The 141,499-nt window shown below is 46.1% G+C and overlaps 1 protein-coding gene across 4 annotated transcripts; it reads right to left on the reverse strand.

Annotated features, from left to right (window-relative positions):
* Nucleotides 1-7,416: 7,416 nt before the first annotated feature.
* LOC102571896 (H(+)/Cl(-) exchange transporter 5) lies at nucleotides 7,417-98,895 on the reverse strand. 4 transcript variants are annotated; one of them, XM_059732612.1, is made up of 14 exons: nucleotides 98,780-98,895; nucleotides 51,506-51,655; nucleotides 38,308-38,469; nucleotides 32,012-32,163; nucleotides 30,044-30,143; nucleotides 28,485-28,669; nucleotides 27,305-27,427; nucleotides 24,701-24,907; nucleotides 23,598-23,678; nucleotides 21,930-22,472; nucleotides 16,533-16,719; nucleotides 13,999-14,397; nucleotides 10,707-10,923; nucleotides 7,417-9,708 (listed from the first exon to the last, which is right to left on the reverse strand). In XM_059732612.1, exons 2-14 carry the CDS (start codon nucleotides 51,636-51,638, stop codon nucleotides 9,618-9,620), a joined length of 2,580 nt encoding a protein of 859 aa, XP_059588595.1. In that variant the 5' UTR covers nucleotides 51,639-51,655; nucleotides 98,780-98,895; the 3' UTR covers nucleotides 7,417-9,617. The 4 variants fall into 4 exon arrangements, with proteins under 4 accessions (XP_059588595.1, XP_059588596.1, XP_059588597.1 ...); XM_059732613.1 differs by having other exon boundaries at nucleotides 98,776-98,856; XM_059732614.1 differs by lacking the exon at nucleotides 38,308-38,469.
* Nucleotides 98,896-141,499: the final 42,604 nt, after the last annotated feature.

The raw sequence follows: 141,499 nt of genomic DNA on the forward strand, positions 1-141,499 counted from the left end.
CAGAGAACAGAGCGCCAAAGTATATGGCATGAGAGAACAGATGGACAGGACAGAGCAGCACACGGAAACAGTGGTGATCTGCACTTCCTCAGGCTGCATCAGGACTGAGAAAATTGGTTGTGTTTAAATACATGCAATGTGTGGGTTCTATTTAACATGACCTACTTTCTTTGTCTAGACAGGCATATTGAGCCGCTGGGCTAGAAACACTGCATCATAACCCTCTCTTGAGAGTTGCTTATACTGCTCCTAATCAGTGCCTCCCCTGAGGTTGTTGCTGCTGGCTTGATCACAGCTATTGTGCCTTGTTTCTGCATGTACTGCTCCTTGACAAGACACAGATGGCCTCAGCTTTAAGCAAAAAAGTTTCAGCCTTAAAACTGCTTATTTTCTCTCACATAAGAAATTCCTGCTTTGCCCGTTGCTGGAGGAGTCAGCTAAATCTGGAAAGGAAAGGCCTATGCAGATATGCCATGTAGGCTGCCACCCAAATAGTGGCTCATCTTCAGGTCACACAGAAATGAAAGGGAGAAGCCATCACAAAGTGTTTCATTGCATTCAAGGAAGCTCAACCACATTAAAAAGATTTCCAGTGTTTCCCATGTAATCTGTTGCTGTTCTGGTCACAAGAACATGAATAGATAAGGTTAGGTAACTTCAAAAGGGTCTTCTTGCCTACAGTGGGGGGGGGGGGGGCGGTGACCCGATGATCTGCAAGGTCCCTTCCAGCCCTAACTATCTATGAAAGAAGTGTTCATGAGATCTCTCTATTAAGAGATGATCCAACCTATGGAAACTTGGAAACCCATTTCAGATTCCATAAAACTCAACATCCTTTCTTCAGTGTCCATTCACATATTAGAAAGAGCAAGTTAAATTCCTCCAGCAAAGAGGAAGAAGCAGGTGATATTTTTAATGTTTTAAATTTTAAAAGCCATAAAAGTGGAATATTTGAGACCCCATCATCCTTGACAGGTCCCCTTTAAACTTTTTATTTCCTTTTATGGCATGGATTTCTCTTTTCTTTTTTTAAATTACCAGAAAAGCACAATTTCCTGGAAAGGCTACACAGACACTGCAAACAAAGCCTTGATTAAGTGTAATGTACCCCACTGGACATGGTTCCGTAGCACGAACCTTTTTTATGTTCCAGTGTTTCACTAGCCTTACACATTCTAAAAAAAACCTAAAGTAATCAACAGTATAAAAGTGATGCCACAAGTTGGATTGAAGGTTTTTATTTTCATTTGTTTCAGTCTTTTCACTAATGCAAGGCAAGAAAGTACTTCGTAAACGTTTTAGAAGCCCAGTAGTACTCCTTAAAAATAAAAAAAATAAGGAGACAAAGGTCTTGGGTGCACTGACTGGAACTTCACGTGTGCAAAGCCAGGCATACTAGAGTGCAGCTGGAGTCCCAAGGGGCTATTATAGTATGTATTAATTAGCAATTGCAAAAAGTATATCCTCATGAGTCCTTTAATTTTAGAAGAGATTATAGTTCCATCTGAGACATTTACCTTCTTAACACTTTTCTAGACATTCAGTATTGCTAAACCCATGTTAAAAAACCATGAACAGAGTAGTTGGCTGTATTAATTTGAAGTCAAGCAGAAGCCAAGGTAGATGTGCACCTTATACTCTAAGTTAGAGATGTACGGCATACACTTTTCTAAACAGAGGGCTTTCATAAGCAAACAACTCAGCTACTCTTCAAATCACACAGAAGGGTTGACAGGATACCCTGTGCAATCTTGATGCCCAAACATGCTTGTCATCTCTCTCAGTGTATCGTCTGATACACGGATAGGATTAGGCTATCCAGCCTGTCATGTTATGTCCTATACTTTATACTCAAAGATTCTGGCACCAGAACCTCCGGGTGTCTACTTGGATAGGTTAACTGCCTCTGGAAGTGGAGCACGTATACTTGGGTCAGTGTGAGAGAGCTAGATGCACAATTACTCCAGACCACAAGGGCCACGAGTAACCCATAAATTTAAGACAGGCCAGTGATAGAACTCAACCCTGCTGTTTCACTTATTGTCTGTTTTCTGACACAGGAAAGGGCTAGACATTTACTTTCTTGAGGTTGGCACTGACATCCAAAGAGTTTAACACAAAACATTTTGATCTCTGCCAGAGACCCACAAGTGCAAAGAACTCCCCGAGAATGACTGGACTGCACACCTGGAATGTCTGAGAGGGGCGATTCCAAACCCTTCACCCCACCACTCTCAAAGGTTTCCAGAGGCACCTTTGCCCAAGTTCCTACCCTGCAGCAGCCAGGCAGCAACCAAGTGAAACTGGTTTTTAAATTAAATAAGTGGGTAAAGTTCAACTACTGTTTATGATGAAAAGTTCAGATTGAGGACATTTTGGTGGCTCCACAATGTTTATTTGATCCACTCAGCAGCCTTTCCTTTTGATACTGGCAATACAGTATTTTCATTATTTTGCAACTCTGTTGACTTTAACTTCCCTGTATGTAGTGCAGATGCAGCTTAGACAAAATGCCATCTGGCAAGTTTCCAATGTGAACCTTATTGCCCTTTGTCTAGAAACAAATACTCCAACTACAACCTTCCCCTTTTGTTATTCCTAACCAATTCATCTCAACATCCAGGTCTGTTGTTATGTTCTGCTCCATTCTAAGCTGACGTTTTATTTTAAGTCCCAAACACAGAACAGATAAGGAGGCAACCCACAAGGAAAGCATGTCAACACCTCAGGAAATTATTTCTTGGAAGCTGACTTTGTGGGAAGTCCTGCTTTAGGTAGTTGGGGTTGTGAATTTACAGAAGAAATTCCAGTTGAAAAAATAATACCAGAAGGAAGCTCTCGTACAGGTCAAGTGCAATTCTGCCCCTTGGAAAGTGCATTTGATCCCAAAACTGTCTGTTTCTCAGATGCATTGAATATCAGATCGTTTTCAATCCATGACCTCTCACTGAAGATTAGATTTCCTTACAACTATGGGGGCTGACAGATGAGGAACTCCCCGCTGCAACTCATGCCACTTCACAAAGCACCATGAGTTAAAGTGACCCCCCCACCAAATACATTTGCTGTTTGGAGGGGGAGAAGGGAAGGGGGGGGGGAGGGAAAAAAAAAAAAAAAAAAAATCGAGCTCCAGTTTGGAGCCAATCCAACGAAGGCTGCAGCCTCTCTCCCCTAGCCCCCACTTCCCTCTCCTAGCTCCAGTGCTGTCGCTGGGCAAACCCCAGAACAGAGTGCCCTCCTCTGCCTTCCCCCACCTTCTATCCTGATAACAGCACCAGGGGCATACTAGTTAATGATGGTGCTTCGTTTTGGAGCACCTTCATCTGAACCCTCATTAAATGAGGATTAATTTGTCCCACTTCTGTCAGCGCCTTATGTTGCATCTCTCTCAATTTCTGCATCTGAAATTAAACCCAGTATTTCTTTGGCCAAGAAGTCAATCATTAATGGCTGCCAGCAGCAGAAATGTAGCTATTATGCCATTTTCATCCACAAGACTATTAACACTTTGGCAATGCAAAGGGACCCAAGAGATGCATGAGATCTTTTAGCATTACTGAATCCTGCCTGGGAAGCTTTGATTGTGATACTTTACTATACTGTTGCTCTCATGCAAAGTAGTCTGAGAAGGCAGAGCTGGTTATAAACCCCTGCCATTAGTTGCTTATAACCACTTTCCTGTTGGGCATTACTTTTTATACATCTGCAGAGGACCCAGAACAATCTTTTTTGTGAGGGAGTTGTACTTAGATCTGCTCAGTAGTGAGTACATATCTTATGGACAAGATTTTCAAAACAATGGCTCAGGATTTTGGATGTTAAGTCAATTTAGAGAGGCCCTGTGTTCAGAAAGTGCTGGATACCTGCCATCTGGAAAAACAGCCCTTTCAAAAACAATTCTCAAGTTGCACACCTCAAATTTGAGGAATCCACTATTGATATTTTTGAGCCATACACACACACATTTTGGCCAACAGATACATAATAAAATGCACTTCATCATGCACTTTGTGCAATCCCAGCTATACTTAACACCCCCCTTTTCTGAAGCTTAGTTTAATATTTCAAAACTTTGCGTAGCTTCGAACAGGTGTTCTACGCTACAACAGCTCCTCCAGAACTGTACAAAACAAGGTGTATGCTGTGACCCTCCAACCTTCCCTCCTCCATTGGTTGAGACTAGAGAAAGGGGAAGAACCTCTCTGCAAGTTTGGCAAAGCTCAGCTTCAGGACACAACCCATAAAGCATGTGACAGTATGACCTCAAGCGGTCCATCTCTTCAATGGAAATGGAAAATAAGGATTGTATAATACCACATGTATTGGACTGGAAAAGGGCCAATGTGGTCCATGAATGACTGGTAGCTCCCAAGACTGGGGGGGCACCATGGTGGCAAGCAGGGACTGCCTGCAGTTGCCGGCACTGTCAGCAAGTGGGGACTGCCCACAGACGCTGGCAGCTGCATCAGCAGCAAAGGCGGGAGGGGGGGGGGATGGCATGTGGCAACCAGCAACCACCTGCAGAGGCTGGTGGCAGCCAATCTCAGGGGGGGCACATACCCCCTCCCTCCCCCCGATACCCTCCCTACACGTCACCTATGATGTGATCCCTATTTTCAAGAAGGGGAGGAAGGAGGATCTGGGTAACTATAGACTAGTTAGCCTCCCCTCTATCTTTGGGAAAACGTCTGAAAAAATTATTAAGGATCACATTTGTGGGAGTCCAGTAGGAAAAATAACGCTAAAGGGCAAAAAGCATGGGTTCATAGCAGGTAGATCTTGCCTGACTAAACTTGTTTCTTTTTATGACCAGGTCATAAAATGATTAGATGCAGGGGATGAGGTAGATGTCATCTACTTGGATTTTAAGAAGGCCTTTGACATGGTATCTCATCCTGTTCTCAATAAACTGAGCGGCTGTGACATAGATGATTGCATGGTCAGGTGGGTGGCAAATTAGCTAATGGGATGCACCCAGAGAGTTGTGGTGGACAGGTCATCATCAACCTGGAAAGATGGGGGCAGTGGAGTTCCCCAAGACTCGAGCCTTGGAGCAGTGCTGTTCAATGTCTTCATCAGTGACTTGAATGACGGTATGGAGAGCACTGTGTCCAAATCTGCAGATTACTTTACCCCAAAATTTGGTGTAAACACACTAGTGGGCAGGGAGCAAATCCAGGCAGATCTGGACAGGTTAGAGAAGTGGGCAGAGCAGAATAGGATGCAATTCAACCAAGACAAATGCAAAGTGCTGCACCTAGAGAGAAGGAATCACCAACACACTTACAGGCTAGGGAATGACCCTCTCAGCAGCACTGTAGCAGAAAGGGATCTTGTAGTCATAGCTGACTCCAAGATGAACATGAGTCGACAGTGTGATGAAGTGATCAGTAAAGCTAACCACACTTTATCATGCATTAGCAGATGCATCACAAACAGGTCCAGGGAGGTGATGCTTCCCCTCTATGTGGCATTGGTCAGGCTGCAGCTGGAGTACTGCATTCAGTTTTGGGTGCTGCACTTCAAGAAAGATGTGGACAACCTTGAGAGGATCCAGAGGAAGAACACTCATATGGTTAGGAGCCTGTAGGGTAAGGCTCTACAATTGAGGGACCTGAATCTCTTTAGCCTTTGGAAGAGAAGGCTGACAGGGGTTCTTGTAGCCATCTACAAATTCATTGGGGTGGGGGGAAAGCAGGGAATAGGAGATGCTCTGTTTACCAGGGCACCCCTCGGAATAACTAGAAATAACGGCCACGAACTAACAGAGAGCAGATTCAGGTTAGACATCAGGAAGAACTTCTTTACAGTAGGGTTGCCAAAATCTGGAATGGGCTTCCAAGGGAGGTGGTGCTCTTCCCTACCTTGGGGGTTTTTAAAGAGGAGACTGAACAAGCACCTGGCTGGGGTCATCTGACTCCAGTGCTCTTTCTTGCCTGTGGCAGGGGGTCAGACTCGATGGCCTACTGAGGTCCTTTCTGACCCTAATAGCTATAAATCTATATACTTCTCTAGGAAACTGCAAGTTTCCACCTAATTAGAGACAGCAGTCTCTTTGCCCTTGTACCATAGGCAATCATTGGCATTCAAGACACTTGGCCTAAGAGACACAATTTCAGACCTCTACTGATTTAAATGAATCATGAGACTTGGACCCGCAATTGCTCTTCTTATTTGCACCGACTATCTCCGAGCTTGTATCAGCCTCACAATCTCCCCAGTAAAGAGTTTCTTATGCCTATGGTTTACACATTTTAGAAACAGCATTGCCACCTGGTGGCCATTGTTATATTCCATGTGGACCCCGCTTTTTGCTTTTCAAAATACTTCTGTCCCAAGGCAACAGCTCAAAGTTATGTAGGCAGAAGAACATAAGAGACCAGATGAAATTCTGCCTAATGCCATGCCCCAGAAAGGTGACAGACAAACTGACATATAGGCAAGGTGCCTTCCTCTTCAGTTCCCAGAAAAGACAGGGTAAAAACAAGCTGAGATGAACAAATGTATTCCCACTTACCTGCTCATTGCACCACAGGTTCTCAGTTTTCTCTCCTCAGCATGAACAGGCTGGATAGCAATCTACAACACTTAAGATTCAATGTACCCTGGTGGCCCCTCTTTTCCTCTAGTTTTTTCTTTCTGATCTGCAAGAAATCCCTTATCAGACAACACTCCTGGCCTTTCCAAGAACTTGGTCCCACCCAGATGCATGCTGGCACCATGCCTGCTAAGTTATCTCACTTCAAACTGAAGCATGCAACTGCTTCTACTTCTTCCAACATTCAGTGATTCGAGGAGCCTATCATCTGGTCTACCATATAACAGCTTCTTAGGAACAACCTGCTTCTGGGAGCCGGAGTCAACTATGCGTGGGTAAAAATTAAGAATTCCCAACTCACATATTTGGTACTTCCATCTGCGGCTCCAGCTGCAGGGGAGGGAAGAAGGTGTCACATGATTATATGGGAGTTTTAACTGCCCTATCTTAAAAATAGTTCTATCATGATTAGGGAGAACAAGCTGTAAAGTGGAAGCTCTTAACTCTGGCACTAACTGCAACTAAGTCTAAATCTCATGCATTTAAACTAGTCTCATGATTATCCAGCACTTGGGGTTAGGAATGCTGAATTCAGCATTTAAGTTTTCCTATAACTGCCCTTGACAAGGGACAGAACTTCAAGCCATTTTAACCATTTCTAAAAAGGGTGCACCATATAACATCAGGCAAAGAAATAAGATTGGGACCACAGAGTGGGTGGGTGGGCTGTGCGACAGGCGTGTGCATGTGTGCACATGCACGAGTGCGCACAAGAGCTTGAATTGAGACTTACAGCCATTTGTCCCTTCTTGGGCCTGCAGTACCAGAAAGGAAGAGACGCACTGCATGGGTTACACACAACACATTTGTTCTCTATATGATTATAACTTAACCAAAAATAGTGTTTTTAATAGCAGTTTTTGAAATCAGAATTGCACAGTATTCATTTGTCATGAGACTGGGGACAGTTCTCTGAAAATGAGACAGGGCAAACACTCAATGATTAGCTTCATGACAAGCCCTGAATACAGCTCACTGAAGCATTCAAGGCTACAGATGGGACTAACAAGCATTCTTTCTGTAATAAAAAAGGGAACATAACTGTCTCCTGCCGAACAAGCAACATTAGAGACATTCAAGGCATTTATTTCCAAACAGAAGATAATTATTATTGATAACATTTTGGTCGGCTGACTCAGCTTTACTAAACAATATAATCAGAGTAGCAGACATCGTCATCTTGTTAGGATGCAATGGCAATTGCAAGTGGTTTTGAAGCTGATATAAGTGTTTTCCAAAAGAAACCAGCTTATTTATGTTGAAGACAAGTTCTAGCACTTCTGGAAGGTACCTGCCAGCTCTGGAGAGAGGAGTCCTACTTACCCACAGACCAGGTTTATCATGGGCAGCAATACTTTGTTGGATGGCAGGCACATCACCTCCTGCCAACATGCCTGAGCCCTGGTCTGAAGGAACCATCCCTAAGGATAAGGAGAGTTTACTCCCTATGTCCCTTTCAGGAAAGGGTGCCAAGAGGGGCAAACTTGTTCTCAAGGTAATGGTTGTTTCAGTGGTTCAAGGTTTGTCCATCTAAGAAATGGATTAAAAGTTCCCATTAAGTTGTTAGTGTCAGCCCAATTTTTGCCCATAGCTTCTGACAGTTCAGCTTTTGACTCACTTTATATGGACAATCGTCTTTTGTCTGCTTTGCTGAATTCCACTGCCAATCCCAACTTAACCTGACCTGGTCTGAAGTGGCTGCTAAAGTGAAGCAGGCTGGTTTCTGACTGAATCTGCAGTGAACGGTCAAGTGATCTCATTAGCGGCACTCTGATAGAGTATGGGACGCAATGATTTTAGAAGGACATTTTGGGAAGGGATGTGAATTGTACTGCTGGAGTGGTCATAAAGGGGTTTTTATTGCATAGTTGCTGGTAATAAGACCAAGACAGGAAGTGGTGACTGTACATAAAGTGGCAGTGTACTCAATCCTACAGACAGGATTCCATCCTGAGTTAGACTGCAACAGAGAGAAAGGAGGCTGGTCACATGGCGCATGCATTCATGTAAACATTGTGGATACAGGGACTTCCCACAGCCATATCCTCACAACATAAGATGCTGCTGATTAGGTAAGAGGTCAGTTGTTCAATAATCAAATGTGATTAAGGATTACTTGGAAGTGCAGTAAAAACTAGGGCAATAATTTAGAACTGTCAATCATTTCAATTAATCATTTTTAGAGAAGTCAAGGAGGAGAGATCCTTCAGTTTAGGAGAAAAGGGGAGTTACAAGAAAGCAACCGATAACACCTTCTGTTCTCCTTTGGGTACTTTTAGGGAGTAAGCCACAGAGGGAAGTTAAATACATTCAGAGAAGACCAACCAAAATGAAGCAACATTCTGATTAGAAACAGAGTACAGCTTCAGTAGAAAACTTTTTTTTTTTTTGCTTGAAGCAGCAAAATAAGTTTTCATTTAGCTGGACAGTGCATAAAGGAACTAGTAGATTTCCCTTGAATTCAAATGTAGAGTGGAGAAAGTCACCCTAACAATCAGCTCTCTTTTTTTTTTTTTTTAAGCTTTTAAAAGCAAGCACCAGATTTCTGTTTTTACCAAGCAGCTATCAGGAAGCAATGGCCCTTACTTATGACTACACCTTTCTCAGGCAGCCCCTGAGAACTATGTGCAACCATCCTCCTCTTCCAAGACTTCTGTAGACTTAAGACTGATACTTTTTTTCCCTCCCCACATTAGCTATGAAAGCATTCAAATAAAATAAAAAAAGGAACAGATTTAATTCTGTAGCATTTTGCTTTTACTCCTTCATGGAATCTTTCCAATGCAACTTCACAAAAGCAATATAATAAAAGTCTTTTCTTCTAAAGAGAAGATTAAATTTCCACAGATTATGTAGTGCAATTAGTTATCTTGTAAAAAAAACATGATTATCTTCAGCTCCATATAGGGAAACTCTGAAGATAGCTCCAGGTTCTCAATAAAAATAGACGAGAAAAATCCAGGGTCTTTTACAAAGTTCCTTTTGTTGTGTCAAACACACAATTCCTATGGGTCTGTTTTTAATTGAAGAGTATAGAATCTGGGTCTTGGTTAGCCATTTGTGCAATGTGCTTTAATACATCCTTTTTGGTAATGATCCCAAGTAGTTTCCTGGAAAGTTAACAACAGATCGTTAGCATAGCAAGTCCTTTCCCCAATCCCTCCTAGGGAGATGATCCCTGTGATAACAGTATCTCCAATGACAATTTTAATCCATTTTAATCATAAAAAAAGTTTCCATGGCTTGGAATGCTACGAGTCTACTCTAATGCCAAGACTTTTCAGATGAAATGTTGAAACACCCCACTGTAGTATTTCTGAAACATTCAAAAGATTTTCTTTAAGCAACTGAAGCAAACACATTTGCCTCCAAAAAGTTTTTACAAGTCGTCATTTTTACTCATAAAAGTTAAAGGATTCATGGACAACATTATTAATAGTATTCCTGGTTATAAGGGACAAGCAGTTTGAGTGATGTATCTTAACTCTTCTTTGCAAGCTTTTGGTTAAACACCCTTTGTCAGGCTGAGGAAGCGTCTGCAGTTGGTCTGTGCTCTTCCTGGATGAAATAGAAGAAAAAAAAAAATCTTTCCATCCAGGAAGAGCACAGACCAACTGCCGATCCTTCCTCAGCCTGACAAAGGGTGTTTGCACCCAAAAGCTTGCAAAGAAGAATTTTTCCAACTATTTTAGTTGGTCTAATAAAAGATATCGTATCTTAACAAGCAGATCTATAAACTCATTATTAAATAAATTTCCCCAAACCCCTTCCTGGCAAGTTTTAAAAAAATATTCTACCGTGTATTGGCTAAAAGCACCCTAACAGGAACCAGTATTAACATTATGCACATTGCTGGGGCTGAAGTAGAAAATATTATTTGAACTTGTCCCCCTGCTTTTCTTCAACATAGTGATATTTAATATTTTTACCACATGGTGCCATGCTTCATGGCTTCAATATCCCCACTCTTTGTTTACATTACTGCCTTTCCCAGAAAGATTTACTGTTTCAGAACAGCTTTCTGCCAAGCTGTGACTGCTCTTTAAATCTTTCTGTGTTTTGCTGTTCCTAGTCAGCATCCCACTACTCACCCCTGCAGTGCTCTTACCCATTGTGCGTGACAAGGCACTGGCGTAGTCCTAGCTTGCGAAATATATCCACAACAATCTCCATGGGTGTTTGGTCTGTCACTGTGAAAGGACTCAGGTCCAGGATACTCCTGAGTTTGAGCATGGACGGAGAGCTTGGAGGCAGTGGTGGAGAGTGGTCAGTAAAATAAATAATTGAAGTGCTCACAATCCCATCCTGCTTCTTCCTGGCATTTTCTGGATGAAAGAAGTTGTCAGTTATAAAAGATATCTGAAGCACAACCTTTAATCTCTCTGCCCCTGCTCATATGGCAATCACCTCATTCAGTTATCCAAATCAGTAAGTAGTAGGTGCTCATCTCAGGCCGTACAGCCAACAACTTGCATAGGAAGACAGTCTGACAGTAATTCTATATCATCAAATGATTATCACAGCCCTCATGGGAACCAGGGTTGATTATGTAGTTTAAGAATAGGTCAGACAAGGACTTGTATGGGATGGCTTGGATAGGGATGATCCTGCCTTGAGCAGGGGGTACACCAACTTGATTGACCACCTGAGGTCCCTTCCAGCTCTTTTCTCCTATGACTCTATGAACTCCCTTCTGCTGATAAGCTCTACTTAACCACTGCACATTGTTTTAAGTTCTGTGGCAAACTTAAGCATTCTGCCTAAGTTTTGGTGCTGCAAGACACAGTGTGTCACTTTGCTGCTGCTGTAGAGACACAGGGGTGTCAGAGATGCTAGTGCTAGGCTCAATACTTTTCAGGAGCAGTTACATGCCCCGTAAGAGCTTACATTTCAACTGCAATTTTAAAAGGATCTTTAATATGCCCATCTTTAAAGTTTTACATAAAAGGATAAAATGAAATCCAAGAATAGCCACACAGAATCTGTATTCCTATCCACTAATTACCTATGATTCTTTCCAGATTTATGAGGAAGAGAGGTTTTAATGCACCTTACTTTATGGACTAATCACAGTATGGGCACTTGATGAGAAAAACATTTTCTTTGCACAGAGTCCATGCATCCTGGTCAAGATTCTCTCCTTTATGAACAGTTTATTTTAATGTGCATCAGATTTGTCTGCCAACAAAAACAGATCAATCTGACAGTAGCCATATCAGAGTCCCAATTCTTTTCCATTATTGCCTACATAGTCCCTAGGCTAGAAGCTAACTTGACTTCCAAAAATCTGAATTTGTAACATTGATTAAAATGTTTAGCACTTAGATGAGGTTCACAACTGGGACTGAATCCTGTTCTCTGACATGCACAAAAGTGGACTGCTGTGAATTTTTAGGGAAAAGTAAACTGTTCATTTTGAGTTTCTAGAGATTCATGATGAAATGAAAACAAGAAGTGTCACATTAAATCACAACCCAGCCCAAGGAAGGAAACAAAATCTTTGTAGTAGACCCTTCCTGTGTTTCTTCCCCTCTCATTGTCAATGGTTAAAGCACTTGGCATGGCACAAAAGAAGAAAAAAGCAAGAGCAGTAGTTCCCATATTGCGAAACAAGTCTATCACAGAGAGATGACCATTGAAATCAGCAGAGATTTGTACGCAACTGTCATACCATTCATGCGGAAAGCAGCACCGTGGACAAAACTGGTTAAGGCTTAAGAGTTGTGTGTCCCTCCTTGACCCATGTGCTCAACTGTTCAGCTGAAAAGATCTCATCCCATAGAGTTCAGCAACCTATAGGTTGGAACCCTGGGATCTGGCCTGTGGATGTAGCGCTTTGGCAGCAAGCACTTTCTCCATGCCACAGAGGAGAGAAATGGCAATAGTGGATACTTCCCCCATGCCACAGCAGGGAAAACTGGTGGTGGCAGTGGCTGGTTCCTAGCCCTGCCCACCCCCTCTGACCCAAACTGCATAATTTCAAGTCTTAGCCTGTAAACACTGCTGACTACACAGAGGATAACAAAAGGTAAAATGTGCAGAGCCAGTGCATGGGTTTATGAGGCTGGAAATAAACAGGAGAGAATACAACAGGTCCCACAGACTTATGACAAAGAAAGGTCTCCTTTTTCCCATTGGCTCCAATCATGGCCCAGTACTGAACTCTGGTTTATCACAAAGCAGCTCATGCTCCCATCTAGAGTGGCACAGAAGCAGAAGTACAGACATCATGCTCGTCTCAACTTGTCTTCAGTATGGTAGGGAGAGGTGGAAACCACTTTTCACCCCAGCCTTTGTGTCTGCAGATTTGCCACTGCTGTCTCAAACTGCTTTGGATGTGGAGAAAATACTCTCACTGCAAGGCTGCAAAGCTACAGTGAGACTTGCTGTCAAAGATAACTTTTTAAAGTACTTTCCACAGTTAAATCAAGATAATTTTAGATTTTCGCTGGGGAGAATGTTTAAATGCCATATCAGTGTTCTTTAAGAGTTTAGGAATTAAGGGTGTGTGTACACGAAATGGGGGCCCTAAATTGAAGCAGTGGGTTTTTAAAAACACTGCTGCAATTTAGGGCCCTTTAAAGCCTTATGTTGTGAACACACTTGAACTCAACTGCCTCTCCAGCAGCGGGGAGGGGAGAGTGAGCTGCTGGCAGGCAGAGCGGTCCCTGGGCTGTGGGGAGGGCTGGAGCTTACCTCTGTGGCAGCAATGGCCCACACCAGGTGGCACCCACCCACAGACACCCAGCTTGGACGGTTTTGGGGGGGCATTGCAGCCGTGGAGGGAAGCACCAGGTTCCCACGCAGCTCAGACAGGCAGGCTCCAGGGAAGGGGGGGAAGAAAAAGATCAGGTTCACCGATTATTTTTTTCCCTTGGGCAGAGCCTGCCTTCCCAGGCTGTTGCCAGGCTGCCTGCAGAGCTCCTGAGCTGCATGAAGCCTGGTGCTTCACTCCACAGCTGTAGGGCAGCAAACAAACTCCTCAGAGGACTTTTAGTTTGCTGTGCCCCAAGTCATCTAAGGTGCATTACACTGCCAAAGTTGCTACAGAGGCTGGAATTACTGCGCAATATGCCACCAATGTGTGCAAACACCATTAAAGTGATGCACAAGCATTTAACCTGCTTTAAAGTGTCGTGCACACATGCCCCTTGCTTAGTCTACACACGGCCTAAGAGTAGTTGCAGTGATTTAACTACACGTGTTGAACGGTACCTTGCATACTAAAATTCAGAAAACTATATGGTACATGGCCCTAGCACAGATGGTCTACAGTGGGACTGCTCACTGAATCTTAAAACCATGGTACTGATAATTTAGAAAGTACATATGGAGGTGGCAGTCAGAGGCTTCCAGATGCAACACTTAATCCATGTTGAACTTTGTCTTTCTGCTCTTACCTATTGAAATGATGAGGTCTCTCCTGAGGACAAAACCAACAAGCCTTTGTGACTCCCGTGACACAACAACTGGATAGCCACTGTACGTGGTTTCATTGATTATGACCTCCACATCCTCTACAGTCATGCTGTCCTGAGTGATGACAGTCAGAGGAGGGTCATTCCGTCGTGGCCTCATGACATCCATTGCAAGAGTCTTGTGTGAGAACTCCTCCTTGGCCTCTAGGAAGGGATAACCATTGAGGCGAATATGGGCATCATAGATGCCTTCCCGTCCAATTGCATCTGCCACCCACTTGCTGGTCATGGCCGCTGCCATTAGGGGAACAATATACTCCAGTCCACCGGTAAGTTCAAACATAATGACCACCAGTGACACAGTCATACGGGTTACTCCACCTGTAAAAACAAAAACACAAGGTTGAAAGCTTCTAACACACTTCAAAAAATTTCCAACAGAAAATCCCTTACAATGGGTATTGAATGGCTACTTAGCAAACTATTTAAAACAGGCTCTGCTATGAGAAGGATGCACTGTATGATCTCATTCTGCCTACAGAGAAAACATTTTCAAAGTTATACTGGAAAAAGCATTCATATAAAATGCTGGTTTATTAGAAATGTCCATACTTTCAGGCTCAACTTATATTATGTTTCTGTCTGGATTGTGGGCGACCTTCTCATTAAGCTGGTTTTAGAAAAAATGGTTCCAGTGTCACTCTCTCATAAAGCACTACTCTCAGCTGTTTTTTTCAACATGCAGACGTAGCCAAAACATACACATTTACTTGATAACAGAGCATACTTGTAATGACAAGTGTGATCAGATTCTGTCCTATGTGGGATGGCAGATCCACTGACTTTCAAGATTCTCTCCAAAGAGCTGTCAGAACCTCTATAACACGCCTGATATTTATACCTGTTACAATTATTTTGATAACATACAAGTATTTTGACAGCATACTGCTGTTCCTCAGACTTGGTTTGCTGGACAGCTGATTACTTTAATTGAATAATGGAAAAGTGAATTTGCCACAAAACTATTTAATTGCACAATAAATGTGTGAAGCCTTTCAAGCACTAAAACAAGTACATAACACTTTACTTTCAGAGGCCACTGTATCTCCACAACAGGTGACATTCTGACCTGGTCAAAGGGGCCACTTTCACTTGCTTTGATTACAAGAGGAAATACAGGTATCTCCACCTGTTTTTGTTTGGTATTGGTCAGCCATTTTTACGGCTGTGAAATGCAAGTTTATGCATCTTAATACTAAAATGTTTTCAATGAAGACAAGTAACAAGTAATCACATCATTTTCTGAACTAGCAATCTGAGTGCTGCTTGAGTCCCCAAGGTTTTATTCTATGCCCCCTAAATTGAAACCCACACTTTCAAATTTTCCTTCACATTACAGCTAGGAGCCCGATCCTTTTTTATTTATTTATTGTCAGAACTAAAACCTGTCTGCAGGCGGGGGGCAAGCTGCCAGGGGCCAAGTCGCCGGAGGGCTGAGTGGCCCCTGAGCTGCAGGGGGCTCCAGTTCTTCCCTCCATGGTGGCAGGGCCCCCAGGGCTGCCTGGACAGGCTGCTAGCAAGCTAAGGGTTCCCCAGCTTAGAAGCTGCACCTGGATGGATCCAAGCATTCCCCAAGCCCACCCAGGGAGCAGCCAGGCACCTGGCTGAAAGTAGAAGCGGCAAGGAGCCCAATACTTTTTTTTAATTTTTTTTATTTTTTTGCAGAACCTGCCTGGCCCAGAGATGCAGCAGGAAGGTGATTGAGTATGTTGATGGCTGGAGAACGTAGCAGGGATGGTGTGCGTAGGCAGGCTCAGGGAAACACAGGCTTGGCAGGCTTCCAGCATCCTGTGCACGATGCCTGTCACTTTCTTCTGCTGCCAGAACAACCAGCCGCCCTCCTGCCACTTTCCCAAGCTGCCCCAGGGACAAGCCAGCCCATTCCCACACAGTTCCAGGCAACGGGGACAGTGCACTGAGCACTGGAAGCCCTGGCAAGCTCAGGGAAGAGTTGGATCCGACCAGGTGCTGCCTCCGAGCTGGGGCAGTCCCTGGCCCGCTAGCAGCCTGCCCAGGGAGCCCAGGGGGGGCGCCACAACCATGGAGGGAAGGACCAGGGCCTCCCACAGCTCAGGAGCTGCTTGGCTCACTGGCAGCTTACCCCCCGGCTGTGGGAGATGCAGGCAGGCTCTTCCGAATAAAGAGGATCAGGTGCCTGCTGAAGGCAAGTGGCGAGAGTCACAATCCTTTTTTTCTGTGGAGCCTGCCTGCCTCTCCCGCAGCCAGACGGCAAGCTTACAGATGCATTATTGCAAAACTGCATCCAGATGTAGTTTAGTTTGCAATGATGCAAAGTCATTTAAAACTCCCAAAACTGGCGCAAGTGTAATGTGTGATACTATTAAGCCACACAAATTACGCTTTCATCACGCATACATCGTGATGACCATCACATGTACAAGCACCCTCAATGACTAACAGTACTACATCAGCTTAAGTAAACACATATTGCTTACCTAGACATGCAGCAGCCCCAACCATTGCATAAAGTCCAGGAGTAATGCAGTCAGCCCCTTGACTGCACCAGCCACTGAAGATAGTCCAGTCATGGTGATAGTAAGCCAGCTGCTCCATTCCTACTCCTAGTAGTCTACCTACTATGGCACCAACAGCCATACTGGGGATGAACAGACCTGAAGGAACCTATCAATAAAAACACATCAGTGCATGGTAAAGGAGACACTGCTCAACAGAATAGAGTATACACTGAGGAGTAACAGAATTAGAAGATGAATACAGAATCACATTAGCAACAAGTTACGGCTATTACACAAGAATATCCCCTGGTCGCACCAAAAGGTTAGCAGTTGGTATGCATGCTTTTCCTGCCACTGTCCCCTATGTGAACTAGTGAATATATTCACATTTTTCCCCAGAGGCTCCCTGGACAATACTTCCCCACTGCAGCCACATTCATTCTGAAGTCCTTACATACATTGGATTGACCTGCTGCTCACTCCCAGGAACAACGGAAGGCTCGAGAGAACCAAGGACTGACCATGTAAGAAAATGTGACAAGCTAATTGGAGAGATACTGTGCCTTACTCTGCAAATAAAGGAAAGGTAAGTCTCCACATCCCAGAGGAATGTTTAGTTACCACACAATGTCATCTGTCTCTTACACAGGCACTTTTAATATTCATAACCCTAAAATAAAACTCTAGTGTCTAGCATGCATAAAAACTCTAGCTGTTGCTCTTAACATATTTTTTACATGTTGAAAGAGACATTTTGCTGGTGAGCTATGTAGACAAGATATTCTAGAGTCTAGCTTGATCCTTTTGTCCACTTCCTGTTTGGTTTGTGTATGAAGTCATAATCAAGTACCTCTACATTCACGATTTACTACTGATCTCAGGTTACTACTGCTCTGCTTTCAGGAGTTTCTAATAAACCATTTTCCTATGAGAATTAATGAAATAGCTACACACACACACTACTGCTCCCCACTGCCTAAATAGCTCGACAAGAGCTGTTTTGCTGCTTGTGAAATGACTCATTTGAAATTAAGTGACCTCAGAAAAGTTTCTTGCCAGAACTGGGCATTGGTTTAGCAGCAGTTATGAATATAGCTGTGAGAATGCCAATGTCATCTACTGCAATGTTTAGAATCATGTTTATTTGAAGCATGAACATGGGTCGCCAGTGTGATGAGATAATAAGCAAGGCTAACCACACTCTGTCTTGCATTAGCAGGTGCATCATGAGTAGGTCTAGGGAGATGATTCTTCCACTTTATGCAGCGTTGGTAAGGCTGCAACTGGAGTACTGTTTTGTTTTGTTTTTTTGCAACTAGGGGCATGCAGTTTTGGGCACCGCACTTCAAGAGGGATGTGGATAACCTGGAAAGGGTTCAGAGAAGGGCTACTCATATGGTTGAGGGTCTGCAGGTAAGATCCTATGAAGACAGACTGCGGGACCTGAATCTCTTCAGCCTCCGCAAGAGAAGGCTGAGAGGTGATCTTGTGGCTGTCTACAAACTCCTCAGGAGGGGTCAGCAGGGAACGGGGGATGATCTGTTTACCAGGACGCCCCTCGGAATTACCAGAAACAACGGCCATAAACTGAAGGAGAGTAGATTTAGATTGGACGTCAGGAAGTAATTCTTTATGGTGACGGTTGCCAAAATATGGAATGAATTTCCAAGGGAGGTGGTGCTTTCCCCTACCTTGGAGGTTTTCAAGAGGTTAGACAAGCACCTGGCTGGGGTCACTTGACCCCAGCACTCTTTCCTGCCGAGAGCAGGGGGTCAGACTCAATGATCTAATAGGTCCCTTCCGACTCTAGAAACCTATGAAATCTATGAAGCCAATTCAGCATAATCCACAAGAATATTTGGCTTATGAAACATTAAGTAATTCTAGTTAACCTGTCTACCTGGTTGCATAGCTCTAATTCTTCAAACTCTGAATAAGCATTTTACCTTATACCTAGGGCATCAACTCACCTTGCACCCCAGGCTAAATCCAGACCATGGGGCTCCCCTTCAGGCTGGATCCAGCCTGAGGCACGGGGTGGTTCCAGAATGGGGCAGTTCCAGCATGAGGCACATGGCAGCAACAGCTCTAACTAGGGGCATGCAGCAGCAGCTGTGGTTCCAGCACAGGGCACGAAGTGCAGCTTCAGCTCCTGCCATGTGCCCTGCACTGCAGTCAGAGCTGGAACTGCTGCCAATACCACAACCTGTACAGCAATGGCAGCTCTCTCTCTGGCAAGGGTCATGTAGCAGTGGTGGGGCTGGCAGTCAAAAAGGTAGCACTGCAGCAGTGGCAGTGGGTGAAGCAGCTGGAGGACAAGGACTGCACCAGCCATCAATCACCATGTCCGTCGAGGCCCAAAGGCCCTAGATTCTGCAGCAAGTCAGTCCACCTGGCCACATCTGCCAATTTGCAGCAGTCCATCAACAGCCCACCTGAATAGAAGAGGCACTGCAGGCCGGATGCAGCTTGCAGGCCATATGCTTGGCACCTCTGCTTTATCCATAGAAGGTTGTCCACTATAATAACGGAGCATTTCATTACGACACTAAGGGAGACAGTGGCTTGCATAAATCTAAGGATTCTTCACTTAACCTGCACTGGAAATATGGCAATACCCCAACTGCATTTCAGATAGAGGGAAAGTGATATTTAGCTTTAGTCACATTGCCTCATTTCAACCTTAGTCTTTAGCTGGAAGAAACCTGAATCAGTTATAGGGGGCTAGGCTGTAGCCGTGTTGGTCTAAGGACACATTTTTCCAACTATTTAAGTTGGTCTAATAAAAGATATTAGATTCACCCAAAGAACCTTGTCTGCCTGAATCAGTTATAACATTTATGGCTCAGTGGTAATTTTCTGAACAGGTATGGTATGAAATTGTGTCAGGGTATTTTAATTAATCTTAAGGAATGGCAATTCAAAAGAAAGCAAGGTGACCAGATTCCTGGAGGCTGTGTTTTTAGAAATACACATCTTTGCTGTACATGCAAAAAAAAAATGCAGCAGCATGGGAGGATGCAGGCTACAGCTTCATTCTTACCCTACCAGAAATTAAACTGCAATTGTTCATGCAATAAAAAGTTGCAACTGCAATTCTGTGGTTTGTATATGCTACTTCACCCTCAAGCTCTAGCTTGGCTTCAGGAGTATTACACAATTCACAGTTGCAGCCCTTGCTGCATTAAGAAGTTTCAAGAATAATTGTGAGGGATGTTGGGATGTGGTATAATCATCTAAGGATACATATGCACTGTAGTTTCATGAACACTGTCACCTGGTTAAGGAAGTCAAGTTACTGTATGATATGTTAAGACTGTCCTGCATGAATCTGGCTTAACAGGGAGCTGCTGGAAAAAAAACAAGCAGGAAAGCAACACAATGGATCTAGATAAGCAGCCTCCCAGTAAACACTTCCAGGCTGCAAGTTGAAAAGATAAGCTCTCTCTCTTTTGCTAGAGATCAAACACAATAAATCTGTGCTTTTGTTCTTTTAAAGGCTTCGCAAGAGGGGAAGGGGAGCCCTTAGAGGCTGAGAAGGGAAGATGTTGATGCAGGGAGCGTGCTAAAGGAGTCTGAAGGATTTGGGCCTTTCCCCAGATCCAGGGAATAAGCTAGCAAACCTGAACAGAAACCAGTTTACTGCTTAAGATGTTTTTCTTTTAAATGTTCTTTTACTCTCAGACACTACAAGGAGGCTCTACAGCTGCTAGTTACAGCCATCACAGCTCCTCCTGGCGGGTGCAACAAAACCCCAGGGAACAAAAGATAAATCCAGGTCTGCTGAGATTCACAGATGTTTAGGGCTGGAAGGGACCTCATGAGATCATTGGGTCCAGCCCCCAATGATCCTAGGTGAATTAAACCCAGGTGCTGTTCAAGAGGGTGAAATTCTCCCACTAGACAAGGTGACAAAGGCCTGCTACCTAAAGGGGAGGTGGGCTCAAAAGGAAACAAAAACCAAAAAAACCCCACAGTAGGGGTCAAAAATGCAATTAGTCCAGGAACTGTGGTAGTGGAAGTAAGAAAAACCAAACAAACTGCTAACCACCACTTTCTAAGCATAATCAGATGTAGTAAGACTAGAGCAAAACCAAAAACGATCTCAGTGGGATGTAGTTAACAGTATTAGTTTGTAGTTAGGCAGAAGGCAGGGAAGGGCGGCAACTTTGATTGACTGGGAAAATGTACAAGGGTGCAGGCACATGACAAATGTACATCTCTGTAAAGGCAGACTGCACCAAGGTAAATGCAAAGTAAACACAAAGCTGTATACTCCACTCTGGAGTAAGAGTTACCTCCCAGGAAGCCAGGTGTAATTACACACTAACATATGTTAAACTGATGGATGGATCATGTTCATCCCAAGGTAACTGCAAGTGGCAAGGGATCTGCAGCAGGCAGTTACCTCAGGAGAACCGCTCATTAGGACTGTGCGAAATTTCGGCAGCCGTTTCAGCACCTGAAACACCAAATCCGTATAGAAACGGAAGGATCTGAAACAGCTCTGAAATGAATCGGAAAGCTCCAAAATGTTTCAAAGAATATCAGAGTTTTGGGGCTGGGCTTGCAGGGAAACAAAAACTAAGACCAGGGAGGTGAAAGGAGGGATGGGGAGGAGAGAAGGACTGCTCTGATACTGACATCTAGCCCCCAGTTCGATTCCCCAGCTCTCTGACCATTTCCCCAGCTCTTCCGGGGGGGGGGGGGGGGGTGGTTCAGCCTGCTGAAACCCGACATGCAGATCCGGGGGCCCGCACCACCCGGAAACACGTGAGGAATTGAACCGGGGGCTGGGGAATCCCTGTTATGCAACCTAGCTCTGCAGGGAGCAGAGACCTGCACCGGGATCTCTTCCCTACTGCTGCCTGCCCTGGATGTCTGCTCCCTGCAAAGCCAGGTTGCAGGGCAGTGACAAGTAACCCACCGCCTGCTCCCCACTAGGGCCCTGCATCCACGCCCAGCAGGGTAGGGCTGTGCAAAACTTCCCTTGCAGCCCATTCGAAACAGATTCGGCCAAAACTAAATAGGACTGTGATCCAAAACACCAAAACAAATCACTGTCCTCTGAAACGGATGACTTCAAAAAGAATAAAAAAAACCATTTCACACAGCCCTACTGCTCATGTATCTACTCCAGAAATTGTTGCAATCTGTATCTGTGTACAGAACAATCTTAGCAACACCACTAATAGCATGCTGCTTTTCTACATATTAATCTCCACTGAACCTGCATGGGATTTGGGCTCTTAAAAATTACTAAGGCACTCTAAAAAACGTAACCCTTGACCCTTTACATTTAGAAAGTACTAGTATTACTTTCTAACAATCATCTGAAGAATCCTTGTACCTCAATCCTTCTAATGAAGATCTCACCTTCATGCCAAAGGTGAATATGGTGATGAAAACCTTCAGGATAAGTGCTAAAGCCAGCTGCCACATCGCTGTGTAGACTCCTGGACCAGCAGCACGGTCTGGCAGATCATCTCCTTTGGTGCTGTTGAAGTCACTCACGTACTCACAGAGCTTGGAGTAGTCTAGAATCCCACAGTCATTGAACAGTTCAGAAATGAGTTCACTGGTGCTCATACGGGTGTACTCATTGGGAAAGGCTAGGATGGCTGTGACAGCAGTCACAACCAAAACCTCCAGAACAGGATACCTGCCAAGTTTGGTTGTCTTTCGTCTCCTACACCAAGCAATATTGCTGCGAATAAAGAAAGCTCCCCACAAACCACCAAATATTCCTAGGAGGATGAACGGCACAAGCTCCAGAAGATGCCAAGGCGTGTGGAACTCAACGTAAAACAGAACCAGGCGGCTGTTTCCAAAGGGGTTGATGGAGCGTAGAGTAAATGCTGCTACTAGTGCAGCAAAGAAAGATCTCCACAGCGTCTTCAGAGGAAAATAATAACTGACCTACAAAAAAAGAAAAGGCAGATTCAGTTATTTATTTCAAGAGGTCCAATGAAAATCACCATGGCATAAAAGCAGGGACAATGAATTTGTTCAGTAAGCTGCAGAACCAAGACAGTAACATTTTTTTTTTTTAAATCCTCTAAAGTAACTGAGAAATAGCAGTAGCTGTGAGAGCTGCTGCTTCACTGAAAAAACACTCTTTTTTAAACGTTGAAGTATGATGAGAATGGCATAACCAAAGAGAACTCCCAGGTGTCAGACTAATTCCACTATTTTGAATCAAGTCAGAGGACTTCCAAGTTGTATGTTTTTTTATTTAAGCAGACAGCACAAGGCATCTAGACAGCTCTGCTGGTTAATAATTCAATATAAGATCAAGTGTCCAGGCCTGAACTTGAGTTACATTTTTGGCCAACCACAAAGAAACTCATCTTCCACATGATCCAATCCTATCATCTGCTCCATTAAAGGGACACCCTAAAGGTAAGCAGCATTATTTTGATAACACTGCATCTTACAAATTGCCAGTAGCCAAATCCAAATACCTCGTTGTGCATCAACAATTAATTTTGTAAGTTGTACAAGAGCTAAGCCTTCCCACAGTGATTACTGTGACCGTTACTCACTTGGAACAAGAATGAAATAATTGCCAATCTAAGGTTGAAAGTAGAGAAGAGCAAATGATCCACATTTCTGTGGCCACAAAAAACTACTACAAAATTCAATGAAGTCAGAAATCTACCAGAGCATGACTAGTACAGAGAATCTAGGTCAAGACTGAAGTGTTAGGGAAGGGCTTTTTTATATTTGGAGGGATGTGGAAAACAAGGCTGCAGAAACAGAGAAGTCAGGAACAGAGTGCACTGGCAGAGCATTGCATGGGAAGCTAGCAGTGTTGCTAAAAGGGCAAGGCACTAACACATTCCCAGAAGTTAACTCTCCAATATTCATAGCATTCAGCTGAATTGCACAAGCTTTGCCGGCCACAGTAAATACTCCAAATATTTAACTGGCTACCCCTCTACATCAAAACAGGCATGGAGAAGACTGAAGTAATGCAACCAGCTTGCCAGAAGCCAATCTGTGCGTGCAGCTTCCCAGAAGCCAATACAAAGTTTAGGTTACCTCTTCCAGACTAAACAACACCCCTCCAATAGGTGCGCCAAAAGCTACTGACACGCCAGCAGCTGCAGCTGCAGATAAAACCTAGAAGAGAAAAGTTAGAAATCATACATAAGAATGCTCCTCTATTTAAGCAGATAGACTGAGTCTCTCAATTTACTCTTCTAGAACTTGCTTAATACTTGAATTAAGAAATAAAGCGACTTAAGTAATTTGAAGACGTGTAATGTTCCAAAAGAAACTAAAAACATTGCCATTAAAGATTTAAATTGTTTAGTTTCCCAAACCTGGCAAGCCTGATGCAATTTACAATTGCATCCAATCATTTCCTTTCCAACATTAATATTCTTTATTTGCTTTGGAAAAATATTCAGAAAATACTTAAGTTACAGCTGCATCTTACCATACACACAATATTTTTGCCACATTAATTCTATCACCACAAACAAGTATATGGCCCATACACTCTGTTGGTCAGAGTAATCAAGCAGTTAAATTGTAAACAAGACACAGTATTGCAGTTACCATGATTCCATCTGACCAACCTATTTTTTTATAGCGTGGCTTTTATGCTTAGTGGAAGACAATGCAACTAATGTAACATAAGACATCTCTCAGTAAACATTTGTCAACGAGTTGTCAGAAAATATAACAGGTTAAGAAGCAACACTTTTGATTAATATTGTCCTGTTAACTAGCTTCTCATGCCACATCTGTCACCATGGTATCCAAGTGTCAGAAGGCCCATTCCTTCAGCCAATATTCACGTTGAGTAGATCTTACTGACGTAGTTGGCCCTGCTGGCATTAATGGACTTGTGTGAATACACATAGGGTGAAGAGCTGGCTCCATAGCAAGTAACACTACATACCAGAATCAGGTTGCATCTGATGAATTCCTGCCCTCTGCAGGCTTTGGAAATGCCTTCGTCTCTTAGCAATATTTTGCCAGTGGAAGCCAAAGGATAAATGCCTTTGCTCCAAACAAATATTGCATAGGAGTGCGATTAACAACACGCAAAACAGAAACCATTTTATATTCAGCATGTAGTACCAAACCCACACAAAAAAAAAAAGTTTTCCCCACAACATAAACACTTGTTTTACCTCCCTGCGTTTGGCTTCGTTCTTCCTGTATTTGATGAAAAGATGACACAAGATATTTCCACAACAGCAGGCGACGTGCACCAGGGGGCCCTCTTTTCCCAAACTCAAGCCAGATGACACTGCCAACACCAAGGTAATGGTTTTGATGATCAGGGTCCACTTGCCCAAATAGCCTCTAATGATGAAACCGCTTAAAATTGTTTTGATCTGAAAGTCAAAACACAAACTTCAATGCTCAAATGAAAGCCTGCAGATATGGTCACGTCAACACTGACAAGTGCAAGGTGCTGCACCTGGGGAGGAAGAACCAGCACCATACCTATAGGCTGGGGAACTCCCTCCTTGTCAGTGCAGAGGTAGAAAAGGATCCTGGAATCATTACTGATGCCAAAATGAACATTAGCTGGCAGTGCAGGAATGCGGTCAGGAAGGCCAACCACACCTTGTCATGCATCCACAGATGCATCTCAAGCAGGTCCAAGGAGGTGATCCTCCCTCTCTATGTGACACTGGTCAGGCCGCAGCTGGAATACTGTGTTCAGTTCCGGGCGCCGCATTTCAGGAGGGATGTGGATAGCATTGAGAGGGTCCAGAGGAGGGCCACCCGCATGATCAGGGGACAGCAGGGCAGGCCCTATGAGGAGAGGCTAAGGGACCTGAACCTGTTCAGCCTCCACAATAGAAGGCTATGGGGGGGGATCTAGTGGCCTGTTACAAACTAGTCAGAGGGGACCAGCAGGCACTGGGGGAGTCCCTGTTCCCCCAAGCACTACCAGGAGTGACTAGAAATAATGGTCACAAGCTGGCAGAGGGTAGATTCAGACTAGACATTAGGAGGCGCTACTTCACAGTCAGGGTGGCTAGGATCTGGAACCAACTTCCAAGCGAAGTGGTGCTGGCTCCTACCCTGGGGGTCTTTAAGAGGAGGTTAGACAAACACCTTGCTGGTGTCGTTTGACCCCAGTAGTTATTCCTGCCATGGCAGGGGGTCAGACTTGATGATCTGCTCAGGTCCCTTCCGACCTGTGAACTAGCTGGATCTCTAGTAGGGGCTGCTCCACTGGCAGGGGCTCTCTCCTTTACTGCTTTTCTTTGCGTAACACTGCAAGGACCATGTCACACCTTATATTTAGAGCATGTTAACTGCACTTAAACGCAAGCATTCAAGCAGGAAAACAAGTTCAATTATACTGTAGCAAAGTCAAGACTTTTTGCTGGAGGAGTATTTCCAGATCATACTAAGATGTATTCAGTTATCTCCACAGACCAGTCCAATGATAATACAAACACAGCTCACTGATTTTTAGTCCGAGCACCAGAAATTTGAACCAGCCCTGGTGTCTCTCTGCCACGGATCCAGTGGCAGAAGCAACACCCTGCTCCCCATGACTCCCTTCATCTGCCACCAATGGCACAGACCAAGCTTGCCAAGCATGCCAGGGGCAGGTCCTCCTGGGCTGGGTAATGCTGGGCACTGGGCAAAGACAGTTCAATCTCTGGGTGTGGGGGCTGCACATCCTCATGAGCAAGCATGCAAGATGTGGCACCTAGTGCTGGTCTTGGTGTACAGGGACGGAAGGGAGGCAGGGGCCACAGCCAGCTCCAGCCCTGTTCAGAGCAGACAGATCATAGTAGGCATTACTGTTTCATAGTTGATAGGGTGGGAAGGGACCTGAGCAGATCAAATCCAACCCCCTGCCATGGGCAGGAAAGAAAGAGAGCTGGGGTCAAGTGACCCCAGCCAGGTGATTATCTAGCCTCATTTTGAAGGCCCCCAGGGTAGAAGCGAGTACCACTTCCCTTCATCTGTCCCTGCCCTAGCCCCTATTCCCCAGGCCAGCTGAGGAGAGGGATGGGGAGCCCAAACCCCACCCAGCCCTGGACCCCCCAGCCCCAACTGCCTGGCGGGGAGTGGGGGGAAAGCCCGTGGAGGCTCCCCCCATACTGCCCTGCCCAAACTGGGAGCAAGCTGGGAGCCAGGGGTGTGGCCAGGTCAGCTGGGGGCGGGTGGGGGGGAACCTCTCTGATCCTGCACCAGAGTTGTCTGCTTGGTGCCACCAACCTGTCTGCTTGATGCAGGGTGGGGGAGCCCACAGAGACTCTCCCCATTTCCCCATGCCCAAGCTGGGCCCCAGCTGGGAGCCAGGGATGGGACGGGGAGCCTACATGGCCTTCTCCCTGTGCCAGGCAAACCCCGTCTGGGGGAGCAGAGGGGCAAGGCAGACCCTTCTCCACTGCAGCAGACAGCACAGCCCAGGGATGCAAAGCAACCTGAGATGCTGGGGAACTGTGGGTTAACTTGAACTGGCAAGAGAACTGGAACAGAAATTCCATAAACTGGTTTGACCTAAAATCGGTTAAGTCTTACACTATTTATATGTAACTTCTGTCTCTAGCTTTAAGACACTAGACACTTCATTGTTTTAATGGTAAAACTTTAAGCATCAATTAGAACTTCCTATGAAATTTCTTACCCAGTTTTATTTGCAAGGAAGTCTAGTTTTTCATGAGTAATGCTCAACCCAAAGAATAAACTTCAGCCAGACAAATCAAGTGTTTTTAAAACTCTTTCAGGAAAGAAAACAAATAAACAGTCTGACTCACCTCTGGGATTCCTGAGCCACAGGCATAAGGAGCAAACCCCTTGACAAGTGACACAGCCAGGAGGGAGAACAATAAGGCCCAGATAACATACATAAAGTAATTGAGAATGTATGCAAATGCACCCTGAAATGCAAAGAGAAACAAACACTGATTTAGACAGAAATCCTACATCAAAATGATGTCACCTATGAAACAAGCAGCAGCTTAAAAAAAAAGCCTGTATTGTATAGTGTGGTCAACATTAAAATTGCTTGGTAATGTGTGATGCAATGTATTAAATCTTAATCTGCACTAGCTGATAGTGACATATATGGGATCAGTGGAAGAATAAAGATATACAGGTCAGTCGCATCTTATGCGGGGGTTATGTTCTAAAGTCAGCACATAAGATGAAAATCGCATATAGTCAATTACCGTGCCAGCAATTTGACTAGCGGTGACTGCCTCTGCCTCCAAAACCTCCCGCCGCTGCCACGGAGCCGTGCCTAGAGCTGCACGGCCGGCGGCAGCAGCGCAGCGCAGGGTGATGGTGGGGATGGCTGCATGCCGCCCAGCCACCACCATGCTGCCGCCCAGCAGCCAGCCACACAGCTCCGGGCACGGCTCCATGGCAGCAGTGGGAGGTTTTGGAGGCAGAAGTAGCCACCGCTGGCAGCGTGGTGGTGGCTAGGCCTCCAGGTAAGCGGCAGCGCCGCGTGCAGACTCAAGCCCCGCCCCCCCTCCCACCCCAAATAGTTGAATTCACGCAAGTTAAATGTGCATATGATGCGACTGACCTGTACACTATCACTTGCACAAGAATATCTTAGTGACTGGACATGGTAGTATTTTAAACAGAGAAATACCCTAACCCAAGTTTTTAATCCTGTTAAAAACAAACAAATAAAGTTGCACATCACCTTAAACCAGGATGAAAATGCTCTGTAAGACTATTCAAATGGGTATTAGCACGCTGATACCTTTTCACAATGTCATAAGTTTTTGTTACCCTCGTTAGATACAAATGGAAAAAAGGCAACTGCATTTTCCATAATACTGAAAGAAACCAGCCATCATCAAGTCTGAAAACTGTTCCCCAACCCCAGACATAATGAGTTTGTAGTATAGTTACAGTATGTCACACAAAAAAAATCAGTAAGCAACAACCATGAGCAACAGAAAAATTCTTACTGTACATCACCTCTGATGTGCCAATAATAAGCTGAGACCAAATCCTCCAGTCTGAACACGTGTCCCTGTTTTCAAAGGGTGTCTCAGCTTTCCAGCAGCAGTGCTCATGGTTAAGCCAAAAGCCTTTTAGACACACCCCTTCTTTCAAGTCTGTCATCCAGTGGGCAGAAATATCTATCAGACCAGCTAAGGAACCTAATTTTAAAACCGAGAGAAATGTTAGGGATGATCTCACACAGACTGGGCACACCTAAATGCACTGCCAAACACGCTGGCACACGTTAACTGTAGTGACAAAGTATTTCTACATTATAGAACAAACATCAATTTAAGAGCAAAAAAGAAAACCTTTATTTTTCAGCATAATTAAGCAAAGTGAGATGTGTTATTTAAATTATGGGGAAAAAGGTGCTTCTGGATATGCCACTAGAGACAGCAACTGGCTTACCTTCACTATACTAGATTCAATGGGCTGCTTGGCTAAGAAGCCATCAGCTTTTGTGCTGACAATAACGCCCATGGTCTCCAACATCATTAAAGCAGAATGGATTTGTTTATCCAAGTTGTCTCCCAGTGCCAACCTTGAAAGAACTATTTATGTGCATTTAATCCACCGGGGGGCAATTTTTTTGGCAGGCATGTCATAAATTAGCCCCACATCTTGCCTGAATGCCACTCTGATCTTCCTCTGCCTGATCTGTGGCTCCACTTTCTGCTCCCTTCCCTATCTGGTACCTGTCCCCTCCCCGATCTGCTGTGTGCCACACAGAGGTTGCCCATGCCACTTGTGGCATGCACACTGAGGTTGGCCACCCTGGTTTAATCAACAAGGTGGCAGCCATCAATGATGTTCACCTGGTCCTTTTATGAACAAGGCTCACTATAATATAGCATGCCCTCTGGAATCTGAGTGTTTAGTAACACTTCTCCAAAGCATGTTAATGATAAACTGACTAAAACTAATTACAATCCCTGCTTATCAATAGGCAAATGTTTATGTAAATATTAAGAGAGTTCTTATCTGCATCATTTATTGCAGGTATCTAGCAGCTTCTCCCAAAGAACATTTGCAGTGTATTGATCTACCTCTGTTGTGCCAGCTTGGACTTGGCTTCTGGTGCACTGTAAAGGTATCTGCAAATTTTTAAGTCCCTGAATGGTCTGGGAAGCCCCCTATTGCCTTTATGCCAGCAGACCTGCTAAAACCAAGAAGAAATGCTTCTGCTTTCAGTCCCTGAAGGCCACGGGACTGACAGCAGCTCTCTCAAATTAGGGGCCCAGTTAGAGGATATTTCCTTTTGGATTCAGCAAATTTATTCATCTAGTTTTATTTTTGCTGGGTTTTATATTTAAGGTTACACTTATGCACTATGGTTGTCACTCCTCAAATGTAATTGCATGTTATATTACAAAGCCATGTAAATCAGAACTGTAAATGTCAGTTATGGCTAACAATCTCTGGGCCAGAGAATCACATGCTGTGGTCATGGCATGGATGTGGGCAAGGAACTAATGCTGACACTGCAGTAAAAAACTGTGAATTTGTTTTAAATTGACATTTGTTCTTACCTGCTGAAAGACCTATTAAGAGCATCAACAGCCAACCAGAAAATGCATCACTCACACTATGAATCAGGGCCCATGTCGACTCTTTGCTTTTACTAGTAATCTGGAAGCATTAAAAAAAAAAAAAAAAGACACAGAAACATTCTGGATCAGACATAAGATCTGTTTCAGAAGAAAACATTTTTTTTTAAATGATTTTATGAAAAAAAAATACTAAAAGCAAAATTACGGGACAGCTTATGAACAATTAAGGATAGAATACCATCACTTAATTGTATCTGGGAAATGCAAGGTTTCCAAATCCAAAAATAATGGATGCCTTGCACCCAAAACTGCAAATATAGCATTAGCTAAAACAAATACCAACAAATCCCTTGCCAGAAAAAAGTGCATCAAAAAGAAGTCAGACCCTCATTCTAAAAGTCCACCTGCTGGTACAAACACATACATTTATTCTTTACCACTTTCAAACTTGATATCTTTACTATTAAGACTTGAACAATGCATGAAAACGGAAGAACTGTTGGAGCACTTTGCATCTACCAGGTGTCATGTCACAAGCTCACCATTACCATAATATGAAGACTTCGAAATCAAGAATAAGTAAATTTTCTTCAAATACTTTACATGCTCCATCTACTCCCCTACTTATGGAACAAAATACCTGACATGAGTACTGGGAATTAGTTTGAGCGTACATGTCCAAACCCAGAATCTGCTCATAACGTCTTCACAGTCTCACAAATCAGACTCTAAAACGTTAAGCCCATTAACATGCAGGTTATTTAAACAGATTTTTCATGCTTGTAATCTTAGCCCACAGCTATTCAGAGGCGGCCTCTTATAACCTGTTCAGAACAATAACTTTCTTCAAGGCTCTGCGCTATGACATTTACCTAAAGTTTGATAATATTTGTCATTTATTAGTCTGAAAGCTCTTGATGACTACGAAAGTATGATATAATATGCTTTAACTCTGTTGGTGCAAGTCCCAGAATGGAAACGTTCCAGTACATATTCCATTATTCTTGGATGAAACGCACATTGACCAAATGACAAATCCTCATTAACTGGAATAAATAAAAGCTAGCAGAATCATTTTTGCCTGAATGAAGGATTTCAATGACAGGGTTGTTAATGAGTGTAACTGCTACTGAATTAGTGAAGGCAGGATAGAATAGGGACTGTCTGGAAAGGTGAAGTTCTGTTGCCGATTTCTTTTAACAGAAACAAAATCAAGGCCTTATTGACCACTTTGTAATTTCTGGGTTTACCCAGTTTGCATTTCTCCGGCTGAAAGCAGAGATTGTCATTTTTATAGCAGCTTTTGGCCATTTCTTAATTAACTATTCATGACAATGGACAGATGAGGGGTGTGCATGAAACAGATTGAACAATTTGAAGGATGGAACCAATCTATTTTGTGTTAACCTTCATTTTCTTTTCTGCACAGTCTTTTGGTTTAGTACCCACTGTGGATAGTAATAAAGGACCTGCTCACGCAGAAGGAACTGTGCTTAGCACATTTATACACATCTTGGCAGAGCCTACAAGTATCTTCAAAACAATCCAGGCATTAAACAATATTGCTGTACATCCTACTCTGATGGGCAATCTTAGATTTTGTGCCTCTTTGCTTCCTAAGGCACCTGTTGTTATACCAGCATCACCACAGCTTTTAAAAGAATATTTTGGCAAACAAACTGATCCAGCTTTTTATGTATTCTGCCCAATCACCAACTCATAAAAACCTTGCCGCTGTTTCTCATGATTCAGGAGCCCACTGGGAGCCTTGCCACTCCATTTAAGGCATCCACTGCATTCCAAATAGATTCCTTTATTCGCACAAGGCAGCAGGAAAACTGGGAAGAAAACGTCTCCGAGATTTCACTCTACTGCTCTCAAACAGGGACATCTGCAAACACTACAAGTATAACATTCGCTGTGAGATCAAAGCAGTAAGAACCATACCTCTCTGTGCCTGTCCCGGTCCCTGGACTTCTCCCTCACCCAGTCTATGGTATTGAAATCTTCATAGGTTCCCACTCCAGGGAGAGGTTCCTCCAGAAAATCCATCATCTTGCTTGTGCCGTTCATCTCTCCTCCATTGTACGAGTAAAACTCTGGAAAGAACAGAGCAGATGATGAAAGAGCCACTTGCATTAATTCCAAGATCTCTCTTCTCTTCAAATGCTAAGGAAGTGAATGAGTAGATTCATAGATTGTTAGGGGCTGGAAGGGACCTTGCCGATCATCGGGTCCAGCCGCCAAAGTAGAGTCATGGATGGGAGTAGGTAGCTATTAAGTCACTCCTCAAGCACAGAGATTTGTTGGATCAGTTAAATCTACTGAGGACTATTTGCACAAGGGCATGCATAAGTTACATTCATGCTCTCATCACAGTTCTAGTGGCATGAGCCCACACTGCATCACAGCATAAGGTAGTTTTAATCCTGGAAGTATCTGCCCCCCCACAACACCTCCCTGAGAACGATCAAAGAACAATGCAATGTGTCAGCTTCTACACCTGAAGATCAGCCTACAACCTCTACTCCTGAGGGCTGTGTTTTAACGTTACACCCCTAGAGCATCCTTCTGATATTTGTGTCATAACATGAAAGCCTGGCCCAAAGAGCAGCACCAATTTTATACTGAAAGGGGAATCCTCTCACATACAAGGACCGGAAATTATAATAATAGTAATAATAACTGCCCAGGAAAGATTCCATGTCACCCCAGGTGAGAGGAGCTGGCAAGCACCAGAGTTATGGCCTTCAGTGTGACCTGACCAGAGTAGCTTTTAAGGAACCAAGTGCTAAAAAATATCAAATGAGGCAAGTGGGAAAAGAGAAGTAGCCTATAACAAAGGTAACAGAAACAGAAACAGCATATTCACCACTTTGCCATATCACCTAGAGACCTTAACTGAATTCAGAGCCTTGTTATAGCAAGTGCATGTTAAGAGTTCTTACTCCAAAGAGCGTACAGTCTAAACAGGTAAAGGACAAAAGGTAAAGCCTGTGGCAACATGGAGTGCAATCCAGTGCCTGACTCCAGAGAATAAGCCACTGACTTCAAGCCAAGAGAGAAATGCACGTCCCTTACTATTATTTCCAGTATGGAATCATGGTTTCATCATAAATGAAAAAGCATTTAAAATGTTCTTACTTGCAATATATTTACAAATCTATTCCTGCATTAACCTTTAGTTTCAAGACAAAGCATACAAGTCTGCTCAATTTGAAAAAAACAAACGAACTTTAAAACATTAACTGAATATTTTTCATTCCCTGTCCCTTTAATAGCGTGCTTTTCAAACAGGATCCCAAAAGCCTGCAGAAAAGGACAATTTCCTTCTGATTTTCTAGTGAGTCTAATAAAAGGTATCATTTTGGAACCAAGCGTTCTAGTTTTTGTATGTCTTAAAGATATGAAGGCACTAACATGGGGGGAGGGAGGAGAGAGGAAGATGAGAGAGGGCCTTTTAAACCTTATTCAGCAAAATCAAGTTGCCTTCTTCACAAGTTAATCCAGTGGGAAAAAAGCTCTTCTGTGGAATTCAGCTCAAATTTCCTTCCTTTGCATTTATAAGCAGAGAGGCCACTGATCTAAATCAATACCAACAGAATCTTTTACTAATTAATCTGTGTATTTTTCTTTTGAAACCCAACAGACATTCAAGTGGCAAGGACTCTCAGGGTTAGTACAAATGAGAATTATGCTACCAGTCAAAAAAGGAAAAAGATGCCCTGTTTTCTATTATATAAATTATGACAGTGTCCTCAGGTGATGTCAAGGACTCCTAGCTTTACTCCATGAACAACAGTGTTGATTCCTTTTTTTTCCTTTCCTCCTTAAGAAAACTTCTCATGTTACAACCATTTCCTCTCATAAACTTATTCTACAACCCAATAATTCAAGACCTCCCAGATCATCCCATGGCTTGATACGGACTTTTAAATCACTAGTGGAACAGTAAATCTAATTCCACACTAAAGGCAAAAAGGCATAATAAAATACGCACTTGAAAGGGTTGCCCAAAACTGACAGTTAAAAACTCCCCCTCTGCATGGCAGGCTTCAGCAAGCCATATTTGATGACATCATTTTGACCACAAGGTTAAGCACAGATATGGGTACAGCATCTATTCTGCTTCTGTCTGAAGCTCAGTGGTAAAGCTGACGTTTCCAAACCAAACCATTTGCCTTGAGCACTGCTTTATAGTAATTACATTACAAAACATATTCTAGAGTAAAAATTGTTACAGTTAGGGTGCCTTTGTTGCTTTATTGTCTTTACGGAGGTGTGTGTGTGTTATATAGATATATCTATATATAAACACACACATATCTATTCATCTACCTATATCTTAACTGAAATTGGCTCAGTTTATTTGCCAAAATATATATATTTATTTACTAAAAGCACCTACAATGCTAACCTAAGTTGTTTGGCAGAAGGCTCCAAAGATTCCAATGCTTTTGCAAAAAAGATATGTCTCTCCTTTTACTGGACTGATCCTGACCCTGAACAGAATAGGACAAAACAGGGTCCTAGAGCTTTAAGGACAGTTTGAGGCTGGATGTCAATGCAACTCTTTTATTTTGCACTTCTGTGATCCGTCTCCCTGTGTTTTGGTCCAGATATGGAAGAAACTTTGGTGACACACATTGCACTCTGGGTGTGGAGACACCAAGAATGGGTTTCAGCTACATGTGTAGAGTTATAAAGTGGCAGGCAGCTTTTCCAAAATAGTCCCACAAACTGCCTCAGAAATACAAGGAACATGGAAATGCCTTAAAAGCTCCCGCCGAAGCCTATCATTCACTGGATTCCCCTAAACACAAAATTTAACAAGAGTCATTCTATGTAATGTTTAGATAGGAAGCACCCTATGCTATGAAATCTGCATGGCCCAGGGCACATGTGCTGGTATAATACACCTGCATTAAAAGAGCTTCCTAAACATAGTGCCATCTTATTTTTGGTACATGGGATTCATCAGAGACAGAAGTGGGGAAGTCTTTCACTGATCTGAAACCATGGTTTTGTCTGGTACCGAGAAGTTCGTTCAACTACTTTTTCTGGTCATTTAAAAACTAAGGGCAGGGAAAGCAAGGATGAGAACTAAAAGTCTCCTGAATTAACCCTAACGTAAGCTTTGGATTGTTCACTATACTTACCAGGCTGCAGATAGACTGCAGTTTATATGAATAGGGAGATGGTTAACAGCATGAAGCCTGAAGTATGGCAGTAAGCAGGTGAAACCCTACAGGTTATAAATGGAATACTTGAAGGAAAATAGCAAAACACATGATCTTTAAGTTGTCAGGACCAGACTTCATTTCCTCCCAGTTAGTCAGAGGACATCCTCAAAACTAGTGTCCTACCCCAGTAAAAGCCTCAATTAAACAATGGGCATCCAGGTACATTCCTAACTACAACTGCAGAATAACCTGTTACCAAACTCCCTTTGCTTTGCTTCATTTGGCACACTGCAGACTATGTTACAGCCACATTTTCCAGGACAGTTCACAGATCTTGTAGATCCAACACAAGACCTTTGTACCCAATCTGTAGAGGTGCTGAGCATACCCAGTTGCTTTTAGAAGCTTGCAGGCAGGAGGTCAAGCTATCTTTACCTTTGATATTGCTTTTACACTTGAAAGAACAGCAGCTTAAAAATCAAACAGGCTGGTTTCAATGCTGTGACAGATTTTCACACTTAAACATGCTCTATAAAATCCCCAAGCGAACCCAAAGAAAAAGAAAAAGGCTAATATTTGGTGCACGTATACAACTGGTACTGGAAACAAACCTTTAGATAAAATTAAGTCAGCATGCAGCCAACTGTAATCAGTATAATTTAACAAAAGTTTTCAGCTCGTTCCACAAAAGCCTTCTTTATGTATTTGTATACAAAGAAAAGAGATCTCCCTAATCTGTTTGGCAGTAAATACTCCAGGGAGCAAACATACTGTTCTGATACATTAATATGACTTTGGAGACTCCAGTCACAGTTTGAATGGCAGCTTTGAACAGCCATACTCATTCTAAAATAGTCTAGTTTGGGGCTTCCCTAGTTTTAGATTTAGAGCTGGGCCACATGTCAACAGAAAAAAAACTGGCTCAGGGATGCCTTGACCCCACATTTGGCTTCATAGCATCCGTGTAACAGCTATGGAACTGTTCACCTGGAAAAAAATTAGCTTTTAACACTATTTCATAATTAGAACTAAGAGCAGATGGTATTATGCGAGCAGCTAGTCTTTTGTGGACCACAGAACTGCTTAGTTCTGTCCCCAGGTATTCGAACAATGAACCATTGTGCTCCATCATAATCACTGAACAAAAGCATGAAACAACTTCATCTCACTGTTAGAAAAGCACAAACAGTAACGTGGAATTTGAGATGAGAGTGTTATGAGTTTATTGTGCATAGTGGAGCCCTGATGGTCATCCGTGGGAACACCAGAGGATCAGATTAATTAACATATCACAGAAACTGGTCATTAAAACCTGAAAATAAGGTCCTGGGCTGAATTCTTACTTCCTGGTAATGACTGACAGTATTAAACAGTGTGCTTGGTGCCAGAGTCCTTGGAAAGTCTCAGATCATCATCACCATCATCTATTAAACCTCAGCCCCATGGCTTCACATTACAACCCTCCCTAGCAATAATGCCAATTAAGAAGCATCAATAAAATGGTACTGTGCAGCCCAGATCAAAGAGATCTTTTGAGAAATACTTACTCCCTACTTCCTGAAAAATGTTACAGCCCAGCTGCTCTCAACTGCCAGCCCCTTAACTGCCACAGAGCCTTCTCCCAGCTCAGGTGAGAATTACTACAATGTAGCAAATGAACAGAAGCAAAAAAAAATCCACCAAATACTACAACATACGTAGCATAGTCCACAGTGTGGCTTATGAACATAAGCTAAGAGCCCCCCAAATCTCAGAGTCTCTTATGCTTCAATTTCCATGTCAAGTCATCTGCTGTTTGAAGACCACCAATGATATCTAAACATAATGGAGAAGTTACAAAGAAGGAAGAAATGTCTCAGGTCTGGGAGCCAGAAAACACCTGGCCATATCCACTTGCTACTACTATAGTAGACATTATTGGAGGAGTATCAGCTAAGAGGGCAAAAGTGGAATGGACTCTAAAACTAAATTCCCTTTAGACCCTTGGATATAGCCTAGCCCAATTAAAGCAGCTGTGGGGTGGGAGTAGAAGTGCACATGCGTGTACCTGCTGCATTTTAAGCATAGAGCAAGTGCAGTTTGGAGAGAAGATTCTGTTCAAAACCTCAGCCTAGCACCTCTGAGAGAACTACCAATTTTCATATTATAAAATGAAATCCACTTTGAGTGCTGACAGAATTCCTGATCAGACAAATATGAAAAATGTATCTTTCCATCTTTAAATTTATCAATTTATCTTTCAACATAATATAAGAGAAGCATCCTTTCATTTTTAAGAGAAATACTGAACTATAAAATGGCCGATGGCAGAAATATTTGTCAGCGTTGTGTTTCTTATCCCAGATCTAACTCCAAGATAATTATTGACAGGTTCAAATTTTAAGGGGGCAAGAGTAGAAGGGCACAATCCTGCCCTGTCTAGGTATGAACAAGATGACCAAAATGGGTCTTTCCAATCTGCACAAGCTTACAACTGATATTTAGCCCCCAAAAGGCTTAATACACCAACTGACATAACAGCAGTTGTCCTACAGACACACGTAGCACATTTTAAAGCAGACATTCTAATTTATCATTCTTACAACCTTCCCTCCTTGGAAATATCCTAACACTCCATTTTTACATCTCAGGCAACCAGTCTGTTATAGACAGACAAAATGAACTAAAGCAGCAGATGCTTCTACACACTGTATTATTCCTTTTCAGCACCTCTAGTTTAGCAATAAAAAGGTAAGAGCTCTCCGCACTGCACCTGCCCTTCTCTGCTACAATGAATCTGAAAGCAGAAATGCTCTTGTGAAGGAAAGAATCACTCCTTTGCAAAGATTTACATGACATCATTAGCCAGCAGAAATCCAATAGCTCTGCCCCACCCTTAGCAAAGGAATCAAACAGCTTTCGAATAATGACCAGCAGTTTACTTATCACTGCCTAACAGCCCCTGCAATGTGCGGCTAGGATTAGCCTAAACATTCTCCCTTAGCTCACGCCTTCTTACCCTCACTTGTGTTTTTTCCTTTCTCCGGTAGCACCATTTAGTCCCGTCTCATGGCCCTTTACCTCCAGGGAATCTGCCCGGCGGAACTCCCTTTACAGCAGCAGCACTTGCTGCATTCTCTCCCCTTGGCGTTAGGCTGAAGGGTAGTCTACAGCACTGCCGGCTCTCCCTGCAGTCTGAGCATGTCGTCACCGGCTGACAGTCACATGAGCCAACCCTCCAACCTGCTTGGAGAGAGGGAGGATTTCAGCTTAACAGAAAAAGTATAAAGATGCAGTATCCCTTGCCTTCCAAATAGGCCAAACTAGAAATAACCCTGGGGAGGCTGGCATCCAGAGAATTTAACCCCCAATCATTTAGAAGCAGAGCCTCAAAGAGAAGGCTATAACTGGAGCCACAAAACTTTGTTCTGGGACAAGCTTGGACAAGGAAAAAGCTTGCAGAGTTTCACTTTTCTTTCAGGCAACAGCTTCTCAACTATAAAACACTGGCTACACAATTCAGTGCAAATCCTGAACAACTGAAGAGGCTGTTCTTTAGGTTTAAGCTAAGAACAATTCAGTGCTTTTAAGAGCCAGTAACTGCAGCTCATGGCTGTGTACTACAGGTGACATTCTTAGGAAGGACTTCCCACAGTTCTCTGATCCACCATCTCAGAGTCCAAAATACCCACTATTCCAGTCCTAGGAACCTACATGGCTCTGCCAATTCACATTTATCATCCACTATCTATTTGGTCAAAGACCAACAGCTCGACAAGAGTATTCATTCAAGTACTGAAGGCTAAGGAGTTCAATTTCTGGTACATCGTGGACAGAGCAGCAGAGTTGCATTTCACTCCTGCAACTTCAGTTTACAAAGTATTCTGTTCTCTTTCACTATCATTGCTTCTTAAATTTTCTGCCAAATCTGATTTTGGCTCAAAAACAGGATTTGTTTGCTACTGGAGATCCCTATATATTAATACGACACAGTGACAGATGTTCTATCTGAAAACAATTCTTTTCCTTTTTTTACCTGTGTCTGTCTTGGTAAAACAGTTCACTGTAATGTTCCTTGCATGTTTGGCATCTCCCATGCTAAATGCGCTAAAAGCTGTTTTACGAGCTTGCTGCAGTGCTCTTTATACAGGCCCATTAGCCATTTTATCTTTGCCATTTGATATACTTAAAAGTTGATTTAAGTTTTTCTAGCTCCAGTTTGCTAGTGAAAACTCATCATTTAAACCTTGTTCAATGGCTCTGAAACATTGTCGTGGTGAACGTTGACAATGGTCTTGTGAGACCATGCTGCCTATACGCTCACAAGCGCACTCTGCTGTAATGCACAGCATGGTTTTTAAAGACTGAGTCAGCACTGTGTGCTTGACAAAATGCTAGGGGTGCACTGACAGATTTTGGGGAACAATACCGATAGCTGATTTTTAAGGAGGCATTTTGGCCAATACCGATCTGATTTCCGCTACAGCTGCATGCTGGTAACTGTGTTGTGGTGAAAGGGAATGGGGGGGGGTGTAGATCAAGGCCTCTGTGCTGAGGGAGGGAGTGGGGCTGGGGTAGGTGCTGCCCAGCCAGGGTGGGAAGAGTGTGAGAGCGCCACAGCTCATGGGGGGGGGGAATATACCCCCAGATAAGCGCTGCTGGGCATGCCACTCCACATTTTGCCATAGCCCCCTCCCAGTGCCGCCCGCCCTAAGCGCAGCGCAGCGCAGCGCAGCCTGCAACTCACCCTCCGCAGATCCAGGGGCACATGCCTGCCCCCCCTCCCCCCCCCAAACGTGACTCCATGTCACAGCTCTGTCCCATGCCCACCCTGCCCCAGCTGGACAATGCCTATCTGAGCCCCAGCCCCACTCCCTCCCTCACTGCGGGGGGCATTGATCTGGCCCCCCACATCCCTCCCCTTTCACCACAACACACTTACCAGCTGCACGCTGCCAGGCTCTGCTCCTCGCTGCTTGTGTGCTATGCTATGTGCGCACACCGGCATTTATCAGCCAAATTATCGGCTACATCAGGCCAATTTCCAATATAGTCAATTTTCTTTATATCAGTGCCAATCCGATACCAGACCGATGTATTAGTGCACCTCTACAAAATGCCAAGGTGACCAAAATCCACTGTCACTAAGATGCCAGGTTTTAGCTATGCTTCCCTAAAGGGGGACGGCAGTTAGCCTCTGATCTGGAGACAACTGAAGCTTGGGGTTTTCAGCTCTCCTCAGCAAACTCAAAGCAATAAGGAACTTGTGTACCTTCGTGCAGATGACCACACACCAGCTCCTCAGGTTTCTGCAGAGGATCTTGGGCAGCTCAAGTAAGAGCTACTAGGTCCATTTTTACACCCTGACAGTCTCATGCTACTCATGCAGCTGTGATGGCATGTTATGACTCCCATATTAGTACATGCTCTCAGAAGATATTGCAAAGAAAGCCTGTATTCTACCACCACGGAAACAACCACTGCTAGCCAAAAGGTAACTGCTGTTACATTGTTCATAGGAATACAGTAGAAAGCATTTAAGCATACAAGATTAATGAAGTGTTAGAGAGGAACCTGTAGCTTCCCAAACTTAAACCTTCCTGCCAGTTTAGCACAGATGTTGAGGTGTGAACAGCAGCTTAGATTAATTAATACTCAAGATTCGCTCCCTAAATGGTGTTAGAAAAGCTGTTAGAATTAAGTGCAGGGATGATAATAATAACTAAAAGAATGTCCATGGATTCTACTGAAAAACAAGTTTAGAAAGTTATTGTTCTTGAGCATAAAATTATACAATCACATAGTATATAATCAAGGACAATCATGTTTGTTTCCCATTAGTACTGAAATGCAAAGTCCAAACTGGAAGTCAGAGAAATCCACTGCCTTAGGTTATATGAAACAGGAGTAGATGCATGCATATTTCTGCTTCCTAGAGATATATCTGACTAAAAATATCGTACTTTTCAAGCATTCCAAACAATTAAAAGATTTTTTGGTCTTCAAGAAAACACCAAACTTGCCCAAGATTGGCTAGATCTGTTGTTTTGATTCAGTGTATTGGACGATAATGTATGGTGCCACTACCTACTGCCATATCCTCCCCATGAATAATGCCAGTTGCAAGTGTGGTTTATTTCAAACAGGATACACAGATGCTTATACCCAGGATCTGGCATGAGTGACACTAAATTTTCTTCCTTAATCCCTCCAAGATAGGTGATAGAGAAAAAAGGCACAAAGGTAAAATGCAATCCAGAGTTACAAGTACATCAATAAAATGGGTATGAATGCTGGAGACCAATTCATCCTCCCCACTTCTGGGGGCAAGACTGACCCTCTCATGACAAAGTTCCCTGGCAGAGGGAGGGACATCATTCTACCCCCCTATCCCACCAGATACACTAGCTGAACATGATCCTGCTTGGCTTGTACCTGCCCTGCTCTCTATGGCCGGGCTGTGCAGGGCTCTGTGGAAAGAATCCTGAGGGAGAGGGTCGTACCAGTGCCCCTTTAAGTCAGCACCTCTTGCTCTGCCCTACTTACACTACTGTTGTTGCCTGCCAGAACCTGAGCCTGGACATCTTCCAGAAGTGCTTTAAGACCCTCTTTCTTAAGACAGGCATTTAGCAAGCAAAACTAAGCTGGGTTATCATTTAAGGAGTTTTTGCTTTAGATTTTATTTCAAAAACTTCACCTACTTTTGTAAACTGTTTTCCTCTTATTGTAAGCCATCCCAACTTTTGTAGGGAAGGGAATAAACCAAGTATCACTAATTGCTAATATAATCTGCAATGGAAGAACTCCAAAAAATATGCATTAAGATCAGAGGAAGAGGGCCAGCTAGGCTAGGGACAGAAGTTATACATAAACTGGTTTAAGTGATCAGAAGCTGGTTTAAACCTGTAACAGAAGATAAGTTGAGTGCACATAAAACAGTTTCAAAATGGCCAAAACTGGTTTAAGATAAACCTGGTTGAATGTAGTATCATTCTTAACTGGCTTGGGTCAAACTGGTCTATGGAACTTCTGTCCCAGACTCCTTCCTGGTTTAAGTTAAATCAGAGTCCCCCAGAATCCTAGCATGCTTTTCAACCCTAGGCTGTGCTATGCTGCCTGCTCCAGAGAACAGGGCTGGCCCTACCCTTCTGCTCTCTAGCCAGAACAGCAGTGGGAACATGGCCAGACGCAGGCCCAGCATGGGACCCTAAGGAGAAGGGGCAGGGAGGAGGTTTATTTCCCCTCCCTCTGGGTGACTGCAGCCCAGGCCAGGGCACAGCAGCCTGTCAGGGTCCTCTTCCCCTCCACCACTACAGCAGCAGGGGCAGGAGTGTGGCCAGAGCTGACCAGCATGGCTCTGCCATCCACCTGTGGCTGAGGCTGGGGTTGAGCCAGTCCGGCCCGCAGGCGCTGCTGAGGGTAGGTACGAGCTGGGCCATGGGACAAGGCCCTTGCCAGCTGGCTGCAGGTTGAGCTGGGGCCGCGGGAGCTGCGTGCCTAGATTGTTCCTGGCTCCCCACACCCAGGACAGGCCAGGCTGTTAGGGAGCTGCAGCTCGCTGAGAAGGGCCCTGCCCCTGCAGCCTGGCCTGGACTGGCCCCTCCTTGCCCACCCTCAGCAGCACCCACACCCAGCCCAGCTTAACCCCAGGCAGGCAGAACAGGTGGAAGGCAACCAGGGTGGTTGAGCTTGGCCAGCTGCATGTGCTGCTGAGGGCAGGCATGGAGGGGCCATGTGAAAGGTGCCCAGGAGCTACAGCCAGAGCTCCATGTGCTGGGCAGGAGCCTCCTGGCTGAAGCTTCCCATGTGCGCACCCAGAGGCTTGGCAGGAGCAACAGCAGCAGCAGCAGAAGGCGAGGAAGGTAAGTACAGCTCTGCCAGCCCTGGCCAGTGCACAGCTTCTGGTATGGCTGCAGCTGGCCAGGTGCTGCACGGTGACGGACAGGGGGTGCAGCAGCAGCTGCAAGCACACGAGCCCCCACCAGCACCTCCAAGCCAGCTCAGGCAGCCTCGGGCACAATGAACTCGTTCTGCATGGCCAGTCCGGTTGCCAAGGTGCCCACCTGCAGTGTTGTTGCCTCCGCACTGCTGCCCATGAAAGCAAGGCTGGGCTATCATGGAGCCGCAGCCAGCTGGGAAGGGCCTTGTCCCCGCGGCCCATCCTGGGCTGGCCCCACTATCTGCCCTCCTTGCCCAGGGACTGAGGGCAGGTGTGGAGGGGCCAGCCTGGCTTGCACCATGCCAGGCCATGGAGGCTGGGCCCTTCCCAGCCAGCTGCAGCTCCATGACAGCCTGGCCTCACCTGGGCACAGGGAGCCAGGAGCAATCTGGGCACACAGCTCCTGCATCCCCAGGCTGAGCCGCAGCAGGCTGGGATAAGGCCTGCCCCCGTAGCCCAGCCCGAGCCAGTCCCTCTGCGCCTGCCTTCAGATTCATAGATTGTAGAGTCGGAAGGGACCACAATGGATCATCGTGTCCGGTCCCCTGCCCCTGGCAGGAAAGAGGACCAAGGTCAGATGACCCCAGCCAGGTGACTATCGAGCCTCCTCTTGAAGACCTCCAAGCTAGGTGATAGCACCAGCTCTCTTGGAAGCCCATTCCAGATCCTGGCCACCCTTACTGTGAAAAATTTCTTCCTAATAGCTAACCTAAATCCACTCTCAACTAGTTTACACCCGTTATTCCTAGTCACTCCCTGGGGCGCCTTAGTAAACAGCACTTCCCCTATTCCCCGTTGACCTCCCTAATAAATTTATAGGCAGCCACAAGATCTCCCCTCAGCCGTCTCTTGTGAAGGCTGAAGAGATTCAGCTCTCTCAACCTCCCCCCGTAGGGTCTGTCACAAAGGCCACTAATCATGCGAGTGGCCCTCCTCTGGACCCTCTCGAGATTCCCCGCATCCCTCTTGAAGTGCGGTGCCCAAAACTGGACACGGTACTCCAACTGCGGCCTGACCAGTGCTGCATAGAGGGGGAGCATCACCTCCTTTGATCTATTAGTCATGCACCTGCTAATGTATGACAAGGTGCGATTGGCCTTGTTGATGGCCTCGTTACACTGCTGGCTCATGTTCATCTTGGAGTCAATTATGACTCCAAGATCCCTCTCTGCCTCCGAGCTGCTGAGAAGGACACTCCCCGATCTACAGGTGTGCTGGGGGTTCCTCCTTCCCAGGTGGAGTACCTTACATTTATCTTTATTAAATTGCATCCTATTTCTCTCTGCCCATTGATCCAACCTGTCCAGGTCAGCCTGAATCTGCTCCCTGCCCTCCGGTGTACTAACTTTGCCCCATAACTTGGTATCATCAGTGAACTTGGAGAGGGTGCTCTCCACACCCTCGTCCAAATCGTTGATGAAGATATTGAATAATATCGGACCGAGGACCGAACCCTGCGGGACCCCACTGCCCACCTCCCTCCAGGCCAAGAAGGAACCATCCACCACCACTCTCTGGGTGCGGTCCCTAAGCCAGTTGGCCACCCACCTGACCGTGTAGGCGTCCACTCCGCAGTCTGCTAGCTTCCCAATGAGGATAGGGTGTGAAACTGTGTCGGAGGCCTTCCTAAAGTCCAGGAAGATGACAGCAGCCTCAGCTCCCGCATCCAGGCAGTGTGTCACCTGGTCATAGAAGGCTACAAGGTTTGTCAGGCAGGATCTACCTGTGACAAATCCATGCTGGTTTCCCCTCAGCATCGTTTCCCCTGCTGGGCCTGCACAAATGTGTTCTTTGATTATTTTCTCTAGCACTTTCCCAGGAATAGAGGTAAGATTGACTGGTCAGCAGAGTCCACTGGCCAGCCTAGCTCAGCCCTACAGCCCCAGGCTCAGCCATGGGCTGGGCCATGCCGGCTGGCTCTGGCCACACCCCCCAGCAGCACAAGTGGTCAACAAGGCAGAAAGCAGGGCACACCTCAGCTGGGGTCCCCATGCTGGTGGGACAGAGGTAAGACAGGGGAGTTTAATCTTCCTCCCTGCCCCCGCCCTTCACCTGAGGCGCTGACCAGGTGCCCCCAACCCCCACTCTCAACAAACCTGACAGGGGCGGCTTCCCCCTCCCCTTCCAGGCACACCCCAGGGGGGTTTAAACCCCTCCCCAATCATACTTTGTGGAAGCCTGGCTACACATCCCCCAGTTAGCTTCCCTCCAGCCTTGTACGCCCTCCTTCAGTTTCTAACCTAAGCCACTGCAAGCAGGTGGCTGCATTTCCAGAATCAAAAGTGAATGTCTATTTGCTTGCAAATCAGTTCAATCTACACAGGTTAGACTAACCTATAAAGATTGAATCAATTCAGGCTCGGGGTTTTTGAATGCCTGTACTTACCCCTAGAGTCCGACTGAAAGTGGATTTAAAAGAAGGGGCAGGGGAGGAAATGGGAAACCATTTGAAATCTACCACACCAGAGAGAAAACAACATGCAAGGTAAATGGAATATAAAATCACCTATACTCCATTCTGTGGGCAAGTAGGCTGCTGCATTAGGCACTTCTGTTTGTAGAAAGCTCTACTAGAGAATAGTTTGAATAATTAAGCCTTGCCATTCAAAGGTATGTGCTGTTTTTGCAGCTTTGGAGAAGAGATTACATCCCTACAGCCCCAGTGCCTTACAGCACCCCTGGACAAAAGTTTCTTCAACTTGCTGAAAGACTTAGCAAGGTTAACACTGACCAAAATATTGAGCGTCTGGCATCTTGCCACTTAACCTGGAAAGAAATTAGGAATTTGGTCACTGACACAGATTTAAAAGTGCTCTGGTGCCTTCACATCTGGATTTATTTTAGTAAAAAAAAGGATGCAAGAACTATGTAGTTTGACAGAAATCTTGTGCACATATTTACATATTTCTCTTAGCTAAAAACGTTATTTTCCAGTTAAAGATATGAAGCTGGTTATCCTACCTACACAAGCTGTAGTGCTATTAGGGAAATAAGTCTTTCAACAAGTATGCTATTCCCCTACAAGGGCTGAAAATACCCTCTATACTGTTTTCATGTTATATATACACACCCTTAAAACTAATATTAAAATATACCTGTGGATATTTCTACATTTCACTGGAAGTAATTGATGCCTTAGCTTTCTGCACAGAAAGATGTTTTCTTTTCAGAAAGCCAAACTGAGATGGAAACTTCATTTCCTAAATTTTTTAAGACAGGAAAGGGACAATTTTGAGAACTGGCCCAGGCAAACAGCAAGTATTTGTATAAGACTAGATATCTGCCATGCTGTCCAACTCCAAAAGTAGAACTTCTTTGCAAGAAACAATAGTGTTCATTTCCTAACTTTTCTTTCCAGATTCATAACTCGTCTTCAGTAATAAAGGCCACTGGAATGGATGAGAATTATGCCAACTGGATACCCTGGTCACTTGTGGTCTGTAGAGTCCCAAGGTCCCATATGCAGCCTCTGCTAGGACAAACAGCCAGGGATTCTAGAGAAATTTCATTTCATAACCACCACATATCAGCTGAAATAGCATGGGAGCTGAATCCCGAGGAAAATTTAAGGGACAAGAAAAAGAATTCCAAAGTGCTCTTTCATCCAGTTATACAGAGAGAAAAGCCATGAGAAAAGGCAACCAAGTTTTGATTGGGGAGCTGCTCGAGCAACCAGTAATGGCTGGTCCATGTCATAGTACAACAAAGATGCAAAGGGGGTAAAAAGCTGAGGAAAGCACCAATGATACAAATACTAGATCTTGTCTAGTTTAGGATGCACAGAGGTAGAAGTGTCTGACTAAAAACAGCAGTTTGGAACATTAAAGGGCATTTAAAAGCATGAGTTTTTAAAATGATAAATCCAAGGATCTAAGCCAGGGATGGGAAATTATTCTGGTTGGAAGACTGCTTAATGAGTTTTGGTGAGCTGTTGAAGGCAGCAAGCGTAGCCCCACCTCTTGACAGGTGTCCCACCCCCTGGTAGCCATCTTGGGACTGGAAATCCTACCCCCTAAACCCTGACCTTCACCACCACAAGTCCCTCCCCTTGCCCCAGAAACTCTCCTTTTGGGAGGGAGGGTGCTGCCATTTTGAAACTGGGGGAGGGGGGAAAAAATCAAATATATAGTATAACTTTTTTTTTTTTTTAATTGTCCTGATTCATGTGCGTTTGTATAGTGTATCTAGAGGTAATTGCATAATAGCTCAAAATACAGTCTTACTCTTGTATATTGTGTGTGGGGGTATGTGTGTGTGCACAGTTTGGGTATGGTGGGTGGGGTGTGTGGGGGAGGGGAGGGAGGTGAGTGTGGGGTATATGGTTCGGGTGGGGGCTGTGGGAAGGTGTAGGTGTGAGTGGGGTTATAGCAGGGGGGTGAGAGAGTGAGGCTGTGCGTGGGGGGGGCCCCCAGAGTTCCTGGAGTGCGCCAGGCCCTGGATCTACATGTGGTGGCAGCAAGCAGGGCCAGCCCCGCGCAGCCCCTGCTCAGCTCCCCGGACACAGGTAGCAGCAGCATGCAGGAAGAGCCCCACCCAGCCCAATAGTTAGCGCTCCCATGTGAGTCCCTGTCTGCATGTGGTGGCAGGGTACAGGGCCAGCCCCGCAACCAGGGCCATCCGTAGGGGGTGTGAATCGGGGTGACCACCCTGGGCCCTGCAGACAATGATGTACAGACCCCACCGCAGCTGCCGCTGGCTCTGTGCTCCAGCTGCTCACTCCCCCTCTCAACTTTGGCCACTTGACAACCCCCTGTCCCCCGTCCCCCCCACTCCAGCTACTTGCCAACCCCCAGCCCTGCACGGGCTGATATGCCCCGGGCCCACACATCCCTAGCCCATAACATGCAGTTTCCACACTCCCACCCAAGTCCCTGGCCGTAGGTGGTGGCAGTGTGGGGGACCAGCCCATAGTGCTCCCAGCCAAGTCCTCAGCCACACATGGTGGCAGGGTGCGGGGTCTGCCCCACTTGGCCCCATAGCCACAGCTCCTGCACTCCTGCCCGAGTCCCTGGCTGACCCAGCCTCACAGCGCACAGCTCCCTGCCCCTTTCCCCCAGCAGGAGGCCGAGGCCCTGGCCCAGTTGAGTCCTTACGTGAATTCCCAGGCGGGGAGGCTGAAAACAGTCCTGGGGTTGCCAGCAAAAGCCGCTGGTGAGCAGAGGCTTCTCGTCTTGTGCACCCCTGGCTGGAGGTGGGGCCGGATCGGGCCGGGTCGGGTCAGGCCAGCCTGCCTGGGGTTTGGTTGCTTAGTAACTACAGCTGCACCTCCTGCAGGGACCTGCTGGCTTGCAGGGGGGCAGCCCAGGTCCAGGCGGAGGGGCCCTGAGGGCTGGCTGGAATTGCCTGGAGGGCCAGATGCAGCCCCAGGGCATATATTGTCTACCCCTGACCTAAGCCAATAAACAAAACAGTGATATTCACTTTAAAAAAGTGTTTCTATTAACCAAGTATAGATCTCTATTTTTTCTATCCATTTGTGGAATCTACAAGCCAGTTCTTTTGAGTGGCAAGAACAGTTGTTTCTGGTGAACCCCTGTCACAGTGCAGGGAAGAGAAGGGAAAGAAAAAGTGCTGCTTAGAGTAGTAATGAATCTCACGCATTATACTATTTTCATTTCTCCCCCCCGCCCCCCAAGTAGTTTATTTTAAACTGGTCTCTACCTGAGTAAAAAATGTATTTAGTCCACTAAGAGTAGTTAGATATGCAGAGGTAACTTTAAGACTAAATAATTTGACAAGTCTTCCTGAAGTACCAAAAAACAGCTACATAAGCAGCAGCACTAACATATATTAGTAAAAGCTATTAACATTTTTCGTAAGTAAACATGGAGAAAAGGGGAGGTCTCTTTACTAAAGACATAAATACACACTGGTTGCTGGTTTATTATCATAATTTGACGATTGTGTTGTCAATATGTAATTTTTTGTCTCTATATATTACATATTGACAACACAATCATCAAATTATAATGATAAACCAGCAACCAGTGTGTATTTATGACTTTACTAAAGAAACCTCCCCTTTTTTTCCTCCATGTTTACTTACGAAAAATATTAATAGCTTTTACTGTTGAAGAGAGAACTTTAAAAACATTACAATAAATCAGTGCAATTACACCTCACTTAATCTGCACCTAGCCTCTAGCTTGACCCAAAAAGACTAAGGTGCAATCTGCTCTAGCAAGTCTGAAAAATATTAGGGAATTCTTTCAAGGCTGAAATGCTAAATGGAAAAAGATGGAACGCCTCTTCCCATCATTAGATATACAGAACTGGACTGCTCTGTGAATGCTTATTGTATCATCTCATAATTCATGAGTGCATGTGCACATGAAGTGCTGTGTGTAGTACTGGTCATCCAATCAAAGATGCTGGAGAAAAATTCACAGAACTAATAAGAATTTGTATAAAAAGTTAGTCTTGCTAATCTTTGTAAGCAGATGAGAGAGGACTTGATAAACGCAAGTAAAATGAAACGCTGACAGAAAATACATTGGATGTTTGTTCTTCTTCTCTTTTAACATAAGAAGGAACAACCAATTAATTAAGCCTTTACAAGGAGTGGGGGACAAATTGTGCCATAACTATTTAGCCATCAGTTTTTGGCACCTTCCTCTGAGCCACCAGAAGACTACCATCAAAAGACAAAAAAAAAAAAGAAATGGTGGCATAAAAGAAAGTCACAACTAAAACATGTTTGGAAGTCATGGACAGATGAACCCCCATGGCCAGCATCAGCTGAGTTCCCCTTCAGGGGTACTGATCACTAATTCATTCAGGTTGGAAGACACAATCAACAGGCATGTACCACCTAATTAAACATTTTCTGATGTATTTAATATTTTCCTTTGCTCAACATGATTGCTTGTCCTTACATACCTGTCTACTACCCTGAACAAGTCCTATCCCTCCTTACTGTTTAAATCTTTCAAATGCACATCCATTCTCTTTGCCCAAACAACCCAGCTATTCATAAATAAATCTTACAGTCTTTCCTCATAATAAAAACAGTTAAAAGGACTGTTTTTATTTGTACCTCTTAAAGTGCTCCTCAATTTGTCCACATTTTTTGTCATTATGGAGTTTACAAAAATATTCTAAGTGTTCTCTTTCTCTCTAAGCAAGCCCCCCCACACACAATCCATCCTTTTCTTGTTCTTTATCAGCAGTCTACAGGTTTTCTAGAATACAAACAAGACACTTACACATACTAAAAACTAGAACTCTTGGTTCCAAAATGTTACCTTTTATTAGACCAACTGGGAAATCACAAGAAAATTGTCCTTTTCTGCAGTTTTTTGTATGTCTTCTTGTCTCAGACCAACACGGCTACCAAATACACCCCTGAAACAAGATACTTATCTATTTTCATATGTAAAAGTGGCCAGCATTGTTGCAACACAGACTGCAAGTGAGCTTGGTCTCAATGAATCACTTCATGCTAAATTAAAACGTGCATTACATTAATCAGTTCAATAGACCGGGCTGCAATTTCTCAGTCTTCAAAATTTTAAAAACTCAGCAAGTCAGAACAGAAAGCAAAGCCAAGATTAAAATGTCTAAAAATAATTTCTATCATTTCAAAAAAGGGAAACCAACATTTTTGGCATGGGGGCTGAATGCTTGAGAATAACTGAATTTCTGGGACAAAGCTGTCCCAAGGTTGCAGTTTGTTTATACTAATATAATAGGCTGTTTCAGGTCAGATGCACTGCTTGTCTGCCGTGATTTGAGAAATTCTTAGAAAGCATTGTTGGCAAAACTTGAAAACAAAAGAAAATTGTGGAAGGCAATTTAGCACTTGTATTAAATGATCAAACAAACAAAGATATAGAGAGAAAATAATTTCCCTCTTGGACAAGCTACTTTGTGTGTATAGCCAGGTAATTTATTTGTAGGAAGGAAGTCATAAGCACTTCCCTATGGCACAGAGGTCCCTAATGTACTGTAGTTCCTGCCTTTCATTCTGTTTTAAGGAAAGACTCCACAGTTTCTACTTTGTGCCCAGCCAACATCTCGTTCTGATCATGATTAAGCTATGTTAACAGAAATCAATGGAAGCAAATGACTGAGCAGTTGGTTGCTACATAGAAATGAAACTGGTGTATACAAAGCTACCTTTGAAACCACTGCTATAGACAGCATTGTCTCATGGTCATATTAGGAGTGCAACAGGTTAGCTAATGGCCCTTATTCCACAGCCTGGCCACCTCAGCCAGAAACTAGAACAGTTTGTTCTTCAACCATAAGTTTATAGTCAAAGAAAAAAAATAACATCAAACTTACAGGAAATGCTTCAGTGAAAAGGAACTAGAAGAGGAGAGAAAGCATAAGCATTACCTCCCATCTCCCTGTCCAGTGGGGGAACATCATCCGCCATGGAGAAGTCCAGGGTAACCCCTTCTATCTCCACCATATCTTCGTCGCTAGTGCTGCTTTGGAAGCTCCCTCGTCGATATCCTTTTTTATCCATGCTTTGAGCTTCTGAACCTGAAGTGAAAGGGAGAATAGTTACTAAAGCATCAAAGTGATGGCACCATTGTGCACACCTAGTCAGCAGAGGTCTATCAATTTAGTCCAGCTGAATAGACTAGGAGTCCAGGGAATAGACTAGGAGTTCCCAAACTGTGGTACGCATACCCCTGGGGGTACACAAGACATTTCTGGGGGTTACGTGGGAGAAATGGTGTAATGGCAACTTTAGTTTTCAGAATAATTTAAGGGGTTAAGATATAAAATGTATCCTGATGGGTATGTGGGCAGCTGGTATATCTGGAAGGGGGTATGTAGTAAGAAAAGTCTGGGAACCTGTGGAACAGAACAACAGATCCAGTACTCTGCAGAGAGGGAGGGAATGGGGTATTGTGTATGGTGAGCCCAACTGATGGTCCTAAACAGAACAGCGGAACACACATCAAAAATGGATTTTGAAAACACACACTAACACTCCCAACTGGCAAAGCAAGCCAGCAGCAGTAACAAAGATTAATATATTACGTACATAAATCTCACTAAGGAAACTTCAGCCCACTGTTTCTCTAGAACAGTGGTTCTCCACTTTTTGTACCAGGACCCATTTTTAAACATCAATGGCCAGTCCTGCCCCAGTGCCCCTCACTACCAAGCTGCTGCGCCCCCCCCCCCCCCCAACACAGCGTGTGGGGCATGGGGGGGGAGAAGCAGCCCCTGGCAAGCTGGAACTCTGTCAGCCTGCAAGGGAAAAGCCAGTTTCCCATGTTTTCTCCTTTAAAAGAGAACCCATTTTTAAAGTTTGTTGATCCATTTTTAAAGTTTGCTCACGACCCTTTAATATATTCTTGTGACCCATGGGTTGAGAAACTGTTCTAGAAGACATAACATTCAATAATACCAAGCTCATCTAAGGTCAGGAATTCAAATTCTACAAATATACAAGATTAATAACCACACACAGGCATCTAGGAGGATTTAAAGAGTAATTTATGAACTACATAGAGCAGGTGATTATGAACGGCGCCTGGCCTACAGCCAACATGGGAAAGGTTCAATCAAGGCTACACCATGGCTGGAATAACCCCCCCCCCCCCCCCCCCAAAAAAAAAAAACAACCAAACCCACTGCTGAGATAGCCAAATGTCTTTCAACTAGAACTACCTTTTCTGTACTCCCTATAATCATTTACTGAATGCCTGCACTGCATGTGAATGAGGAAGCTCAACAGCAGAAACTAATACTTAGCTCACTTGATTTTTCAAGTTCCTGTCAAAACAGGCAGAACACCAGCATTACACCATTGTGCATTACTGAAGGAGTTAACACAGACTTTCTTTCAAATGTTCTTGAGCAGAACATTAGGTGGGGTGCATAGTGCATTTATTTTTTCCAAAGAGAAGAAGGTTTAGGTTTTTTAATTGCTGGATTGAGTCTCTTCTCTGACCACTTCCTTCTCTCTCAGCCACCCGATATTATGTTTGTGTTTCCTGCTGAAACTCCAAAGCTGTACATTTGTCTGGTCCTGCTCAGAATACTGATATCATTAGAAAAATGAATGCTATCAACAGATGAAAGACAGTGACCCAGCAACAGGACCTTACATAAAATCCGCATTCAGCCACCTCACTAGCAGTATTTTCAAGGGGAATCAATCATGCAACATATTTCTCATTTGCTGCTCTGGACTGAGAGAGTACACTGGGCCTCTTCCCTTCTTCCTCCTCCTCCCTCCATAACATGTTGGTCTATATAAACTGGATCTGCTCTTCCACTGTCAACCTTCCAATGCTGCCCTGCCAGCACAAAGGTGCTGTGAATTCAATGGATACAGCTCCCAGGGAATACATGTTGTGTAAGGAGATTCTCCAGATGGCCCAACTGCCCTTCCACACCTATGCTGAGCTCGCCTATCTCCTTGGGCTTGTCTGCTCTGAGATCCATGTCCTTACCTACCTAAGAACAAACCTTCAAAATACTGTCTAATCTTATTGAGAGCTCTCTCATCTCTCACATACACACTTTTCAAAGCAAATGATAAAGGAACTATCCAATGTAATACTGCTGGAAAGAACAGTGCCCCTTTCATATATTCTTGTGACCCAAATATGAATTATGGTCCACAAAAATAATTTCCTACTGTTAAAGAAAACAACCTGGGAATTGCACAACAGGATGACAGTGAAATTACCCCTTGGAACAGTGTTGGTTAGTCTTTAAATCCCGTTTAATCATTAACCTCACAAAGAAAGCAAAAGAAAATGCTAAGTGTACATTTGTACAAGCTGAACTCAATGCTCAGCACACATTTTGCTTCCTGCTCTAATCTAAGGCAGAGTGCCTTCATATTTATAGCCCTCTGAAAGACCAAGTATGAAACAAACTTCTGTATTTTGCATTATATGCAGAGAGAATGTTTTAAGTTTTATCTCACCCATAACTTAAGTTACTTGTTGACTATTTATTCATGCAGGATAAATCTGTCAGGGGATATTAAATGTGATAGGAGTGCAACAAATTAGGACTTCCTAAGCCTCTGGGCTGGAAGTTCTAAGGGATGAGGGCTCTAGATCAGGGGTGGGCAAAATGAGGGACCTGGCCAGTGACTGGACTCCATTTCCCAGCAGCCCCTGCTCAGGTTGCTTCAGCTAGTTTCCATGAAGACCCCCAACAGCAGCACCACCAGCAGAGGGCCAAGGTTTCCAACTGCAGCAATGCAGGCAGGGGCTGATGGGAAATGAAGTCCACCCTTGGCCTAGATGGACCCTTCATTTATATAGTTTCTCCTTTAATATCCACTCTGCCACAGACAGATGCATACTACTGGGCTAGATGGACCTCTGGCCTGATGCAACATGGCATTTATGTTCTTATGACCTACTAGCAAATTGCCCGTCAAGAATGACTGGGGGGAGGGGTGGAGGAAGGGAGGAAGTTTGCTAACCCTAACCCTCCCCACAGCCATGCCACCACCACCTCCCAGGAGCAGGTGGGGGATTGCCCTGTCTTCCCCTCTGTCCCCCTCCAAACCACCGCCTCCAGGGAGGAAGTAGGGGCCAGGCCAATGGTGCTGGCCTTGCCCCACTCCGTCCCCACCATCATAGGAGTGCTCTGCCACACCTCCTGTCCGTAATGCTCTTGGAACACTCTGGTTGTTTCAGTAACCAGTGTGACAGCTGAAAATTATGCCTGTGTGATAAAGGTGCTTGCTGAAGGCTCTATGAAGATTAGACCAAGTGTTTTTCTGTCATTTATTCAGATATTAAGCTATATGTTGTTGCTGAGAGCCTAATTAAAGTCTAAGATGTAGTAAGGCCTTGTATGAAGTAAGGCCTAGTAAATTTAGCAAAGCCTTATAGAAGTAATGGTAGGCCCTGTGGTGTAGTTAAAATTAATCTTATCAGAAGAATGCAAGGCTTGTACTGCTATTGGTCAGTCTAAGGACAGTTGAAGTAAAAGGAATCTGAATGGCTGAAAGTTACCAGAATAGCTCAGAAGTTATAAATTAGCTGGCACATCCGGAAATCATTTAGAAGGACGATGCAGCTCTGTAAAAGAAGCTCGTGATTTAAGATTAGCTGCTGGCCTGGATCATTGGGCCTGTGGATCTCAAGAAGCCCAAGGACTGAATACCAGGGTCCTTATTGGTATCCCTTGGACAGCATTGATCGGGGACGCCTGACTTCACTGAGCTTTGCAGAAGAGAAACTTGTCGTACATCAGGCATCAGAGGGGACTGCTGATAAGTTGCCAACGCAAATTATTATCGTCTGTCCTTGTTTTGTTATCTACACGTAGTTGTGTTTTTGTTAAGCGAATAAACCTTTCTTACCTTTCTACCCCCGACCACACTCTCAATCCCGAACCCTCCGCAGGCGGCTGGGAGGGAGGGAGGGACGGACGGAGCCCTTATTACATTAGAATTGTGTTAACTGAACATTTGTTTGGACAAGAATCCAACTTTAATACAAAGGAATGCTCTTGTGGCATGATGCTTATTTCAGAAACACTTTTTGGATATATCCATTCTATCAGATGAGAATATTCTCTACTTCCTGACCTAAAATGATGCTTAGCTGTCTAAAGAAGCTGTCGAGTTTCACTCTGTGAATGCTGTGTATGACTGACGGGTAAAGTATTCTCCAATCTATTTCACAGTTTGCTACATGGCTTAAGCTGGGGCACGATGCCCTTAGGTATGTTCTAGTAAGATTATATATAGATCCCTTTAAAAAAGATTTTTCAGGGCACTCCTACTACTCAAAGAGAAAGTACAGCACAGACAGGCATGTTAGCTTCCCCTTCTCACCAATCTCTAATTCAGAAACTCCACCTCTGTGGTGGAGAAAAAGTTACTAAGTGTAAGCCCACACTGCCCTCACCTTCACCAGAACGTTTGCTCCTACCTACTGAAAGGTACTGAACTCATGCTAAAAGTAACTGAGGTCTGAATTATGTAATTTCTATATTTATACACACAATACCAATTTGCTCCTTTTGGTAACAAAGAAGTTTTCTTAGATCAATTCCACCAAATGCTTTGGCAACAACCATTATGTACTTGCAGTGATTTTATATGGAAACAAGTAGCTGAAATGGCATTTGCTGTAAAACACAAGGGAACTCTTTCAGCGAAGAAACCCGAAGCCCCCAGTTAGAGATCAGTTTCAATAACTCCCTGGTAACCCATGCAGGCAATCTCCTCATCTTGAGAGAGCACTCCCTCTACAGGTGAAGCAATGAATTTCCAAACTAAGCCTCATCCTGTCGCACTAAAGGCTCATCTGCTCACGTGCGTCTCTATACAGGTTTCCCTCGATTTATGAGGGTTCTTTATACGCAGATTCGCTTTTATGCAATGAGCATATTTAGACCCATAATTTGTTAAATATGAGGTAAATTCGCTCTTATGCGATCAGCATAGATGACCCCCCACCCAAGCAGGCAAGTCTCTGGGGGAAGCGGAAAGAGCCGTGGCCCCAGTCACCCCAACCCCAGCTGTAGTGGCCCCGGGAGCAGCCGACATCAGCTGCCTGCACCAGGACACTGCACAGCCCAGGAGCAGAGGTGAGCGGGGACAGGCGGAGCACAGTGCAGCCCAGCAGCTGCAGGCAGGTGGCGCTGGCTGCTCCTGGGGCCGCTGCAGCCAGGGCTGGGGTGAGTGCGGCTCTGTTCCTTCTGCTTTGCCATCTTGTGCAGCCCTGGGAGTGGCATCCCCCACCCCCAGAGTCCTAGCCTCCCTCCCAGCCATGGGAACCTATCCCTATTTGTTACATTGTAAAGTGGGTTTGCTTTATGCGAATTTGATTTATGTGCTGTTCTCTGGGAACACATGCATCGCTTAAATCAAGGGAAACCTGTATAAAAAAAGTGTGTGACCATACATGAAAGCTGGAAGTTTTCACAAACACTCCCCTTCCCTCGCTCTCCTTCCTTTTGCCCTCCCCCCCATTCAAATTTGCAAGAGAAGCACCGTGTCTCAGGTAAGGCACAGATACAAAAGAAACTGAGAAGTACGCTTCTTCACCAGTTATTATTCAGGCCCTGAAGTCAGTGTACATACCCAGCCACCATCCATGCGAATAGGATGCCATCTTCCCAAAGACATTCTAGTCAGAATGGCTTCTCCCAGTGAATCAATTGTACTACTAGGAAGCACTGAAGTAAAACCTGAACAGGTCAGTCCTCGTGACAGCTGGAAGTGACTCAGAAGACAGCAACCACAGGATGAGCGCTAGAGCACCTAAATGGTATTTGTGCTCCAGGAAGACATTCTGGTCCTTTTATGTCTTTATCACAATGCTGACTCTTGCCTTTTAACTACCTTTAAGTCAGTGTCAAACTCCAAAGGTTTCCAGTCTTTCTTCTCTCCGTTTCATACTTTGCCACTTGCCAAACCCTGCGTTAAATTTGTTTCCCCGTCCTACCTCAAGTGTTTTAATCCTATTGCTGCCTTGGCTTACAAGTGATGCTCCTCCTTTTCTTGCCATATCATCATCTCTCAGGCAGGGGCGTGTATAGCAACTTGGTTTACAAGTTCATACTTCTTAACACACTTCCGTAAAGGCAGCCTTAAAGAACTGCTAGTACACTAAAAGAAAGAGTAACCTGAAACAACTCTGCTATGGATCTACACTTGAGACTTTCAATGTCAGAGTGAGCTAGAAGTTTCCAAAAAATTTTCCTCCATCTGATACAGGGCTTGGCTCTGGCACTAGCAAGTTATGCCAGAGAAGAGAAATAAATCTTTAAAGAGAACTGTACAGTTCTGATCAGCTGCCTTCATGAGTCATTCTTCCGGTGAGGAAAGAGTAAGCTCACCATCTAGTGGCTTTCTTTACTTGAAAACCCAGTACGTGGGGGCATGATCATGATCATTTTCTTACGTGCCAGAGGGGGGAAAATCAAACGTAGATTTTGAAGCTACTCAACCATAAAAGTGCCTAAACGCCCAAATCCTGATGTCCCCCCACCCAGTGTTCTTCTTGATGTCCCAATTCAAAACTCCCAATGTCTCTTCAAATAAATTGATACACTGTACTACAAAACACTGGAGAAAGTTATTTTAGCATACTATGTAAATAAGAAAATAAATCTGAACAGCAAACACCTATAAAAAGGTGAAGTACAATCACTGGATTGTTGCATCAATACTTATAAGCACCTGGTTTGAAGGCAGCGGAGAAAAGGTTTTACAGAACACAATCCTCCCACGTGCCTGAGTTCTGCAGTTTTGAACAAGCTTATTGTTGTTGAAAATCACCACCACCATACATACACTTGAAGTCTCAGCCCTTTACATACAGATGCTTAACCTACCCGCTCTGTGGGCCAGATGGGTAGTGTGGAACCAGCGCACAGCCCAGATCCAGCATGGGGTCAGTATGCAGAGTCAGTCTACAGATGCAGTCTGTTGGATCCAACCATGAAACAAAACTACACGCTAGTGTAAACTGGCACGAGGCAGTGTCACCCTGCCCACCCGGCTCCTCCCCAGACCAGAAATTGGGGGGGGGGGGGGGGGGGGGTGCTGTGGCAGTGTTAATTGCCACAGGTCTGGAAGCCAAAACTTCTGGACCAGGAGACAGTGAGGCAAGGAATCCAATGAACCAGATAATGTGGCCCTGAAGGGTGGGTTCAGCTTGTGAGCCAGAAGCTAAACACTGATGTAGATGATTTTTGTCAAGTTTTGGTTTGCTTGTTTTTTTAATTGCAAACTGATCCCTCCCCAAGAGTTGAATGCAAAACACCTATGTTTTAAAACAAGCTGTGCTTCTCTCTGATGCTAGCAGCATCCTAAGTCTAATTTGGTTGTTATTTATGCCACGGGTTGCAGTTTGCTGAATTTAGACCAAGGACTGGCAACATTTTGGGAAAGAGTGCCAAAAGCAACCCAACCTCAACTTGTAAGATGTTGGCATGACAGGGGCAGATGGTGGGAGAGCCACAAGGGGCCCAACCCTTGTTACAGCAACACATCCCTGTCCCCTTCCCCATTATCCACCCTGAGGTGCACACACACCTGCCACCAGCAACTAGCCAAGCTGGGGCTCCGCAAACCTCAGCACAGTGGTTTGCAGCCTCCCTGCCATGTGCTGCAAGTAGCCCGGGCTCCATGGCAGAGGCCTGCCTTGAGCCCAGGCCAGCTGTGGCAGGCAGCCAGGAGGCTGCAAGCCATTGTACTTAGGTCTGCAAAGCCCCAGCTCAGCTCATTGCAGGTGGCAGGTACACACACGCCTCAGAGCCTGGGCTGCTCACAGAAGGTGGGGAGGCTGAAAGCCACTGCAGGGAGATCTGCAGAGCCCCTGCCTGGCTTCCTGATAGTAGCGGGTACATGCACACCTCCAGGCAGACAGCAAGGGAGTTGCGAAAGGCCCAATTCTTGCCGTGGCAGCACAGACCTGGCCCCTTCCCTGCTGTTCGCCCTAAGGCACATGTGCCAAACAAAATGCCTTCACATACCATGCTCTAGCACCCACACTGAGGGATGCTGACCCCTGGTCTAGACATTGAAAAAAAGGATTTTTCCTCCTGCTTACTAGCCATTGAACCAGGCCATTTCTGCTTATACTCGGATTTGTTTCCTAGTTCTCAACATAACAGGGGGAACAGAGAGAGAAAAAGGTAAGTCCCTCTGAGTTTAATGAATGTTTTATTCTTTTAATCTTATACTAAGTGTTGCACCTAACTACTATTATCTCTACTTCATACATAAAACTTTCAATTTACCAAATAATTGAAAAATCAAACACTGCATATACATGCTGTAACAATTTGTCCTATCCTAATAATGCCTCACTATAAACCAATCAGTATCACCTAAAATAAAGGATTTTGTTTTGTTTTGTTTTTTGGGGGGGGAGGGGGAGAGAAATAAGGAACCTTAAAGATGCTGATAAGAGTTAAGAGCTTTTTGATAGATAATGAAGGCTGCACTTGGCACATAGCCAAGGTAGTTTTATAACAAGAGTCAAACTAAAGGGCTTTTTGTACTGCATCACTACCATGGCAAATGTTCCTGGGACAGGAACAAGCACTCTCTTTTCTGCATAACTGTGATAGTTAAAAAAGCATTTTAACTGCAACAGCAAGTTTATGTAATGGGACAAATTCCAGTTTCCCAGAAATAAAAACACTTTTGTGAAGCTAATCTATTGCCCTCACTCATACCCAGAAAGAATTATAATGCCATTTTCATTTGGTGTAGGCCTTGTGTGCTGAAGTAACTTGCCTCTAGAGGCAAGGTAAATTTGCAAAGAAAATCTCACAGAAATCCAACCTGAACTTTAGCCCGTTTCAAAAGAGGAGTTAAAAATAATTTTGGTTAATAGATCCACCCACCCTGAATGACCCGTCAGGATACTATATTTATAAAAGCATGAGTTATTTTGTAGGATTATTTGTTCCTTCACCTCCTTACTGGGTGAAACAGACAAACTATGCAAGGGGAAGGGACAGGGAGGTGGGATGGGACCACAAGTTGGCTGAACCTAGAGCCAATCCAGAGCAGAAAGTTTTAATAGTTACACTAACCTTAAGTGTTGTATTCAATTATAACACAGATTTTTAAGATCACAGGCTCTTTAAGACCTAAAATGTATTGCTACAAGTAGTGATTCAGTTTCTCAAGCCAAAAGTAAACCTACTTTACCATGGAAATTAAATGACTTACTCAAAATCATCTGCATGCTTCCCAACTGCATTTTAAATGTGTTATGTACCTTCCAGCTATCCCTGGCTAGCTTTTCCTGTTCTGGAGAGAAGAACCACCCTTTATTCTCTAGCATAACAAGTCTGCCTATCTCACTGCTCCCTTCTTTCCATAATAAATGTTTTCAAACTTTGCTTTCAGGTTGAGACATGATGGAATGTTGTGGCACAGCTGAATTGGGGAAAGCCAATAGGAAAGCAGGAAATACCCATCCTGGGCTCAAATGCCATGAAAATCTGAAGGGGCTTGAGGATGCTATAACTCTGCTCACAGAAGCAGGGGGGTAAAAGCTTGACTTACCTAAAATGCAAATCCACCAATGTCTCATTGAGTGGGTTCAAAGCAAGCCCGTTCCAAAAAAACAGTTGGTCTAATATCCCCAAGTACTTTCCAGAGGGCCAACAATTGGACCATGGGCCCATGGTTTCATGTGTCACTATGGTTATGTGACTCTTTTAAAACAACAGATTCACTTTACTCAAACTGAAAAACTGCTCATTATAAGTTGTTTAATATATTTGCATAGGTCCATGTTGCAATAAACAATTATTGTATTGCACACTAGGTTGGCAAAGCGCAATGTTGTTCCATCAAGGCCATATCCCCATTTTCATCTCCCGATCAGTGCTACAATGTGACGTACATGTAATGCAAATCCCTTAGGTTTTCCTAAATAAGAGGCAACTTTTTTTTCTTCTACAGAGAAAGTAGAGTATGAAATTAATAAGTCCTGCATAAATGAATTAATTATCTAATGCTTGGACAGGCATCATCTCAGAGACATTCAGAAGTAGGAAGAAACCTACTGCACAGTTAAAGTTATTTTCTCCTTTATTTGAAAATAGGTCATAGCTCTTCTTGAATAATTCATCACATTGCACTGCCTCATGCCATTCAGCCCTAGTACAGTAGAAAACGCAACTGGATGCAACCCTAGCCAAAGCTGCTTTCCAAACCACTGCCTTATACATAACAATACCTGGCTTCCACCTTTGGTTTGCCTTACTGAGTTAACTCCCCTTAGATAACTATACTTTAATGCACAGCAAGTGTGTCAGAAAAGTTTATTTTAAATAAGACAAAGAGCATAATTTATTTTAAAAAGCTCAAGAAGAGTTCTTAAAACATTGTTCAGAATAAAGGCGCACAGAAATAAAAAATAACCACTCAAACTGTCTTACCAGGTATTTTCCCAACTCGTATCAGTCAAGTTGTCTGCAGTGTATAAAAAAATAATTCCAAGACGAAGAGAGATAATAAACAATTAAAAGCTATGAGGAAAAGCAGCACCCTGAAACAGAGTTCTTCTTGGAGACACATGAGGAGGGCACAGGGAGTAAGAGGAGAGCAATGGCCCAAAACCACCTCCCAGTACTTTTAATAAGGGTACAGCCACTCAGTTGATCTAGCTAAATTCAGTGCCAGTACATCAACAAGCCTCCTGGTTAGCAGCTTTTGATTGTTTTAAGGTCTGAATGGGAAGTTGTCTATTTCTAGGAAATCTGGCCTCAACGCAACCAAAACAATTTCCGTCTTGTACGCAGGCCAAAAACCTCACCACTCTGCATAGCATCAAGAAAATCCAAGGCCTCCAAGAACTGCCATAGTAGCTCCACTACAACTTAGTGGAGGTGGTAATAACCACCTCCTAAGAGGTTACAGAAATATAGCCCACTGTAAACATGGAAAAAAATAAACTTACAACCAGTTTTCCCCGCACAGCACCTGAATGGCAAGCTGAAGTCTACTGCAACAATAGAACAATCAAGTTAGCAAGCAACACAATGCCTTTAAGAAAAGTTCTGGCAGTTTTCCCAACCACAAGTAGTTTTATGTAGGAGGCCATTAATCCCTGGGTCTTGAGCACATTTAAACAAAAATCAAGTAGGAATTAATCTTTCAAGTACTTAAAGAAAACAAGCAACAGCAGAAAAAACAGAGGCAGGACAGGGACTGCAGATGCATCCATTTTTCAGATAGAAAAATGGCAGTGGGCAGGAAAGACAAATATCAAAGCCTTGTAATTCCACTGCAAAAACTTCAAGAGGGGGCTTTCATAAGGAGATCCATTCCCTTACCCCCTGACCACAGTTCATGCAGCTCAAGATGCATTCAAATTCTAGCAAAAGTAAAAGATGGGAAAGATTGCTAAATGCAAAGGCTCAGAATTTTTAGGGAAAAAAAAAATCAAGTAGTTTTTTCTACAAAAGCAACACTGCAAGAAAATGTGTTGTTATTCTCTCACACATGCTCCTACATTAAAAGTTGAAACAAAAGCAAAGTGAAGATGCATGCAACTGTGTGAGGTGTACCATCACATCCATCGGTACCTACAACAGAAGAGACAACAAGAAAGCAAAACCAGTGAAGTTCTAGCAGAAAGACCTGGGCTAGATAGAGACATTCAAAAGCCCAAGGCAGAATCATTCTAAATTACCTGGTTTTCTGCAAAAAGTGTAATTTAAATCAGCAGCAAAAAGAACACACATTTGCCCTTTGGCCCGGGGGGGGGGGGGGGGGGGAAGAGGAGGATGCACACAAATCTTAGTCTGGGTTCTGCCATTTTTAAACCAGTCTGTGTGCACCAAACTTCTGTTCTATTATGGTTATAAATTGGCTTTGCATGATTAACTTTTGTTCTGTTACAGGTAGAAAATGGTTTCTGACCACTAATACTAGTAAAAGTGTAATGCCTGTGCCCAGCACTTGGGATTGGGAAATACAAGTTTTTTCCTAACTGAAACGGATTTCCTCTGTGGCTTTGGACAAAACAGAACATCTGTTTCAATTTCCCCATTTAAATGAGGAATAAGGCTTGCTTACTTCTTTCAGAAGTGCCCAATGTGGATTTGTTTTTAAATTAAGCATTAAAATATCATTCTGTCCATACTAGCACTAGGTTAACCTGCACAGAGAACTATTTGACTGTTTGTCCATATTAAGTGAAATTGCTTTCAGAACCAGCTTACTGTATCTAAACGATTCTTGCAGGAACTGTGGGTGATATTCTATACTGTAATACATACTGACCTCAGGCAGAGTTCACACAGGGTAACCATTGCGACAAAGTATGTAGTTTGACAGCACAAACAAGAAACTTCTATGCAGAGAGATAAGGAGAAATACAAACCATCTTTCAATGACTTTCCTGAGGACAGAGACTGAAATGCACTTGGTTAGGAATCCAGCATCCCTACCAAATCAACACAAAGACTTTGCACGAGAGGCTACTCTGGATTAGTTCTGAGCACATGCACAAGCCTGAGCAGAGACACTGAAGTTTAAAACAGGTATGTACTGGATTTAACCTCACAATGAGATTTTTTACAGTGCTAGCACCAAAATAGTCTGAACAACTTCTTGGGACTTAGGTGTCCAGTTTCCACCTACTGAAGCCAGCTAAATCTGGTCCAAAGTTTTATAATCCATTTATAATAACCAGTTCAACATTTGAGTCTGCCCATCTGAAGATGAACTGCTAAAAGAAACATCCAACTCTGTCACATTTTATCTGAAAACAAACTTACTACTGTTACAATTAGATCAGAAGACTGTTTTTACTGAAGGCCCTAATACATCTCTTTGCCTAGTTAGTTACATCACCTATCCTATATAGTTTCCCCTTTCCTGCACTTGCCTATACTTAAAAAGAAAAGTCATGTTAGAATATGACTTTAAGGAATTATATTTAGATAGTCTAAATATGACTATGACTGAAACCAGTGAAGACAGGAACTGTCACTTTAACAATCCCTTATGATCATGGGTAAGCCTTACTGAAACAAGGGTCTTAGCTATGACCAGTTGACAATGTTAAACAATAGTCCTTTGTCTTCACCAGCTGTAAAATCATGTTTGTAAACAGGACCCTTCTTTATGTTCTACTGTAACAGACGCAAAAGCAGGGAGACTTAAAAAAATTACAATAGACAAGAGGGAAATTAAAAAGCAAATGTAATCCTAAAATTACTAGAACATTTTTTTGCTCAATGTATCTAGCTCTATTTCTTAGAAGTTATGCAACAGTTCTGCCCACCCACTTACTGGTTAAGCAACTAGAGCTTACAAAACCCTAGGAACATCAAATCCACAGTAGTGAACTATATTTGTTTATTGCAAGTGGCTTGTGCTGAGCCTATTAATAATACACAACCTAATTTCTTTCACAAACTGAACCTGCTTGCAAATTATGACTGCTGAACGTTCAGTTCAAAGCAATCAACAAACTCTGAAGCAAGCTAGACATCTAAATAAAGTGTCCTATTTTTACAGGAGCTAAGCACCCACTGAGGGGTTGGGTACTGAGCAACTTTAAACAAACATAACCTAATTTTAAAATACCTGGTTTTAACTGCCCTCATTTTGGGCTCCATCTCTGTGTTTGAAGAACCAAACATGTACACAATTATTTTTAACCAAAGCTAGACGTTTCAGGCTCTAATCCACATTTTATCGCTTCTCCCAAGCCACTCGAGTCCAAAAGGAGCAATCATTGTGTGTAATTCTGTAGTAGGAAGTGATTCAGAACACGAGCTACAACAAACCTAGGTTGCATACTCCCATGTGTTATTTGTGGTTTCAAAATACTATTCTGGTTCTCTTCTGTTTATGGTGATATAATACATTCACCTGACTACCTCTTATTCAGTGTCTAATTGTAATCTACTCCCCATTGCCTACTTAGTCATCTGCTAAACCCTGCAATAGGTTTGTTTGGTCATCCTTGCTCAGTTGCTCTACTGCTAGTGCTTTTCCATACAATGCGTGGCTACTTGATTCACTGTCTTGGAAGGCCACTGGACAAGATGCAACTTTTTAATTATCTTCTAAAATATTACTTGGGAAGGTGAACATGATGAGTAAGTTTTATTTTGAATTACTAACATGCCTAAGAAGATGGACTGCAGGAATAATAATTGATTTGCGCTGGTAGGACATTTTTACTTTGCTGTACAATATTTCCCAATGCCTTAAAATTTAAATGCTTAAAAAAAATTCTCCCTCATAAACTTAATCTTTGGAAAATAATTTAAGGATTTTGTAGAAGATGCTTAGGGATTCCTGCTTTTTTGACAGATTATTACAATTTACACCCGTTTCTTCAGCTAACCAAGAAAAGAAACTCAATTTTTTTTTATTCCAGTAACTGCAAAAAAGTTCTGAAATTCAGTTGTCACCAGATTGAAATGCAGACAACATACTGAAATGAATCTTTTGGATCACATATTTGATCATATTGCACTTTGTACGCAGATAAACTGCTGGCTTAGAGCTAAAGCAAAACTTGCTTCCTGATTTAATCAGAACAAGGGTCAAATAGCAGCTTGGGATGACTTTAGCTATCTAACAATAAACACAAGTCAAAAGAGTGTAATTGGTATGGAAATGCTCAAATATCTTTTTGCTCATGTTGCACCTCACATTTTAAATTTCAATCAACTTGAGTTATAGAACTGCTAAGAACTATACGTAAGTCTAAAGATGTGAAAATAACCTCAAACTGAGAACAGATTAGTGTCCGAGCCCATAGAGAACCTTTATGGGAACCACAGAGCCCATAAAATCATAAGTAGATGGAAAACTACCCCTGTTGATTTCAATGACTAATTAATTCTGAAAATTATTTACTAGCCAGAATGGTTAACCATTCTGTTACTGACCAAAACACAGGTATCGGCAATACAATGTGCTAATGCACACAAGCACATGCCAGAAAAGACAAAAGAGCATAATATAGATGGTGTGAAAAGTCTCCTGTGATTGACATCAAGTAGCTCAGGCTTGGTAAATTACAGAAGTTTATCAAATCCCAGTTTGAACTGAGCCACTTTAAACTCTACAATGAGCTAGCTATGATGTGATAGTATGCATATGTTAAATTTCAAGTTGAAGTAGACACTCTGTATAATGCAAAATGTCTTTTCCTATATTTAACTGTTCTTTGGAACTTTGCCTCCTGCCAGGATGAATTTTGAACAATAGACACTCTGTTAGTAAGAACTGTGCAAATAAGCAAGTCTCACTGGAAATACAGTAACATGGAACAATGCTGTGGATAATTAATGATTATTACATCAAACATTCCCCTTCTGCCCCCACAAAGTTTTATGAAATTTAAAAGCAGAAGCCCAAGCTGCTCTGCAAGGACATTAAAGATCCCTTGATTTATGATTCTGCCCTGGTGATGCAGGCAAAATTTCTTCTACCTCCAACACTGCACAGCATTCTGTCTTCTGCTTGGCTGTCACTATGGCATGAGTTCAGATACTAGAATGTGGCAGCCATGTGACAAATAGGCTACAAACTGCTTTGGGATCATTTGAGATATGACAGATGTTGCATACTTAAGTTCTTTATTTTAAATTCAGCAATGGAAGGCGACTGAATTACAACTAAGTAGAGGTTCACTGATATATCAGTTCATATCAGATTGGTACCATAAAAGGAAAATTGATGTAATCAGCAACTAGCTTTTTCTGGCTGGTAATAATGTTAATAATTACCAGCCAAATATAATGTTACCAATAAATGCCACGTACATGAACGCAGCCACAGCATGCATGCAGCCAGGAATGGCATGGCAGTGTGGAGAGCAGCATACAGCAGGTACGTCTGTGGGTGCAAGGGAAGATTGAGGCCCCATAGCAAGGAAGGGAGTGGGGCAGGGACTGCCCAGATGGGGCAGGGCAGGGCAGGGCAGGGCAGAAGATGGAACTGCAGGCAGCTCATCCAGAGGGGGTGGGGAGGGCAGTTCCCAGCTGCTGCATTCACCCCCAGGGGAAGCATGGGGGGCATGTGCCCCGCAGACTTGTGTGTGGAGACAAGGGTGAGCTGCCTGCTTTACAGTCAGGGGCTACACTGGCCTCTTCCCAGCAGGGGACTGGGCTGAGGATGCATTTGGGACAGGTGGGCTATGGGGTGGGGTACAGCTACCCCAAAATTTTCTGTTGCCAACCTCCCCAGCACTGCTGCTGCCCACCCCACCTTCAGTGCAGCCCCAGCCTATCCCCCTTGCTAGGAAAAGACAGGTGCAGCCCCCAGCCTGTAGCGGGCAGGCTGCCCTCACCCTGTGCCCAAATCTGGAGGCACATGCCCCCATGCCTCCCCCAGGGGTATGTGCAGTGGCAGGGAGCTGCCCTCCTCCCAGACAAACTGCCCAGGGCTCTGTTCCCATTTCTGAATGGGGGCCCCACCCTGGCCCTATTCCATCCTCTCCTTCAGCAGGGGGGTCCTCGATCTGCGCCCCCCCCAGACTTACCAGCCAGACATTGCTCTCCACGGAGCCAGGCTGCAGATTGGCTATTGGCCTGACATCAGCTGATACAGCTGGTTAATAAACGGCCATCGGTATCAGACAAAAACCATCTTTATCGGTGCACCCCTACAACTAAGATGCCCGACCACCACGTTCTGAATTTGTATTGCAGCTCATGATGAATATGTACATGTATACAAATAAATCAGACCTCCTGAAATAACTAAGGCCAAAGGGCCGGTGGAGGAGGAAGGGGGAAAAGTCTAGGAGTTTTAGTTTTCATTGTGAAACTTCCCCAGTTTATTCAAGTCAGTCTATGAATATTAAATGCTAGCCAATTGAGCATCAAGAAAGGGAGGCGGGGGGGAGATGCAGGTGGGGACGGAGCCCTGGGTCCCCCCCCCTCCAGGCCTGCTCCCCCTTCCCTCCTGCTGTTTGGGGTCCAGACCCGCTCGCCACCTCCCCGCTGCAGTTGTGGGGGTCAGAGAAGAGTGGGCCCAGGCCCAACGCAGGGGAGGACTAGGCCCGAGGGTGGGGAGAAGCCAAGCCGCCGTGGCAGGGGGATGGGAGGCCCCACAGGGGTGCGGAGGAGGCTCACTCCTTTCCTCCTCCCAAAGCTCCTGGGTTGGGTCAGGTTGGGTTGGGTGCGTAGGGCTTGCAACCCAGGGCTGTAACGCGTGGCTGCAGGCAGCTTGTCCAGGGGCAGGGTGGAATGGCCAGCTCCCCACCACTGCATGCACTCCTGGGAGGCCATGGAGGGCACATGCCCCTTGCATCTGTGCACGGGGTGGGAGCAGGCACAGGCTTCCCACTGTGGGCTTGGGCTCCCTGCCCTGCTGCCCTCCCCCTGAGCCTCCACAGCCCAGTGGGTGCAACCCAGTGCTGTAGGGAACAATGGGGCCACGTAGGGATCTCCTTGCCGCTGGAAGCTCCACGCTGCCCTGGTAGTATGTTCCCTGTGCTCGCAGCAGCAGCAGGGGCAGTGGCAGTGGCATGGGGTTGTGCCCGTCAGTGCTGCCAGGTGCAGAAGGGACGCATTGCCAAGGCAGCACAGAGCTCACCAGCAAAGAGATGGGTCACACCTGCTGGGCTGTGGAAGCCCCAAGGGAGGGCAGCAGGGCAGGGAACCCAAGCCCACAGCAGGCACCATGCATAGACCTGGGGGGGGCAAAGGCCTTCCTGCCCCCCCGGGAGTGCACCCAGTGGCGGGGAGCCAGCCCCTACCACACCCAAGCCCACAGCAGGCAGCCAACAGGCAGTGGGGGAGAGAGGGAGGGAGCCAGGCTCTGCTCTACTGCAGTAGCCACTGCCTCCTTCCAGGGGCAGGGGGCTGCAGACCCAGGTCTCTGGCCCTATAGCCTGGCAGGGTCTGTGTGGAGAGTGAGGGGCCTTTCATTTTAATCATGGATTTGCGGGGTTTTAAAATCAGAATTTGCCATTTTTTTCAGGGAAAACAAAGGTTCCTGATAATCACCACCACCACCACCAGAGAGCTCACTCCATTGAATATTAACCTTCTTTGCCACAATGTTTAACAATTTAGAGAGATTCACCTGTGCATATTTTTAATTATATTTTCAGACCACAATTTCCTGATAAATTGCCAAAGAGCCCTCTACTCATTTTTGTCGTTCTTGGACTCTTCTAATCTGTCCACAACCATCTTCAAGTGTGGGATCCAAAACTGGGCACATCAGGTGAGGCCTCATCAGTGCTGAAGAGAGAGAAATAATCACTTCTGCTGATTTGCAAGCGACACTCCTGTTAATACAACTCAGTATACCAGTGGTCTTTTTAGCAACAAGAATGCACTGTTGGCTCAAATTCAGCTTCTGATCTACTGTAACACCAGGTCCTTCTTTGTAGTGCTGCAGCCTAGCCACTCATCCCATAGTCTGTATTTGTGTAAGCAATCATTCCTTCCCAGGTGCAAGACTTTGCAATTGTTCTTCTTGAATCTCATCTGATAGACTGGAGAAATAATTTGCAATCAATCCACATCAATCCTAGCCTTGCCCTCTGGAGCACCTGCCATTTCACCCAACTTAGCATCACCCACAAATTCACTGAGCATTCACTCAATTCCACTGTCGAAACCATTTGAAGATATGAAACAATACCAGGCCCAGAGAAAACCCCTGGGGAACTCTATTTGATACCTCCTCGTAACTAGACATTGTACAATTAATGACTATTTACTGAGTGTGATGATCCAACCAATTACACATTCACCTGATAGCACTTTCATCCAGTCTGTATTTCCTTACAAAATGAGAATGTTATGGGATACAATATAAAAAGCTTTGCTAAAGTCAAGATAAATCATATCCACTGCTCTCACTCAGTTCACAGAGCCTGTTACCTTATCGTAGAAGGAAGCAGGTTGGTTAGGCATCACTTCTTGTGGGCAAATCCATGCTGGCTGTTGCTAATCATCTTGCTCTCCTCAAGGTGCTTCACAATAAATTCCTTGAGGACCTACTCCATGATCTTTCCACATATTGAGATCAGATTGATTGGTCTCTAGGTCCCTGGATCTTCCTTCTTCCATTTCTTAGATGGGCACTATATTTGTCCTTTTCTACTCATCTGGGGCTTTGCCCAATCTCCACAAGTTCTCAAAAAGGATAGCCAATGGCTGTTAAATTACTTCAGCCAATTCCTTTGGCACCCCAGAGTGCATCCCACCTGGCACTGCTGATTGAAAGCACCTAGCTTCCCTAAGTAACCCTTAATCAATTCTGATACTACTCCATGCTAATTGACTCTTTCCCCATCTTTGTTGCCAACTATGTTCATCATCTGGTAGCTGCCTTCATTTGTGAAAATTTAAGCAAAAAAGGCATTAAATACTTCAGCTTTGTCTGCAGCAGCATCCACAAGTACATTGGTTCTCCACGTTTCGTAAGGGACCTATGGTTTCTTTGGTCTTCCTCTTACTCTTATAGAATCCTTTTTTATTGCCTATGTCCCTTTCCAGCTACATCTCGAATCCTATCTTGGCTTTCCTAATTTTCTCCATGCATGCCCATGAAATACATTTATACTCTTCCCTAGTATTATGACCAAGGATCCTGGTTTTCCCTGATAAAAGAATTGCAAATTCTCTGATAAAAACCCCAAAACCCATGATTAAAATTAAAGGCCCCCTACAGCCCCACAGGTGCCCCTCACCCCCCCCCCACAACAGCCCCACACACATAGGCACACATGGAGACGCAGACACACACCCCAGGAGGTTAGTGTGTGTGGGAGGGGAAGGGACAGGGATGTGCGTCTCTGTGCCCGCTCTCAGGAGGGCAGCGATGCCTCTCTGCTGGCCACCCGCACATCACCTGGTCAGATGGGAGGGTGAGGTTCACATCCAGCGGCTGCCACTGCCACGCCCTGTGCTGCTTTGCCACAGCTGGTTGCACATGCGGCTCTGAAAGCAAGTGGCATGGCAGCAGTGGCACAGGGTGGTGGGAGCTGCCATGTGTGAGCGCTCCCTCCCCCACTCATTGGTGGCCCTCTGTGGGCTGCACACGGGCTACGCAGCCAGACCAGGGGATGAGGGTTGTGCCACCGCCCCATGCTGCTGCTTCCCCACCGCTTGCCCACAGAACCACATATGCAACCAGCTGTGGCAAAGCAGCACAGGGAGTGGCAGTGGTGGTGGCATGGGGTGGTGGTGGACACCACATGAGGCCCACCCTCCCCCCCGCCCCGATCCAGCTGGCTGGTGCATGTGCAGCCTGCAGAGGGGCACCAATGGGGAGGGGGGCGCTCACACGCAGCAGCTCCCACCACCTTGCACCGCTGCTGCGACACTGCTTGCCCACAGAACCACACGTGCGACCAGCCATGGCAAAGCAGGGCAGGGCAGGGCAGGGCAGCAGCTACTGTATGTGAACCCCCTGCCCTCCTGTTTGGCCAGGTGGTGTGCATGCAGCCCACAAAGGGTCACCACTGCCCTTGGCCCCGCCCGCCCTGCTCCTGGGAGTGGGCACAGAGACGCACTCCCCGTTCCCCATTCTTGATCTGGCTCCCCCCAGCCCCTTCTCTTTCCACTGCCCCGCCCTTTCCTCCCCCACACACACTTACTTGCTGGGATGCGTGCCTGTGTGTGTGGGCCTGGGGGGGGCTGTTGTGGTGGCAGTGAAGGGCACCAGCAGGGCTGGAGGGGAGGTCATCTAGTTTGGGGGGGGGGGGGGGGGGGGCTTTAATTTTAATCTCAGATTTTGGGGGTTTTATCAGAGAATTTGCAATTTTTTTTATCAGGGAAAACCAGAATCCCTGTTCATCAATAATCTGGAAGACGGAACTGAGTGCACCCTCAGCAAGTTTGCAGATGACACCAAACTAGGGGTAGTAGTAAATATGCTGGAGGGTAGGGCTAGGACTCAAAGAGTTCTCAACAAATTGAAGGATTGGACCAAAATGGGGGTTACAAAGAAGATGGATCTAGACTGTTCTCAGCGGTGGCAGATGACAGAACAAAGAGCAATGGTCTCAAGTTGCAGCAAGGGAAGTTTAGGTTAGATATTAGGAAAAGCTTCCCAACTAGGAGGGTAGTAAAGCACTGAAACAGGTTACGCAGAGAGGTTGTAGAATCTCCATCTTTGGGGGTTTTCAAAACCTGGCTAGCCAAAGCCTTGGCTGGCTTTGAGGGTGGCCCTGCCTTGAGCAGGGCGTTGGACTAGATGACTTCCTGAGGTCTCATCCAACCCTAATTTTCTATTATTATAAGTTGAGAAGATATTCCCTCCCCTGAAAGGTGGCCTCTAGCCACCTGTATATAATCAAAGCCCAACTAACAATGACTTACAAATGTTTTCAAAACACAAACCTACAGCTCTAAGCACTCTGAATCCCAAAGCAGTTCATATTTGGTGTTAAGCAGATGTTTTGTTACAAAAAGACAAGGGAGGGGAGGAAATGATAATCGGTGCCTTCTCTGCTAAGCAGATGTATAAAGCTAAGGAGGAGAGGAGACTCTTGCAGGTCTTCTATCTCAGGAGTTTCCTGTACAGGGAGTAGGTGGAAATAAGCTATGTAAGGTCACGTTGATGATACACTTTGAAACCAACAAGTTGTATCTTTCAGCTATTCAGTCAAGGAAAATGGAAACCAATAATGTTTCTTAAATTTTTTTTTTAACTTTGCACAGACTATTAATGAAAGGACCTACAGACCAATTACTTATACTGGCACAAAATTTGAAGACAGCAGCTTTTTATCTTCACGGAAGAGTGGGTCCAATATTGCTTGATCTGGTTCACTAAAGAATTAAGATATTAACTTTCCATGAACTAGATGCAGTATTGCCAAGCTCACCATATCAAAAATCATGAGAATCTGTTAAAAACCAAGAGATTTGGAATGTAGATTTGAAATGAGCAGCAAGAGACAGTGGCGTTGCACAGCTTCAGGGGCAAAGGCAGTACTGAGCAGGGTACAGAGAGCCCAGCCTGCCTCTGCATCATGCATAAATCTGGGGGGCACATGCCTCCCCTGGGGGTGCACATTGCAGTAAGTAGCCATGCCCCTGTGTGCCCCCCCTGGACAAGATGCACACAAGGCACAGAGCCCTGGGGCCCCATTCACCGCAGCCCCTGCCTCTGCCCCTGGGAGCCGCGTGCTGGTTGCATGGCACATCCCCCTGAATGCCCAGTGGGCATCAGGAAGCACATATGGCATTGTGTTGCTCCCAGGGCAAAGGCAGCAGGGCGCAGAGAACCAGCCCACAGCATGGGCACACCACCTCTGCCATGCACACCAATCCAGGGAGGCACATGCCCCCATGCCTCCCCCAGGGGCACAACCCACTCCAGCCCTGAACCTGGGGCCCCATTCACCCCAGGCTCTGCCCCACTCCCTCCTTCACTGTGGGGGCCTCAATCTGCCCCCCACCTGCCCCTTCCCTCTCCTCTTTTCCTCCACAGACTAACCAGCTGGGTGCTCTCTACATGCACCAGAAGGAAAAATCCTGAGATCATGAGTTAGAGTTAATTTGATTTGGAAATTAGGAGTCTCATGATTGTTTCGTGAGAGTTGGCATTACTGTACATATCACCATTACAGACTAACGGGACCTGGGTAGCATGCCTCATCAGGCTGAAAAACTCACTTAAAGGAAAGATAAATAGTTGTACAGTACAGCACTGAGACTACAGGGAAGTCTACTGTTTCAAGACTAACCAGTGGCAGATCCTCCCACATGGTTCCTTTCCCACATCCTTCGTTTCCACCTACAGTCTGTCCTGAAAGTGCATGTTGTATATAAGAAAAATTAAATGCCATAAGAGTCCTTGAAATCTCTTATGCTGCCTAGACTTGCAGAAGAGTGTGGAGGGGAAGGCACTAAAAACAGCCAGAAGCTAGGTCTTTGGAGGTTAAAAAAAATTGAAACACTGAGATCTACCAAATATATTTTAAAAGTGCAACCTGATGACAGCGTACAACGCAGACAGCTCTGTACAAGCTCTGCAACATCACTGCTACATTTGTAATACTTATCTCCCATATTAAATGCTTTTACTTATAAGTCAAATTTATTTTCTAGGCCACTGATTTAAAAACAAAAAAAATCAATTTGCCATGTCAATTCCAAAAATGTTACTAATTAAATAAATGAGAGCATTTGACACTCAGTATATAAAGACACGTCTGAAAGTCTCATTAGTAGAAGTGCACGGATACATCAGTCCAATATTGGATTGGCACTGATATAAAGAAAAATGACTGTATCAGAAATCAGTCTGATGTGGCCAATAATTTGGCTGATAAATGCCTGTGCATGCATGCAGCCACAGCACAACACGTAGGTCAGGGGTGGGCAGAATGCAGCCTGCCAGGTCATTCTATCTAGCCTATGGGGCCCCTAAAAAAATTTAGAAAATTAATATCATCTGCCCCTGGCTGCCTGTCATGTGGCCCTTGATGGCTTGCCAAAACTCAGTAAGTAGCCCTCTGCCCAAAATAAATAATTGCCCTACCCTGATGTAGGTGGTGAGGAGCACAGCCTGGCAGCTCGGAGAGCTGCATCCACCTGGTAAGTCGTGTGTGAGTGTGAGCGCGCGCGTGCGGGGAGACACGGATGACAACACTGACCAAGGCCCCACACAGTGAAGGAGGGAGAGGGGCTGGGACAGCCACTGCCCAGCTGGGACAGGGGACAGAGCCATGGCTCATCTGGGCCGGGGGGGCATGGGGAGGAAGGGATAGTTCCCACCACTGCACACACCCTGGGAGGGGGGAGTGTGCCCCCAGATCTGCACAGGGCATGGGCAGACTGCAGCTGAGGGCTGGGGCTGAGGTGGCACCAGATGCTTCCCAGCACACGGGGGTGCTGAGGATGCGCTTGGGGCAGGAGGCACTGGCTCTGGGAGGGGAGCCTATGGAGGGGCTACGGCAAATTCTGGGGTAGCTGCAGGCCCCTTCCCTCACCACCCGGAGCTCCCTTCCCACCACGACTGCCACCTGCCCCAAGCACAGCCCAGCCCAGTCCCTGCCGGGAAGAGCTCAGTGCAGCCCCGGCCCCAGGCTGCAGCTTACCCTGCACAGATCCGGGGGCCCACCTCCTCCCCATGCCTTCCCACAGTGCACACAGCGGCAGAAGATGCCCCTACCTCTCTGTACCCCCCTGAAGAGCCACGGCTCCACCCAGCACCCCACCCCACCCTGGTTGGGCAGTGCCTGCCCCAAGCTCCGGCCCCACTCCTCCCTCACTGCAGAGGCCTTGATCTGCCCCCTCACACTCCTTCCCTCCCCACTCCCTTTCCATCACAACAGACTTACCAGCCGTACACAGCTCTTGGAACTTCAGGGCTGCGTATGGGAAATCGGATTGGTATTGGCCAATATGCCTCCTTAAAAATCGACTATTGGTATCGGCCCCCAAAATCTCTACCGGTGCACCCCTACTCATTAGTCTGCATGTATTCCAAGCTAACTCCATTGTTCACAATAAACTTTCTACTCCAAAGGATAACTAATGCTCAGCTGGGATGGGCTTCACCTGTCCCCCAAAGGTAAGCGTGTGTTTTCTTCTAGGTTGGCGGATCTCCTCCGGCGGGCTTTAAACTAGGCTCGTCGGGGGGAGGGGAAGATGAGGGCAGGGGAAGCTGTGGACCACCAAACCATGTGGCACCCACAAGGACAGACCAGCCTGAAAAAAGAGAACATTGGGAACCTGAAAGCCATGGGGAGGCCATCACTACGACACAGGTAAGGAACAAGAAGGTAAGAAACAAAGGGCCCCTTGGGACTCGGAGCAGGGGGGGGGGGGGCAGCAAAGGCACCAGTCACAGGGCTCAAGTGCCTATACACTAATGCTAGGAGCATGGGGAACAAGCAGGATGAACTAGCGCTCCTGCTTGCACTAAACACCTATGACTTAGTGGGGCTAACAGAAACCTGGTGGGATTCATCCCACAACTGGGCAGTACATATTGAGGGCTATAGATTGTACAGAAAGGACAGGGTGGGGAAGAAAGGGGGAGGGGTTGCGCTCTGTCAATGAGCAATATACATCAACCATCATCAAGACAGAATCCAAGGATGAGGAAGTAGAAGGATTGTGGGTTAGGCTACATGGGGGGCAAGGAGCAAGGGATTTGGTGGTAGGGGTCTGCTACAGACCCCCACATCAAGGGGAAGAAAGAGATTTGGGGCTCCTGAGGCAACTCTCAGAGACCATAAAAGCTGAAGAGGCGGTAGTCATGGGGGACCTAAACTACCTGGACATCTGTTGGGAGTCGCAGACAGCAAAGTCCCACTGCTCACGCAGGTTTCTAACCTGTGTACAGGACCTCCACCTGACACAGGAGGTACACGGTCCCACTAGGGGGAATGCCATACTGGATCTGGTAATGGCAATGGGGGATGACATGGTAGGGGACCTCCAGATCGGTAGCCATCTGGGGGACAGTGATCACCTAATAATAGAATTCACCATAAGAGGTCAAGTGGGTAAGGTAACTAGTAGGGCGAAAGTGCTAGACTTTAGGAAAGCTGATCTCAGTGAACTCAGGCGATTAGTCAAGGACACACTGCAGAGTAGGAGTTTTGAAGGGATGGGAGCCCAAGAAGGGTGGCTGTGCCTTAAGGAAACGATCCTTCGGGCACAAAGCAAGACGATCCCCAAGCGAGGCAAAGAGAGAAAGGGGCCAGGAGGCTTCCCTGGCTGACCACAGAAATCCAGGGCAGCCTAAGGGCCAAAAGGGGAGCACATAAAAAGTGGAAACAGGGAGAGATCACCAAAGACGAATATACCTCCTCTGCTCGTGCTTGTAGGGAGGCAGTTAGACGGGCCAAAGCTACCATGGGGCTGAGGATGGCAACCCAAGTAAAGGACAACAAGAAATTGTTTTTTAGATATGTAGGGAGTAAAAGGAAGACCCAGGGAGGAATAGGACCCCTGCTAAATGGGCAGAAACAATTGGTGACGGACAGGGGGGACAAGGCTGAACTCCTCAACAAGTTCTTTGCCTCAGTGTTCCTAAGCGAGGGGCCCGACAAGTCTCTCATCTCACTGGGGTTGTAGAGAGGCAGCAGCAAGGTGCCAGACTTCCATGTGTAGACCCTGAGATGGTGCAGAGTCACTTGGAAGAACTGGATGCCTTTAAGTCGGCAGGCCCGGATGGGCTCCATCCGAGGGTGCTGAAGGCACTGGCCGACATCACTGCAGAGCCACTGGCGGGAATATTTGAAAGCTCGTGGCGCACGGGCCAAGTCCCGGAGGACTGGAAAAGGGCCAACATGGTCCCCATTTTCAAGAAGGGGAGGAAGGAGGACCCGGGCAACTATAGACCTGTCAGTCTCACCTCCATCCTTGGCAAAGTCTTTGAAAAAATTATCAAGGCTCACATTTGAGAGAGCCCGGCAGGACAAATTATGCTGAGGGGAAACCAGCACGGGTTCGTGGCAGGCAGATCATGCCTGACTAATCTAGTCTCTTTTTATGATCAGGTTACGAAACGCCTGGACACAGGAGCAGGGGTGGATGTCGTATACTTAGACTTCAGGAAGGCCTTCGATACGGTATCCCACCCCATACTGGTGAACAAGTTAAGAGGCTGTGACTTGGATGACTACACAGTCCAGTGGATGGCGAATTGGCTGGAGGGTTGCACCCAGAGAGTTGTGGTAGATGGGTCGGTTTCGACCTGGAAGGGTGTGCGCAGTGGGGTCCCGCAGGGCTCGGTCCTTGGACCGATACTCTTTAATGTCTTCATCAGTGACTTGGATGAGGGAGTGAAATGTACTCTGTCCAAGTTTGCGGATGACACAAAGCTATGGGGAGATGTTCCCTGCCCTCTGGCGTGTCCACAGCTGCAAGCAGACCTGGACAGGTTGGACAAGTGGGCAGAAAACAACAGAATGCAGTTCAACAAGGAGAAATGCAAAGTGCTGCACCTAGGGAGGAAAAATGTCCAGCACACCTACAGCCTAGGAAATGACCTGCTGGATGGCACGGAAGTGGAAAGGGATCTTGGAGTCCTAGTGGACTCCAAGATGAACATGAGTGGGCAGTGTGACGAAGCCATCAGAAAAGCCAATGGCACTTTATCGTGCATCAGCAGATGCATGATGAATAGGTCCAAGGAGGTGATACTTCCCCTCTATCGGGCACTGGTCAGACCGCAGTTGGAGTACTGCGTGCAATTCTGGGCGCCACACTTCAAGAAGGATGCAGATAACCTGGAGAGGGTCCAGAGAAGGGCCACTCGTATGGTTAAGGGCCTACAGACCAAGCCCTACGAGAAGAGACTAGAGAAACTGGACCTTTTCAGCCTCCGCAAGAGAAGGTTGAGAGGCGACCTTGTGGCTGCCTATAAGTTCATCACAGGGGCACAGAAGGGAATTGGTGAGTATTTATTTACCAAGGCGCCCCCGAGGGTTACAAGAAATAATGGCCACAAGCTAACAGAGAGCAGATTTAGATTGGACATTAGGAAGAACTTCTTCACAGTTCAAGTGGCCAAGGTCTGGAACGGGCTCCCAAGGGAGGTGGTGCTCTCCCCTACCCTGGGGGTCTTCAAGAGGAGGTTAGATGAGTATCTAGCTGGGGTCATCTAGACCCAGCACTCTTTTCTGCTTATGCAGGGGGTCGGACTCGATGATCTATTGAGGTCACTTCTGATCCTAACATCTATGAAACCATGAAACTAATAGTCTCTCTCTTGTGCAAGGGCAGGGGTAGGCAATTATTTCAGCTGGAGGACCACTTAACAAGTTTTAGTGAGCTACTGAGGGCCGCATGGGTGGCCCCACCATTTGACAAGGGCCCCACCCCCTGGTCGCCATCTTGGGATCAAAAGTTCCTCCCCCTCACCCCTGGAAGTACTCCTTTTGGGAAGGGTTTTTTTGCCATTTTGGAACCAAAAAAACCCCCAACCAAATTATATACTAAAAATCAAACAGTCACAATAACATATTTTAATTTTATTGTTTAAAAATATTTGTCCTGATATATGTGCATTTTCATTGTGTATATAGAGGTGATTGCATAATAGCTCAAAATGAAGTCTTACTCTTGTATATTGTGGAGGGTATGGGTTTGTGCAGGGCTTTGGGTGTATGTGGGGTGAGGGGGAGAGTATAGTGGTATATGTGGATGCGGGCAGGTAGGTACGGGGGGGGTTGTGGGGATGTGTGGCTGTGTGGGTGGGTATGGGGTTTGTGGGGGGTTGTGGGGTGTGTGCATGCAGCAGTGAGCTGGGCTCCCCCCGCCAGAATCAAGCAGGTGTGGGTGGGTGCAATGTTTGTGGGGTGCTTGATTGTGTGTGGGGGAGGGTGTGATTGTGGGGTTTGAGAGGGAGGGCATATTTTTAATTTAAAGCTCACTCTTTACAACCCAACTTCTCTTTTTTTGGTATATTGAGGTTTGATATCAAATAAATGCTTGACTGTAATACTGTCTATGGCAGGACATCAAAGTAAAAAATAAGCTTATAACTATTTGGCTGCAAGACTAAATAGGAAGCATGAGGGATGCAAAAGGAAGTTCTTGATGCTGAGAAGTCTTCAGGACAGCAAAATGAAAGAAAAAAATGTTGGAAAAATACTTTCCATTCAAGGGATCTTTTCCAGATTTGCCACTGCCAAAAAAAGGCTTTCACATAGCACGTTATTGGCTATGCTAAATCCAAGCAAGTTTCAAAGCTTACTTAACTGTTTGTGTTTAAAAGCAAAAACACACCCAAAAAACCCTAGAAATTATTCTAGTTAGAGGCTGCCTTCTTTCCCATTCCCAAAATGAAGCATCACGATTAAAACTGACATGATGCTGCTTTGTGAATCAGAGAAAGCTTGACTCCAGGCCTGAAACAGCAGCTGTAAATGTTGGAGCTTACTACTTAATTGTTTTATAGAAGCAGCCATGGACTCCAAGCAGGATTGACACCAAAGCACATGAAGATACAATCCCAAAACATGAAAGTTTTAATTTACAAGACAAACTGACCTAAATGCAAGTCTTTTCCTGCCTCCTCCACTATTCACATAGTCAAACCAAGGACGTTAAATGCAAATTAAATTACACAGTTAAAAATTTAAAGCCAAGAAAAAGAAACAGAGTTGAGTCACTATTACTCATATTAGCTTTTATGGGTTGCGCATTTATGTTCCTGTACCTGTGAATAAACCTGTACCTTACTGAATTACTGCTAGTAAAGATGTCTACTGTCAAGGACTAGATATACAACTGAGCCAAGTTAAGTGATATAGGAAGCTTAATGAGTGCACTAAACTTAAGATTGAAAAGAAAACCGCATCAGCTCAATTAAGAAAAACAGCCTGATGTTGCTACATTATTTGTTAGTGTTTGGCATGCTGAAGTTGAGACTGTCATGACATTTTCACAAGTCTACGATTGTGACATTGTCCAAAACTCAAACCAGGTACAACTGCACTAAGTCAAAGTCTAGAGAAAAGGCTTTTCTGCATTTACCTAGGTCTATAAAGTGCATCTATTCCAACTCAGGTGATTATCTTTTATGATGAAATCTAAATATAACCATTAAGATCAGCATGCTCCAAAAGGCAAACAGAACATGAACTAAGCTCAGTGAGGTTTATTAACCCATGGAAGGTTATAGATCTGTCCATAGATGGAAATGCTAGATCTTGTAACTGAAACATGGCATGACTTGGGAAAACTAAGAAGACAATTTCAAATGCCCAAGGGGAATTTAGATAGTCAGTACTAGGGAACTGTGCACAGAGAAGGATGACTAAGTCCTATTTACTCCTTTGCAACTGGAAACATGGCTGTAAAATTCAGAGCACTGACAAGAACCAAGCACATATTAATGGGGCTTCCCCTCAGCTGCCAGAGGCTATTAACTAAATAAAGTCAAGCTGCCAAGATGCAGTGAAGATAAAATGCAGAGTTATACTGAATACTGATAATCCACCAGACTGGGAATTTTCTGCACAATTAGCTTAAGAAGCTTCTCATTCTGTGAAATTCTTGATTTGCTAGAGACATCCCAAATGCATGAAATCAACTCTCTCCTTGGGAAACCAATGGATTTCACGGTAGAATACAGGGGATTTCTTCTGTCTCCAAGTTCAAACATTGGTGGTGTAAATACACTCTCACATACAGATTAAATGTCACTACTTTCCTGAAATACTCATACTTTTTTTCTTGGAAATAGGTATTTTCCTCCTTGCATCTGGTGCCCCCACATCCTACCACAATAAACTGTGCGGAAAACATCCTAAGAATATATACGCGTTGCAGACAAAACAATATTAATAGTGAGAAAACTGATTAAAGCACAATATTCTGCATGGTGAATAGTCAAACTCTGCAAGTAGTTAAGCAAGAGCTCGTGCTTCTGAAGAATGTATACCTCTATCATAACCCCAGTATTTTTTCCCAGCCAATGTGTCTGAGACCTGACCTGCTATATTTTCATATGCAGGTATCATTCCCTCTTCACTGATGAACACCAGTTCTTAATACTTCTCAGTTACTTTAACGTGTTTGCCTTGTTCTTTTACCAACTATTTTCTTGTAGTCCCACTGCTACCATGATGAGGGCTGCCATCCAGAGAAAATATTTTTTTTTACTGACAATCTGCAAACTTTTTACTGATAACCAGAAACTTTCACCAACATATTTTAAATAAATGTAACCCTTCTGCCAGGCACTGAATAGCAGCAATGAGGGCAGAGTTACAATTTAGGGGTTTAATAGCAGTTTTCTAGATCTGGCTTGAGTCCTGACCCAGAAACATGGGAAAACAAATTTTGACTGGGTGCTCTAATGTGAACAAACTTCCCTATTTGCAAGCAATGTTCAACAAAAGCAGGGTTTATTACAGGGGTGGAAAGGGATAAACACAACTTAAGAGAAAACTTTAACTATTAAACATGAAGCGAAACCCAAACCATTAATAGTCTGAGTCTTATTTTACTGCAACAACGGTTTTACATTATGCTGGTCTCACCCCAGGAGTTCCTTGCTCACCGCCATACTCTGATGCCTGTGACCACACCCAGCACCATGCCACCTCCACCCCTCCCCACTTCCAGCCCTGAAGCTCCAATTCTGACCACTCCCATGCCCACCCTGTCCCACCTGGTGCCTCAGACTGCCCAGGACCATGTCACCCTGCATGCCTTCAAGGAGAACAGCTGCTAGTCAGAAGTAGCAGCACTCCATGGCTAGGTCTGGGGAGGGGGCTACAGAAGTTCCCGTAAGCCACAAAGTCCTGAGAGAACTTCCTGCAGGGTGTCACGCTGCACTCCTCTTCAGGCCCTTTTCTGCTCCGTCTGTCCATCAACACTTATACTCAGCATGTTCTGCCTCATTTTAATGACTGATCTTCAGTCAAACTCACAGCTCAATTTCTGTTTTGTTTTGGTTTTTTAGGACGTTAAGAACAAGCGTTTTTAGCTCCCCCTCCCCCTTTCTAAACTCTCTGTAAATTTAAACAGTTTGCAACCCTGACCACTACAGAAGACACATACACTCATATGTGTTAATAAAAAGGGCTACCGTAACTTGGCAGTTTGTCTACTCTCAAACTGTCCGTTCACAAACTGTTCCTTTAGTTTAACACACCTAGCCTCCTTTTTCTGTATAGGAGAAGAGCTTTAAGAGCAATTTGAAGTGAAAAAGGGTAAGAACTCAGCAAATCAAAATTCAGAGGGCAGGCATATCATGTGAAAGAAAAAGAAAGACAGGATGGAGAGGTAGGGTGTAACATAGCAAGAGATTAGGCAAATATTTAGGACCAGATTCTTCAATAGAAGAAGTATGATTCTATTTCACTTGGCTCAAGTCCCTCAAAACCTGCTAATACAAAAGATGGGTGGATCTTTCTCCTTCACACTACATTTTTATAATACTATCTTATTATAACAGCAGGGTGTTACAAAAGTAGATGCATTAATGACTTAGCTGGGATCTGAACAGAGTGAAAGAGAATCATACTTTGATACCTACGTCCATTTAGAACCCAACAGATGGAACAGAATTCACATTCCTTCGAGGCCCCATAGAGCCTTGAAATAGTTGTGCATGTTTGGAAACAGCTTACCTTAATATATATGTGACCTAAAACAAGCCAGCATTCCTACTGGAGTTAACCCTCAAATGCTTTACAAGTGTTCCTATGCCACTTACAAAGCCAATGTTTTTAAGAAACTGTCAATATGCAGTGAATCACCAACCAAGACCCCTTGACCTCTTACAGAAAAAGTGTACTCCTGGATCTGTTTTTTTTTTCCTTCACTGATCGCTGGCTTTATTTATTCCTGTTAAACAGCACAACGTTGCAATACTTCCATGAACAATTGTACTGAGGTCATGCAAAATTTGGGCTTGCTCAGCATTCCAAAAAGAGTTTTGAGAGCCTACAAGCACATCCTGAAAGAGGAGATAAGTTCCTTAGAAGAGGATGTGCAGTCAACAGAACTGCCAGATTTGGTGACCTAAACTTCTGTTTCACTTCCTGAACTGTTTGCTGGAAATTGTGACTCTTTTACCCTTTCTGATGATTTCATTTTTTTGTGTTTCAAAATATGTTCTAGTGATTTACCCTTCTTTAGAATTAGATGCAGCACTTAGAATGTTATCGCTACGCGCAAGCCAACATGAAACAGGAACCAAAAGAATGCATAGTTAGCACTAAGCACATTTTAGGATTTTTCACTGCTGTACTAATGTCACCATTCTTATTTAAAATATAAATACACCAGAAGCTTCCCATTCCCGAACAAGGTGGATGCCTTGGTACTTATAGGGGCCCTACCACTCCACTAGCTGAGCACTGTGTGGCACATCCTTCTGATCAAAATGGAAATATTTATCCATATAAATAGGTGAGCTGGATCTAGTCAATAAACTGCTAATGCTGGAATTCTAAGTGGATTTCTTTTTCAGTCCCAGAGACACAGAAATGCTGTGAAAGCAGTTTATTATTATTTGGGAAGAAGGGAGGGAGGGGTTTGCTCTGTAGTTCATCTGCTTCCTCCACCCCAAGGCAACACGGCCTAATCTTCCATGCAGTCCTTGGCCAGAACCAGTGACAGCTGCATACAGCTGAGGGCTTAAACATACTTCTGCCCCAGCCCCACAAAAGCCCACATCACTTTAGAGCAGGCTTGTCCAACATGCGGCCCGCCAAGCCGTTTTCTATGGCCCACGGTGCTGCAACAGGAAACAAAAGTAAACACAGTTTACTTTCATTCCCACCCCTGGTCCCTCCCCCAGCCCCTCAGCAGCTTCCTAATGGCTGCTGAAGGGCTGGGGAAGGGACAAGGTTCCCACACGTACCACGTCAGCTTGACATTGCTGATGCAGTGTGTGTGGGAAAAGGAGTAGCCATGTGTCACTTGGGACAGGATGAGCCCAGCCAGAGCAGCAGGGGCTCAGCTGCACTTTCCCCCTACCCGTGCCGGTCAGTCCCAAGCGGCGCACAGCTCTGCCACCGCTTCTGCTGGCTGGTGCCGACCCAGGCGGGTCTGTCCCATCCGGAGCAGCATGCAGCTGAAGCCGGATTCCCACGTGCTGCTGGGGACAGGAGGAGCCTGGCTGGGTTGGCACCAGCCAGCAGAAGCAGCGGTGGAGCCGTGTGCCGCTCGGGACTCACTGGTGCAGGCAGGGGAAAAACGCAGCTTAGCCCCCACTGCTCCAGCCGGGCTCGTCCCATCCCGAGCAGCACATGGCTCCGCTGCCGCTTCTACTGGCCAGTGCAGACCCAGCCCACCTCCTCCTGTCCCCAGCAGCTCGTGGGAAGCCAACTTCAGCCACATGCTGCTCCAAGATGGGACGGACCCAGCCAGGAAAAGCGGCATGCAGCTGAAGCTGGCTTCTCACGTGCTGCTGGGGACGGGAGGAGCCTGGCCGGGTCTGTACCAGCCAGCAGAAGCGACGGCAGAGCCATGTGCCGCTGGGAACTCACCAGCACAGGCAGAGGGAACATGCAGCTCAGCCCCTGCTGCTCCAGCCAGGTTCATCCTTTCCCAAGCGGCACACAACTCTGCTGCCGCTTCTGCTAGCCAGTACAGACCTGGCCAGGCTCCTTCCATCCCCAGTAGCTCATGGGAAGCTGGCTTCAGCTGCATGCTGCTCCAGATGGGATGGACCCAGTCGGGTCAGCACCGGCCAGGAAAAGTGGCATGCAGCTGAAGCTGGCTTCCCATGTGCTGCTGGGGATGGGAGGAGCCCAGCCGGGTCTGCCCCGACCAGCAGATAGGTATAACATGACAAGCCTATGGCTGGGGAGGGGTCAGGCTCCCTAGATCTGAGACCTGATGTAGGCTATGGCACAGGAGACTCACTCTGAAACACCGTGCTAATAAATTTGTGTCTATCCCTGCCAGGAACCCAAGTAGCAAGTGGTTAATACCTGGTAAGCCCATGTGAATGAAGGCTGCTTATTGCTTTCTGTGCGGCCTTCAAAATGTTTTTATCCTACTAAAATATGCCATACTTTGTGAAAGTCATTGCCTCTGTATAAGAAAGCAGAATCATAGCCACTGAACTAAATTCATGCCCCGTGGGAATAATCACAATTCAGCAAAATGGGCGGGAAGGAAAAGCCGAAGTTCTAAGTGTGCACCCTAAAAGAGGCCATGAAAGAGTCAGAAGCACAACCTTAGAACCAGGACAGCTATCTGGTGACAGCAATCCAGGAGGTATGATGGGAATCCTCTACTCTCATGAGATTTAGGAAAGCAAGAGGACATGAGAACAACATGTAGGCAGAGACAGTGTAGGGCCTTGGAGCCATGTTAATAAGTGAGGACAACTATGTTCCCACTCTGGTCAGCGACTAATTGTGGGTACATCTTCACTAGCTTCAAGACACTCAAACCTGCTGCCAAAAAATAAGCCCGTCCTACCCACTTACACTTTATCTGCTCTGAACTGGAAATGAGGCAGTGAGAGCCCTTCTAGGGTGGTCCAAGGACAGTAGAAGCAGATCACACACACACGCACACTCTGAGAGATGTTCCCAGAATGTCCTCACCACCACATTTCTTCTGAAAAGCAGGGATGTCCTGAGGTTCATTTAATGTTTGTAAAATGCTTGGAGAGCCTGACAGATGCACTGCATAGAAATGCAAAATATATTTTTACTTATTTGGTTAGCATCTTGGGCTGAGATTTTCAAAGCTGAGTCAAAAAGCCAACTTCCATTAAAATGAATGGGATTTAGAGGGTTCCAAATCTTTCATGACAACTTTGTAACATGCCTATCTATCCCTTTTTGCAAGTCTCAGCCATAGTTTGGAAGCTCAGCCAAAGAACATAAGAGCATAAAAAGTGCCATGCTTGGTCAGCCCAACGGTCCATCTAGCTCAGTATCCTGTCCCGAACAGTGGCAGAGGTGAATGCTATAGAGGGAGAGTTTTGAACTGGTTAGACCCATTTCATTGTCACTTCCTGCAACTTCATTGGTGTCAAAGGTCACATGACATCACTTCCTGATGCGATACCCTTCCTGTGAGGTCCTTGAATGTAGCTCACCGGCCCACTGGGTAATAAAAAGACCATGAACCGGCCCCACATTCAAAAAGTTTGGACACCCCTGCTTTAGAGGCCTTCAAATCTCTTCCCAGCAAAACACACACTAACTTCACAAATAACCACGTGCTCAGAAGCAAGCCATGTATTCTAAAAAAAACCCTGAGATCCTTTGCAGCAATTTCTGAGTGTTCAAGCCCGACTGCAAGCATTGTTGAACAGTGTCCAAAATGTTAATCTCTTGTTTGTAAAAAAATCACCTATTTCATCTGTTTTAATTTCTCTACAAGCTCCTGCACCATGACTGGTTTACAACAGTGTCACGAAACAAAGGATTATGAGATTTCTAATTTGCCAAATTTACCATACACGTTATATGTCCTAGTTTTTACCTTTACTGAAAGCACTGGGATTAGCTTGTATCACATAGTAAGCTCCTGGGGCTCTTTAGAAGTAGTCTTGCCCATTTAGTCTTTGATTGCTTTCTGAACTGACACACTGAATAATTTCCACATAGCGCCCTTCTCAAGAGACTGAAAATCCAACGTTCCAAAAGCAGGACATGTAATACTTCAGCCGGAGGTACAGCTGTAAGAGGTGTTCACATAAATTCACTTTGTTACAAATGTTGATTTACAGACATTTCAAACATAAGTAACAGCATGATGTAATCAATACACAAAGTCTAAGCAATAGGTAGCCCATGCCACAATTCCAGTAGATTATGCAATTTGACTTCAATCCATTGGTAAAATTTCTGCAAAACACAAGCTTCTGCCCTACTTGGCTGTCAGCTCATCCTCATCCCATTCATTGCCTCTCTGACGTCAGAGATGTGCTCTTCCTGTTATTTCATTTCTCCTTTACACAGATCCACATCTCCTAAACATAGCTAAATGCAAGAGAGCATCACAAAAGAGTAAAATGAAAGTGGGTGGCTTGAGACATGCTGTGTGGGAACAAGTAAGTCTCTTTCTAACTGAAGCCAAAAAAGTTTGGCTTCAATTATGATCTGGCACCGTAGTTGACTGAAGGTGTTACAGGAAAGGGAAACCAGCTGGATTAGTTAAAAATCAGCCTGCTGACAACCTCAGCTGCTATAAAACTCTTTCTGCACGCATTTAGTCTGAACTGCAGCCTGCAAGTACAGCTTAAGAGAATAAAGTCTCCTGCTTAACAGACAGAGGTTGGTACAAGATAGAACATAGTTACCCACTGTTCCTTCAGCTTTCTTCCAAGACACCTATAAAGCAGTTGCCCATTTAGTATTGGATAAGCAGAGGGGCAGTTGAGCATGTTGGATATGCATTGCATATCTGATGCATCTTCACCTATAAAGTCTTGGGTACAGGGAATTAATTGTCAAGCATTTGTGCATAAATTCAGTCAGGAGCCAGGGTCAGGACAGCTGCCCTGCGTCTGAAGAAAGAAATGGTTCGGGTATCCTATGGTGAGGGAGCATTAACAAAGGGTGTGTGGTAGGTAAGGGGGAGGAGCACGGGGAAGGGGAGAGGAGAGGTGAGGCATGAGACAAAGCCATAGGAGTAGAGACAGAAGAAATCACCAAATAGGTAATGTCTTTGCAAATAGTTAGTGGTTACAAAAAGTTGGTTTAAGGTTACCCTAGACAAGCTACTAAGCACCATCACAATCTCCCTAGTAACATTTTCAAAGGCAACCTACCATGTGACGGTTCAGTAAGGCTACATGATTTGAAGATAAATTAGCTACATTAGCTAGAGGAACCATTTTGCAAATGCCTTGTTTTCATGCCAATGACCGCACGTCGAGGTGGCCAGACCCTGGGATCTGACAGCAAGCTGCTGGAGTTCTGCATTCCTGGCCTAGACTATCCAAGTGCCATGCATGAAAGGCTGATTAACAGATTCCTTAGACATTCTTTTCCATTATGCAGTTGAAATGGTGCAGATGCACCTTCTGCCCTTATCTTCAAAGCTTGCAAATACTGTAACTGCATCCCCCTCACTGTGTTTGGATAGTGAACCGAATTGAATCACTGTCCTCTGAATCGCTGAATCCGAACGGGTTGTACATGAATAGCAACTGTTTATCCAGAAAATGAGACATTCCATTTTCTAACTGTATGTTGTAATGCCACAATTACAAGGCACCTCACTGTTGAAAGCGGTAGTGAAGACCTAAGCCAATGAATTCAGGAATAGTCCTTCTGCCAGAAAGCACTTCTGAAATACTAGGATGGAAACTACGCCGTTTAGTTATAAGCTATCTTACTTTTCTCCACAAATCAGTAACTTGATCAAACCTAAGCAAAGCTAAAGAACACCCCAAGAAATAAAAGTAAAATAAATGTGATGTCTCTGGTTTTGAATTAAATTAAGATACCAAAATCAGTTGTGATGGAAGAAGTAAGTGATGCTGTAATAGTTTCCCAAACTTTTGATACCTGGGGCACACTTTTTTTCTGTATTAAAACTGGCAGCACACTTCACTTACATACAGAAAGAAGAGCACGGGAAAGCAGCAGCGCACATGCAGTTTGTAGAGGCCCAGTCCTAATGCATCTTCCCAGGCTGTGGTATATGCAGCTTCCAGCTGCTGGGAAGCTACAGCAGCACCAGACACCTGAAAGCTGCAGCTCCTGCACCCTGCCTGCATCCCAGAGATGCAGCTGCTCCATGTTCTGTTCTGTGCACACTCTGTGCCCCCCAGTTTATAGTTGCCATCCCCATTATGATAGTGCCCTGTGCTTGCATGTACTGTCTGCTGTTGGCAAATACAAAATTGTCTTGTAAAAGTGGTAGAAATGGGTCTGAGGGTCATTACAGTCAAGGTCTTGGAACATATCCCTATTTGTTACATTGTAAAGTGAGGTCCCTTTATATAAATTTGAGTTATGCACTGTTTTCCAGGAATGCATGTACAGCATAAAGCAAAGCAAACCAGTAGTTGTTATTTCCTATATTTCCTACACTTCACACTAGAAGCAAGGTTTGGTAGAGGAGAACTTTCTAACCTTCACTAACTTTTTTTGAGAACATCCACACATGCACCACTCCCTAGTTCAAAATAGAGCAACTATTTTGTCAGGCAGGCCAAATTAACCCATACCATCCCTAAACACCACTCTGATTCCCTTCCCTTACCCAACCTGCTTGCTGCTCTTCTTCCTGTCTCATCTGCCACTGTGCTGCCTGCTCCCTCCCTGGTCTGCCACGTGCCACTCACAGAGAATGCCCTTGCCACTTAGCCATCCCTGCCCAAATACAAGACAGACAGATATACTGAACAGCAGTGGACAAAGAACAGCTCTCTGTGGAACCCTAGTGGACTGGCTCCAATGGGTTTCATTAGTTGACATAATTGTAAACAAGTATCTAGCAAGTATTTTGGAAATAAAAATATTTTTTCCTATGATTAATCCAATGTCAAGTACAATGTGTTACACATATGCAAGAGACATTATTGTTGTATGCAGCCAGTGCTGACAAGTCTGCTTTAGGGAACTGTATAACTGACAATCAGGATTGTTTGATAAACTAGGCTTATCTGACTATGGTGTACATGTCCCTAGCCCTATGTTCATTTGTAAGTGGGAGTGTATGGCAGAGACTGGATCGCTTTACACAGTCTGTTCCTCATACTCTTCGTATAAAGTAACTGCTGCTAGCAACTGTTGAAGATACTAGGTTAGTTTGACCTTTGCTCTGACCCACTACAACAGCTGTTATACGCTTTAATATAACAAATGTAAGGCCCATCTAGAAATCAAAAATGCAGGTCTCACATATAGAAAGGGAGATGATGCATCAGAAAGCAGCACTCCAAATGAGATTGAAAAGTTCCAGCAGGTAAACAATTTTACGTTTGTAGTTCTTCTGAATGAGACATGTCGCTAAGTGACACAGTCATCTTTTGCCCAGTGCATCAGGCACATACAGGACAATAGACTTGTGTGAATAGGGAAGTATTCAATTCGGATTCAGCGATTCAGAGGACAGTGATTCAATTCGGTTCACTATCCTGAATCGATTTGGCCGAATCAGCTTTGGAAGATGTGGCGCTGATTCAGAGAGATTCAGATCCACCAGGGAGAGACAGGCACATATGGGCAGCTGCAGGTTCTCCCGTGGCTGTGCCTGCCCTTCCCTCAGGAAAAGTCTCCATGGCTGCCCTGCCCTGTCCAGGGCCCCAGTCTGCTGGCACTTTAAAAAGAAAAAAGAAAAAAGCCCGGGCTCTGGGGCCTCCTGGCAGCCCCCACTCCTCTAACACGGCCCGCCCCCATCCCCCCACCCAAGCCCCAGCCCTGATGGCTCCTCCACCCAGCCCCAGCAGTCTGGGAATGAAAAAAAAAACGCCACAAAAAACTGCACTCACTGGCAGTAGCAGCAGCTGTGGGGGTTTTGGGGTCACATGGCAGAGGCCCCTCACACAGCCCCCACTCCCTGATCACTCCCCCATAGCCCTGCCCAGCTCCAGCATCCCGGCAATAAAAATTAAATTAAATTAAAAATATAAAGCTCCACACTCACTGGCTCTGGCAGTGGTGACTGGGGCCTCCGGGCAATAATGGCAGAGCCCCCCCACCAGTGGAGGGCAGTGAGGAGCAGCAGAGATTGCCCCCCTCCCCCACACCCCCCCACACACTCACATCCCATACCCCCCCCCCCTCCCAGCTGGGCCACTTGTCCCAGCCCCAGCCCCAATCCCTTCTTCCCCCACGCCCCTTCCCTCCCCTCCCCTAACCCCAACAGATAATACTAACTGGAGGCAGCTGCCCGTTTAGTCTATGGCCGAATCTCTTCCAAAGCAATTCAGATGCTTCAAATCAATTTGGAGCTTTTACTTGATCTCCCGATTCAATATGGAGATTCAGTTCCCAAATCAGGCCGAATCTCCTCTAAATTGAATCAGCTACCAAAGCTTTGCACAGCCCTACGGGACATTATGACCAAGGCTTGAAATTTTACTTGGTGGTTTACTGGCTTCTGCCAAAGGTAAAGGCAGAAGCACTGGGGAAAGGACACGTCAGTCAGATATGGATGCCCTGTCATCAGCTGCCAGGAATACTGTTCCATCAGGGAGACAGACACCCACAGACCTGCTTTAAGAGACTCTACATCTGTGACATTAGCAGGAGTATGTAATAGGCCTTTTATCAAACTCAAGCCTCACCTCTCTCACCTCTCTCTTCTACACCTAAAAGAGAAGGAACTATCTGGCTCTTCCACCAAAGCAGAGTCCCCTGGCTGATTGAGGAGATGGGCCCAGACAGGTTTTCATACTAAACTCACTCAAGTCAACTACAGATTCTGTAAGTAAAAGGATCAGTCTGACAGGTTCCTTACAGATTAGTTTGTCTTGTTACAACAAACAGTTTAGGTTACACAGTGTTTATATTTCAGAGATAGCAAGAATTGCAAAGGTTCTAGGATCTTCCATACAAGACAGGATAGCCAAGAAGAATACCATTTCATACTCAGAGAATAGGCTCTTCATTATCAGAGCCCTAGCTGTTACAGGGATGAGAAGGTTTCTGCCAAACTATCCCATTCCAAGTCTCTGGTTTTGGGTATTCCTCCTTCTGTGAAGACCAGCACCTGCCTCTGTCACTTAAAAGTTTTTCAACCTCCATCAGCACAAAGTTTCACTGCTGACGGTATGTTTCTCTGCTGTCTTTCTGAACCCTATCAGTCTTGTTAAATTCACAGTAGGCACCTCTACATGCTCATTAATGCGCCATAATTACAGCGCATTAAGTTTAGTACTTGTAATGACAGATACTAACTTAATGTACTAACTTAATGTGCTGTAATTGGCGCTACAGTGAGTTAGCACAAACAAACTGTCTTTTTGTGACGTTAATGAGCAGTCGACAATCTACTGTGCATGAACACGGGTTTCACCCGCCACGCTAGTGTACAGTAGAATTAGCCTACAGTGCTCAAGGCGCCTCGTGTAGACACGGCCTCTACCTGTGAAATCTATGACTACCAGGAGCAGCAATGGACTATTTGCAGATGCAGAAAAGTTCTGCACAAGCAACAGGTTTAGCACAAGCATTTCTCCCATGTGTAGTAAGGACACAATACTGTTTCAGCTAACAAAATTATGTACAGATATATGCAACTCGTATGCAAAGAAAAAAACACAGGAACATCCCATGTCATTCAAGACTTGCCTTGTCACTACAAATGTGTCAATTTCTTTGGGACACCTAAAAGATAGTTTTCCAGATCCACAATAGTGCATCTATATTTGGAGTTACAAGAGAGTAGTAAATGCCCACCAAAAAGCCAGGAGTAAACAGCAATGTGAAATCCTGCAGCACAACAGAATGGTACTACCTGCATTGTTCATTAACCTGCTGAACCGATTTTGCATACAAAACGGAGCATGGAAGCCAGAAGACAAGCTGTATTAGTATGAATGGCAACTGCCCTGATCAAATCCAAAACCTGCCACCAGCCTGTCTCAGATAGTAAACAACCACTGTAATTTACTATTTACTGAAACGGATTATCAGACTAAATAATTATTGTTGCGCCATACTGGATTTTCATTAAAGATCAACATCACATTAAAGATGAATTTAAAAATAGGAAATTCAGCAGCCCAACATAATTCATGTAAGCATCAGTTTCACTTCCTTTTATTTGGATCCCGCTACCCCGCCCCAGATACATAAGCATACAAAACTGAGCTGCTCTATTTCCCCACATAATCAGAGACTATCCTAGATTTTATGGCACTCTACAATGGAAGTTTAATAGTTCTCATAGAGAAGGTCAACGGCCCAAGTTTGACAGGTACACCATACTCACAGATTTCCCAATTATATTAGAGAAGACCTCTTTCCCCCACAGCAACCATTCATAGGCTCCCTTTTCAGAGGGAATTTTCCTATAGGTACCCAGCCAAGCTTACAAGGCCAGAGAACTGTCTTTATTTGCACATGCAATAGGCTCAGAGAAATGGAAAACAGAGTGTTCTTTACTGGTAAGCTGTATTCTGATCCTATACTACAAATCACAGTAAGTTGTAAATATTTGCTAGAACTCTTCATCATAGGGAACTGCTGAAACAGGCAGTTTTCTACCCTGACAGCCAGTGTACACCTGTAGCATTTATACTACAGAGGTTAATTTAACTTAAGGAGGAAACATTTAACACAGCTCATTTGTTTCCAATTTCCATCCTTGTGTCTAATTAATCCTTTAATTATTCTTGTGCTTCCTACAACCAGACTGGAAATAAAGAAATAACTTGCTTAAGAAAGGGCAAAGGGAAAGGAAACTGGTAATGAGGCTGCAAGCCTTTCACCTTCAGATGATCAGCCAAAAACAAATTAGGTCAGTGCTAAGTGGCAATATTTACCTTTTAGGGCTGCTGAGTAGCTTTCATGAAAGAGCTGAGGTGCTTTAAGATCAGGACTGAGGCCAAGAAACCACATCAACATATTTGCTACCTTGCTGGCAAGTGCACCCTAAAACTGGGAGCAGGGGCACAGGGAGGCAGCAAGCAGCAGCAGATGAGAAATCACCAAACTTCCAGTCCAAATGTAATAACTGATTTATATTTCTATTTTGAAGGCTCTCTTAGTATGCAGAGGTTAAACGCTTAAAATCTGAGATTAAACGGAGCAGAGACAGCAACATTTGCTGACCATCTCACTGAAATGTGCCTGATTAAGGGAAGTCAGCTTGTAAAAAATTAACGCTCTCGTATTCCAACTCAGTGAAAAATAATCCCATGTGTCAGCCCTCCTTGTGTGAAAGTTCATTAAACAGGCTTGGAGCACGTGTTGAGAAGTTTAGATTAGAAGTAGACAAGAGTTTAATTTTTAAAGGGTACAAGACGCACATTTATTCAAGAACCTAGAACAAACTCCTTGTCTGATTGATGATACTAACATCTCCTTTGGGAAAAGACTAAACATGAGATGTTGTCTCTCAACATCTCAGAACATCTCACATCTGTCCAGAAGAACGATGTGCTTATAAAAGGCCTATAAGAGAAGCTAGCTGTCTCATAACCATGGATCCAGGTTTCCCTGTTCTGCAATCGTATCCATCCTCAGTGGGGCTCCGTTTGCTGTGGAAAAACACAGACTTTCCTCTTTAAAGGAGAAAACCACAGATTTTCCTCTTTAACAGAGAAAATCACAGGAAACTTCAGGTTTCCCCTTGCAAGCTGGCAGCTTTCCAACCTTTAAGGAGCTGCTTGGGGCTGTAGGGAGCAGAAGGGTGATTGGAAGCAGGTGGCATTGCATACGTGTGCACACGCATGTGGCTGCATACAGACAGACAGGGTGGTGGGAACAGCCCCAATAGCTGCATGCAGGTATGTCTATGGGGGGCAGGAGTTGGAGGGCCAGAGCATGTAGACTGTTGGGGGCAAAGGGAAGGGAGGTGGCCTGCTGGCGCTGGGGGAAGGCAGGGCAGGGGTCTGAGGCAGTGCTCAGTGCCACCTGTGAGCCAAGCGCCACACTGTTGCCAGCCAGGCCCACCCAGAGGCACCTGCCCCTCCAGCAGGTGAAGGGGGAGACCTCTGGGGCCAGTGTGAAGCTGCGTGGCTAGGCCAGTGGTGCCACGGGCCAATCCCTGTGCTCTCAGGGGCAGAGGCAGGGGCGAGACAACCCAAAGATGCTGCAGAGGGGGCAGGCTGTGGACAGGCTGCCTGGCACAGTGTGGGAGCCCCAGCCCAGGGCAGAGGGTGCCACAGGTGTTCCCCTCCTCCCTCCAGCCCACAACAGGATTGGACTTGCTCCACCACAGCCCATGCGAGTCAGAGCCACTGCAGCCACCGCACTCTGGCCCAGGTGGGACGGGGTATGGAGCCCCTCAGTGCCCACAGCATGGCTGGGCGAGGGCCACGCTCCACTTCACACTGCTGCTGTGTAGCACAGGGCTGGTCCTCCCCACCACATTGCAGGCCTGTCCCCAGCCCTAGCCAGTGGTGCAGGTCAGTGTGTGGTGTCCCAGGTGCTGCCTGTGGTTCCACAAGGTGCGTTGCATGCACCTCATGCTGGAGGCCATCCCCACCGTGTCTCCACAGACAACCATCCTGTGGATCTACATGGGGCCAGGCAGCATGTGGACAGCTGGGAGCCCCCTCCAGAAAGGCTGGAGGGGCAGGGGGGCTGCAAGTCAGGCATGAGGGGCAGCAGCAGACCCAGGGGGCTGCAGGTTGGGGTTGAGGGGCATTGGCAGGGTACCGGCATATCAGGGTTGCTCAACACCACAAAGCAGTGGAGTGGGACAGCTGCACCTGGACCCATGTCCTGGTGACTGAGGGGGCAGGGGGAGCTCTGATTTTCTAGGATTAAAAAAACCCCAAAATCAAATGACAAAATATATAGGTATTTAGAATTTGTTTTATTTTAATGACTGAGGCACTAGTACTTCCAAATTGCTTTAATGTTTTATTGATATATTTGCAAATTTATGTTCAACTGATACCAATATAAATAGTGGTGTTTCATTTTAATTGCAAAAAATGAAATTTTTGGCATTTTTAATCAGAGACTTTGGGGGGGGGGTTAATAAGAGAACTTGCAATGTTTAAACAGAGAAAACCAGGATGCATGCTCATAAGCTTAAGGGACACCATTATATTATTTGCTTTAGTTTAACCTTACCTCTTCACTTAATTTAGGATAGTCTTTAACTTTTCCTACACAAAGCTTTGCTAAGGAAAGCTGTGGCACCTACAGTTCTATAACAACTTCAAATATTTCAAAGGTGTGGAGGGAGGGAAGTATTCAATGTTCATGCCACCCACTGAGAATTATGTGGCTTCCTAGTCAAGAAGAGCTTGGAAGGGGAAGTTTTTAACCTGTTCTTGCTACAACTTCCCCTGTCATCGTACAGCCTAGAAAAGAACGATGAAAATGTTAACAACAAAAGGGGGGAAAATACAACTACAAGCCAACTTGCAGACCTACAAAGAAAATGGTAAAAGCCCAAACTGCATTTTCATGACACCAGGAATAGAATTCTTCAAAAAAATGGACCCAAATACAAAAGAAACTATCAACTCTCTCAAAGTTGCACTGATTTCCACTGCCAATGGCACCTCCACAGAGGGTTTAACGTGCTCTCAAGGATGCAGAAAGACCAGGAATTCAGCTTCTTCAAAAAGATACCCCCAAACCATAAAAACCTTAAGTCCATCCAGGACAGATGTTAACAAATCCCTTGCTTCATCACCATTGGACAAGGTACTAGGAACATGGTCATCTTGTCAGTTGTTACTTTTCTTAACTATTTTCATTAAAACAAAATAACCCAGTCATTTACCTGTTTTAAAAGCTGCATAAATACAGGCAACATGCATATATAACCTACGGACTAGGTACATGTTACAGAAAATATTATACTGCTTTGAGAGAGAAATATTGTAAAACAAGCATGTGTTTAACACCATAAGCTGTTTACTCACAGTGGTAGTGGTAAAACTAATTATCCACACAAACAAAATCTACCTTGTCAAAACAAAACCACACAAACAGCTACATAGTTAGCTCTGAACATGTTCTTAATCAATCTGCAAACACTGCTTCAAATTAACCTGATATTACAGTGCTGACCCAAGAAAGCCTCCCTGGACGATTTAGCAGAGGATAAAGATCAGGTCCTTGGAGGGTCTGTATTAGTAAACCAGCATAAATTCATGGAGTACCATCACTGCAACCTGCAGATACTCACTAGTTCACAGCACTTCCACGAAAGCATCACTGCTGAGGTTTCAAAGAGCTGCTGCACCTCATTCAAGTTGTTATTTTTAAAGAATTTTGCTTTTCATGAAGTAGGAAGACCAGGTGGCACTGGTGACTAGAAGTCTTCCCCTACCTGGTAAGAAGCTCTGCTCTGTCCTGGGTGAGGACAGGGTCACAGCAGTCTGTGTACTTGCAATGTCTACATGGTATGACTCTAATTCACTATCTCAAAGCTCAATTGCAAAAACTATGCTAAGGCCTCAACCAGTGCCCACAACAGCTGTCAGCCTTCTCCTGATTTTAAGTCACAGGGAACAAACACATCGAGCTTGTACTCTAGGTCCTCCACTGGCCCCCGGGGCTGCTTTGGAGGCTAGTTTAAGGTCACCGTGACAGTCCAGAGAAATGAAATTACGAGATTGCAGTGCCACTGAGACCACAACCCCACACACAAACCACTGGACTCCAGGGGCCCGCGAGATGGGAATAAGGCACTCGGCTGAAAGCAGCGTCTAGAAGAGAGGAACTGCACCGAGGCTCAGCACGGTCAGGGAGCCCTTCCTGCGCGGCGCCACAACCAGGGGTGCTCACAGCAGCCTCCCCCACGCCCACGGCCCCGCACACCGCAGGGGCGCCGCTGTCCCTGTCCCAGGAAAGAAGGCGCCGCAGGCTCCCTGGAGCCGCCCGGCCTATGCACCGGCCCCCGGCGGGCTGTCAGCGCGCACCCGGGCGCGGAACCGCAACCGGACACGTGCCTGGGAGCCCCTTCCCGCTCACCCCAGGCGCCGCCCCGCCCTCACGCGTCGGACCGCAGCCGCGCCGCGCCGCGCCCTCGCGCGAGTCCTGCCCGCCGCCACCACCTCCCGCAGGGAGCTCGGGGCGGCCCCTGCCGAGCAGCGCTGCTTCAAGGGCAGGGCAGGGCAGGGCAGGGCGAGCGCGCGGGGCCGGGCAAAGCACAGGGCGGACCGGGACCCACGCACGCACCCCGGCCGCAGCTGTTACCTGCCTCCCCGGGCTGCGGCTGGGGCTGGGGCCGGGGCCGGCGGGGAGCGCCCCCCCTGGCGGCTGGCGGCGGCCGCCCCGCGGCGCTGCACCTGTGGCCGGCCGACACCTCCCGCGCCGGGGATGGGGCGGCTCATGTGACCGACGCGACCGCCTCCATCAGCGGCGCTACCACCGCCCCCACGTGGAGCCTCTGCGCTTGCGCGGCCCCCCCTTCCCTCTGGCAGCGCCTGGCGCAGGCGCGGGGCGCGCTCCGAAGCCGCCGCGCCGCCATCTTGGGCGCGGGCAGCGCGCTCAGACCACCGGGCCCGGCCTGGCCCAGCCCAGCTCGCGGCGCTGCCCCGCCCCGCCCCGCCCCTCTCGGGTGGAGCGACGCGCGAGCGCCGCCGCACTGCGAGGAGCCGGAGGTGCCGGCGGCGGGGGGCGGGGCGAGGCGAGGCGGTGGCGGCTCTGGGGGCTCAAGGCTACGGCGAGAGGGGCGGCCTGGCTGCGGCGCACCCAGGCCTTTGGCAAGAAGGGGTGAGGGCGGCTCCGCCTGGGCAGCGAGGGGCTGAGAAAGGCCCGGGGAGGGGATCAGGAGCCTGGAAGTCAAGTGACTCCTCAGGCGCGGCCTGACTACAAATGCACAACGTGAAAACGAAAGAAGCTAGATGCAACAGCAACATGTGTCTCCTACACAAGAAACACAACATCATTCCCAGAGGACTAAACATCTACGATCCTCTGACCACTACACGCGCTCCAGATGCGCTTTGCAGCAGAACGCCACAGAAACTTAGAAATTACCGGCGGACCACCTCGACTTACTTTTCTACTGACTGGCTTTCATACCTACTTTCTGGCCTCCGTCTGCTTTGGTGCGCCATCCAGGGGGAGCACAGACCATCTGTTCACGCTTCCTCAGCCCCATGAAGGGTGTTTGCACGCAACGGCTTGCAAAGAAGAATTTTTCCAGCCATTTGAGTTGGTCTAATAAAAGAGATCAGATTTACCCAAAGAACCTTGTCTGACTACAAATGCTGCTGTTGGTTTTAAAATGGAGGTGGAGCAGGAATTGTGGATGGGACAAGTGCATACCCGTGGATCCACCCTCACCCAGAGTCTCCAAATAGAAATGCACAGTCTTCAACCGTTCCAAGCTGCTGGGGGCTCCCTGAGTTCTTCACAACAGAAGAATTATCCTAGTATTTTTCCATAGTGGAAAAAAAAAAAGAGCGAAAGCTCAGAGCTGGCATTTTCTGAAGGGGATCTCAAATATAAAAGAAAGGCTGAGGCGCGCTGCCCTACAGGAAAACGCACGCAGGGGACAGGAAGTCTCTCACCGTAAACAATGACGTGTAAGCCACAATCAATACATTAGAATCTTAAGTAGGGCTCGAAGGGACCTCCAGGTGGGGCCTGGGGCAGGGTCATCCCTATCCTAACCTGTTAGTCTCCTTGGGAGCCCCACTGCTCTCAGGAGTCTTTCAGGATGGAAGGAGAGGGATCCTGCACAGACCTGCTGTTTCAGCAGCAGCTCCATCCCAGACTACTAACAGCCTGTATGTGGGGTATCAGGTCACTCACTCCCAAATGCAGCTGCTTTGGGGTTGGATTCAGTAGCAGTTTAATAACAAACATCAATACTGATGTGGAGAAGTGCAATGGCCACACATAGCGGGTGCACGCGGATGCACGTGTGCCCCTGAGATTGGCGGTGCACCCTCTGAGATTGACTGCTGCTAACACTGCCAGCAGCACCTCTGGGCAGTTGCTGCTCACCACCACCCCCACTTGCTGCCAACACCACCAGCGGTGTCTGCGGGTGGTCACTGATCGCTGCTGAGGGCAGCGTCTGCGAGCGGTCGCCGGTCAGCACTTGCTACCCCACCCCCCCTTGCCGCCAATACTGCTGTGACCACAGCTACAGAAGCTCCCCACTCGCTGCCAAAACTGCTGCCGCCGTGCCCCCCAGCCTCGGGAGGCATGTGACGTTCACGGAGCAGTGAATGTAAAAGGATACCAGAGCCAACTGAAACAGCAAGGGGATCTGAAGCAAGTATAACTGAATTATCAGTATGCAAACCCAGCCCAGACAGCAAAGTGAGCAACTCCAGTCTCGCATAACTGCTCCTCCCCTGAGGCTTTATGACTAGACCTTCAGAATATTACACTAAAATCTGCCAGCACCTGAGGAAGTGGATCATTTAGGCAAGAACATGTGAGAGCCTGTATGATCTTGTGTTTGAAACAAAAGGTGGAAGTCATGCGATCTGGGGTTTATCCCCAGCTGTGCCTCTGGCTTGTTAGGAAAATTTGGCTAAGTTACTTAAGTAACTGCTCTGTGCCTTATTTCCCAAATAGAGATTATAATACCCAATGTGGGAGAAGAGCCTGTAATGTGTCCTAAGAGGTTTGGAAGTAAAATGCTAAAGCAGAACAAAGTATTGATCTATAAACTAAAACATGTATCTTGAACCAATAGAAGACTCTATGGGATCTTATTAACCTCATAGACTAGAATACAATATCATTAACATGAAAGGTAATTCTAACATGTTTTCTGCTGGGAACAAAGGGATTACCCTTTATGATCCTGACATTAAATATTGCCTTTTTGAGGATTCGCACAAGGAGACACAACATAGAAAGAGGATGGCACAAGTCAAAATGAAGACACTTCAGCAGAGTTGTTTGTAACGAGGTTTCAGGACTGAAATAACAGGGAAGCTGCAGGCCAGCATGGAGGAGCATTGACACAACTGTGTATGATGGCTTACAAGGATCCTAAGTGTGGGATTCTTATTGCTACCTAATCCTTTGAATTCTCCATTTTATGAGAAGCTTGGCTCCTTTGCTCATGTTTATGCTCCTATCTCCCAAAGACAAAAATATTTAGAGGAAAATATAATCTTCTGTGCCTGGTTTATAGAACTCTGATGTCACCACCTTGTGGATTTGGGTTAGAATTACTGTGCTCTCTAGAGTAAGCAGGCGAATCATTCAACTAGATGCTCTACAGTAAATCCAAAGTATACAATAACTCCCTGTTCAGTGCTTCAAATTATTGCATGTTCTTTGCTATAGCTTGCTGTTAGTAGCTATTGAGGTGCCTGGGGGGTCCTTAGAATGAGAATTCTGCTTGGAACAGCAAGGCACCTCATGATACCTGATACCATCTGATGGTTGAGAGAGACCCCTGTTGAGCATATCCCAGCCACCCCCCATACATAGACAGCTGCTCAAAACCACTGGCCAGAAGCAAAACCAAGAGGATAGAGTGAAATCCTCCCACATATGCCATTAACAGATAAAAACTTTTAAAGTCTGTGACTTTTTCCAATCCCAGCTATTGTACACTGCATACTAAAACCACTGTCTCAGAATGTCTTGCTACCTTACAGCTTTGTACTGATGCAGTTACCATGTGCAAGGTCTCACCTCTCTTCCCATTCTCTTCCCATCATACTATGACGTTGGAACATCTTAACTACCTATGCCAACATACGATGCATGACAGACTGCATGTCTTAGACTGTGTCAGCATATGCCAACCATTTATCTATGTAGCTACTATACAGGGTAGAGGTATTGGATCAGTACCAATATAAAGAAAATTGGCTGTATGGGAAATTAGCCCGCTGGGGCCAATAATTTGGCTGATAAATGCCTGTGCATGCACACAGCTGCAGCGCAGCACTCAGGCAGTGAGGAGCAGAGCTCAGCAGCATGGAGAGCTGCCTCCAGCCGGTAGGTCTGCCATGGGGGGAGGGGAGGGGAGGGGAGGGGGGCAGATCAACATTCCCTGCGGTGAGGGAGGGAGGGGGTAGGCACTGCCCAGTCAGGGCGGGTTGGGACGGAGCCACAGTTTGTGGGGGGGCTCCGTCTGCCGCTTGCACCCCTGGAGGGCACGGGGGAGGGTGTGTGCCCCCAGATCTGCATGAGATGAGATGGGATGGGCAGGCTGGAGCTGGAGTTGTGCAGGGCTCTTCTTACCAGGAGCTGGGCTCGGAGCGGGGATTATGAAGGGGGCAGCAGCCACCCCAGATTTCTCTGCAGTTCCACTCCCAGTGCCGCCACGACCAGCCACCCTTTATTCATTAATAAAGTTGTAAATGGCATTGCTCTATATTCTACTGATATTCTCTTTAACTTACAAATGCTACCAGCAGAAAAGCTATCGTAATGGGACAGTTAGATTCCAGTTTCCCTATGCAGCAAGGTAAGGATGTCAAAGTACAGTCAGCTAAAGGATCTGTGGCATCAGACTATCTGAAAATAGTAAACTGTATTGGATATGCAATCCTGAAAATAAGTAGGCTCAGGTAATTGTTTTCTGATTATATCTCTACCTGACAAGCTACCAGTTGGGAAACGCTGACACTATCCTCTGTGGATACTAGCTCACTGGAGAGTAATGTTATCTCATTCAGAGGCTTGAACAGTTGCATCCAGCACTTGAATACTCTTGTACAGTAAGTTGCTTAGGGCTGTGCGAAACCGCTATGTTTTGACTCAGTTTCAGATTTGGCCATTTCAGAGGGACAGTGATTTGTTTCGGTGTTTTGGATCACTGTTCCATTTTGATTTGGCAGAATCTGTTTCAGAGTGTCAACGTTGTTTTGGTGATTCAGCCATAGGCTATAATGGGAAATCACTAAAATGACTATAACTTTATCCTTTCTTGCCTGATTCAGATGAAAATTGCAGATATGGTAGCCCCTTCTGAGGGCATAAAGTGTGCCAAGCTTCAAGGAGATGGGTATAGGGATTTTTGTGAAACTGCACCTCAAACTGTTCAAAGCAAAACTCGTGTCACGTGTGTGTTAAGGCGGAGCACAGTGAAAACAGCAGGAATGGTAGCCCCTTCTAAGGCCATGAAGCCTGCCAGGTTTCAAGGAGATAGGTGCATGAGTTTCTGGGAAACTGCACCTCAAGCTTCTGAAAGCAAAACTCACGTCACTTGTGTGTGTGTAGGCAGAGTGGGATGAAACCAGCAGGGATGATAGCCTGTACCAGAGCACTGGGATTGGAAGGGACCTCAGGGACACATCGCAGACACTGTCCAGCTACAGATGTCAGTAGCAGAGCTGTCCTCCCACCCCCCAACCCCACTTTCCCTACCCTTTTCTGAGTTTCTGTTTCCCTGCAAGCCCAGCTCTGAAACATTCTGCAACGTTTCGGATAGTTTCATTTGGGAGATATTTTGGAGCCTTCTGTTCCAGTTCAGATTCAGTGTTTCGGGTGTTGAAACAGGCTGAAACACCTCCAGAACGAAACGGCTGCCAAAGTGTTGCACAGCCCTGCTTAGTATCATTTAGTCACTAGCTCGTGGCAAAGCCTCTGATGTGAGAGGAGCATAAAACTACATGCTCTACAGTAAATCCAGTCCCCTGATAACACAGGCAGTAAAGTTACATAATTTCTTTCAGAAACTGATCAAGCCCCCATTGAAAAATTAGTCATTTTTTTGCCTTGGCGACTTCTATGGGAAGTCTATTCCAGAGCTGCACTTCTCTGACAGTTGTGAGCCTTCTTCTGACTTCCAAGTCAAACTTATGCATGGCCTATTTCAGGGTGGGTAAAATACAGCCCGCAGGCCAGATCCAGTCCACCAAATGATTTTATCCAGCCCATGGCTGCCCTGGCTCTGAAGAAAAATTGTATCCAGCTGGTGGCTGCCCTGGCTTTTGGTGCCTCTTGCCCTGTTCCCTCCCTTCCCCATGCTAGCTAGCAGCAGCAGCCACTCCCCTCCCTGGCCCAGCCTGCCTTGTCCTGCCCCCCAGCCCCCAGTGTACCTCCAAAGCAGGGGGCACTGACTGCCTGGCCAGGCTTCTATCCAGAGAGGCTCACTGCGCACCACTCTGACCCTGCAGCTGATTGCAGACCAGGCAGCCTGGCTCCCAGTGAGCCGAAGCTTAGGTAAGGTTATTCATGCTCTGCTAGGCCAGGGCCTGGTAGGGGCACAAGCAGAGCTAACGCAGTGTCACCCTGTGTTCCCATGTGCCACTTCAGGCTGCACCTCATGGGTACAGCTGGAGCAGCCAATGCAGCTCCTGCCTGACTCTGGTGCAGCTTCTGCACAACCCCAAATCCCCAGCATGCGGTCAGGCAGGTGCCATGTTGTATTCCTGTGCACCACCTCAGGCCATGTGGGTGCAGTTGGAGCGTCCCCTGCTCGACCTGGCTACATGCCGGGTACTCGGGGCAGGGGAGGGGGTGCAGGGTGAAGGGGGCCAGGAACCACAGGTCATCCAGCCCCAGCCAGGCCAGTACCCCATTCTGTTTTCCCCTTTCTCCCTGCAACCCTTCCCCTGCCTCAAGTCCCCAGCATGTGGCTGGGTAAGGTAGAAGGTGCTCCAGCTGTGCCCGCAGGGACCGAGCTATTCGGCACATGGGAATAGAGCACAGCACCAGCTCAACCACATGCTGGAGAATCTGGAAGCGGTGCAGGGAGAAGGGAGTGAACAAAGGTTGGGTTCCTCTAACTTTTGCTCTCTGTGCCCTTAGATCCGTGTTGAGCAATTATTTGGGCCACTTACAGAGTTTGAGTGAGCTGTTGAGGGGGGTGGGGGTGGTGCTGACCTGGCCCACAACAGCTCATTCAAACTCCCTAAGTGGCCCTCCAGCCCAAATAATTGCCCACCCATGGCATATTACATTCATTTGTTCCTGTGTTAACATTGCCCATTAGTTTAAATACCAGTAGTTCCTTTACCTTCCTGGTGTTCGTTTTCCTGATAGATTTCTAGGGAACAATCATATCTCCTCTCAGCCTTTCCTTTGTCAGACTGAGCAAGACAAGCTCTTTTAGCCTCCTGTTGTACCTCAGACTCTAAGCTTCCCTGGTCTTTCTACTAGCCCTCATCTGCATTGTTACAGTTTGAATTTGAGTCCTCTTCTGCCACCACCATCAGTCAGCTTTGCACTCCCCTCTCTGTGTCTCAGTTTCCTCTCCTTACCAGTCTCCTGTGCACTAGTAAGCTCTCTGCAGCAGGTACCATCTCTCAAGTTTACATGTACAAGTTTCCCTCCCCAACCCCGGTTTTGAGTATCCATACTTCAGAGAAGGGGGAGGTACAGTCTGAAAATACCCACCATGGCCCCCCAGACCCTGCTCATGCCTCTCGCTCCCTGCCCCCGCAGCCCCCACAGCCTTGCTGGTGCCCCTCACCCCCACCCACAGCCCCTGCTCCCCCAGCCCAACCACGGTTTTGCCAACCACGGGAACTTTCAGGAAGCTAACCCCCGCAATTGGTGAGGGAAACCTGTATGCAGCACAATGGAACCTTTAGACGTTGTTGCAGTACAAGTAACACACACACTGTCATTTTCCAGTGGAATTTGCTCCTAAGCCACTTCTTCCATTAGCCCTTCAGTGTATTAACCTGTCAAGGGCCTGTAAGCTCTTTGGAGCAGTGATTGTCATTCATTACATAATATGATTACAGTGCCTGGCACGATGGGGCTCTGCTTCCTGATCTAAAGCCTCTAGGCTGCAGTGGAATACAAAAATTAAATAATCATCCTTATAATGCAAATCACATGCCTTTAGCCATCAAGCTTCATGCCCCAGATGACTTTTATTATGGCTGAAACGCTAAGCCCCTAGCAGATGTAGCCCAAGCTTCCAAACCTCAAAGGGAAAGAATGCAGCACAAATGCAAGTACATTCTCTGTGCACTAGAGGGAAGCACTAATAGCAAACACAGGCCCCCATCTGTGGCTCTCTGTTTAGCAACACTTCTGTAAACACATGCTCTGGCTTGTCGCCATCCAGATTTGGATGGCTTCCCTTGTAAACTACAAAGCACCTTGCTTGAACTCACTGCTTGTCCCCCAAGAGAGACTGGGTGGGAAGAACCTTTTACCTTTGGCTGCCTGCCAATTGCAGAGGTCACCGCACTTACAAAATGAAGCTGCAGTGGCAAGAAGCCCTCAGAAAACTGACCCTGAGGATGTCATCCAGGGGCTTTCTACCCTTGGCAATTCCAAAGGAACTCAGCTCCGATTACAAATCAGCTGATGATCTCTGCAACTTTCAAGGGCCCAAAAAATCAAAGTGGGTTCCTCCTTTTACAGTCATACTCAGGAATCACAACTCAGTGGGCTAACGATAAGCTCAGATAAAATTCAGTTTTCTTCTACAGCTGTGTCAGTCTGTGAAAGGATAATTTGTGTGTGTATGGTGGGGTGCTCACATATGAAGAACTGGGCCACCTTGTGTTTATCTTTCCGTCTGGAAAAATAGGTTATTGCCTATGAAAGCTCATGCCTCTCTGAGCCACTTAGTTTCTAAGGGTTATCCATGTGCTCCAGCAGTGCAAGGGGGGCAGGGCAGGGCAGGGGGGGGGGGGGCACTTTAATTAGAGCGGCTCTGAGAAATGTTCTAATTAAAGTGCCCAGAGCATCTCATGTATCAGTGTCCCAGCACTTAAAAATGGAGGCAGGGTCTCTTAAACTAAAGCTCATTCAATGAGCTTATTTAAAGCGTCCCCACTGCCATTTGTAAGTGAAGGGACACCAATATATGAGATGCTGGAGTCTGCTGAAGCATAGTAATTACCACTGTCCGGCCAACTCAATTAATAGAGCCTGCTCTGACACGCTGTATTTAGCATGTCGGAGCAGCCTTGCTGTTCTTGTATAGATGCTTTGAAATGCCACTACATCGTATCTTCTCTCTGGAGCAAACAGAACTTGCTACCGTTTCTTTGAAGTCTCGCATTTCCCTCTCAGACACCTAAACTGCATGGTCCCTCCAAGAGAGAATTTCTTGCTGGTTTTCAAAAATGTGCTTACTTTCCTAAGTATTTTGGTTCAGTTGTGCCTGTTTTAATGCCACATGTCTCTAACTAGCCTTGTGGTTCTGCATCAAAGGGTTTCATCTTGCTGCCCATCATTATAGCATCTGAAGGACATCCACATAAAATCAGTAACAGCAAAATCTCTAGCTGATTTCACGGACTCTCTGGCAAAGCTCCTCTTCCGGGGTTAGAACTCTTCTCGGGGTGCTGTTTGCTCAGTTTTTGCTAGCTAGCAGAGGTTTCATGGGGTGATCTTGTGTGGTAGCAGAGGAAGATTTTGCAGTATTTCCTAAAGATGGTCAGATTTGGGACCTACCCGAGGTCCTTGGGAAGTTTATTCCAGAGCCTAATCCCCATAGAAGATGGGTGAATAGCGAGTGTCAGGAAGTAGCCATTTGAACTCGAGAACATCCTGCCTGGAAACAGCCATTCTGGTGCCAATTCATCAGTTCACATCAGTCATGTTGTCCTTCCCTCTGGCCTACACGTCCCAAAAGGAGATTTCGTAGATTTCATAGACATTAGGGGCTGGAAGGGACCTCAAGAGATCATTGGGTCCAGCCCCGCCCCCCCCGCCCATAGGCCAGAAGTCAGCTGGGATCAAGTGACTCCAGCATGAAATATATCCAGCTTTTTTTGAAGGAATCCAGAGTAGGTGCTTGCACCACCTCTGGGGGCAGTTTGTTCCAGACCCTGGACACGCACCGTAAAGAACTTTTTTCTAATATCCAGTCTAAATCGGCCTTCCTGGAGTTTATGGCCATTAGACCTTGTTATCCCTTGGGGAGCTCTGGTGAACAGCTGTTCTCCCAGGTTCTGATATACCCCTCTTATGAAGTTGTAGGCTGCCACCAAGTCCATGCTGATGCACTTACTCCTGCCCATTTTATCTATCAACAACAAATCTGTGCTCTTAATAGGTACTGAACTGGCAATGCCTGTGGACTCATAGCTTCTGTGCATCTCTACAACAGGCCCCACGTGGACCACCAGAAAGCATACTTCCCTGAAGGACTAGGCCTGCTGGCTATGCCAAACAGCAGCCCATTCAGCTGATGGCCTCTCTGCTGAGACTCCCAAGAGCAGTTTGTGTAATATGCACACCTGTTCACAAGGAAGTAGGCTCAGACCTTACCAAGCTACTTCCTCGGCTGCTAAATCCATGAATCCAAAGTGGTTTGACTGGTAGTAACAGGCTCATTAGCTCGTATGCAAGCTGCCTGCACCACAGGTCTCTGTGCCATAGATTTAGTAAGAAACTAAGACTCCACCTACCACAGTATTCCCAATTCTGTGTTTAGAAACAACTCACTCTCATGTTGGGCAAACCCAAAAATGGAGACCTGGTTGGCCCAGGATTGATGAACAAGGCAGGCAAGCACCGACTATAGTTTATACCTGTAACCTCATAGGGCCACAAAAGGCCATTCATCTTCACAAGAAATTATTTTGTCTCCAGCTAGAATCCTGTGAGCATATATTAATTAACTACTTTCCTGTCATGGCAGTGGGCAGACACTGGCAGTGCCTTAATCTCCCTGCTTCTGCCTATGGCATGTTATTGTGTGTTCTTGGTGTGTTTTTGGCATGTGAGGGCCTGACATGGTGATTCTGGGTTCCTAATATAGTGGAATCCTCATGTGCTTTCCCTGCCCCAACCATTGCACAGGGGGTTGACTCAAAAACCAAACACGGACAGCTGAAATAGCAATGTTAGCTAATTGGCTGTTAATTATTTTAGCAGAAAATTCAAGCTATTCTGGGATTTGTTAGCAGAGCTCTGAGATGAGTCACACTTTTTCAAACATCATACAATTAAGACCATAGGATGCATTGCCACAAGGATTTGTCAGTGCCAAAAGCTTAGCAAAAAACCCCTAATGTGTTGTTTTGAGGAATATATGATTATCCAAAATTATTATAGTTATTGCCAACAAAATTTTTGGAGGGGAGGTTAAATCTTAAATTTCCAGTTTCAAACTAATCTCTAATTATCAGAGATTAGGAGGAGATCTAATTTAGGGAAGATGATTCTGTATCTTTCACTGTGACATCCTTTTACCTTCTTCTTAAGCATCTGGTACTGACCAGTCCCAGAGAAAGAAAACATGCTGTAGACCTCAGGTGTGAGGCATTATTAAATAATTCTGATATTCTAACTTTTTCTTTCCCCACCTGCACTGCAGGTAAACTCCTTTATTTCCCATCTGCCATTGTAGCTCTACAGCTACTTTCTTTTTCTTTTGGAGAGGCAGGAATGAATTAACTTGGAAGAGTTGTACCAGGGACAGCTGATCCACAGGTGCTGGGCTCAGCCCTGCAGAGTACATGCCATGTGTTACATCACACATACAACATTTTAACCAGTCCAGGGCTGATCAGACAAATAAACTACAATCAATAAAGGAATCCAGGATCTGAGAGATGCTATGAGCTACTTTGCCTACATTTTCCCATGTATTCACTCTGCTACCAGTCACAACCATGAAAGCTGTGATAGAGAGGTCCCTGGTGTTTTCTTGTCATTGTCTGACCTTACCTGTGGTGAGACAGCCAGATAGCAGAAGAACCTGCACTTTTCCTATACTGCAGCTTCTACCTCTCTGATTACCAGTTGTAGAACTACAATTGCTGTTTTTCCTTGTTGTAGCCAAGGCCCTTTTACACCTTTCCAGTTGCTGAATGGAATCTCAAAATAGGCTCTTTCATTCTCCTACTCCCTACAAACAGAATGCATAACCACAGTTTCTCAGGACAGCACTTCCCAATCACCAGGGTGGTTACTCAGGCTGTTGGCATGAATCAGAGTAGCCCTTGGACAGCTTAATTTATCCTGAAGGACTGTTACAGTTCACAGCAGCCAAGGAAGCAGAAGGAACAGGCTTTCAGCTGCTTAATATCTGGTGAATGCTGGGTGATTTCAGCAGACACTCCTGTCCTGGTTTCTAAAAGAGGGGCATAACTTACATCCAGGAGAATTTGGCCCAAAGGATGAGGAAGAATAAAGGGGATCTTCCTCCATGGTTTCAAATTCGTAAGGAAGTGGTCTGCATACCCATTCAGTTTTTTTATTAGCCCTTACTGTTGCTCTTCCCCCTGCCTTGACAAGTGGAAATTCCAAGCTCTTTTTTAGCAGAATATGACTTGTCATTTCTCTGCACAAGCGCCTCTGCTGAGATCCTGTTTTGTAACTTCCCGCAGTCAGGGTTGTCACTCTGACCAATGGCACGGATATACTTTCCATAGAATCAGGTGACTCCAAGTCACCACGCCAGGCATTGTAACAAATTACATGATGAAAAATACGGTCTGAAAAGACAGCCTGATTGTTCAGAGCCTGAACGTCATCACAGAACCCATCCAAAGGTCCAGAAACTTGGTGACAACAAAGTCTCATTGTAGTCTTCACTTTCTCTGTAAGGAACAGGACGTATGCTTTCACATAGAGAAACCATATGGATAGCACTGGGATATTTTTGAAAGTCTATTTATATTAATAGACATTCATATTAATCAGCATCTTCCCCAAAACCCCTGAAATGTAGTAAGTGTGATGTCACAGAGTGGATTGGCCCTTTAAGGAGGACTGGGCCTAGCCTAGTCAGCTGCTCCTAAAACGATAATTTTGAGACCAGGATCAAGTCATCTATGTGTAGAAAAAAGGCTCCAGAAGCAGCTCAGTAAAGAGAGAGGCTTGCAGGAGATGCTGTTTCAGGAACTGGTTTGGGAGATAAGCCTGCCCAAAGAAAGGGATGGATGTGGTACTACCACAGACAGTGCTATATGAGCAAGAATTTCCCATATGAACAGCCCACTTTGCTACAAAACGCCTGATTGCTTTGTATCACTGGAAATCCAAAATCATTCCGTGCCTGAATCCCTTCCATAGCCAAAAACCTAGCTGTGTGTTCATCTAAGCAACATATCAATAAGTAGTGCCACAATAAGGCATATATCACTCCAGTTGCCTCTGCTTCTCCCACTAATGCAAAAGATAATATGACAACTGGTTCAGTTATTACTTTTCCCTTCTGAGAACTGGTTAACAAAACCATTTAACTCAATAACAGCTCCTGCTTTCTGCACTACATTCATCAGTCCATTGCATCCTTCACAGGTTCCCAAGGCTTTGCCAAGGGTTCTACTCCTGCCCTTGGAAACTTTCTATATGGATGATAAGAAAATATCTTTTTCCCTGGTTTCCCCTGAACCAACACCTTCTTTGAGGCCCCTGATAGCTTTCTACCCTCCTCTATACCCTTAAATCAAGCACTACTCCCCAGAGCCCTCTAGGAAAAGCTCTTCTACCAGATACATTCCCAGCACACGATCACTTCTCTCCTAACAGCCAAGAATCTCTCTTAGAGCAAGCTGGATCCACCAGGCAGGCTACTACTTGCTATTTTTGTAAGCACAAGAAATACCTGAAGGAACAGGTGACAAAAGATGGCTTATGTGAACACTGGTCTTGAAATTGCTTGTCTGGTTTACAGTTGCTTGTCTGGTTTACAGCACAAGGTAAAGCTGGCTGGGAATTTTCTGTTAATTTTTTTTATAGAAACTTGGGTTTTCAATTATATAACCTCTTTTTTCAGAAGAGTGTTTTCTCTCCTATTTTTTTTCACTGGAAAACCAAAAATCCAGCAACTCAAACTTTTCATTTGCTAGGCAGTGTTCCAATGAATCACTGAGAACATTGACAATAAGGCAAAATGTTTAATTTTTGTCAAAAGCTTTCTTGAATGGAAAAAACAAACTTTCCCAAACAGGTCCAGGAATGAGGGTATTGTGTAGCTCTACCCTTTAACTTCTGCCAAGACAGAGTTCACCAAAGGTGACTATATGGGAATTTTGTAATAGAAACCTTGGATCTTCTTGCCCATCTCTCTAGTCTGCAGAGAGACAAAGAGGTAGTGTCTGGAGTCAAATGCTGCCTCTTTCAAGACATTTTCCTGCCCAGATACATGGCATTGTTTTCTAGGACACTCACAGATGATGTCTATTAGAAAAATTCCCGTCTCAGTGTCAAAGACAGAACCGAATCATGTGCCAGCAGCCTTTGACCCACTGCTGCTTCCTCCAGCATACTGGGAAGTTATTTATTATAAAAGGGAAGCACTGAAATAGCAGTAGACTGGAAATGCGTAGCTAGACACTGGCAGACAGAAAGGCAGGAGTTGATCTGTTGTGGGTGCTGCAGTATGCTAGAGTGCAGCCTAGTGATCACAGAATCAGCATCATGTGTACTTGGCAAGCACTTTGGCCCATGCTATTAGTGTCACTGGTTTCTGAACCTATCAAAAAACCTTTCAATCCCCAGTCCCTTCCACTGTTAAATTTTCCAGCTCATATGTGTAACCAGATCTGGATCCAAGCTCAAATCCAAGCTCATCTCCAAGCTCACATATCTGTCCAATGCTGGTAGCTATGGGGCTGACCCCCATGCTCTGAGATAGCTTTGATTCAAGATACTAGTCACCTATGTCTGCCAGCACAGGTTTGTATTGCTGTGACAGAAGCACCCAAAGCCAAAAAGGACAGGGTGCCTTGTACTGTGGCTGTCTGAGATAGGTTTAGCACTGCCATGCTTCTCAAGGGAGAATTCAATCTGACCCTGTTTAACCAAGGAAAATTCCCTATGACTGAAGACCTTTGTGGGAAAATTTAAGTGTGGGAGGTAAACAAGTAGATATTCTCCACCGAGGACCCTGGAAAAGCAAATCACCCTTTTGGCCATGTCCCGATGAGCAGGGCTGTGCACTTGCAGTGGCACAAGTAGTAGTGCACAAATTTATGGTGTTACTTTGGACTGCAGCGCACACCCCTGCACATGCCCTTTGTTACAGGCCATGCCCAGCTACTTCCGGTTCCCAGCTGGGCTCCTCATGCTGCAGGGAGAGGGCTAGTTGGGGCACAGGGTGCCTCAGCACGGGGGTATCCAGCAGGCAGCCCCCAAGCTGAGGCACCCTGTGCCCCAGCCAGCCAGGGAGCAGCATATGGAGATGGGAAGGCAGGCAGCCCTGTGGGCTGTGGAGCTCCCACAGTGAGACACGCTGCACCCCAGCCAGCCACAGAGCAAAGTGGCTGGCTAGGGTGCACTGTGCCTCAAGATGAGGGAGCAGGCAGCCCTGGACTGACTGCTCCCCCATCTCTACATGCTGCAGCACGGGGGCTCTGCAGCTGACTAGCCTTTCATGCTATTGTCCTATACCCTCACACTCCAGGTCTTATTTAAATACCATCAGACTGCAAGGCATGCTTTTCATGTTCATCACCAATTCCCAGGGTGAACTTGCAACATTTGAGCCTTACAGAATCAAAGCAAAACAATCCATGGAAATGACCCAGGGATGTGAGCGGACAGGATACCGTGCAGGAATGACCACAGGCTGCATTGTGTCTCTGAATGTTTTGTGGATGAAGTCAGCCCACAGCCTTTCAATTCAAGGGAAACTTTCAGGACTCAGAAGGAAGGGACATGAAGAGGGGAAGGCTGGAAGGACACAGGTCCTCAGCTTCCCACCCCACAATATCACAGGAACTCAGTTACATACCACCTGCACCTCACAGATGATCCGATTACTGCTACAACAGTGATCTCCTCCCCACTAAACACAATCCCTTCCATACATCCCAGGGGACCATGCATTCACCTACCCCCTCAAACCTGCTCATTATTTTCATGGTGGGGTTGTGGTGATCTCTACCCTGAATGGGAAGTTGATTGGGAGTGGGAGACAAGTTGCGAATCACCAAGTTTCTCTTGTGTCTTTTCAGAGGGGTGGAGTGGGAGCAAGGGACACACCCAGAAAAAACAGGAAGAAGCAGCCCCATCCAGAAGCTCAGGAAAGAAGGGATGAAATGTGGATCCTTCTGGCCTGGTAGAATTGATGTGTATTGAAGCCAATGCATGCAGAGACACCTGCATTCATCACCTCCTGTAGTGCATGGCAACGTATTATAGGGGACCACTGCAGAAACCATGGGGCCTTGTGTCTGCAGTGAAAAGGTTAGGAATATAAACCAGCAGCAAAGCCTGTCTAGAAAGAGGTAGTTTTGTGACAATGGTGACAGTGCAGGGGTGGCTTTTGGGACACCAGGTCAACCCCAGCAATGCCTGTCGCATTGCCCCTGCCCCAGGGTTTCCATGTCATTTAAGCCATAGTTTTTGTCTAGGTCATTAACTCAGCTGGACTGCTGTGTCTAAGCTGTCAGCATCTCTGCAGGGTGGGATGAGGGTGGTAGGGAGTTTGGAAACTGAGGGACAGTTGTGAGGTATCAAAGGAGACTTGTTAAATGATTGGAGGGATGGGCAGCAAGGAGGTGATCCTGCAAGGGGTGGGTTGAGAGCAAGGAATGTGATGCAGCCTCTTCCTCTGTCCCAACTCCTCCTCTGCTAAATTGCTATGGAATAGGCTCTGGGACTAGGAGACCAGCTGTGAACATACTCAGATCCCAGTGCCTTCCTCCTCCCTACTTCAGCAACTGAAACAGCAAAGCCAAGAGACAGCTGTGGCTGGACTGGCCAAGCCATGTGTCTTCTAAATAGGGTCCTGCCAATCACCAGCATGGCAGAGAGAGAAAAAGCAGCTCCTAATCTACCAGCTGAGGAATGCGCCAGAAAGGAAGCTGTGTCACATGAATCAGTGACAGCAATGATCATAACAGGATCATCTGACTGCTTAGGACAGAGAAACACCTTAGGGAGAGTGTGGTATGAAATTGATAGCAGATGAGGCTGCAGTGAAAGAGATCTCAGTGTGGATGGCCTGTCCATGAGCACGTCTGCACCCAGAGGAGGCTGTATGCAGCTCATTCTTTCCAGTGCTCTCAGTCATTCTGGATGCTGTCCTTCCTGTCTTGGCTCTGCAGTCCCAGACACTCCCATGCACTGTTGAATTACTGCAGCCATCAGAAGCATTATTGTAGTGTCTTGCCAGTGGCCCCTGCAGGGCTCACACCAAAGGGGAAAGATCTGCCCAGCACCCACTCTGTTAGGAGATGGAGGTGGCACTTGACAGTTCCCAGATGAGAAGAGGGCTCGTGATGTCCCTGCTCCTCAGAGGGAGTCACTGAGCTACAGGCCAAAGCAGGAGGAAGGTGATGGGAGATAGTGGTTCCTGAGAAGGAGTGAGGACTTTATACCAAATAAGAGGAAACACCGCCTAGGTATGAGTGGCTGGGAGATGAGCACTGCAATCTTCTGGCCTCTGGCTGCCCTGCAGAGCCATATATTTAAACTGGCCATAGCCTTCTCTCGCTGAAGTGACAAGGCCCTGGGCCCCAGAGAGACAGAGGGAAGGCAATGTGTCACAAGCACTGTGACAGCTGTGAAGTGTCAAGTTCTGAAAGACCAGCTCTGAAGGAGAATCTCATCCAGTGGACATTACGTGGGGGAAGTGGTGACTGCTACCGTGAGCCCATTAAGGACTTCTCCTGACCCCAGACAACCTGGGAAGAACAGGTGCATCTTACAACATGTCCTCAAGGCCATCAGCACTGAGTTTTGGAGAATCTGACTGAAAATCCTGGACTCTTCCTTGCAAGTCATTGCTGCCAGCCTCTCCTGATTATAGCAGGATGGCTATCCTGAGTGCCTCACCTGATCACAGCTCCCATAGGGTCCTGTGAAGAAACCCCAGAGCTTATTCAGGATTGGTCCCTTCAGTGTATCTGGGCTAGCAAGAGGGCTACCACTATTTCCATTAGCAGACAGTTCTATAAGGGATTCCTGATTTTCTTCCTCTGCCAGTTTTGCTTCATTGTTCCCAGAAACCCATCCCACAGCCAGCCTAGAGGTACTCACCCCCTTCAGGTCTTTATGAAGTATTAACACATCCCCAACTAGACATAATTCTGCTTTGGTGCATGTATCTGGGGCCCAACTCGCCACTGCAGTGTTGAAGTAGCACCCCCAGTCCTTAGGACCTTACCTCAGGATGTTCCTGCCTTTTCATGACTTGAGTTCTTTTCTGAACTGCGGTAGTTTTTATGACATCTTCCTGGAATCCAGAACTGAGCCCGGCGTTCCAGAGCCCAGAGGTGTAGAGGGAAGGGCTGTCACCTCCCAGACAGCCAGATCTTTGCTGCACACTTAGTCCTAAAATCTCATTGTCTTTTCCTCCTGCCATGGCATATTGCAGACTCTTATTTCATTTGCTTTTTTGGCTGTGGTCATTTCACACCCACGCAATTCCTCTTCCCCTCTGGCTAAAGCAGCCTTCCCTATTGCCCCAGCAGTACCTACTAGAAAGTCTCCCAAAGAGCTGCACCAATTACAACTGGTCCTGGAGACCTACCCCCGCTCCCTCCAGTAGCCTAATCCCTGCACAGTCCAGCTGCAGTCTGTGACAAGCCAGTTTCCATGGTGCTGGCCTCCTGATTCATGGGCCTCGTCTCCACCATGTGAATTCCAAGATCTGTGTGGTTAACATGGCAAATCATGCAGTGTACTTTTTTCCAAATGGAATCCCACAGTCATCATTGTGTCCTAAAAGCTGCTGAGTTCTGCCATATCAACTAGAGAAAGTTATGGTGGTAGAGTAGCATGGTAAAGTCAGAGAGCTGGAGGTCCTGGAGTCATGTCCACCATAATTTTTCTTTTTTCCTGTTCATCAAAGGAAATTATTCATGCTCAGTAGCTGCAGAATGAAATAGCCACTAAGGCTCTATGAGGGGAATTTACAGCAGGGTCTCACTTCTCTCACTGCGTGCTCAGTGGAGTTCTCCTTGGAGACAGCAAAGCAAAGCTCCTTCAATGTCCAGTCTAAGAGGTTTTTAGGGAAACCTTTTAGTAAAAAAATGCCAGATTAAGGCCAGATTAATGTCACTGGAAACTGAAGTCCCTGAGCAAGTGCTGTACTGAGAGCTGCAGCACAAGGGTCCCTTACCCTGCTGTGCCAATGGGAGACCCACCTCTAAGAGTGAGACAGCTGTTTGGTCTCTATAGAGCTGTCAGTCAATGGCCTCAGTTCTGGGAAAGTCAGCAGTGCGGGTGGGTTATGATTGAGGGGCAGTGTTTGTAATATGGACACCAATGTCTGTAAAACTAGTGTGACTCACCAACATATTTCAGAAAGGCCCCAGATTGACAGCATTCACTCACTCTTCCTACCCACTTGCAGTGGATTTGCAAATCAAAGTCTCTGTATCCTCCTTCCTGTTTTTTTCAGGTTCTGTTACCTGTGAGGAGAAAGCTGAAGTGGTTGCAAATGCCCTGGAGCACCAACAGTTACTAGAGCTTTCCGTAACACTTTGAATTAAATTCTCCAATTTATCAAGGTGTAAAGTATTTCCATCTCCAAAGTACTATTTTGGTTCACTATAAGCCATTAGTTCCCAAACAACTGGTCATTTGCAAGGCTGTAAGAAGTGATCCTCAAGTGGTCTTGCCTTCTCTCCTTCCCTTCCTTCTCAACCCTTTTCAATTAAAAACTGAATGCTAAAATTGTGTGGTAGTCCATGAGCAATTTGGAGAGTTCACAATAGTCTGATGGTCCAGAAAATCTTATACAATCTAATAATATATTGTATTTGGAAGGAATCTGTCTAGAGAATCTCCGTGGAAAGTCTATGCTATTTGTAATACAGCCAGTCAGACTGGATGTCTCATAATGATCCTTTCTTGCTTAAAAATCTAGAGTCCCCTTTTCAATGTTACATGTATTATGCAGTTAACTTATTAACTGCACAATTTAGACTGGCTATATGTGCAAAGTAACTATCATGCCATAAAAGGTCCATCCAGCTATAAAGTTAGAGCTGGAAAATGTGTAATAACTTTATATCTGGTTTCTATCCAGCTATAATATGCATACGTAGCAAGGTATGCCCCTATGGCTGGGAGCCTCATCAGCTGATGAGATTCTCAGCCGTGGCAATGTCCCATGTGTTGCTGTATCTGGGAGTCCTGCAGTTCACTGGACTCTCGGTCACAGCAGTATCCCAGGCAGGATGCTGCCATAGCTAAGAGAAGCATTCTGCTTCAGGGAATGCCCTGAAGCAGATGCTAGTGAGTGGAGGACGGTCACCTCCAGGGCCAGACCTCTCACCATAGAAACAGCCCCCCTCCGGTACAGTTGGAGAACAAATATGAGGCCCTGGCTGTACTGGAGGAGTGTGCGGTGGAGTAAAGTGCACTGGAGGAGCCTGCCGCCATCACTGAACAAGCTGAGGGCCAGCCAGGTAAGCAGAAGAAGAGATGCTGTGTTATCATTGTGGGCGACTCCCTGCTGAGAGGAACAGAGGGACCCATCTATCGTCCGGATCCAATGGCACATGAGGTTTGCTGCCTGCCCAGAGCTTGGATTTGGGACATCACAGCAATGATCCCAGACCTTATCCGGCCCTCTGATCACTGCCTCTTGGTCCTCATCCATGTGGGCACTAATGACGTGGCCGAGAGTAGTCCGGACCGCGTCATGAGAGACTACGAGCCTCTGGGGGCCAAGTTTAGGGAGACAGAAGCACAGGTGGTTTTCTCATCTGTTCTTCTGGTGAGCAGATACGGATGGCGCCACAAAGCCTGCATCGGAGAGGTCAACCAGTGGCTTCAGAGCTGGTGTTACTGGGCGGGCTTCAAATTCTTCGACCACGACCCACACTTCCACGCAGGAGACATGCTAGGGCGGGACGGGCTACATCTCTCCCCGAAAGGTAAGCGTGTTTTCTCTTCCAGGTTGGCTGATCTCGTACGGCAAGCTTTAAACTAGGTTCATTGCAGGATGGGGATGCAGAGGTGCAGGAGGACACTTTGACGTCAAGCCAGGTGACACGAGCAGGAACAACCCAGGTAAGTGACACGGACTCTTGGGGACAAGAGGGCAGTACGAACACCCATAGGAGGTCTCAATTGCCTCTACACAAATACTAGAAGTATGGGGAATAAGCAGGAGGAACTCACCCTCCTGCTAGTTAGCAAAAACCCAGACCTGGTTGGGCTTACAGAAACCTGATGGGATTCTACCCATGACTGGGCAGTAGACATCGAGGGCTATAGGTTGTATAGACAGGATAGAGTAGGGAGAAAAGGGGAGGCATTTAGCACTCTATGTTAAAGAGCAGTACACATCCTCGATGATCAGGATGGTGTCAGAGGAGGGGCAAACTGAGGTGCTCTGGGTAAGAATGCAAGGGGGTCGTGGGGAAAGGGACTTGCTAGTGGGCGTCTACTACAGACCACCTCACCAGGGGGACAAGCTGGACCTGGAATTCTCAGGTCACCTCACGGGGGCTGTAAGGACAAGAGATGTGGTTGTCATGGGTGGCCTAAACTACCCAGACATCTGCTGGGAGGAGCAGTCAGCTGGGTCTGACCGCTCACGTAGGTTCCTAGCCAGGATACAGGACCTCCACCTAACCCAGGTGGTACACAATCCCACCAGAGGAAATGTCTTGCTGGACTTGGTCCTTGCCACAGGCGATAACCTGATGAGGGATCTGTGGGTGTTCAACTACCTAGGCATTAGTGACCACCATCTGCTGGAATTTACTATCTGGCACAGGGTGGTGAAAGCAAGCAGTAAGGCAAAAATCCTTGACTTCAGGAGGGCTGACTTCAATGAGCTAAGGAGATTAGTAAGAGAGACACTGGGGACTCAGAACCTCAATGAGATGGGAGTCCAGGACGGGTGGTTATTCCTTAAGTAGATGATCCTCTGAGCTCAGAGGGAGTCAGTCCCAACAGGAACCAAAGGGGGCAAGAGTGCTAAAAAGCCCCCTTGGCTCAGTAAAGGCATCCAGGAGGGCCTGAGGGCAAAAAACATGGCATAAAATCAGTGGAAGCAAGAGGCTATCACCAAGGAGGATTACACCTCTGTTGTTCGTGATTGCAGGGAGGCGGTTAGGAAGGCCAAGGCAGACACAGAACTAGGGCTGGTGACCAGAATTAAGGATAACAAAAAGTCCTTTTTCAAATACATAGGGAGTAAGAAGAAGGCACCAGGTAACGTGGGGCCCCTGCAGGACAGGCTTGGCAATCTGGTGATTGCCTCATAGTAAAAAGCTGATCTCTTCAACAAGTTCTTTGCCTCCATATTTCTGAGCAGGGACCAGGACAACTCCCCAACTAGGATTATGGACAGGCTCAGGGGACACGATGCCATGCCTAGGGTCAGGGATGATTTAGTTAGGGAACTATTGGAGGGGCTGGATGTGTATAAATCAGCAGGTCCAGATGCTCTTCACCCGAGGGTACTGAGGGAATTGGTGGAGGTCATAGCAAGGCCCCTGGCACAGCTGTATGAGCACTTATGGTGCTCTGGCCAGGTACCAGAGGACTGGAAAAGGGCCAGTGTGGTCCCCATTTACAAGAAGGGGAGAAAGGAGGACCTAGGTGACTCCTCGTAGGGCTTGGTCTGCAAGTCCTTAACCATACCAGAGAAGGGCCACTCGTATGGTTAAGGGCCTGCAGACCAAGCCCTACGAGGACAGACTAGAGAACCTGGACCTTTTCAGCCTCTGCAAGAGAAGGTTGAGAGGCGACCTTGTGGCTGCCTATAAGTTCATCACGGGGGCACAGAAGGGAATTGGTGAGGTTTTATTCACCAAGGCACCCCCAGGGGTTACAAGAAATAATGGCCACAAGCTAGCAGAGAGCGGATTTAGACTGGACATTAGGAAGAACTTCTTCACAGTTAGAGTGGCCAAGGTCTGGAACAGGCTCCCAAGGGAGGTGGTGCTCTCCCCTACCCTAGGGGTCTTCACGAGGAGGTTGGATATGCATCTAGCTGGGGTCATCTAGACCCAGCACTCTTCCTGCCTATGCAGGGGGTCAGACTCGATGATCTATTGAGGTCCCTTCCGATCCTAACATCTATGAATCTATAGGCCCATTAGTCTCACCTCAGTCCTTGGGAAGACCTTTGAGAAAATTATCAAGGAGCACATCTGCGGGGGCCCAGCATGGGAGGTCATGCTCAGAGGCAACCAACACAGGTTCATTGCGGGCAGATCCTGCCTGACTAACCTTGTTTCCTTTTACAACCAGGTCACAAAGTCCTTGGATGCAGGTGTTGAGGTGGATGTTGTCTATCTGGACTTCAAGAAGGCCTTTGACACTGTTTCTCACCCCATGCTCATAAAAAAAACTAGATGACTGCGGCATTGATGCCTACGCAATTGAATGAGTGGCAAATTGGCTCGATGGTTGCACCCAGAGAGTGGTAGTGGACAGGTTGTTTTTTTGACCTGGAGGGATGTGGGCAGTGGAGTTCCCCAGGGCTTAGTCCTTGGGCCTGTGCTATTCAATATCTTTATCAGTGACTTGGAGGTGGGCGAGGAAAGCACACTGTCCAAATTCACTGATGACACAAAGATGTGGGGAGAAGTGGACACACTGGGGGGGAGGGACAGAATCCAGATAGATCTAGACAGGTTACAGAGGTGGGCAGATGAGAATAGGATGGAATTCAACGCAGACAAGTGCAGGGTGCTGCATCGAGGGAGAAGGAACCTGCAACATACCTATAGGCTGGGGAACACCCTTCTCAAAACACAATAGCTGAAAGGGATCTTGGAGTCATTGTTGACTCCAGGATGGACATGAGCCGCCAGTGCAAGGAAGTGATCAGTAAGGCTAATTGCACCTTGTCGTGAATCTACAGATGAATCACAAGCAGGTCCAGGGAGGTGATCCTTCCCCTCTATGCGGCGCTGGTCAGGCTGCAGTTGGAGTACTGTGTCCAGTTCTGGGCGCCGTACTTCAAGAGGGATGTGGCTAACCTTGAGAGGATCCAGAGGAAGGCCAGTCACATGGTCAGGGGGAAGCAGAACAGGCACTACGAAGATAGACTAAAGGGCCTGAATCTATTCAGCCTCCACAAGAGAAGACCGAGAGGGGATCTGGTGGCTGTCTATAAACTCACCAGGGGAGACCAGCGGAAAATAGGTGAGGCTCTGTTCCCCTGGGCATCACCTGGGATAACAAGAAATAATGGCCACAAATTGATTGAGAGTAGGTTCAGGCTTGATATCGGGAGGCATTACTTTATGGTTAGGGCTGCCAGGCTCTGGAATGGGCTCCCAAGGGAGGTGGTGTTCTCCCCTACCTTGGGGGTCTTCAAGAAAAGTTTGGATAGATATCTGGCTGGGGTATTATGATCCCAGCACTTGTTCCTGCCCAGGGCAAGGGGTCAGAGTTGACGATCTGTTCAGGTCCTTTCTGACCCTAAAAACTATGAAACTGTGAAGAAGCCCGTCAGCTATAGGATTTGCAGCTGCAGGAACTTGCTACTTGCTGGTGCAGGGTAAGACCAGAATGGTGATCCCAGGCTCCCCCTGCACCAGCATTGAAGTGTGATTGGATCTGATGCTGGATCCCACAATCATGCCTCCTGCTGTGCAGATGTGGTATGGCAGAAAGCACGATTGTATGGATTGCTCATCAGGTCCTATCGGATCTTTACCCAGACATCTAGAGGGGCCCTAGGCATCTATTATCGCTCCACAAAGAAGATAGGCTGGTGTCTGCTTGCCGCTCTCCCTCTGAAATGTTAAATTTGACCATGGAACTAAATAAGGCTGGAATCTGGATGGTGAAACCAGTTTGGTGTAAAACTGGGTCTGAGACCTGGAAACTAATTAGCTGCTATTGGAGGGGATATAGAAGGAGAATAAGTGAAATACACAGAAATCCACTTCCTGCCTTCCAGCACTTCTTCATTTTTCAGCCAAAATATATTCTAGAAAATATAAGCATAATAAAAGAAAATATAAGCATATCAAATAATAAGGAAAGGTTGCCTACAGGGCCAGTGGCATCCCCCTTCCTTCCCATTGCTTTAATCCAGAGATATCTCCCCACAACTCACACAAGAGTGTTTTTCAGACAGGAAAACAGCTACTCCCTGCCAGCAGGCAACACAGTCGTTGCTGTGTTCCCAATGACATTAGCAACAGCATCTTGCATCACTCTAGTCCCTCTGCTACAGGGTGCCTAAGAGCCAGACACATGATTAAGCATATTTGCTGTAAGGATGGGTCAAAGAACTTTTGAATAGGAGAACATGAACCTTGACTGCTCAAGCTGAAGAACAGATTCCCTCAGTTTTGTAGCAGCTAAAGAAGACTCATAAACTTCTGCATGTTCTAACCATTAAGAACTATTGTAGATTAGCTCACACACACACACACACACACACACACACACACATATATATATATATATATATATATATATATATATATATATGATCAGGAAAGAATCCTCCCCTTCATCGAGTCTCTGTTTCAGCTCTTGCTACAAGTTTCAGAGTAGATGATGAGTCTCCTCTTCCCCTACTAATTCATGTTCAGCTAGGAGACTTTGGCTCAGCTACAGGGGAAGTGATTCTGGCTTATCTATGCTTCAAAGAACTCTAATCCAAAAACCAACTGGATAGGACAGAAGTATGAGGAAGGAAATCCAACCAAAGAACCCATAGTTTCATTACTGCATGTAGCAACTTCCTTCTCTGTCCAGTTCTGATGACCTGAAGCTGCCCCTTCACCTCACCTGGTTTGGTGAGGACCCTCCAAGTGGGAAAACTGGGTAAGACTATTTCATGTTTGAGAGGCCAAAAACATGTATATGAACATGTACCCCCATTACAGTAAAAAAAAAAGCCTAATTTCTATGTACAAAAGCTTATTCCTTCCTTCAGACAAGGGAGCTGAGGTTTCTAAAAGCTAGCTGTAACAATCCCTTCTTTATATGCATAGTAAAGATGGAGGAACAGTGGGAGGGTCTGTAAGCAAAGAGAAGCATTGACAGTATTTACAGCTGAGGCTAAAACAAGGACCACACATGAAAAGGGAGAGTAAGGATACTGTTGACTAGGCTAGATGTTTCAGATGGCTGAGAAACCTTAGCCAAGGGAAACATATAGTACATTAGCCTCCATTGCTGCTGCCTGGGAAAGATTAAGAATACCTAGAGCAGAGTCCACAGCCATTGTTTAGAGAACAGCTTATGGAACAGTATTAAGAAAAACCTCAAATCCTCAAGTCTGGCTTTTTAGTTGAGGCTCATCTAGCCCAAAGGGGATGAGAACCCCAGGGATGCCATCCAGAACTACTAAAGTAGAGCTCACTGCCAATGATGAGGACAGTTATGGAGCCATGATGCTAATCAAATACATCTGTTCTGGCAAGTTGTGCAAATCTACTCTAGAGTCTAGAAAACCAATAGAATCAGGATTTCTTTGGATCTTAGATTTCTTATAACCAAGGGACCTACATAATAGAGTTGCTAGGGAACCTCAACAGAGAAAATAGCCTGGGTGTAGTCCTACAAAAGTTTTGCCTCCTACAGTAGAAGGTAGCTGGACACTGAAACATTATTAAATGCTCCATGAGCCTAAGTGAAACAACAAATGTAGGGTCCCAATGAAGTCAATTGTACTGCCTCCATCTCTAATGAGCAATGTCAGGATTGAGATAGGTCCTTCTAAGACAACAACTCCTTCCCAGTGAAAAGCAGGATAAGTTTAAAGGAGATTTATAACTAACAGCATAATGGTTTTGTAATAATCTTGTGCTATTGATACACCCCCTCACCTAATGGCACTTCCCCCTCTCAATCCTTTCCTCGTGGCCCTCTCCAAATCATTATAGCTGGGGAAGCATATCACATTTTTTCTTCAGTGAAGGAGTAGAGTGAAACCTCATAGAAGAGATGGGCACAGAGTCACCTTGCTAGGTCATCAACCATGTACTCCATCTCCCAAGATTTTGAAGAAATGTCACTTTATTGACACTAGCAAAGGAACAGGAGTTCCCTTTGAGGGGTGTGAAGTGGGGTAGTTCTGAAAGGGCAGTGATAAAGGTTCATTTTCAAGGGATCTATTTATTTCCATTAATTATTATTCATTAATTAAGGTTGCTAACTAAGAACACCCCCAGAAATAAACTCTTTCCCCTCAAATTAAGATCTTTTCCCATCCTGCTTAATGACTTTTTTGCTGCTTTATTCCATCCCTTCTTGTTACCAAATCTTTCCTTCTCTTATCCCTTTCTTTCAATCTCTCTTCATTTCCTCTCTTTTGGGCACAGCATCTAGAACAACTGTCTGTCCAGTCTACTTATACATCCCATTTTTTCCCTACTGCCAGGCCCATATCATGGTGATCCTGCCTGGCTGAGGACCCGTTTCATGAAGTACCTTCACGTGACTAGAGGTAAATATTGGAGAATTAGAGGAGATGATACTTCCTTCCAGGACTGAGCATGCTGCCTCTACAGGGTTCCTAGATTGCTACCAGCCCAGGGCACAAGAGACTGGGCTGGATCTCCTGCTGGAATGAACTGCTGCTAGACCACTGCTTAGTGGGTCTGTGTTCCCCACACCCCAGGAGCGAGAGCTTCCATCACTGATGCAGCACTGAACCAGCGCTCCTGAATAACAGGGGATTTTGTGGAACCAGAAATGCATGATCAGTTTGACTGGAGTAGATTGGGCCTCCTGGGACTGAACAATATGAATGTTTGTAGTGCATGTGACTTCAGAAGATCAAGCCAGCCCGGGCTTTATTCCCCACTGGGAAGTGATGGGGGTATTCCCTATGGCCATACACAGGCCCTTGCTACCCCCCAAGAGGCAGAAAAACACCAGATACATGTCTGTGTTCTCTGTAATGAACCCAGGGCTGCAGGTAAGATCCCCAACAAAGGCATTATTTTGGGTCTGTGTGATTTGCCACCGAGATCCTGGTTAGCCACTTCCTGCCCTGAGGCAGTCAAGCATGTATGTGCAGTTTCTAAGAAAATCAAACAGCAAGAAGGCTACAGCAAGTAGCTAGGCAACATACCCTGTGCTACAAAGCAGCAGCCAGCTCCAGGGGTGAGGTGGATGAGTCACAAGTTCCATGTGCAGAGGCCACGTGCTTGGTCTGTTCTGTCAGTGGTTTCCATCAACCCATCTCTCCCTAGCAGGAGCTCACAGGCTATGCCCAGCTGCCTCTGCTCTCCAGTACCCTTTAAACAGTCATGCCAATGCTGCCAAAGGTGCTGGGCTGATGGTCAAAGGGGATAAGCTGCTGCACAGCTAGTACATCAAGGGAAGTGCTGCCTCAGCTGTAAGATGGGTAGGTCCCTTTGGCGTCAGAAGGGAGCTGAGTCCCCATGCATCACTCAGCTCTTGTCCCCTCTGCTCAAATTGCTGTCAAGGTACAAAGTGTTGTGGAATGTCTATCACATGGTCACTTGTTTGCAAGTTTTCAGACTAGGGAAAGAACCCTGCAAACTCACTTCATATACACCACTGGCTAGGTACTGGATGATGGGGCTCCAAGGACACTGTGGATGGACCTAAGCAGATACTTTGTGTGGTAACCCTGTACCTGGGTCTTCAAAGCTGAGTGGGCAGGGAGTCTTACAGTCTGCATGTGTTGAGCAGTCTCACTGCATCTGACCACCCTCATGTACAACCTGAGGATCACCTTCCTGTGATGGATTTAATTTGGCCTCCCAGCAACGAAAAGAAAAACACATTTCTACTAGTTGGAATACGAGGAGATGGGACAGTCCATCAGAACTGAAGGTCATAGAAGGTATAGCCAGCTGGGCCTGGAAAGATCACAGCCAGCCTTGTGTTCTGGCAGTTGATAGAGGGGATGACAGCCAAGTCACTGAGGCCTTAGCTTGTGTCTAGACATCCATCACAGAGAGGACAACTAAAGAAATCTGGGTGATGCCATCTGAATACACTTCTGTCCACCCAACTGTCCTGCAATTTTTGCACTTCCCAAGGTTTGTTAGATCTTGGAACGATCTCTTCTTGACTTAAATGCAAGAGTGGTACCAACCAAGATGTTACTGGTACATGAGGCCAGGCTCATACCTGGTGTAACTTCAATGAAGTCAAGACAAATGACCTATAAAATCTTCTGAGAGAACAAAGGAGTTGAGGGAGCTCTTTCCATTGTAGGGCTTTCCAAAAAATAGATCACCCTCTGTTTCATGTTCTACTGCAGGAAAATGTGCAATACAAGAAACCACTGCTAGCTGCAACATCTCAGGGTCACAGAAACAATTCTCTCCTCCCTGCAAAGCAGATGGGCAGAATAATGGTTATTCTCTCTCACCCCAAACAGTGGGAAAAAACAGAACCACACCTTAGGGATTTCCTCACTTCAGGGTGAGCATTTTGATCACAAAGCTTGCTGTATATTCAACAAAGATTCTTCATTCTAAAAAAAGAAGTGAAACTGAGAGTGACCTCAGGACGTCCTGGACACCAACATCTAGATACTATCTGAATCTTGGTCTTATATAGTGCTTTTCATCTGTAGATATCAAAGCACTTTACCAAGGGGCCAGTCTCATTATTGCCAAGAAAGAGGGCACGTGTCTTGACCAAGGTCACTCAGCAGGTCAGTGGCAAAGCCAGAAGGAGACTACCGGTCTCCAGAGTCTCAATCAAGTGAGACTCTTTAACAAATTCTTTGCCTCCATTTTTCTGAGCAGGGACCGGGACATCCCCCCCAGCAGGATTCCAGATGGACTCAGGGGAGGCACAGCCAGGCCTAGAGTCAGAGAGGACCTAGTTAGGGAACTGCTGGTGGGGTGGACATGTTCAAATTAGCAGGTCCAGATGATCTCCACCCCAGGGTGCTGAGGGAATTGGCAGAGGTCATTGCAGGAACCCTGGCATGGCTTTACAAGCACTTGTGGTGCTCTGGCCAGGTGCTGGAGGACTGGAAAAGGGCCAATGTGGTCCCCATTTTCAAAAAAGGGAGGAAGGAGAACCCAGGAAACTATAGGCCCGTTAGTCTTACCTCGGTCCTGGGGAAGCTCTTTGAGAAAATTATCCAGGAGCATATCTGCGAGGGACCAGCAGGGGAGATTATGCTTAGGGGCAACCAACATGGGTTCATTAGGGGCAGGTCCTGTCAGACCAACCTGGTTGCCTTATACGACTAGGTCACAAAATCCTTGGATGTAGGTGTCGCGGTGGCTGTAGTCTTTCTGGACTTTAGGAAGGCCTTCAACACTGTCTTTCACCCCATTCTCATTAAAAAAATAGGCGAGTGTGGTGTCAATGCCTACACAGTCAGATGGGCTGCAAATTGGCTAGAGGGCTGCACCCAGAGAGTGGTGGTGGATGGATCATTTTCTACCTGGAGGGATGTGGGCAGTGGGGTCCCCCAGGGCTCGGTCCTTGGGGCCCGCACTGTTCAATATTTTCATCAGCGACTTGGATGAGGGGGTGAAAAGCACCTTGTTCAAACTCACAGATGACACTAAGATGTGGGGAGAAGTGGGCATGATAGAAGGGAGGGCCAGGCTACAACTAGATCTGGACAGGTTACTGGGGTGGGCGGATGAGAACTGGATGGGATTCAATACGGACAAGTGCAAGGTCCTACACCTGGGGAGGAAGAACCAGCAGCATGCCTACAGGCTGGGGAACTCCCTTCTCTTCAGTGCAGAGGCAGAAAAGGATCTTGGAGTCATTATTGATTCCAAGATGAACATGGGCCGCCAATGTGAGGACATGGTCAGTAAAGCTAACTGCACCTTGTCATGCATCCACAGATGCATCTGGAGCAGGTACAAGGAGGTGATCCTCCCCATCTATGCGACACTGGTCAGGCCGCAGTCGGAGTACTACGTCCAGGTCTGGGTGCTGCACTTCAGGAGGGATGTGGACAGCATCGAGAGGATCCAGAGGAGGGCCACTCGCATGGTCAGGGGGCAGCAGGGCAGGCCCTACGAGGAAAGGCTATGGGACCTGAACCTGTTCAGTCTCCACAAGAAAAGGTTGAGCAGGGATCTGGTGGCCATCTATAAACTTACCAAGGGGGACCAGCGGGGAATAGGAGATTCCCTGTTCCCCCAAGCACTACCAGGATTAACTAGGAGTAACGACCACAAGTTGACTGAGAGTAGGTTCAGGCTAGACATCAGGAGGCGCTACTTCACAGTCAGGGCAGCTAGGATCTGGAACCAACTTCCAAGGGCAGTGGTGCTCTCTCCTACCCCAGGGGTCTTCAAAAGGAGGTTAGGTAATCACCTTGCCGGCGTATTTTGACCCCAGCATTCTTTCCTGCCATGGCAGGGGGTCAGACTTGATGATCTGCTCAGGTCCTTTCCAACCCTACCAACTATGAAACTATAAGTGCACTCTTCACTATTGAGCACTATGTCATACAATAAGCCAACTTCAGTCCTGCTATAACTCCATGGGAATCAACTGTACTACCTGAAGGATGAGTATGGCTCAGTTAGACAACCTCTGGCTGTCACAGATTTCAAGAAATAAAGGCAGCCCAGGCTGCTATGAGACCACACTAGTAGAATGCAACACACCAGCAGTTTCTTTGAACTTCCATGAAGCCAGAACTGCCTACAGGAGAGCAGGGGTGTCCAAATCAGTTGGCCCCATAGGCCAAATCCAGACTGCTGAGCTATTTGTGAGCTGGATGAACCCACCTATGGTGGCTCCCAGCTTTTCCTCTGTCACTTATGTTTGTCACCAGTAGCAACCAAAGACTCCAAATTGTGCATCAGACAAGGAGATGTGGGGGGCAAGTGGCAGTTTCCTTCACCCCCCTGAATTCTGGAGCTGCCAATGCAGTGACTCTGGTTGCTATGCCAATAAGCCTTGTAAGCTGTAGTTAAATCACTCCCAGATCTCATGCAGCCTGTGGGATTCCAATTGGATACCCTTGCTGTATAGGGTAGGATGAAACCTGGGAGCAAAACAAGTTGGATTTCCTTTCTGGCTGACCATGCTCAGCACCCCAAAGTGGTCCGCAGCTCTTGGTGCACTGGGTGATCAGGACTTGGGGAGAGAAATGAAAACCAGTTTCCTAGAGACTTGACTATTCAGCTGTCTTGGGACTTGTTGGTCTCTGGGGCCATGTCGAGCTTTAGGGCATTTGTACATGTGATGAAACTGCTCATTTTTGCGGTTTAATTGTATCATGCTTTATACATTGCATCATGCTTTACACGTACAGAGTTTGTTGCGATTTAAATGAGTATGTTACCTTGCAAACTAAACCACATGTAGTTTAGTTTGTAATGTAGCTATTTGTAAGGTTGCAGCCTTTTGACATCTCACCCCCACCCTTCTGCCCCCCACCGGGGGAGAGGCAGGCTGAAGGCAGAAGTGGCAAGGGGCCTGATCTTTTTTTTTTCCCCCTGCAGAGTGTGCCCATGTCTCCTGCAGTCAGGGGGTGAGCTGCCAGCAAACCAAGCAGCCTCTGGGCTGTGGGGGGACCCCAGTTCTTTCTTCTGTGGTGGCAGTGCTCTCCAGGGCTGCCCCGGAGGAGTGCTAATGGACCAGGTGCTGTCCCAGCTCAGAGGCAGCACCCCGCTAGGTCCAACTCTTCCCTGAGCCTGGCTGGGAAGCTGCATCTGGTGGGCTTCCAGAGGGTGGGCTCAGGGAAGAGTTGGATCTGGCAGGGTGCTGCCTTCAAGCACCCACACAGGTAGCACCGTGCCCAGGCAGCCCCAGGGGGCACCGCCACTGTGGAGGGAAGGACCAAGGTCCCCCACAGTTCTGGGGCCACTTGGCCCACTAGCAAAAGAAGCAGTGAGGGGCCCGATCCTTTTTTTTTTCTTTTTTTTTTTTTTGCTGAGCCAGCCCACCTCCCCCATGGCCAGGGGGCAAGCTGCCAGCAGGCTCTGAGTTGCAGGGGGCCCCAGTCCTTCCCTCTGCAGCAGTGCCCTGGGAGGTGCTGATGCCTTGGAAGGAAGGACTGGGGCTCCCCACAGCTCAGGGGCCACTTGGCCCACCGGCAGCTCACCCTCCAACCATAGGAGACACAGGCAGGCTCTGTGAAAAAAAAAAAAAAAAAGGATCAGGCCCCTTGCTGTAACAGTGACAGAAGCCCCTAAATTGAAACAGTGTGTTTTTAATAATCATAATTAAAAATGCACCATTTCAATTTAGGGGACTAAACCCCTGCCACATGTACAAATGCCCTTAAACATCATTTTTATAGTTTCATTCTTTCCCTAGAGTTGTTCTGCTACTGCCAGTTGTCCCATAAGTTCTCCGTCCACCACATCCACCATAAATACGCAAGACAGCTGCTTTCATCTCACCTATGTTACTATCTGCTTTAGATTTTTCTTCTCTATGAACTTATATTTTATTGGCCTTGAGAAAGCTGAACAGAAGCAATTACCATCTGCATTGCTCATAACAAATTCACAGGGAAGCTTTGCCCACTAGAGAGACCTTGGAAACACCCTCCCTCTCCAAGCCTTTTCCTTCAAGAAAATTGTCACATGAAAAGGGTCCTTCCATGCAAAAAGAACCAGTAGAAAGTTAAGGACATGCCTACATTTGCAAGCAGGAAGGGTTTGAAGCAAAGTCTATAAAAATAACTTAAATCAAAAGTCTTTCTATTGACTTTGTAAACAGGGGACCAATGTTGGCCCCTGTTCAAGAAGAAGAGATGCAGCAAGTTACTTACCTGAGATGGATGCACAGCCCGCAGCACAACCAGATGACATCATCTCATGGTGGCCCACTTGAAAGCTGTCCAGAGCCAGCTGTGCAGGAGACATCTTGAGAAGTCGAAGGACCAGAAGGACCTATAAGAGAGGTGACACCAGATGAGGTTGGTACCCCAGAGAATGGACAACTGAGCAATCCAGCAGGTTGCAATAGTCTACATGGAGGCGCAGAACCTTGTGGACCTGAGCTACCATAGAGACAGCAGTGACACAGACCACATGGCCACGAGATAGTCGGATGGCGACTGGTGAGGCACCAAAGTTGGGCAGCAGAGGAGAAGGTGGTTAAAGGGATGTGAGAATTCCCCCCTTGTGAGCTCTGCAACTGAGAGGGGACTCCAGTGGACTGTCGAGAGCTCCATTCCGGGTGATCTGGCAAAACCGAAGTATACAACTTTTTTGTTTGGGGACCTTTGAGAGATCAGATGGCAGGACAAACCCGCTGATGGTGCAAGCAGGGTGAAGCATCCTTAAATACTCAGCTACAGAAGGAGAGATCTCTGGGACTTAAGTTGGATGGGGATGGACAGGGTATGAGGGGTGGTGGAGCCCTGCAATGGAGGCTAGCATGCTGGGCACCTACCAGGACATGTGAGTTGCAGTTTCCTTTTCTTTGGTATATTATTTGTTTTCTCCCATCAAGGCGTGGCAGGAAGGGCCAGAAAAGGGGAATGGCAACTAGCATGATCAATAAAGATCTTCAGAGACCAGGAAGATGCCCTATAACAGATTTCAAAGGGCCTTAGATCATACCTTAAAGAAGGAGCACGTGAAGAAACCAAGAATGACAAGGAAGGTCTTGGTGCCCCACATGGGCAAACCACAGCAGTTCAACTCCTCTTTTATTAGAGATAATGGAGAGCTGCTTCACTGGTTTGTATCTTTTTTTTTAATTTCTGCTATTTTCTTCAAAATTATAATGAATAATTTCATCCAAGTTCGATCAATGTCAACTTGGCTAGTGGGAAGAAATGACAAAAAGGGGCTTTTGCAAGAAGATAGTCACTTGTCTGTCTTTTTCTTGCTTGCTGGCTGGCTTTCTTGCTTTCCTTCATGGAGATTTCACCTCAAAGGTTTGAAATTGTAGCCAGATCTGAAGGAAGGATCAGTAAACACCTGCTTTCTGGGATACCTTGCTGGACTGCTGTGTAGAAGGCTTCCCATTTCAGCACAAACACTTTATTTGTGCCCTAGATGGGAATTGTAGGTTATGTCTATAGTGTATTCCCAGCTCTACCAGTGCCATCCTCTTTTAAGTATGCTCTGAAAACAAGCTTCAGAGGCTGCTCTGAAACCTACCGGAGATAACGATCCCCAAGAAAGCCTCAGGGAGCAACCTTCATAGCCATGTTTCTAGGTTTGGCATATGTGAGCAGAAGCAGGTAGGAGGGGAGGGAGCATGGCAATGCTGACAATGTCATGTAGACCCCAGAGTCTTTGTAAAATGCACCTTCCCCAGTGCCTGTTCAAGGTTAGCTCTTCCTTACTGTCAATGACAGAAGTGAATTTTATTGTTTTCTGCCTTATCAGCTGAACACAGCTATCACAATCATGGGAGAAGGAACCAGAATTCCTTCTGGCTTATGTGCTGGATACAGAAAGCTTGACTGAGTGCTGATTGCAGGATTCATGGATCCATACCACTGGAGTTGCTACAGGAGCTAGAAAGTGCCCAGCTCATCCTGCAGATCACTTGTTGTTTGTTTTGCTTTCACATTAGAGAACACTGTTCAGCTCTTGACTCCATGATTTGTAGAGCCAAAGGCAGGCTGCAAAACAGCCACCCCTCCCAGCAACGTGCACAATAAACAGTCATGAAAGCATTTTGTTGCCTCTACCATTTGGCTGCTTTGAATTTCTGGGGAGTACCAGACCTGGTAAATTGCAGGGCTTGCATATATTTACAGAGACAGTTACTTGGCAATGTCTCCAGTCACGTTGCAGTCAGTGTGCTTACAAGTATCTTCTGGGAAGTTTGACAACATGTGAGGCTACCGAATGAGGAAGTGGCTAACCTCCCTCGCTCTACAGACCATGTATAGTAAGGCAAGCTCAGAAGAGAAAAGCTTTATTTCGTAGCCAACCCAGAAGGTGAAGTTTTATATAACCTTTAGTTGTTCTGGTGGCTGCAGTTATAGTGCCGAGAAGGTGAAGGGTCCTGTGGGTGGAATATAGCAGTGACCTTTTGCTAGAGACTGTTGATGGTGATGCTACTTTATGGAATGACTCATAGAAGGGGAGAAAGTTATTTGATGACATCAAGTTCCCTCACCCACTGCTACCTGGCTCAAGCCCACCCCTATAGCACACTGTCCAATCCCTTCCTTATATTGCAGGTGATGCTGCTTGTACTGTCTCATGTTGCCCAAATGAGTGGGAGTTTAGAGATGGGCTTCTGAGCCACTGGGGCAGTTGGTTAGATGTTGCAGCCTCCCACTTTTACACCCTAGTTCTGACCTTTGTTGGGGAAAAGCTTGCAGTAGTTTCCATATTTCGCTGTCAACCTTTAAGTTGCCCTCTTGTCCTATAAGGCTAGGGACAGAAATTCAAAAAGCCTGAGCATGAATTGATTCAATCTTTGCAGGTTAGTCTAACCTGGTTAAGCTAAATCAATTTCTAACTGCAGAGACATCCCAGACATGAGAGCACATGCCTGCAGTGGCTCAGGCTAGAAGCTGTGGGGCACTAGAGCAGCCCTTCCTTCCCTTCCACGGCACTGAGCTGAGGGGCAGCATGGCCAGGTCCCAGCAGGATGCTCTGATTAGCCCAGCAGGGAATTGATAACAGTGTTTATCATCCCTAACTCACCCCATTAAGAAAACAACAGAGGGACATTACCAGTTACCTGTTGATTCTGCCTTCGTCCCATCTGCCACAGCACAGACCATAGCCAGCATATGGTCTGCTAGCTAATACACAGACACCTCTTGGCAAGGCAAAGGGGAGGGGGAAATTCCTGCTTAGCAGGGAGTGGTGAGGGGGTGGGGATAGGCAGCCTCCAGTCTCTGCGCAGCTCCAGCCAGGGAACAGAGGGAAGGGGCCAGCTCTGCTGTTGAGCAGAGAGCCCCACCCAGCCCAGAGAGAGCATACTGGGATGCTGGGGGAGTTTGGTTTAACTTAAACCAACAACTGTCTGGAACAGGCAGTGCATAAACTGGTTTGACCCAAATCAGTTAAGTCTGATACTACATTCAACCAGGTTTATCTCAAACCAGTTTCAGCCATTTTCAAACTGGTTTATGTGCACTGAACATCTGTTCTGTTACAGGTTTAAACCAGTTTCTGATCACTTAAACTGGTTTATGTGTAATGTGTGTCCCTAGCCTAAGTGAATATGGTGCTTACTGAAATGCAACAGCATGGCAGCTTTGGAAGCAGATCAGTCCTCGCATTCAGCAAAGTATGGTCTGTGACTAGGGTTGTCAACCCTCCCGGATTGGCTGGGAGTCTACTGGAATTGGCATCCATCTCCCAGTGACTATTGAAAGCAACCTGGGAGACTGATACTGTGAACGGGTTGAACAGTACAATTAATTAATTATGTCATGTTGGAAAAAAACAATCTCTCAGAATAGCTTCAGTCAGAGTAGGCAACCCTAGCCGTGATAGTGTCAGTTCCTTCCACATGCATACACTGTTCTTTGCTAGGAGTGATCTTTTATGTGGAACTAGGCCAAGCTTTAACAAATACCTACAGATCTGGCATGCCCAAACTGGGTTACCTTAAAAGGGCCTGATTTTTACCCTAAAAGTTCTGAGTCCCTGACCCTTAGAAACCCAGCTCATTAAACAACATACCTTGAATCAGTAGCCGCTTTTGAAAGTTTTAGGCCTAATAAGTCTGGTTCTCATCCTCACCAGTCTGTCAGTCTAACAGGTCACTTTAAGGCCTCTCTAGACTGCTAGTATGCTGTAAATTTGTGTTAACCTAAACGAGAGTCAAGTAGTAGTGTAATTAGGGATGGGCAGTCAGGAAACCAGCCCTAGGTGCCAATTTTCAAGGGAGAACAAGAATGGCAACTATCACTACTGCTGGCCCAGCTACTGCCATTGGTGTAACCAGCACCACTTCCACTCTGGATGCTACTGCCACCTAGACCACAGAAACGAGTCAAGTCCAGCATCTGCCTTCCCAAAGGAACCCACAGCACTGGAAAAGACCTAACTCCTTTCATCTGCCACTGATTGCCCCAGCATACCTTTGCTGCTGTCCCAGTTACGTGACTAGCAGACCCCTGACCTCAGCACATGGCAATCGCTTTGCCCTTTCCGTAGCAGCCCTTTCCATAGCAGCCCTGCAGATGTGCAGTTTCCAGCCTCGCCATGTGGTTTTCAGTCTGTGGGATGTCATTCTCACTTCCACATGGAAAGGAAACTTGAACACTATTTTATGCTTGATATACAGCTCATGAAAGTCAATGGCAAGACTCCCTGATTTCAGCAAGACTCTCCTTGATCTCTGGGTCTTTGGGTGGATGCTAGGATCCCCAAGGCTGACCTCATTATCAGCACAAAAGGCAACAGAAGGTAAAATGAACCTCGTTGGAAAAGTTTGCACGGATGAGCAGGAAACCCACCTCACCCACTACTTTCAGGCATAGGTGACACGTAGGGGAGGTATGGGGGGGTGGGGGGGGGCACATGCCCCTCTGAGAATGGCCACTGCCGGATTCTGCGGGAGGTCGCCACTTGTCACCCCCTGCTGCCACCATCACCGCTGTCAGCTTCTGTGAACGGATGCCACTCACCACTGGCTTCCGCAGGTGGTTGCTGCTCACCTCCACACCCCAACCCGCCCCAACCCACCCCACCCCCCGCCGCCAACACCGCCACTGGCTTCTGCAGGTGGTTGCCACTCACCACGCCTATACCACCAACACTGCCACCCACAAATTGTGGCTCCCCAGTCCCAGGAGGCACCAGTTGTTCATGCTTTCAGTTGTTATTTGTGTTCCTTTCACAAAAATACTTGAGCTTCCAAGAAGAATTTGCTGGGAATCCCCCCTAGCTATTAATACCACCAATGATCCAAATTAGCTCCAGCCACTTTGGCTTTCTGCAGCATTCATAGTGCTGATATCTGCATTAACTCATGACTTGCAAGATAAACTCAGACCAGGCTCTGTACAGCTCTTTGAAATGCCATTACCAAATCTCATGGCAGCAATCTCTATAAAGAAGGTCTGGATGGAAGTACCTCACTGCTGCTCTATCTTTTCACCAGAGGAGAAGCAGAAAATGAGGCAGTGGGTGTACTGCCTGTCTCTGTAGGGTCATCACTCCTCTTGGCTCTGGAACTTCTGGACAGCCTAGCATCTGAATGCAAACCCTCCAGGTAAAGCGTGCTAGCAAATGATGCTTGGTACTGCCATTTGACTGAAGGGAAGAAGCAATGCATAGATTTCAACAGAATGTTGGCAGGGTGAGAAATACAGATAAGGACAATATTTAAAATATTGGTTAAAAAAATCTCTTTTTGCCAATATATCCCACACCTCCACTAAAGATCTTTGTGGATGTGGCTTTTCTCACAAAGTTTTGGTAGCGCAGAATAGCACTGACTCAGCTGAGATGATGGGCATCAACCATTGACTCTTAACAGCAGGCTTTGACATAATGCTTCATTCAGGGGTGTCCCAGGGATAGTGAGAAGAGGGGCTGGGAAGCCCCACCCATGGGGCTCGATATGGGAAGAAACACTAAAATAAAGAAAGAAATACAAAACAATCACTTACCTGCAGGACGAGTGATGCCAGAAGATCAAAGAGAATAGCCCGTGTGGTTTACAAGCCACGTCTTGCAGTTAAGGCCAGTGGGTGATGTCACAAGGATGCACCAGCCAGCAGAGATAAAAACGGCTGCTGGCAGTGGGGAGGGGAGAGCCAGTGAGAAGGCGGAGGCTCTCCATGCTTGCAACAGGCAGAACTGGCATGAACTGGGAACGCCCAGACAGGGAACAGCTGTGGAAGCAGCGAGAGCTCCTCACATGGGGGTGCTGAGATTGAGCCCCAGGAGGGGTGGAACACTGGGGGTGACTTCCCCCTAGTGCTGTGAAGGAGGTTTGTCAAGGGAGATGCCAAGCAGCAGCATAGCCAGGATGATGAACTCAAAGGAGAGGCTGAAACCAACCTCGGGGAAGCAGAGGTGTTCCCGCTTGACCACTCCCAGGTACCAGGTCGGGAAGCTGGGCTAGGGGTGGAGAGGAGAGAGGGACCATGCAGGACCAGAGTCAGGGGAATACTGCCAAGTTCAGGCAGAAGGGCTGGGGAAGTCAACCAGTAGGACACCGGATAGGAAGACCCTTTTGGGGTTCCTTTTTTGTTTCTTTCCTTTGTTTTATTTCTTTACCCCTTTTCGACAGGAGCCTCTTGTTGACCACAAGAAGAGAGCTGACTGGCTCAAGGGGATCTCAGGCCTAAATCCCAGGCCAGCTAATTATCCTTCCCCAAGGAGGAAGGGGGATACAATAGGGCATGAGGAACATCTACACTGGAGAGGCAGCTGTGGCAAGATCTGGCGCCCCACCAGAGGTTGGCGTAAGGCTGGGGTGTAGGGGAGGTGGAGCCCCACGAACATCTCGCAAACAGAGTGGTCGTCCCTGAGGGAAACTTCAAGGCTGAGCCCCACGCTGATGGAACACTCAAAGACGAGGCAGGAGAGTTTGGGGAAGGCCAGAGGGACAACCAAAGCCCACCTCGGGGAACCCATGAAGCTAGAGGGCATACACCCTCTGCTGTTTGGGCCAACGCGGCATGCAAACGGGAGTTCGAAGCCAGGCGGGCACAAGGAGCTACCCTTTTTTAAAAAGTAGCCACATAAAACACTAAGGAGCATAAAAGTGTTTGGCACTACCTCCTGGTCCAGTGCAGTTCAATATCTTTATTAAAGACCTGGAGTGTCTACTTAGGATTAAGGTTCAAAGTAGCTTCAATAAATTGAAAAGTGATCCGAAACATGGATGAAACATAGTAAGGGCAAGTGCAAAGTACTGCACTTAGGAAAGAGCAGTTAAGTACAGTGATACAAAATGGGGAATAAGTGGCTATACTACAGTATTGTAGAAAAGGACTTGGAGCTATAGTTGACCACAAATTGAATAGGAGCCAACAGCCTACTACTGTTGCAGAAAAAAAATCAAATAGCATATTGGGATGTATTAACAGGAGTGTCATGTGCAAGTTACAGGAAGTGATTTTCCCACTCATTGCTGCTGGTGAGGACTCCCCTGAAATAGTGTCCAATGTTGGAGCACCACACTTCAGGAAAGATGGTGTTCATTTTCAAAACAGTCTAGAGAAGAGTAACAAACATGATTAAAGGTCCCAGTAACTCAGGGGTAGGCAAAACGCAGCCCGGGGGCCAGATGTGGCCCGCTAGGACATTCTATCTGGCCCGCAGGGCCCCTAAAAAATTTAGAAAATTAATATTAATTTGCCCTGGGCTTCCTGTCATGCAGCCCTTGATGCCTTGCCAAAACTCAGTAAGTGGCCCTCTGCCCAAAATAATTGTCTGCCCCTGCAGTAACTCATGCTGAGCAATGGAATTGGTGCCATATCCCCACTGGTCACCTGGAGGCCTTCAAACTGGCATGGGTTAGTTGAAACCTGCAGGATCAATTTCACTTACTGGTCACTAGAAGGCTTGGGACTAGAAGAAGACTGCAATTGTAGTCAGATTGTTTGCATGACTGCACGCTAGGGTCCAGGCACAGGAAACATGAGCTGTGGTTGTAACTGTATTACAAAGGAACCAGCCCTTAGACCCAGTGCTTGTGCTATTTACAGCTCTCCCAGCATGGCTGCTCCCCACCATTTAAGTACATATGACACAGGGCTTATGTAATCAGAGGAAGAACTAGACCATCTAAATGTTCTCCTATCTCAGCCAGCTCCACAAACCTCATCTTTCCAACTCTGGCTGCTGAGAGCTTGGCAACCTTCTCTGCTCATTTTCTTTTTTAAAGACACTTTTGATTTCTTTGTTAAGAGTTGTTGACCACTGCATATTTATAAACCACATTCCAGAGCTGGAAGATGTCAATAGGAACCACTGACTAACTAATGCATGCATTGTCCATGCAGCTTTCATTTGGCTGCTTGTATATGCTCTGTGATACAGATTTTAATTATGTGATCACATACTGATATTTCCACTGCACTTTTGCCTTTCAGTGCCTAGGCCCTGCTCTGAAGATGAATCTCGGGTGTGGAGCGAAGTTGTCTCTAAGCTCTGAGAATCATTGGCGGACAAAGTTGGAAGATGTGTGATGATGAATGAAGCAGGGGACTGAAGGAAGAGAAAAGATGGTTTCATGGTTAAGACAGAAAGAAAAAACAGAGTCAGTCAGAGGTATAATTGGCCAATATTGCACTGTGGGCAGTCCCCTGTGTCCCCAGCTCCCCCTGCATCCTCTCTCCAGCTATGACTTGTCAAGTATCAAAAAACCCACCAGTTAGGTGGCAAAAAAATGAGGTGCCATGTCCCTCCAACAGCCACGAACTGTGTGAGCCACCAGCTCCTGCTCTGCTGCTGCTTGCTGCTGCTGCTCTGCCTCTCCAGCTGCCCAAGCCAGAGCCTCTGAAAGTAAAGTATAGGGGGACCAGGGAGGTGGAAAATGGAGGATGGGAGGGTGCCATCCTTAGAGACTTGAAGGAAAACTATTTTTATAAATGAACTTCTGGTAGCAAGCTCAATCTAAAAACATGCAATTTTCTGTTTTGATGGAGTTGCCTTTAGAACTTTTCCAGCATATTTGTGTATCATTTCATTTTTCAGCAGGGAATCACAAGGACTAAGGCATCATGATAAACAATTAAAAGCAAGCAAAACCTTCCTCTTCCTCTTATTGAATGTTTCTTCCCACATGATTTTGTTTGAACAAGCTGAACAGTGTGAGGGGAAGTTAGATAGATATTTATTTTAGAAAGAAACTTTCCTATAGATCCTGGCTACACTCTGATAAGTGACCATATCAGGCTGATTTCCCACCAGAATTAGTGCAGCACAGACCTATGCATCACTAGAAGGCAATGGTCTGGAACTGGAGTGCTGGTTTCCTGCACAGTGTTTATTTTATCACTTGAATGCATAAGAGGACTGTCTCCCAACTCTAAGTGACTGATGTCAATAATGTGCTTGAACCCTGTTAAGTCTTGAGGGACCAGCACAGGGAAAAGGGAGACTCAGCAGTACTCTGATTGCTATTATGCATACTCAAAAGGATGATTCCATGAATTCCAACTACAGGGACAATCAATATCGTGGGCATTTGTACATGACACAGGGGTTTAATTCTCCCTAAACTGAAGCAGTGTTTTTTTAAAAACACTGCTTCAATTTAGGGTGAAGTAAACCCCTGTGTTGTGTACACCCACGTTGGAGCCTGATCCTTACCTGCCTCTCCAGCAGCAGGGAAGGGAGAGCGAGCTGCTGGTGGGCAGAACGGTCCCTTAGCTGTGGTGGGGCTGGTGCATTCCCCACCCCCCCAC

Source organism: Alligator mississippiensis, chromosome 8 (assembly GCF_030867095.1).
Source record: "Alligator mississippiensis isolate rAllMis1 chromosome 8, rAllMis1, whole genome shotgun sequence".
In the NCBI taxonomy this organism is placed as follows: Eukaryota; Metazoa; Chordata; order Crocodylia; family Alligatoridae; genus Alligator; species Alligator mississippiensis.

What these genes read in the sequence shown, in the direction of transcription:
- LOC102571896 (XM_059732612.1), bottom strand. Translation starts at nt 51,638, where the DNA reads ATGGATAAAAAAGGATATCGACGAGGGAGCTTCCAAAGCAGCACTAGC. An exon ending in TTATTATTGGCACATCAGAG is followed by an intron (nt 27,428 to 28,484) that starts GTGATGTACAGT and finishes TTTGCATTTCAG; the next exon opens with GGTGCATTTGCATACATTCT. An exon ending in ACGAAGCCAAACGCAGGGAG is followed by an intron (nt 23,679 to 24,700) that starts GTAAAACAAGTG and finishes TTTCTCTTCTAG; the next exon opens with GTTTTATCTGCAGCTGCAGC.